We start from the raw sequence: 144,179 nt of genomic DNA on the forward strand, positions 1-144,179 counted from the left end.
ATGAAAGTCCCACATACTGCTGGATGCAGCCAAAAAGAAAAAAAAAAATAGAAAAAAAAAAAAAAAAACAAATCTCTCCATCATCTGTTGAAAAGGCCTAGAAACAACCAACCGGGTATTATAGCAAGAAAACACTCCTTGTGACCAGACTGTGATCTTGGCAAACACTTTCTCATTTAAGGAACATGGTATCTAAAGAAAAATGGATAAATTGGTATACACAAAGAAAAATCATCTTAAACGTGGGGCAGGAAGTGTACTAGAAAAATCTGAAAGATCTTACAGGAGGATGCAAGGAAGCAATCAAAGGCTATGAGGGTCATACCATAAGGACTCAGGAACCAATTTGAGAAGACTCCCTCCAGTCAAAATTGGAATAATTTAAAAGCATCCATTGGGTAACTATAATGGATTGAAGCACAAATGTACTCAAATATTAAATTCAAAAAGATCCAACTAGAGATTTTCCTGGTGGTCCAGAGGTTAAGAATCCACCCCGCCAATGCAGGGTACATGGGTTCAATCCCTGGCTCAGGAAGATTCCACATGCCTAGAAGCAACTAAAGCCCATGTGCCACAACTACTGAAGCCCAGACCCTGCAAGCAGCAACAAAGAATAGCCCTGGCTCGATGCAACTAGAGAAAGCCCATACACCAATGAAGATCCAATGCAGCCATAAATAAATAAATAAATAAATAATCCAACTAATTGATTAAATACACAAGCCAAAAACCTCATTTCTCACCTTTGATGACAGAAAGGAACCAATTTTAATTGTGAAATCTGGTAAAGGAAAAGAATGAAGCATATTTATCCTGCCTTTCCTATATGAATTATGATGCAAGCATCCAAACAGTTGATGAGGAAAAGTTACCTTTTACAGAAACATTTCAGATTTAAGTAAGTCATACTTCTGAAACTGAAACTTGCTTCAAAATAATATAATTAATAGGAAGCACAAGTGAAATATAAAAAACAGAATGGACCATAAATTGAATGCTATTAAAAAGCAAATGTTAATAAGTTTATGAGACTCATTTACCTGCTATTTCTTTTACGTAACTTTGAAATTTTGTATAATCATTACATCACAAGTTTGCTAAATGTGTTCTAAGTTTGCCACTCATATATTGATATTTTGGATAGCTCACAGAGTGTTAGCATGAACTATCCGCAGAATACAGCTTATTGGTTCTCTGATATATCCAATTACTTAAACCATAAATGAAAGCTACTGAAATTTTAAGCAAGCAAATTTTGACTAAATTTGATCTTATGCTACAGTTCATCTATATACTTACAGTTTTACAGAAGAGCAGGAAGGGAAGCAGCATTAGATAGTTAATGGTTCAGAGCTTGGACTCTGCAGCCCAACAGCATAAATTATTTGCCATATGACCTTGAGCAATTGCTTAACCTTTTTTCATTTTAAAAATGAAGATGATAATGGTATCAACTTTAAAAGGCTCTGAAGATACAGTACAGGTACACAATCTCTCTTCCAAAATCTTTGGTACCATATATGTTCCTGAATTTTTTTTTAATAAAATAGGGTATGCGCACCATCCAAACACTGTAACACCATGATCTGCAAAATGCATGAATGCTCACACTAAGTGAGATAAAGCCTGTAAAAGCCTCATGTTAGTGAAGGTCAAGCTTTACTACCAAAACAGATTTGACAACAAGCTTATTTTTAAAAAGCACTTGGTTTTCAGAGCTTTCTAGATTTTGTGACAGTGGATAAGTGATTATGATTCCATATAAGTGAATTCCTTAAACAAAAGCAAAGCAAGCACTGTGTTCCCTAATATCACCCATGACCACAGATTTTTGTTTAATAATGTGTATTGGTAAAAATTAAGACTGTCATTTTAAAAAAGACATATAGGCATGGAACACCTCTACCTACCATACTCTGACAATCACTACCTGTGAAAGAAGAGAGTTTAACAGGAAAACCTACTAGCCCTTCCTTAGTATTATTTGAGGACTGAAATGAAATTTAGCTTACTTGGGAGTAGGTCAGTATGGGGAATAAATTCAGGACAGCACTATGAATAAATTCCCTATATCACAATTGTGGATTACTGCAGCATTGTAAGGTTTTATTTGAGAAAAAATGTATTTTTTAAGGTATTAATATATATTTAATTTCCATTCTACCTTGTTAAAGGATCTTGATTTGCTAAGAGTTAGTTGAGTATATGTAAAGGCAATAGGGCTTCCCTGGTGGCTCAGACAGTAAAGAATCTGCCTGCAATGCAGGAGACCCAGGTTTAATCCCTGGGTCAGGAAGATCCCCTAGAGAAAGGAATGGCAATAGCTTAAAAGTACTTTAAAGGATCAAAGTTGCAGGATTCAATAGTACCAGCAATATGAAGTCAAAATAACTTGTGAATGGAGGATACTTACACAGAAGAACTACAAAAACGATCTTCATGACCCAGATAATCACAATGATGTGATCACTCACCTAAAGCCAGACATCTTGGAATGTGAAGTCAAGTGGGCCTTAGAAAGCATCACCACAAACCAAGCTAGTGGAGGTGATGGAATTCCAGTTGAGCTATTTCAAATCCTTAAAGATGATGCTGTGGAAGTGCTGCACTCAATATGACAGCAGATTTGGAAAACTCAGCAGTAGCCACAGGACTGGAAAAGGTCAGTTTTCATTCCAATCCCAAAGAAAGGCAATGCCAAAGAAAGCTCCAACTACTGCACAATTGCACTCATCTCACACGCTAGTAAAGTAATGCTCAAAATTCTCCAAGCCAGGCTTCAGCAATACATGAACCGTGAACTTCCAGATGTTCAAGCTGGTTTTAGAAAAGGCAGAGGAACCAAAGATCACCATCTGATGGAACATCAAAAAAGCGAGAGAGTTCCAGAAAAACATCTATTTCTGCTTTATTGACTATGCCAAAGCCTTTGACTGTGTGGATCACAATAAACTGTGGAAAATTCTGAAAGAGATGGGAATACCAGACCACCTGACTAGCCTCTTGAGAAACCTATATGAAGGTCAGGAAGCAACAGTTAGAACTGGACATGGAACGACAGATTGGTTTCAAATAGGAAAAGGAGTACGTCAAGGCTGTATATCGTCACTCTGCTTATTTAACTTCTATGCAGAGTACACCATGAGAAACACTGGGCTGGAAGAAGCACAAGCTGGAATCAAGATTGCCAGGAGAAATATCAATCACCTCAGATATGCAGATGACACCACCCTTATGGCAAAAAGTGAAGAATAACTAACAGCCTCTTGCTGAAAGTGAAAGAGGAGAGTGAAAAAGTTGGATTAAAGCTCAACATTCAGAAAATGAAGATCATGGCATCTGGTCCCATCACTTCATGGGAAATAGATGGGGAAACAGTGGAAAAAGTGTCAGACTTTATTTTTTTGGGCTCCAAAATCACTGCAGATGGTGACTGCAGCCATGAAATTAAAAGACACACTCCTTGGAAGGAAAGTTATGACCAACCTAGACAGCATATTAAAAAGCAGAGACATTACTTTACCAACAAAGATCCATCTAGTCAAGGCTATGGTTTTTCCAGTAGTCATGTATGGATGTGAGAGTTGGACTATAAAGAAAGTTGAGTGCCAAAGAACTGTGGTGTTGGAGAAGACTCTTGAGAGTCCCTTGGACTGCAAGGAGATCCAACCAGTCCATCCTAAAGGAGATCAGCCCTGAATATTCATTGGAAAGACTGATGTTGAAGCTGAAACTCCAATACTTTGGCCACCTGATGTGAAGAGCTTACTCATTTGAAAAGACCCTAATGCTGGGAAAAATTGAGGGCAGGAGAAGGGGATGACAGAGGATGAGATGGTTGGATGGCATCATGAACTCAATGGACATGAGTTTGGGTAAACTCCAGGAGTTGATGGTGGACAGGGAGGCCTGGCGTTCAGGGGGTCTCAAAGAGTCAGACACGACAGAGTGACTGAACTGATACTGGTTATATCTGTTATTTGAATACAGAAATATTTTAAGACTTTTAGAAGAATATCTTGATACACTTTAAGACCTTAAAAAGACACAAATCATCCTTACAGTAATTATACAAGAAGGTAAATTCTTACAATTATATTTTCTAAAAACATATCTTCATTAGGAAAACTATGCTGAATTCTTATAAAACTCTGAGTAAAATAACTCATAAAAAATCTGGACTTACCCTCATTTTCTTAAAATAAGAACTTCAAAGTTATACAAGTCATCTATCTTCATAAAACAGAACTGTCTTTACTCATTGATACCACTCTACATCATGTTAAAAATGAAATACATTATTACTACTTTAAAATCTTTATTCAAATCAGAATCATGCTTATTATTTACATTATCTTTCATTTAGAATTAAAATATAGTATCAATTAAAATATAATACCAAGTAGTTTTAAATCATACTTTTAGCCCTTTACAAAATATGAAGTTAAAGTTGTTATATTTTAAAACTGAACAAAATTAGGGAAATTAGACTCAAATGAAAATGAAAAATTATGACACGTTAGAACATACATGTACACATACTAGACAAAGAGTAGTAAAACAAGATAAAGTATAGTCACTTTCTATTTTTCTTTTGTCTATTTTCTATATATTATAAATCACATACTTTTAATTAAAATTATGTAAATAAAACTTTCAATTAATAAGTGCCAAATGAAGGATTATAAGAGAAAACTTTTCCTGAACTTTTCTCACTTACTTAAACTATATGTTTCCCTAGGTCAGAAATTTCCCATATTTAGAATATCTTAAAAATCAAAGATTTGATGCATCCCCACATGCTACACTCTATACAATTTGAAGTTCTCTAGAAAGAGGTAAAGAGAAAGAAAGAAATGGTACTCTCAATTTAGCTTCCCAAGAGTTAGAAGGATGCCCATAATCTGTGCTTACTTGTCTATATGGAAATGACAATGTTCATACCTTTTACTCTTTTTTTAAATATTCTTATCATTATTGATTTATATTATCTATTTTCTTTCAAGAATGGAAACATCTGACTGCAAACTATTTTCTTATCTATTAAAATACAAATATCTTCTAGAATATGGATAGATAATTTTTAATGACAAACAGCAAAATACAGCAACCAATATCCAATAGGTATTCTGCCACTTAGTGGAGTTTTTCAAGAAAGCAATTGGTATACATTCTCAATTTATAGATGTATTGGAAAATCTAAACATATAATAAAACAAACTCATTTATGAATATCAGCTATTAATTTGTGGATAAAGAACATTATATGGTAATATACAGTCAATGACTTAAATAGCTGCTGTTATTTTTAAATTAAACTAAAAACACCATAAAATTTTAAGTTGAATTGATTTTATTAATGTTAATAAGGATTAAGAAAAGAGAATGTTTAATATTATAAAATTATAAAGTAAAGGAATTTTATCTCAATCTTTTCTCCACTGAAGGATTTTTTTCCCCCTCTTCATTAATGGATACCATAAAAGAACAATTTCATAATTCCTAAACTTCTGGTTTCAAAAACTTGATAGAATTTTGCAACTTGTGTTTCCTGTATTTTCTAATTCTGTAAATTTCCTATTGCTATCAATTTTGTCATTCTGTCAACCCCTGAATATTAATAATAATTTTTGAAAAAGAAAAGCTCTTTTACTGCTTTTTACCACTAAAATATAGAAAATGAATTTTATGAATTTGGCTCACACTGAAAGAATATTTATTAATGCTACAAATCAGAGATCCAATGACAGAAATACTGTCTCGAATTCAAAAAGAACAAAAATGAGGTCACTTGAATTGCCCTGAAAAGCATTCCACAATCTCCAGCATGGCTTACTTGTAGCTATACTCTAAAGTTCTAGTGTTTAAAATGTAACTAAAAAATAAGTGAGAGTTCTTATTTTCAAGTAAAGGCATCTAAATGACTTTAAGTAATAAAATCTATCAAAATATTTCACAAATCTAAAACACAGCTGAGAAGGAATAGCTATTTTTTCAGCTATTCTACACTGTTTTTGATTTTAAAGGTCCAAGAAAAAAATTAAATGATAAACTACAGAAAACTGCAAAATCTCGAACTTAACTCCTATAATTTCTCTATTTTGTTACGAATATTATTATGAATGTCAACATTTACTTTTAATGTGCCAAAAATAAGACTTTACAAAATGTGAACAATTAAAAAGAAAATTACAGTAGTAATTTTATTTCTTTTGATTCATTTTATAGGGTACTAAAACAACACCTCTTCAAAAACCACTAAAATGTTAATGAAGTTATCACAAAATCTTTTTAAGTAGATTTTTCCACTATTCAATTATGTCTAGATAACTCTGAATAGCTACAGCTTTCTCCAAATAGATACCAAAGTTTGTACAGACTTAATTGTGAAATCTGACTGAATTAAAACTTGAGATCACAAAAATTTGTAAGTTTTAATTATTTACCTTTTAAACTTCAGACTTTTTTTAAAGAAAAAAATTAGTTCAAAATTTTAATAACTGCAGATTTAGTAATATTTTTACTTGAAAACAATGTCCATTTTCATGAATCGCAATTAAGATATATTGAAGATTTAAATGTGAAAGATTTCAAAGTGTCAACATTACTATAACTCTTTAAATGTTCTCAATATATACAAAAACATACAAATTATAGATACAATTAGTTATATATCTACAGTACAACATATGAACCATTCTCCTTCTCTAACCATACTGATATGAGGATCAAGTAATAAATCTCTGTGCTATTCAAGGCAAAAAAAAAAAGACCTTTTAAAAAATAAATCTTTTAAAGAATAGTTTTAAAAATAAAGTTCAAATATTGCACAAAATAATTTAACTGGAAATATTACTATATACTATAAAAGAATTTTTTCAATTTTTTAACACTACAGTAAATTCCACCTTCTAATTCTATAAAAGAATTTATTGGATATCTGCACGTAGATATTAAATGTTTACATTCAGTTTGATAGGAATGTAATTTGCAGAAGTTAACTGAGTCTTTGTCTTAAAAGTTCATCTATTTGAGTCTTATACATATTTTTTACATCTTCAAGATCTAATCGAAGTTCTTCTGCCTCTTCTGCTTTTTCTCCATACATCTGCAGAATAGTGTTGTATCTTTGATCCAAATCCTATAAAATATATTTGTTTATAACTTTTAAATAATGGCACAGAAAATCTTTAATATTATATTTATATTATCATAAATAAGCCACCAGTAAAGACATTATAATCTAAATAAAAGTATATAGTCATCTCTCATAAAAATTAAACTTGCACTTTAGTCTGTTAGAATAAAAGACTAAAAAAAAAATACTAGACTAGATGGCTATTAATCTTAACATATCTCTTCACTAAATCTACAATTCTCCCCATATGTAGCTTAATCTGTCTTTTCTCCCATTAATTTCAGCACATTTGATGCAATTTAAATGTATGATGCCCTGTAGTTTTATATGGCATTTACCCCCAAAGAAAATATATTCTCATATATAGGTTAATAGCAATTGGCAATCCAAATATGCTAACTGTGAGGATACATTTAACATTAATCAATAAAATATTACTCAGATCATGCAAAAGTTCAGGATTATTAAAGCCTTGGCCAAATGAAATCTAGTTATTTTCCTATGCTGGGACTAAACATGATTGTGAAAAACCACTGTGCATGTAAACTAAAAATAAGAGTGAAGGATACTTACCCTTAGCTGCATTCGAAGTTTGGGTATCTCCTTCACTTTCTCTTCAAGTTCGTCATTTTGATTTGTTAATTTAACTAGCTCTTCAGCCATTATGGAGCGTGTTTTTTCTAGATTGCCAATTTCTAGCTGAGGCATATTACCAGAGAGTGATTTAAATCGAATATATCTTGTTTAATAATCCCACTAATATAAACATATGTAATGTGCTAATTTTTAAGAAATAGATATGTGAATATATAACCAAGAACAAGCTCTTTCTTAAATAAAAGGAAATAGTGGCACAAAAAGGGTTTCAACTTTCCTCAGAGGTATATCATCCACAGGATTTAGATTTACTATGAGAGAGAAAGAACTAAAGAAAATTTTATAATCTGTTTGTAACATGCAACTCTAATTTTTCTCTAATCTAAGGAAATAGCAATATATTTCAGTTATTCTATGGTTTAGTCCCTAGATTGCGTCCAACTCTTGCGACCCCATGGACCGTAGCCTGCCAGGCTTCTCTGTCCATAAGGTTCTCCAGGCAAGACTACTGGAGTGGGTTGCCATTTCCTTCTCCAGGGGATCTTCCTGACCCAGAGATCAAACCCGGATCTCCTGTAGTGCAGGCAGATTCTTTACCGACTGAGCTACCAGGGAAGCAAAAACTAACTTTAACGTAGTGCCAACTGTGTAGGTCATATTGGTAAGAACTTATAAACTACCAAAGAAGTTTGTTTGCACCCTCAAGCGTTACACAGGGCTACATAAACATAAAAGGTATTAAGATCATGCTGATCTATTTTCTTCCAATTCAAGGACATCTTCTTTAATGAGTTATATTTTCAGCTAACTAAAATCGTAAAATAAGAACAGAAAAGTTCTCCTTTTGAGTGTATCAAGTTTAACAATGAAAACAGGTAAATAAAACATTTTAACATTTCTCATCACATTAAGTTTATGAAAAGCAAGATGAGATAAGAGGACGTCCCACTCACACTCTTTCCCTTTTTGTATAGCAGGTTACAGTTCTAATCTCTCTCATCACCTTTGTTCTTTCCTCATAGGGGGTGCTGCAGTAACTTATCTACGAGGTGAATCTGGGAAGAATTAAATGGCTATGCTCAGCTCAGCAACTTACCTTTTGTCATGTCTGGAAAAAGCTGCCTGCAAGGAGCTCTCTGCTTCTAGATGCCTCTAAGTCTTACTGAGGCAGGCTACCTATCACATGTGGGGAGGCCTACTCTAGCCTATCATTTTCTGTGACAGTCTCCCAAATTCTGGCACTCAGCAGACCCATTTGACTTTCATCCTTGGCTAATTTCTCCAACCAGCCTTTATTGTTAATATACATGATTTATTTGGGGCTTTATAGGCCACTATCACTTTATTTCTCAATTTGCTCAAAAAGCAGGTGGAAATGAAGGATGCAACTTACTGGGCCTCAAAATTTCATTTACTTGTATAGCACATTTCATTTTTACAATACCTGTAAATGAGAAATTTCTCCTTCCCTTAGCTTCAGCTGAGACTGTAGATTTTCAATAATGCTTGATCCCGCTCCCATCCTTACAGCATCATAAAGATTGCTTCCATTTGCTGACATAGACATTGGTCCAAATGAGTGATCATGAGGCTCATCCTATGTTAATTAAAGAAAGTACATACAGTTATTTAGCTACTATAGACTATGCACAAGGTTCAAACAAAATGGTTTGGTCAGTTCTTGCTTTAAATTGTCTATGATTTTCTTAAAGGCAGAAAATTTTCTCTATTTCCCCAGTGCAATTAGCACTCCCTTACAAAAATGCAGATAAATTGTTCATAGAACGCCAAGGTCATGGTGAGAGCCAAACTACTACCCTGCACACTCTCTTTATTATTATTCAACTTAAGAATGCATACAAAAAATAAAACATCACCTGAGACAGAAAAGATGTCTGTAGGCCTGCCATTTCAACTCCACTTATCGAACTTGAACGTGATATTGTAGGAGTGCTAGAAACAGAAAACGGTTTCCGCTCCTTAGGGTATAAAGAAAAAAAAATTAAATTCAGATTAAAGGGTAAAATGTTAAATAAAAAAGCAAGAAACTTTCCTAGGATCAATGACAACAAAGATTCATTCTAATTTCCTCATAAAATGGTTACAGATATGATTTCTGAAGTCTTATCAAAAGCACAATTATTTAGTAATTTAAAAGTATAGACAAACTTGATCAAATCATCACAGGACTCATTTATATTCTACAATATAATTTGGTTTATGTTTAATGAAATGTGAGTGTTTTTAACAGAGCAATTATATGAACTGTTTCATATTATATAACATATCACCAATTAAACATATTTCTCTAGAATAAGATTACCAAGATATACAAACTAACGTTTCTGGCTTATCCATTTTATTTTTACTGTATTTTAGACCAAATAAATTTAGAAGGTAGTCTCAATGTAGATATAGGTGGTTTTAACATATTACGCTAATTACTGAGTATACTCCTTTAAATACAGGAAACTCACGTTAGAAAAATTACCTTCATTAACCAGAAACAAAGTGAACAAACCAGTTTCACACCCAGGTGCCTATGGGCCAAATGAGGTGCATCAGTATCAGTGAGAGACCACAAAATTCATTTAAAAAGGGACAAGACATTCCATAATTCATCTCCTAGAAATTACAGATCTCTTTGTATAAACTCAAGTCACTTTGGATCTACTCTGAGGAGAACACTGATTATACTACTAGAATTCATCACTATACTGACTTTAAATGTTAAGAAATGGTATGTATAAAGTTTAGCTTGAATTACAAAACAATGACTAATCCCAAGAGCTACTAACTGGTTACATCAAAAAAGAAAATAACAAAATTTAATACCTTTTCTTTTACTGCTTCTTGAGTGAAAATTGCTTTCTTCCTCTCTTGTTCAACTTTCATTTTCTCCATTTCTAACTGACTATTCAACAGTGTCTAATGGAGAGAGACAGTCAGGTTATTTCTGTGAATCTAAGTCATCATAAGTCAATCTCCAAATTAGGAATATAAGGTACACAGTCTTATTTGTTCTACCACTAAAGACCCAAGTACCAAAAGCAGAAACATCACCCATTTCATGTTGTCATCTCATTAACTTGCTACCATTCCCAACCATTCTCTAATGGAAGCTCTAAGAGGTAAGTGAACACTAACAGCAATACCTTTTCTTTCCTTGTCTCTTCAAGTGTTCTTACATATTCATCTTTTAGGTTTTCTAATTCAACCTGGTACCTATTAAGCCAAAGGGAATTAAACAAAAAAAGATGATAGTACAGACTATTAAAAACATACTACTATATTACCTCTAGTTACATACTTAGTAGTCATTTTTATTATCAACTTGATTTTCCAACTGTATTTTCCAGATTACCTGGGTTATATTCAGAAGCTAAACTACCATGTCTGTGTATTTTTTGGTTCTTTGGGTTAAGACTTCATTTTAAAAGAGACTTCCTAAATAGAATTTCGAATACCACCATTCCATATTAATATGTTCAGATTCTACAAAAGCATTATGGAGTTCTACGAAAATGTCTGCAAAAGTTCATATTCTTTAGTTTATAAATCATTTTCCCCTGACTACTTTTTTAAAAAGTAAAACTTCCAAAGAACTCTCAGGATAAAACCTGTCCTCACAGCCTTAATTAACTTCACACAGATGGACGTTACAGCTTGTGATTTCCAAAGAGCCCAGACGTTTATTTAGAAAGAGGAACAATGCTTAAACCCTTGTCATACACAAATAACTCCAGTGTGTGGTCTTCAACTACTTTGTGGTCACAGACTCCTTCAAAAAAATCTGATTAAAGCAATGAATCCTTTCCCTAGAAAATGCAAATACATTCAAAACATGCCGCACATGTTCAAGAGACTATACAAGGTTCAGTGAATCCTAAACCTAACTTGGTTCCACATCCTAATTAGTAATGACTCTGACATTAAACACTAAAAGTATGTATTTCCAGTTCTCAGTGCCATGAAGTTAAAAACCAACAGCATATTTTTTAAGTGCTTTAAAATGTCAAGAAGCTATCAAGAGTAACACTCAAGAAACATGCTCACCTATTATTTTCATCCTCTAGTTTTCTTAGCCTATTTTTCTCTGATTCTAGCTGAGCCTGAAATCTACTATTTTCTTGTCTTAAGAGAGAATTTTGTGACTCCATGGAAGACATTTGAATTTTGTTAGCAAGAAGTTCTTCTGTGGCCGCACGTTCTCTCTCAACTGCAGCTGCCAACAAGGTCTGGGATTCACCTGATGGTAGGATAAGTAAGAAATTTCAATCATATATTCATATATTCAAGAGGCCAAGATAATAATACCAAACAGATTCTGACTTCAAACTTCTAATGATGCAAATAGCCACACTTAAAACTGTTTAAATATTCAATGAGTAAGGCAGACTTGCCTACAGAGACAAATTTTACAAATCTTAATTTATAGGTGCGTTACCATTTTTTTCACCAATATATTTTAATTTTAAAGTGGAGTCATGTATCAGCAGAGTAGTGAATCAACAGTGCTGGATCAACTGGATAGTCAAAGGCAAAAAAAAATAACCTCAAACTAATCTTCACAACATATATGAAAATTAACTCAAATGGATTACATACTTAAAAGTAAAATAAAATATATTGAGGGGAGGGGCAAAACAGGTGAAGGGGATTAAGAGGTACCAACTACCAAGTATAAAATAGGTAAGCTGCAAGGATGTAATGTACAGCACAGGGAATATAGCCAATATTTCATCAAACTTAATATGAAGTCTGATCTATAAAAATGTCAAATTACTATTGTATACCTGAAACTAATATAATACTGTAAGTCAACTATATTTCAGTTTTTTTTTAAATCATAAAATTTTTAGGAAAAAAATCAAAGAAATCTACAGGATCCAAGGATAGGCAAAGAGTACTTTGGTTTAACACAAAACCATGAGCCATAAAGAGAAAAACTTATAAATCAGACTTCCTCAAAATTTTAAACTTTGGCTCAATGTGAAAAAAATGAAAAGACAAGCTACATACTTGGAGGAAATAAATACAAACCATATTATCTAAGACTAGTATCTAGATTACATAAAGAAGCCTCAAAACTCACTAGTTAAAGTATAAATGGTCCAATTAGAAAATGGTCAACAGACACAGTTTACTGAAGAGGATGTACTAATGGAAAATAAGCATATAAAATGTCATTCACCATCTTTCATGAGGAAAATGCAAATTAAAATCATAATAAGGCATCATTACACCCCTGTCTGAATGACTAAAAGAAAAAATAGGGGCAAACACCAAAAGAAAATGCTGGCAAGGATGTAAAGAAACTAGATTACTCTCAGAGACACAGCCACTTTGGAAAACATTTTGGCATTTGCTCAAAAAACTAAGTACACAACTAGACATACAACCCAGAAATTGCACACATGGGCATATATCCAGAGAAATGAAAACTTAAGTTCACACTAAAACCTGTACACAAATGTTCATTACAGCTTGATCTGCACAAACTCTAGATACAGCCCAGACAGCCTTTGTTAGGTAGATGGTCAAACAAGATGTGCTATATATAAACACAGAAAAAATACTCAGCAGTAAAGACTAAATCTCTAATATACACAAGAACTTGCATGAATCTTCAGGGAATTATACTGAGCAAAAAAAGCCCATTCCCAAAATGTCACATATTATACAATTCTATTTATATAACATTTTGAAATTCCAAAAGTTTAGAAATAGAGGATTAGTGATTGCCAGAGATTTGGGACTGGGAGGGAAGGCCAAGAGGGTGGTAGCACAGTTTTAATGGGCAAAATGAGGGGTCTTTGTGGTGTTTGAACTATTCAATATCTTGACTGTAGTGACAGATACATGAACCCACATGTTGTCAACTTGTATAAAACTTAATACACACATAGACATAAACACACATATATAGACAAGAGAGTACCAGTATTCTGGGCAAATCAGAATAAAATCAGAAGGTTGTTTCAATGTCAAAACCTTGGTTGTGATATTCTACTACAATTTTGCAAAACATTAACACTTGAGTATTGGGGAAAGTGTGCAAGGGACCATTTCATATCACTTCTGCATATATTATAACTATGTATGAATCTAGTTATCTCAATTGAAAATTTCAACTTAAAAAAAAAAAAGACTAGTGGATAAAATTTTGAGATTTAACCAAGGCAAAAATTTTCATATTTTTCCCCACTAAAGTTGACCCAGTCGTATCTCTGTTTTACATTATATATTCTTTTCTATACTGTATCTGTGCTCTTATTTATAGCATTATAAAGTATGTTTGTCCTGTGGCTTTGCCTGCACTGTAGCACAATACCATACGCACTCTCAGGTAAAAGCCACAGAAATAACAGCTTCTAGCTTCAATTTTATTGCTAAATAAGTATTTGTTTTAGAAGGTGTCATTTTCAGAGATCTCATACTTCATATCAAATCAGTCTCAAAAAGCTGTCCAACATAAATGACAGACCTAAAATTTATATCTAGAAATTAAACAGTAGATGAAGGTTCATCTGTTCAGGGATTTTTCTTTTTAAGCAGATGAATCTATTTCAGACAAAATCTTACATGAAACTACAAGGAAAAAAAAAAAAAGGTAGTCAAAGGAGGCACTACTTTCATTAAAGAGGCCTGGAGGAAGCCCAGCACGTTACTTATCGAGCTTCCCTCTCACCATGACAGCCAGCACTAAGACATACAAGAGATCTACTGAACACTGTTTCAAACCCACTAATCTAGCTCACCCCTCATGATTTTATAGGGCGTAGTCCAAAGAAGGTAAATGACTTGCTCCAGAGTGTTTGGCTGGATGATTGAAAACAAACCATAAAACCTATGACTCCAAATGTTTTGACACCCATTCACGTCGGCTTTTATCACTACACCATGATGTCTCTCAAATTACACTTAATTTTAGGCATAGAAAAGAAACAGGAATTTTTCACCATTTGCTAGCTTCTGGGATATCTAATATATACATATTCTACATGTTTGTGCTTGAGTAAGTATCTTGGAAAAAAAATTTTCTTTTCATTAACAGCACAGGGTATATTTGTAAAGAAGCAAAATATGGAATCTTAAGACTTCATAACATCTGTCTACCACAATCTGAACTTGATTTAACTTAGACCTATCTCTGCTCTTGGAATCCCACCACTGACTAGAATCATATCTGATCTCTACCTCCTACACTACCGCCGACAAGCTAAAACAAGGTCAGATTTAGCAATGGACAAGGAAACAATAGAGTGCAAAAGTTTGTAAAAATGAGCAAAAGAATGACAAGAAAGTATTTTAGATAGTACCTGACACATTATGTAAGGCATGGTTTGAAGAGTCAATTAAGATATTAGAAAATAAATGTGAGAGAGAAAAGGTCAAAATCTACAAGTGAACACAAAATAAAACCATCAGATTCAGTGAATTTCAATTTCATGCCATTACCCTAATTCTAAAACAGGATGAAGGGCTTAAGAACTGCATTGAGCTTAAGAACTAAAGCAGTTACCAAGTCTATCAGAAAGATTCTTCTCTAACTTCTCCCATGATGACGTCTGGGACCCTAGAGTTGCTTGCAAATTTTCTATCTGTCGAAGCAATGGTCTTGTTGTTGATGAAACACTTTGACTCAGTTCTTGGTTTCGATTCTCTGCTTCCTGGAGTCTCTGAATTATGACATTCTTAAGTCATTATTACTGACAGCAGTAAAAACACTAAAAATGCTAGCAAACAAACTTTATGAGAGATTTTGGGAAAAAATTATTTGTTTTCTATTACTTTCTAACTATTCAATCCTTAAGTTATAGTTAAGTTGCATAATGGAGTAACTAAGTATGTACTTCTTTTCAAAGCATTTCTATGTAATGACAGCCTTTGATTACCTTAAGGTAATAAAGAGTATCATCCAAACTTCTTAGTAGTTGCCTTCTCTCTAAATATTTCTAAGTATTTATAAAAACAGGAAGATCAATATGAGTGGAATTTTCTCCCCCTTCTCCTGCACAACTTCACTGACTGAAATCAACAGAGTAGTAGCATAAAAATTAGGCATTGCTTTCTGCCCCAGAGTAATCAAAAACTGATAATAATTAATCAATCAGCCATTACAAATGAAAAAAAAACAATATACTTCATATCTATCATGATAAAATTACTTTCTAGAAAACAAAATTAGTTTTTTTCTTCTAAATTTTTGAAGTGCCCACTCTGATTTTATTCACATAAACCACATAAAAATACAGAAAATGAAGAGTATGGCAGAAATCTCCTCAACTCAAAGAACATTACCCAGTTAAGTCATTTATTATTTTTAGAAAAACACTTAGAAAAACACATCTCAAGATTTGTATTTTAGGGAAACTCTGACAAGTACCTGCTGGAGTTCACTGATCTCATGGCGTAAATAATCCTCTTTTCTGGCAGCTGTTTGCTCTGCACGTTGCAGTGCCAGCCTAAGGTCCCCCACCTGCAAGAAGAGAACCAACACACTATCACAACCAACATCAAGTATTATCTATAACTTCCTGCTATTATCTTTTATGTTGTGTTGACTTATGATTCATATATAATATGCTATGCTATCCAATGAGCATTTACATGCAATTATCACCTATCTCATTCTTCAGGCAATCCCTGAACCACATGTACTCAATACGTACTTATGAAAGCACAATAGCTGTACACAGATACACACATGAGCATATACATATGTACAAGGTCCAGACACTGACATACAATATAGGAGGAAACACAGTGCATCCATAAATGTTTGCAGTGTAAGGCAGAATGTGATAGGAACTATATGAGCTATAAAAACTGGCTGCTATGTTCACACACAGCTGCACAGGTTGTAAACTTGCTACAGCCTTTACAGAAAGCATATGGCAACATATTGAAAGAATCATCAAACTTTTTACATTCTTTCATCTGATCATCCTAGTCCTGAGAATTCACTCTACAGAAACAGATCTATAAACATACAAAAATATTCTCTACACTGTCAGCTAGACTAACAAAAACAAAACAAGAAGTACTGCGAATACCCATTAGCAGTAATTTATTTTTGCCAATGTTGATACAACATGAATATGCCCAATAAAAATTAATATGACCACAAAAAACATGCATAAATGTACAATTTAATCTTAAATGAAAAAAACTACAAAATAATATGAAAAAAGTGTGAAACTGTTTGTCACTCAGTCATGTCCAACTCTGCAACCCCATGGACTATATAGCTCGCCAGGCTCCTTCGTCTATGGAATTCTCCAGGCAAGAATATTGGAGTGGGGCCATTCTCTTCTCCAGAGGATCTTCCCAACCCAGGGATCAAACCCACATCTCCTGCATTGCATGTAGATTCTTTACCATCTGAGCCACCAGGGAAGCTCATATCAAATTATAAAAAATATGTATATAGAGATAAGGACAAGAAATTAATACACAAACTGACAGTACTTATAAAAGGTGATATTTGAATGGTAGCCCCATGCACTCTTTATCTCAATTCTCTCAATCTTTCTTTATTGTCCCAATGTATTTTTAATTTAAAATATTAATATTTTATCTATCCCAGTGAGGGAGCAGCAGAAACACAAGGGGTATATGGACCATGGTGTGATCTACAACAGCAAAATATTGGAAACAACCCCAATATACATTAATAGGAACTGACTGAATGGTACAGTCACAGAATGATAAACTATAAAACTGTAAAAAGAAATTAAAAAAAAAATTCTATGCTGTATCATGAAATGATCACCAGGATATTTTCTTAAGTACATAAAGCAATCTATAAAATAGTATATTAACAAAGAGAAAGCTATATTTTATGTATAAAGGATGTGTGCTCAATCACTCATTCATGTTAGACTCTTTGCAACTCCATGGATTGTAGCCACCAGGGTCCTCTGTCCATGGAATTTTCCAGGCAAGAACACTGGAGTGGGTTGCCATTTCCTTCTCCAGTAAACAGTAAACTATACATTATGTAGAAAAGATGAAAGAGATACAAATAAACATGTGTATAAGTGTATGTATATATACACACATTGAGGAGGAATATAAATAAATGTAGATATGGAATTTATTGCATTTACAAATAGAAACACTGAAAAAAAAACCTAATTGTAGTAAAATGGCTATTTATAGGCAAAGAAAGGGAATGGGGAGCGACTAATTTGGAAGCAAATGTTACCCTAGTATATTTTGCTGTGTAGCTTTCACTTTAGAATCATGTAAATGTTTTACATATTTATGTAAAATTAAATAAAAAATGCAATGAGATCAGTGAGGAAAGAATAGTCCTTTCATCACGTAGTACTGGACAATTTGATATTCACATGCAAAAGACCTAAATGTGAGAACTAAGACTATAAAAATCATAGAAGGAAATAGGTGAAAATCTGTGTGATCTTGAATTAGGCAAGAGGTTCTTAAATATATCAAAAGCACAAGGAACAAAACAAAAAAAAGTAAGTTGGACTTCATTAAAATTAAAAAACTTTTTTGTATCAAAGGACACTCTGAAGAAAGTGAAAGACAACATAGAAAGTGGGAGAAAAATATTTACAAATTCCACATTTGATAAAGGTCTAGTATGCAGAATCAGAGAAAGCAATGGCACCCGACTCCAGTACTCTTGCCTGGAAAATCCCATGGGCAGAGAAGCCTGGTAGGCTGCAGTCCATGGGGTCGCTAAGAGTCGGACACAACTGAGTGATTTCACTTTCACTTTTCACTTTCATGCATTGGAGAAGGAAATGGCAACCCACTCCAGTGTTCTTGCCTGGAGAATCCCAGGGATGGGGAGCCTGGTGGGCTGCCATCTATGGGGCTGCAAAGAGTCAGACACAACTGAAGCGACTTAGCAGCAGCAGTAGCAGTATGCAGAATATATAAGGAACTCTTACAAATGAACAATAAAAATGATAATATAAAAATGGGCAAAGGATTTAAATATTTGAATAAATTTCTCCAAAGGAGATACAGAAATCCAATAATCACATAAAAAGATGCTCAACATTATTAATAATTAAGGGAATATAAATTAATACCATAACAGATACCATATAACACCCCTAAAAGGGCTACAATGAAAAAAAAAAAGACAATGACAAATACTGGCAAGAATGTTGAGAAATTGAAACCCTCATATATACAGCTGGTGGGAATGTAAAATGGTTCAGCCACTGTGGATAAGTCTGGTTGTTCCTGAAAAAGTTAAATGTAAGATTAGCATATAACCCAAGGGTATAGATCTGAGAGAATTTAAAACATATGGTCACACAGAAATTTGTAAATTAATGTTTAGAGCAGCATTATTCATAATAACCTAAAAGTGTAAAAACTCCTGGGTGTACATCTAGAGGAAGTGAAAACACTAATTTGGAAAGATACACACCCTCCAATGTTTATAGCAGCATTGTTTACAATATCCAAGATATGGAAGCAAATAACTATCCATCAATAGATGAACAGATAAAAAGGTGTGATACATATATAGCTGAAATACTACTCAGCCATAAAAAAGACTGGAATTTTGTCATGTGCAGCAACAGGGATGGTGTGTATTATGATTAGTGAAATTAATCAGAGAACAAATACTGTATAATATCACTTATATGCGAAATCTAAAAAAACAAAACTAGTGAATATAACAAAAATGAAACAGACTCACAAATTTAAAGAACAAGCTAGTGATTACCAGAGGCAACAGAAAACAAGGGAGGGGAAAATCAGAAGTACAAGACTAAAAGGTACCACTGCCGCTGCTAAGTCACTTGTCATGTCCGACTCTGTGCAACCCCATAGACGGCAGCCCACCAGGCTCCGCAGTCCCTGGGATTCTCTAGGCAAGAACACTGGAGTGGGTTGCCATTTCCTTCTCCAATGCATGAAAGTGAAAAGTGAAAGTGAAGTCACTCAGTCGTGTCCGACTCTTTGAGACTCCATGGACTGCAGCCTACCAAGCTCCCCCATCCATGGGATTCTCCAGGCAAGAGTACTGGAGTGGGGTGCCATTGCCTTCTCCGTAAAAGGTACTACTACATATAAAATAAATAAGCTACATGATATATTGTACAGCAAGGGAAATATAGCCAGTATTTGATAATAACAAAAAATGGAATATAACCTTTAAAAAAATGTGAATCACTATGACATACACCTGAAATTTATATTATAAAATAACTATACTTCAATAAAATAAATAAAATTTAAGTGTAAATAACCCAAATATCTATCAATTGATGATTTTATAAGACAAAGCCTGACAAATGTTGCTTTTACTCCTTCATTTGAAGTCCATGGATTCATATAGATGCTATGAATGAGCTCAGGAGTTAAACAGATTCTCTGGAAATTATATGTAATGTTTAATATTTATCTGCATACATGCATTCTTTTGGTTAAGAATGTCCCTAGTTTTCATAGCACTCTCAAATAAGTTTGAAATTCATAAAAATAATAAGCAATACTGGTTTAATGTAAGCATCAATTTAACAACAGTTTAAAAAACTCACAATTAAATTTGGCACAATCTAGTATTCTTAGAAAGGTGCCCAATAAGATGATAAAGGAAATGCAACACATATGCCACTATATAAGGTTTTATTCAAATTAACTAATGGATTCTTTATTTTGCAGAAGCACAAAGATTTTTAAAGACTAATTATCATCCAATACTTACTTGAATTGCTAATGTTTCCTGCTGCTGACGGGATTCGTCTTGGGCCTTCTCCAGTGCTGCAGAAAGTTCTTCTTTAGCTCTCATTTCACGACTCAGAGCAGCTTCCTGGGCCTCACTATCCTTTGCAGCATTGGCTTTGTGGAGATCAGTAAGTTCTCTTAAAAATAGATAATTTTTTAATTTAAAATAATATACAGTTAATTACATGACCAAATTAATTAAGTTTCCATGTAGATTTCCATGAGATCTACAGAATGAGGAAGTTTACCATGTAATAAACACTGATTACAATGAGGACTCTCTGAAGCTTGCTTTAACCAGTCATAAGTCCATATACCAGGAAGCTTATAAATGTTATTAGTGATCAGATAATAAGAAAAGTGTTTCTTCCATTTATTGCTCTGATAATTATTTTCAATGAGTTGCATATTTGTTCATTTTCTTACTTGTATGCACTATCAAGAGCAGCCTGAATACTTCGGTTCTTTTCTTCAAGTTCATTAATGTCTACTTGAAGTCGGCCAAGGTCTTTCTCTTGGCGTTCTACCACAGAATTTAGTTTCTTAATATTTTCTCTATGTTGTTTCTCAACCTCTTCTTTGCCATCAAGGACCTATATTATAAGAAGAGACAAAGGTATATTTCAATAAAAAAAATACACCACAGTAAGTAACCATGTTCTAGGAATCTCAAGCACTGAATCAATAATAACGAAGAAAAACCTTAACATTCACTATTTACTTGCTTGAAAATTCCTCCCAAATGACATACCTCAATAATTCATTCCAAATATTTTATAACCCATGGCCAACTATTCATATTGGAAGTAACAGCAACATATATGTAGACAACGGTTAATATTCACCTGTTTTAAATGTTGTAACTCTTCTTCTAGCTCTTGAACTTTTTTGTTCAGCTTTGCAATAATATTTTCATTTTCTTTGTCTTTAGTTCTTAATTTCTTAATGATGTTAGAATTATGCAGCTGCTGTTTTGAAAGTTTCTCTCCTGGCAATGGCAAAAAGGTATAAGTTCAAATAATGATAATTCTCTAAGAATGTGAGTAGAATGTTTTCTCTAACCAGTGACAGAAAATGACAGAATATTTTTAAAATCACAATGCTGTAACAGTTAATGTTAAAGTGATTTGGACAGGAATCAGTGATTTGGACATGAATGCTAAAATTACTAGGCAGAAGGATGGTGTGGAATAAAATATTTACAGTCTTAAACAATCATTCCCACATATTATAAATTACAAAAGGAAAAAAGAAACGTGCTTTTACAACAGAGAAATCTGGTTATAATCTTAACCAAACATTCAATTCTGACATCACTAAACTGTGCTACAGCCTGACATTATGTGTCCACTGATGTGATGGAGTAGAAGGTGCACAATATCACCTATTATATTTACTAGAAATCTGATCTGAATCTAATCATGAAGAAAGTGACAAACTTCTAAACAGGGGATAGTCAACAGGACAACTGGACTCCACAAAATCTTGATGTCATGAAAAAAATATCCTAGATTAGAGGAAGACTGAAAGAATATAATTTCCAAATGCAATGAACTTTGATTGGATCTTGCTGCTGCTGCTGTTGCTGCTAAGTCGCTTCAGTCGCGATCGTATGGCAGAACAAATAACCAGACATGAGAGTCATTTTTAGAGACAACTGAGATAAAGCACAAAATACTGCAAGAATACACTTTTGAATTAATGCTGATTTTCTTAGATGAGATGACAATGTTGTGCCTGTCAAGAAAAATTGCCCTTGGGAGATGCAGACTGAAGAACTGAGGTGTGGACTACAGAGTCAATGCAATTTCTATCAAAATCCAAATGACATTTTTCACAAAAATAGAAAGAAAAAAAAAACCCTAAAAGTCATATGCAACCACAAAAGACCTCAAACAACCAAAGTGAGTCTGAGCAAGAACAAAGCTGGAGATATCACACTTCCTAATTTCCTAATTTCAAAGCATATGACTAAGCTATAGAAATCAGAACAGTATGGTAATGGTGTAAAAACAGACATATAGACCAATGGAACAAAACAGAGAGCTTAAAAAGTGATCTTCAACAAGGATGTCAAGAGTACAACCATGAGGAAAGGGCTGTTTCATCCATAAATGATACTGGGATATGCATATGCAGAAAAACTAAACACTATAGCATCATACATCAAAAATAAAAATCAACTCAAAATAGATTAAAGACTTAAATATAAAACCAGAAACTGTAAAACTACCAGAAGAAAACATAGGGAAAAAAAGGGAAAAGTTTTCTGACATAAGTCTTGGGAATTGCTTTTTGAATAGGATCCCAAAAGCATAGGCTACAAAAGCAAAAAAAGGATGTGTGAGGCTGTATCAAAGTAAAAAACTACTGCACATTAAAAGAAACAACAGAGTAAAAAGATAATCTACAGAATGGAAAAAAATATGTGCAAACCATACACTGATGAGGAATTAATATCCAAAATATGTAAGAATTCCTAGAACTTGATAGCAAAAAGAAAGCCAATTTTGAAAATGGGCTAAAGACCTGAAGAGACATTTCTCAAACAATGCATATGAATGGCCAAAAGGTATAGAAAAAGGTGCTCAACATCACCCACCAGCAGGGAAATGCAAATGAAAACTATAGTGAAACGCCATCTCATACCTGTCAGGACAGCCATTATCAAAAAGATAAAAGATAAATACTGGAGAGGATATGAAGAAAAGAGAACCCTTGAGTAACAGTGGTGACAATGCAAACTGGTATAGCCACTATAGAAAACAGTATGAAGATTCCTCAAAAAATTTTAAATAGAACAACCATATGATCCAGCAGTCTCACTTCTGAGTATACATCCAAAAGAAATGAAGTCAGGATCTCAAAGAGACATCTGCATCCCCATGTTCACTGCAGTTTTATTTACAATAGCCCAGATATGGAAACAATCCATGTTTAGTCAATGCATAAATGGATAAAGAAAATGTGACATAGATTGATAAATCTATATAGAGAGAGATATAAACATTATTTAGCTTTGAAAAAACAACTTGCCATTTGTGAAAACATGAATGAATCTAGAGGATGAAATAAACCAGACACAGATACAGATGATCTCACTTAAATGTGGAATACAAAAAAGTTGAATTTGTAGACACAGAGAACAGAATGGTGGTCAACAACGGCTAGTGGGTAGAAGAAATGGGGAGATGTTGGCCAAGGGGTACAACGTTTCAGTTATGCAAAATGAGTAAGTTCTAGAGATGTAATTTACAGCATGGTGACTATAAATTAGAGTATACTATAAACCTGTAACTTGCTAAAAAGAGTAGATGTTAAAGCTTTCTCATCACACACACAAAAATGGTAACTATGTGAAGTGACTGATACATTACTTAGCTTCACTGTGGTAGTAATCTCACAATACATACATATAAAAAAGTCACACTGTACACCTTACAAATACACAACTTTTATACCTCAACAAAGTTGGATTATTCCCTGGTAGCTCAGCTCAGTAAAGAATCTGCCTGCTATGCAAAAGACCCCAGTTTGATCACTGGGTCGGGAAGATCCCCTGGAGAAGGGATAGGCTACCCACTCCGGTATTCTTGGGCTTCCCTGGTGGCTCAGATGGTAAAGTATCCGCCTGCAATGCAGGAGACCTGGGTTTGATTTCTGGGTTGGAACAATCCCCTGGAGAAAGAAATAGCTACCCACTCCAGTATTCTTGCCTGGAGAATGCCACAAAGACTCAACACAACTAAGTGACTTTCAAGGGACTCCCTGGTGGCTCAGTCAGTAAATGCGGGAGACGTGGCTTCCATCCCTGGTTTTGGAAGATCCCCTGGAGGACAGCATGGCAACCCACTCCAGAATTCTTGGCTGGAGAATCCCCATGAACAGAGGAACCTGGCAGGCTACAGTTCACAGGGTCGCAAAGCGTCAGGCATGACTGAGCAACTAAGCACAGCACAGCAAAGTTGGATTAAAAAAAGAATTTAGGAGTTGAATGATAGGATATCTGTCAACTACGTTCAAGAGGTTAGGCAAAAGGGTAGTATATGCATGTGCAGAAAGATATGGAGGCGGTATAGCTAGATCTTAACAGTCAATGACTCTAGTTAATGAAGTAGTCAGATACTTATTATAGTGTACTCTCAGCTTTGAGACTTGCAGCTCTTCAGCTATGACTTTAAAAATACCTCTAGGGTATACAGGAGCAGTATGGAATACATCTATATGAAATCATTGTTTTCCCTATAAAGAAGCTAATCAAGCAAAAGAAAACATCAGCTCACTCCCCAATTAAGTTAATAAATTCCAACATAGTAAAATTTAATATTGATATTTTTAATAATTTTTAAAATTTATGAAACCGTGTACTTAGCCTTCCCCTCAGTCTCTAATGCTGTAACAGAAAATAGTAACAGACTGCAAGATGTCTTGAGATATGTGTTTAATTAACTCTTCCTTCTTTCTTTTATTTTAGTGCTTAGGTTGTTTTTAATTATCTCTGTACCTCTATTTCCCTCTCATTAAACTATAGTGCCTAAAGGACAGGGAATGTGTCATTTATTACAAATTTGTCATTTGTCTATATGAAACACAGAATCTGACCAACTAGCTGTTAAATATAAGCTAAAAAAATGAAAAAGAAAAACTGGACAAAACTATTTCAAATGCAGTGATTATTTCCAATTACTCTCAATCTGGAAATTCACTTAAATGCAGTGATTTAAGTACAGAAATGTTCATCCCACTATGATTTGTAATATTAACATTTTAGAAATAAACACATAACATTAGGAAAAGAAAAACAAATATATCCATATAATGCACTTTAATACAGTCATTAATAATGGTATCAAAGCACATTTATTGGCTTAAGGAAATTTAAAAGAAAGAACACTGCAAATTAGATATATGATATTATGTTTAAAAATATATTAAAATGCAATAAAAAGAAACTAGAATAATTCCTTATAAAACTGGATTATGATCTTTTTTTCTCTTTCTTCATATACCTCCTATAACTTAAAAATTTTCTGGAAGTAGGAAGAATTATTCTTACAACTAAAAAACTTTAAGAAAAAGAAAAATTTATTTAACCATCTTTTCCAAAACTACCTTCTTTCCTATGACATTCCAATGTCCAACTGCAATGTCTAGTCTCCTGTAGAATCTTTAATTTTCATAACCCTATTAATTATAAATCTTTTCATATACAGTGTTTAATAATTGAAAAAATTAAAATATGAATTTAAGAAAAAATTCACTATCAAATTCCAGAACAACAGAAGGATACCATATAGTACCCAAGCTAGAGATTCAGATATTATATAAACTCTAGAATTAGAACTTTCAAATATCTTGGTTTAAATGAGGGCTCTAAAATCTGTTACAAGCTTCCTTAGGGAAGCACAAAATTCTATTTCTCACAGAGTCGGGTTTTTTTTTAACTCCCTAGAAACAGAAAGCTACATACATTGTATCTCTACTTCTCTACATGTTGCTCCACATTCTTCCATAAACTGTTATCTATCACTTCTGAAGCTTAAGTCCAAACCTTTCTTGCTTCCCATGTTTTTACATTAGGAAAAACATGTGAGTAGCAGCAGCTACTCACATGGTAAGTATTTTATTGTCACAATATTTTTCACGACCGACTGAATATTTTACTTACCTTCTTCCATTAACCCTCGGATCTGCTCGTCTTTCTCTTTCAAAAGGTCTGCCGTTTCACTACTATTTAATCTAGTAGCAAGTTCTTCTTTTATACTTTTGATTTCCTAATTAAAAAAAAAACATGAATACCATAAAGAATTAATTTCATTCTGGGCATATTTTTCATTTTTTTCCATATTCAATTAATTGTATTTTCAGTAACAATCCATAAGTTTTGTTAACCTGAGTTTATATTACCTTGTTTAATTAAGAGCAAGTAAAGACCTTTGAAAATGACATAGAAAATCTAAATTCAGACACAAGCAGGTTTTACTATGGAAATGGAAATGAGTGTAAGTTAACTTTCAACACCCTTTTTGAGTATTTCTACACATATTTTCTACAGTTGAGACATTATTTTTGGAACATTCAACTAGTATATCTCCATTTTTCATTGTATTTCTTTTCCTCACCTGATACTTAAAATGAGTATTCCTCATCCTCATACTTTAAAATATGTTGCAAAGTGAGAGAAAAAAAACTTCATAAGGTTCAATCTACTTTAATTAAGCAGAGATTTCACAGAAACATGTTATGATACTTCATCTTTTGAAACAATGGTGATATAAAGTGTCCTATGATTTAAAATTTGATTTTCACAATGCTTTGAAACTAAACAGCTCAAATCAACTAACATTTACTAAGTATTTAAAGTATACTTTGTATCAATTATCATTAATCCTTAGAACAGTCCCAGGAGGGAGGAATTTGTACTATTTAACTACACAAGTAAGAAAATTAAGATTAAGAAAGCTTGAGCAAACTTTGAAGGTCAGAGAGCTATAAAGAGGTAGAGTTATAACCTGAACCCAGGTCTGTGAGTCCCTAAAACTTATGCTCTGAACTATCAACAGCACTGCTGTCCATTTTCACCTGCCAAAACTCCATCCATCAAGGTCCAGGAAGAATGTCATACCTTCCATGAAAACTTACTCAATTCCTCTGATTAAAATTCGTCCTCCACGATACCATTTCAAAATCCTTATTCATCCACCTACTACTATATGTTTGTTGATATTATTTGTCTTTCAAACTAGGAAGGCAAACTCTTCACTTAAGGTAATTCAATTCACCTTTAAACTTATAATGGATCCTAAGCAGGGGTTTCATACATGCAGTACACATAAAATGTATTTTAAAACTTAGGACCCAAGGTTTTTCCACCTATTAACATAACTGGTTTGGATCTACTTTAGATCTACAATGCAAAGTGCACTACGGAAGACAAACATTCCTTAAAATCTACTTTTTGTACTGTATTCAGATGGAATGGAGCAAGAACAAGAAGAGTTAAGTTAGTTAAGATAATCTGAGGTTATTGTTACTGTCTGAAATGATACTAATTGAAGTCACTAATTAAATCAGCCAAGAAGACAGAAGTATATCATGTATTATTTCTTTTCTGTAAAAATATGCACAGAAAAATTATAACACTGGTCAAGAAAGGGGAAAACAAGCTTAGAAAGGCATCTAATGAGAAATGCTACTATTAACAGTTGAGATACAAGCAATAATTAGTAACCTATTGGTTACCAATTTCTAAAATAGCCAAATTACAATAAATATTTATTCTAATTACAAGAAAATCTTTCTGAACTGCTCCAAATGATAAGAACTAGAACAATGGTTTCCAACCAGGAGTATTTTTGCTCCCAGGGGGACATTTGGCAATATTTTCAATTTTCACAATTGAGGGGGGATTGGGATGGCATGTGGGTAAGGCAAGACAATATTGTATCTTGTAGATATGGGCCTGGGATGCTGGTAAACCCCCTACAATGCACAGGACAGTGCACTGCAATACAAAATCATCCAGCCCAAAACAGCAACAATGCTCAGGTGGAGAATCCTACATTAGAATATATCAATATTTTATTCTAACATTCAATGTCACTAATCATTAGGAATTTTAAGCGCAGGCGGCGGTGGAGGGCTGGTGCACTAAGCGCGGCTGAGAGCTACCCCACGTCGGAAGTCAGGGACTGCGGCACAGAGTGCCAGGCTGCGATGGCGCAGGAACGGCAGGGAGGAGCTACCCCGCGTCCAAGGTCAGGGGCGGTGACCCTGAGGAGCCACCCCGAGCCCGAGGCCAGGGGCAGCAACTGGGAGGAGCCACCCACGCCCTAGGCCAGGGTAGGCGGCCGGGAGGAGCAACCCCAGGAGCAGTGGCTGAGCAGGCACAGGAGAGCCTAGAGGAGCTATCCCACATTGAAGCTCAGGAACCGAGGCGGTAAGGAGATAACCCTCATCCAAGGTAAGGAGAAGCGGCTATGGGTGGCTGGAGCAGCCGTAAAGAGATAGCCCACGCCCAAGGTAAGAGAAACCGAAGTAAGATGGTAGGTGTTGCAAGAGGGCATCAGAGGGCAGACACACTGAAACCATACCCACAGAAAACTAGTCAATCTACTCACACTAGGACCACACCCTTGTCTAACTCAATGAAACCAAGCCATGCCTGCGGGGCAACCCAAGATGGGTGGGTTATGGTGGAGAAGCCTGACAGAATGTGGTCCACTGGAGAAGGGAATGGCAAGCCACTTCAGTATTCTTGCCTTGAGAACACAATGAATAGTATGAAAAGGCAAAATGATACCGAAAGAGGAACTCCCCAGGTCAGTAGGTGCCCAATATGCTACTGGAGATCAGTGGAGAAATAACTCCAGAAAGAATGAAGGGATGGAGCCAAAGCAAAGACAATACCCAGTTGTGGATGTGACTGGTGAGAGAAGTAAGATCCAATGCTGTAAAGAGCAATATTGCATAGAAACCTGGAATGTCAGGTCCATGAATCAAGGCAAATTGGAAGTGGTCAAACAAGAGATGGCAAGAGTGAATGTCAACATTCTAGGAATCAGTGAGCTAAAATGGCTTGGAATGGGTGAATTTAACTCAGATGACCATTACATCTACTACTGCAGGCAGGAATCCCTCAGAAGAAATGGAGTAGCCATCATGGTCAACAAAAGAGTTTGAAATGGAGTACCTGGATGCAATCTCAAAAACGACAGAATGATCTCTGTTCGTCTTCGAGGCAAACCATGCAATATCACAGTTATCCAAGTCTATGCCCCAACCAGTAACGCTGAAGAAAACTGAAGTTGAATGGTTTTTTGAAGACCTACAAGACCTTTTAGAACTAACACCCAAAAAAGATGTCCTTTTCATTATAGGGGACTGGAATGCAAAAGTAGGAAGTCAAGAAACACCTGGAGTAACAGGCAAATTTGGCCTTGGAATATGGAATGAAGCAGGGCAAAGACTAATAGAGTTTTGCCATGAAAATGCACTGGTCATAGCAAACACCCTCTTCCAACAACACAAGAGAAGACTCTACACATGGACATCACCATATGGTCAACACCAAAATCAGACTGATTATATTCTTTGCAGCCAAAGATGGAGAAGCTCTACACAGTCAACAAAAACAAGACCAGGAGCTGACTGTGGCTCAGATCATGAACTCCTTATTACCAAATTCAGACTGAAATTGAAGAAAATAGGGAAAACCGCTAGACCATTCAGGTATGACCTAAATCAAATCCCTTATGATTATACAGTTGAAGTGAGAAATAGATTTAAGGGCCTAGATCTGATCGATAGAGTGCCTGATGAACTATGGAATGAGGTTCATGATACTGTACAGGAGAAAGGGATCAAGACCATCCCCATGGAAAAGAATGCAAAAAAGCAAAATGGCTGTCTGGGGAAGCCTTACAAATAGCTCTGAAAAGAAGAGAAGCAAAAACCAAAGGAGAAAAGGAAAGATATAAGCATCTGAATGTAGAGTTCCAAAGAATAGCAAGAAGAGATAAGAAAGCCTTCTTCAGCGATCAATGCAAAGAAACAGAGGAAAAGAACAGAATGGGAAAGACTAGAGATCTCTTTAAGAAAATTAGAGATGCCAAGGGAACATTTCATGCAAAGATGGGCTCGATAAAGGACAGAAATGGTATGGACCTAACAGAAGCAGAAGATGTTAAGAGGTGGCAAGAATACTCGGAAGAACTGTACAAAAAAGATCTTCACGACCCAGATAATCATGATGATGTGATCACTAAGCTAGAGCCAGACATCTTGGAATCTGAAGTCAAGTGAGCCTTAGAAAGCATCACTACGAACAAAGCTAGTGGAGGTGATGGAATTCCAGTTGAGCTGTTTCAAATCCTGAAAGATGATGCTGTCAAAGTGCTGCACTCAATATGCCAGCAAATTTGGAACACTCAGCAGTGGCCACAGGACTGGAAAAGGTCAGTTTTCATTCCAATCCCAAAGAAAGGCAATGCCAAAGAATGTTCAAACTACCACACAATTGCACTCATCTCACATGCTAGTGAAGTAATGCTCAAAATTCTCCAAGCCAGACTTCAGCAATACGTGAACCATGAACTCCCTGATGTTCAAGCTGGTTTTAGAAAAGGCAGAGGAACCAGAGATCAAATTGCCAACATCCGCTGGATCATCGAAAAAGCAAGAGAGTTCCAGAAAAACATCTATTTCTGCTTTATTGACTATGCCAAAGCCTTTGACTGTGTGGATCACAATAAACTGTGGAAAATTCTGAGAGAGATGAGAATACCAGACCACCTAACCTGCCTCTTGAGAAATCTGTATGCAGGTCAGGAAGCAACAGTTAGAACTGGACATGGAACAACAGACTGGTTCCAAATAGGAAAAGGAGTACGTCAAGGCTGTATATTGTCACCCTGCTTATTTAACTTATATGTAGACTACATCATGAGAAACGCTGGACTGGAAGAAACACAAGCTGGAATCAAGATTGCCGGGAGAAATATCAATAACCTCAGATATGCAGATGACACCACCCTTATGGCAGAAAGTGAAGAGGAGCTAAAAAGCCTCTTGATGAAAGTGAAAGAGAAGAGCAAAAAAGTTGGCTTAAAGCTCAACATTCAGAAAATGAAGATCATGGCATCCGGTCCCATCACTTCATGGGAAATAGATGGGGAAACAGTGGAAACAGTGTCAGACTTTAATTGTCTGGGCTCCAAAATCATTGCAGATGGTGACTGCAGCCATGAAATTAAAAGATACTCACTCCTTGGAAGAAAAGTTATGACCAACCTATATTCAAAAGCAGAGACATTACTTTGCCGACTAAGGTCCGTCTAGTCAAGGCTATGGTTTTTCCTGTGGTCATGGATGGATGTGAGAGTTGGACTGTGAAGAAGGCTGAGTGCCGAAGAATTGATGCTTTTGAACTGTGGTGTTGGAGAAGACTCTTGAGGGTCCCATGGACTGCAAGGAGATCCAACCAGTCCATTCTGAAGGAGATCAACCCTTGGATTTCTTTGGAAGGAATGATGCTAAAGCTGAAACTCCAGTACTTTGGCCACCTCATGAAAAGAGTTGACTCATTGGAAAAGACTCTGATGCTGGGAGGGATTGGGGGCAGGAGGTGAAGGAGACGACCGAGGATGAGATGGCTGGATGGCATCACAGACTCGATGGACGTGAGTCTGAGTGAACTCCGGGAGATGGTGATGGACAGGGAGGCCTGGCATGCTGTGATTCATGGGGTCACAAGGAGTCGGACACGACTGAGCGACTGAACTTTAACTTGAAAGACTGAGTGTATGTGTGTGTGTGTTTGAAGTGGAAGTGAAAATAACAAATGAGAATAATGGTAACTTTTAAAATTTCTAGAGTACCATTTAGATTTAAGTGTTATTTTGATGGAATTCTAATTTATAAAAATTATTCTAAAGATCCTTACTACATACCTTGCAAGGACTTTACACACAAAGTATACGAACAGATATTTGCTTAATTTTTTTTAAAGTATCAAAAATCTGAAATTCTAAAGGTACTGAAAAATCTAAAATTCAAGTGTTAATATACTCCATGGATGTTAATCTTTTAATGAGTCTTTTAATCTTACTTTTTTTCCCAATACCAAAATATTATTAATGCACTCCTCAAAAATATATGTCTCTATAGAGTTAGATTAATATTATTTTAAATTTCCATTACCTTTTTAGCAGCATCTCTCTCTTTGCAGGCTAGCTGAACTTTCTTTTCCGCTTCTGCAATTCTTTGCGTAAACTCATCTTTCAAGGAAGAAATGCTGCTGCTCTCTTCTTTCACTCTGATCATTTCACTAAATTTAAAACAATGCTAAGACTGAAAATATCTGTTTATATATTCCAAAGTTGAGTTCAGTTTGCCCCCCAAAATAACAACATTCTCTTCAACATGCACCTTACTAAAATAGATTAATTTGAGGAGTGGTAACTTTTAAGAAAAAAATTACCTGCTTAATTTATTTTAAAACATTTCAAAGAAAACTCATTAGAATTGAAAATGTCACCAATATTTGATGTGCAAAAATTAGAAAAAGATAAATAAAGCTTGTTATTTTTGAATCTTATTGTGTCACATTTTGCTGATCACCTCTTTAAAGCAAACCAATGCAATGCTCAATATTTTTTTAAACTGTAATCTAAGTTTTCCCTAAATATACCTTTTAAATCTCTAATACTAAAAGATTATTAATAACTAAAGGGGAAGAAGTTTTTCTGGTTTTGTTTTACAAAACACCTCTCTTCACTGCCACTGGTAAAAAAGTAAGATAATTTGAGGAGAAAAGTAATCTCTAAGGGTAGAACTGAAATCCTATTCAATTTTCAGTAATTGTAAATAAGTTGAAATATAAAATATTTCAATTTAAAAAACATGCTTAAGTAATAACCAAGAGCATGGGCCACTACAAAATGTATAAAATTACTCATATTTGTAAAGTACTTACTCTTTCAGATTATCATAAGCTTCTTCTAGAAGTGCTTTTTCTTTACTAAGAGATAATAACTGAGCTTCCCTTTTATCCAGTTTCTCATTCAGAAATTCAACTGTCTGGATAAAAAGAATACACAAAAGTCCAACATTTAACTTTAAAACATCATTTTTACATGCAGGTAAAAACTGTAAAGGTCACCTAATCACTATAATAAATCAGCATTAGTTCATAAAAAGAATTTAAAAAAAAAAAGAACACAGTGGACATAGAACAGCAAGGACTCACACACAGCGGGTAGGATGGTATAAATCAGTAGTACAACCACAAAGCTGGATAGCTGGTGGTTTGGTAAAATGCTTTGGAAAACAAGCAATATCTAGGTGAAAATCTATATAACCTTTCAGGTAGAAATTTCTATTTTTAGGTGTACCTCAGAGGAGAAAACTCTTGCATAATTGTACAAGAACATTTATAGCAGTTTATAATAACAAAAATGTAGGGAAGAGTGGACATGTCCAGTAAAAGAAGAGAGGAAATTAGATGCAATCAAAAAAGATCAAAGCCTCTACTAATGTTCTCTACGTTATCTGGGTAGTGGACATACAAGTGTTTGGTTCTCCACATTATTTTTTAACCCTAATGTGTAAGCTTTTTAGCATGATACATTGCATTTAAAAAATAAAGGTAACTTTAGGGACTTCCCTGGTGGTCCAGTGGCTAAGACTCCATGTTCTCAATGCAAAGGGACTGGGTTTGATCCCTGGCCAGGGAACTAGATGCCACATGCTGCAACTGAAGAGTCTGCATGGCACAACTAAAACCTGGCATAGTCAAATAAAATAAATAAATACTTTTTAAAAAAAAGTAATTTTAGAAAATCCATAGGCATGGCACAACTAAAACCTGGCATAGTCAAATAAAATAAATAAGTACTTTTTTAAAAAAAGTAATTTTAGAAAATCCACAGGTAAATTTTAAATCTCCAGAATACATCAGTATGCTGCTGCTGCTGCTGCTAAGTTGCTTCAGTCATGTCCGACTCTGTGCGACCCCACAGACGGAAGCCCACCAGGCTCCCCCGTCCCTGGGATTCTCCAGGCAAGAACTCTGGAGTGGGTTGCCATTTCCTTCTCCAATATATCAGTATAAAGCCAAGCAAAAAGGAATGATCAGACTATCTAATTCTTTAGGGCTTGCTGAAGCAGTAATACACCTGTGCATGAGGAACAGTGCCTTTTATACTAAAAAATAAAGTCCTAACCTGATTTAGGTCTAAGTGAACTTAGAAATCACTGATCTCCTAAGAATGGTTCAAAAATATCTTAATAATAAACAGTGTTGTTTTTAGGAATTCAAACTGCTATTTTAGCTAGAGCACGACATTTTGTTTGTGAAAAATATTAAACCTAGGTAACAGAATCTGGCACTTTTTGTACATTAAATAATTCAAATACATGACACTTAGAGAACATTTCTTCAAGATATCCTATATCTCAGAGGAGTCTATTAAAGATACCAGATTAGAGTCAATTTCTATATCTAAAAATCATAGAAAAAAAAACTAAACTGTGACTTAATGTCAAAAAATGTACGCCACTTTCCTTTTGCCTGCCAGACTCCTCTGTCCATGGGATTCTTCAGGCAAGAATACTGGAGTGGATTGCCATGCCCTTTTCTAGGGGATCTTCCTGACCCAGGGACTGAACCCACATCTCTAGGTCTCCTGTATTGGCAAAATGGTTCTTTACCACTAGCACCACCTGGGAAGTTTTTTTTATCTACTAGGTAAAAGCAATTTGTCATTCCTAAGCAACACCTTTGATCCTTGGACATTTCTCTTTTTCATTTAAGACAGCTATCAACAGGAAATATCAAAAACAACATAAACAAGAAAACAAAATGAAGCAATTAATAACAGAAAAAAATCAATGATCTGAAACCAATTTTTTTCATTTAAGACCTCCCTATAAATAATGTGAACATGCAAAAAATGTTTGGTGTAAGAAAAATCGTGTAACATTTAGATTTGCTTGAGCTCCTCTATCTGCAAAGGAGTTGAAGGTATATGTTTACATAAGAAGACAGTCCTTTACAAACTAACAAAGAATATATAGCAAAAGACAATATTAAGGTGATAAGAACTCAACAGTAAAGGCCTATGATGGGAATTTTTTATGCTCAGTTATACTGAAATATCAACTTATGTTACCATAGCTGCCTTGGAGAAATTTGAAATAACTTCAATAATTCTTCATCTTTAAGATCCTTAACACCACACTTAAATGGCAAAAGGCCTGTTTTTTTTAATCAAGACAAATCATTAGGCATCACTGAACATTAAAAATAAACCAATGATTTAATCTCTGAAGAACATATTAAAAAACCCTCTTCCGTTTCTTAGAGTTACCTTGCAGACATCTTCCTTCTCAGAAGGTACCTCTGGCTGACTTGAAGCTTCAGGCTGCTCAGCCTCCCCAGCCAGGACAGCATGTCCTTCATTTACTGATGCAGAAGAAACCAAGATATCAGGCTGTTCGCAGTTAACAGGAGTTGCACTTCGTCCGCTTTCTTCCATTTCTGTTTCCTCATTGGGCATAATTAATGTTTCATTTGCTTCTGCAGGTTTTCCTTCAACAGATTCAATTGTTTTGGTCTTTGGAGTTGAAGAATTAAGTATAATAGGTACTAGAGCATATCCCTTGCCTGACAGTTCATCATCTGAATTGATCTCGCTGACACTACGGCTATCTAATGACTGTACACTAAATGAGTCTATTCTTTCAAAAGCATCAGATGAGCAGCAACTCTCAGTGAGTTTTTGGAAATCATCTAAACGATTATATTCAGGACAAGCAGATGCTGAGAGAAGCTGAAAGGATGTCTGCATCAAGTGCAGGCTTGATTTTGAATCTGTATTCTCTTGTCTAGAACTTGCTGAGCTCTCACTTATTACACTTTCGTGATCTAAAACTTCAATATCACTAGTGGTAGAAGTACCTGACGAGAAGGTACTAACAGGAGGAGAAGGTGTATTGCTCTGTCGGTCTTCATGTTTTTGTTCCTTAGGTTCCAAAGCCATATCCTTGGTTTCTGCTGTGAGAGGCTGTGTAGACATATTAGATACATTTTCCCTAGTTGTTTTCACATTCATAACACTTTCAGATACTTTCAAATGCACTGTTGGCACCTTAGTATCAGATTCTTTATTAACCATTTCTTCGTGCTTATCCTCAGTTTTAGGTGACAGAGTACTGACTGCCGAAGTTTCCTCAGATACACATGGAGGAGAGTCCTTTACTTTTGACTCAGTAGCTTCAGTTGTTCTTGACTGTCCAGTGTGCAAGGACTCCTGTAAGGTGCTTTTCACTTCTTCTTCTGGTCGCTGTGATTTAGCTGGTGGTTTTGATACCACTGGACTCTTCTGAATGGTCTGGACATCAGTTGGAGAGAGAAAGGCACTGAAGAAATTTTCAGATTCATCTACCACAGTTCTCCGAACTGGCTTTGTAATTGCTTTAGGAGAGACTACTGGCTGACTCTGAGGTTCAGTGTTGGATTTTAACCCCCAGGTTGAAGTATCCCATCCTCCACTGACAGGGGGACTTATTCCTTTGACAAAAAAAAAAAAATTAAAAAAGAAAATTTTACACACACACATACATAACATGCACATTGCAATAATTATTATAAGTCAATATAAATACATCTTTTTAAAATTCTACAAAGTACAACCTATAATTTGTATCTGTTACACTCCTCACTTACAACATAATTAGTTCATCAGTTAACTTTGGGCCATAAAGATGAAAACTGGTATGCATTTGCCCAAGAGGAGCTAGGAACAAAGATGAAAGACTGCACCTGGCATATGCCAGAAACAAGTATGTTATTCCTTCCTACAACAAATTCATAAAGTAATGGTAGATGTTAATCCCTGCCAAGTCCAAAGTACATACTATGCATCTCACAATAATAGGCAGTATATTCATTTACAGGTCATGTGGAGTCATAAAAAATAGAATCTACCTTCTATATAGTTAAGTTTCATATTAATTTTATTCTTAGAATATCAATGATAAAGCATCATTATCAGCTAGACAGACAGTAACATTCAACACTGAACCCAAAATACTGGTGATAAACATGCTTTATCAAAAATCAAAGTAAACTAATGGGAACAGTAACTTCTAAAGGACAAACTCATTTCCTTCCACTTAATGACAAACTCATTTTCGGAGTCCCACTCTCCAAACCCACTCCCTGAGAAACTTTTGTTCTCTTGCTGAACTCTAAATTATGTTAATAATTAGTAGGTCATATGAATTTCAGAAATGCATTTTTAGAATTATTGCCTTTTTGATAAAGATAGCAGTTTACACTAGGATTAAAAAAAAAACAACACTGGGAGAAAATAACCATCTTCTGGGCAAAAAAGGTAATTGTGTCAGTCATACAAATAATATGTTACTGAAAAACTCAACGATAAACAAAAAATGGCACATTTGCTAAAATACTTTAAGCATTTCTTAAAAAAAAAAAAGTCACCCATTTCTAAATTCAAAAGTGGCTGAGCAGAATTTATCACATACGGTGAACAATTAGAAATTGTTGGGCAGAGCACAAGTACCTAAAAGCTCCTAAAAGCTGTCAAGCCTGAAACTAAAGTCTATCCTAATTTAATATGACTTTGGAGGTATGTAGGAAACTTTAGCTTGGGGGTACAGTATTATATCCATTTACTCAGTATAGCAGAACAGTGAAAAAAAGTGAAAAACAAAATTAAATATACAAAGGAATGAGCAAGATAAAGTGCTATATTAAGTTATGTCAATGAATGACAGAACTCAAATTTGCCAGTTGGAGAAAGTTTTACACAAATCGCGGGGTTATGCGATATCCACTTGTGATTATGAATATGTGATAATCACTGGTCATCTTTTAGTGATGGCAACATAAAACACAAGTGATCAGTGAACATTTATGGCATTTCACTAAAACCTGAACCTATTCTGGATAACCTATTTTTTTTTTAAATGAATCACAGTACAGGATTCAAGTCCCAAGTGTCACAGAAAGAAGTATCCTTACAATTAATATTCTGTCTCTTTCAAAGTTTAGTCATTCAATATGTGGGGTAGCCTGATAAAAAGGAAGCTGAGCTACTCCCAAGGTCCTATGCAGTTCAGTTCAGTAGCTCAGTCGTGTCAGATTCTTTGCGACCCCATGGACTTCAGCACGCCAGGCCTCCCTGTCCATCACCAACTCCCGGAGTTCACTCAAACTCATGTCCATTGAGTTGGTGATGTCGTCCAACCATCTCATCTTCTGTCGTCCCCTTCTCCCGCCTTCAATCTTTCCCAGCATCAGGGTCTTTTCCAATAAGTCAGTTCTTCGCATCAGGTGGCCAAAGTATTGCGGTTTCAGCTTCAACATCAGTCCTTCCAATGAATATTCAGGACTGAAGTTAACAGGGTGATGACATAAACACTTGCGCCAAACCATCTTAAAATGAGGTACCTCAAATTTAGGTCCTGACTTCTCAACGATGTAAAATTAGAAACCAGAAAGAAGTAGTCAGGACTAATTTATTCTTTCTCTTACAGGTTCACACTCCGAAAGACGGGCCATCCTTACGCCACACACCAAAAGGATAAACTGTTCCTTAGACTTAGCGCCAAAAACAACTGAAGATCCCTGAAAGATGAAGCCCAAGGTCTCTGAGAAAGAGACTGGGCTCTTAGGGACTAGACTGCGCATCAAGCCGCAATCGCCCGGCGCGCCCCCACGGGCCCTCCCCCTGGTGGAGTGGCCGAGAGGAAGTGACCGCGCGTCTCGGTACCACACTCAGGGCAGCACCCGAACCCGAGGAGCCGTCTCAGGAGAGACGGTCATAACAGAGAACCGGAAGCGCTTGCAAACTCGCAGTGCTCGCGAAGTGTTTGCGACTGTTCTTCCCGTCCCAGAGGACCGATTTCGATACTGGGCTCCCCCGGCGTCCGGAGAACGCAGCGCACCGGGGCTCGGGGGAGGGAGAGAGGGGACTGTGCTCCGTGGTCTGTGGAACGAGGGCGCGGGGCCACTCCCACGGAGTCGGGTCCCCGTCAGCCCCCAACCCAGGGCCACAAGAAAGGAGGGACCCTGGGGCTGGGTGTTCCCTGGGGACCCCAGCAAAGCTCAACTGAGAGGCCAAAGCAGCGTTCGGGGCCGTGCTGGGGGCGAGGACGCTCAGGAGCCCGTCGCTCAGCGACAGGCAGGAGCCCGGCCCCCCGCCCCCCGCTTCACCTGTTGGCCTCTTGAGAGACGCCCGGGGGATAGAGGGACGCCGCCGCTCGCGCCCTTACCTGGCTCTCCGTACGGAATGGTCTCGGCCCAAGCGCTCGGCTCCTCTTCCTGGATGTCCAGGACCCTGTCGATGGACTTCTGGGCCTGAGACAGGGCCTGCTTGGCGAAGCTGGAGAGCTGGGAGGCGTTGAACCAGCTCATCTCCCCTCCTCAACCGCCGGGCAGCGGCAGCACCGAGCGGGAAGGCCAAGGGACAGGCCGACGGTCGCGGGCCCGGGGGAGGGTGCACGGAGAGCCTCGCCTGCTTCTCCACTCGGCGAGCCCTGTCAGTGGGAAACCATGACCCCGAAGATCTCCCCCGAGCCCGAGATGTTACCCGCGGCGCTTCCCACACAGCTGAGACGACAGATCCAACTGCGCAGGCGCTAGCTGCTTCCACGTACACAACCGGCAACTCCGGGAGCCCGGAGTTCCGCCGATAGACGGAAGAACTGAAGAGCGTTGACGTCACTTCCGGGGACGCCGGCCCGCCCATAGTTACCGAAGAACGTGGAACGCTTCGTATTGAAACTGGTTCCAGGCGAAAATTCTTCGCCTCAAGATAAACTCTGAGGCTAAACCAGCAGAGACCGATTCCTTAGGGAGGAATAGGAAGGTTTTCAAGTGGGTTCCTTCCTGGAAAACAGCTGTCGTACTAAGAGCTAGCGAATTGCCATTAATAAAAATAGGGAAGTTGGCTCTTGCATTTCTCTTATAGCCTTCTTTCAAATATTTAATCAGTTGTGTTCGGCCTCAAAGAGGAACTTTGGGTTTGAGTTTGTCTAAAAATACTGCGCATCATATAAAGGACCCACCTGATCCGAGAAACTAAAAAGCCATCTTCCATAAGGAGGAATTAGAACCATACACAATCTCCTCCTCACAATACAGGTCGACTCTCAGCTACAGTTGAAACAAACTAGCATTAAGACTAGTACTCTGTACAGTGCGTATTATTTAAAACACAGCTTTTTTGCATGTGCTCATCAAACAAATCAAATTGGTGGCCTTCCTAATCCAGTCAGCAGCTGTTTGGTTTGGCCACCATGTTAAAATTCTATCAACATTTAAAAGATTTCATACAAAAACCCAGACTTCTAGCTGATTTTGAAAAATATGTACACCAACATGCAACAGTCAGCTGGAGCAGTTGCCCCTTTTGACAAATATTTTTCACTCCAGAATGTCACAGTCCCCACTATTCTAATTACACTCTCCCACTCTCACCTGTTTTTGCCTAATGAGTATTTTACCCCACTGCAAGGAAACATGCCATAAATGAATTATTTTTATTTATTTTTTAGCCAGATTTAAACTCTGCCCGTGAGAAGTTATGATCTTCTGATAATTTTATCTAACTTCTGTAAAAATGTGCATAATGAAACCTTTACAATTCAGTAATGTATAACCTGAGGAAGTGTCAGGTTAGACTTGGAATCCCTTCCAAGACCTCTAACTGTGTAGTTTGAGGCAAATGACCTAAATTTCTAAATCTATTCAGCTCTCAGATGAAGATACTATCACGTTCTCACAAGTCTACTTACACAAGAATTACTGTTGTACCTGTATATAGCACCTGTAAGCTGAATCTGTATATAGCACCTGTAAACTCAATGTGTAACTTTTTAAGGAAATCGTATGAATTTATACCCTGTTTTTATAATGAAACAAATTACTTGTCAATATAGAACTAGAAAGAATAAAAATAAATGAAAATCTAACCTGGTGATACATAATCACAAAGCATTTAACAGAAAGCTGCCAGAAAAATCAAAAACAAAGAACATGTACTATATGTTCCCACACTAAGATACTAAAACTCATTTTCAGTACTTATGTTTAATTCTGTTTTAAGCCTTAGACTTTTGGAAGGGGGAAAAAGCATTTCAAGAGGCCTTAATATAAAAATTAAGTCATTCCATTTCATTACATTATTATGTCAGAGCAAATTAAATCAGTAGGTATTTATTGTTGCTAAAGTACTAATTCAAGTACTATAAAATTTTTGTATTAGTAACTCTGCTACATGTTTTAAAATTATTTCTACATCAGTACAGAACTACTTACTAAATATATTTTAAAAATTTCAGTGACAAAATTAGACAATATATGATTTTATTAATAAATAATGTGAAAGCATCAGTGGTAATGGTTTAAACATTAAATTCTTTTAAACATCCATGTCTTGGCTTTAATGTTATGCATATTGGCCTCTATGGCACTGAAGGTAAACACATGAAAATATATCCCATTTCCAAGCACAGGTGTTCAGCTATATACTGTTTTCAAATTATTATGGACAAGGTAACTTTTGCAATAATATTCATTTGGACAGCCACAATTAATATTAAATCAAGCAAGAAGTAGGCTATGTTGAACATATGCTCTAGATGTCAGTATTTAATGTTATTTAAAACTTAATTTTCTTATTTTTTTAAGGGACATCTTTTTGTGTATGTGGGTGCTCAAATGAAAACTGAAGAATGCATTGTTTGACCATATCCAAATTCTCATACAAGAGGGTATTTGCCTCCTCCTCTAAAAGAAGCAATATATTTGCTCATTAATCTCCTTCCCCAGGCACCATTTTCCATATTACTAATGAAAATGCTCACAAGCACCAACCCCCAAATTTTGTCTTCAAGGGAAAGGCATAAAGTTAAAAAAGTGGCTCATATTTTAAAAAGTCAAATTCTAGCAACACTAATGCTAAAAATGACATCAATTATATTTCTTAGCATCCACAAAGTATAATATTTTCATGAGTTTTCTACTAAGTGAAGATTTATTTTCCTTAAGAAGTAAAATGAAGTTTGAATAGTACAGTCTGTGGTGTGGTGACATCAGCAACTGCCAGTTCTTGCCCATCAACGAGGCCTAATTCTAAAAAAAAAAAAAAGCTAAATTAACCCAAGCAAAACAATAAATCTCAAGAAAAGAGATAACACATTCACAAACTATAGCAAATTATGGTCTAAACAAACATCAAAATCCAGTTCTCTTTAATCAAGGTAATATTATATTTGATGTCACACAGATTTTTTAATATTCTACTCAAAGAGCAATTAATTCTATTAATGTTTCTTAAGATATAACTAATTAGAATGGTATTACCATTCAAAAGCATTAAGGGCAAATCTAAAACTGGCCTTTATTACTTTTACTGAAAAAAAAAACCAGAAGAAATTGATTAGCATTAGTAAATACACTCATTTAAAATACCTTTCAATGTCTTGGAGAGATTTGGCCTTGTTCGTTCTTCAATAGAGGTTACGGACTAGAAAACAATAATGTAAAGCACATTAAGTGAAATTAAACTTTTAATGTAATTTTGTGGGGGGAAAAAAAACTGAACACTGATCACCTGTAAGTAAAGTGTTCTATTTTTGCCCTCTAATGTGGCTGTGATAGCTGGAGATTTCATCTGCCTAAATTATAAGAAAAAAAAAGTCAGAATCATTTTTCAAAAAAAAGCAATTCTAGTTTTTCAAGTTTTAAAATCACAAATTTTTTTCTACAACATAACAAAAGTCCTGAACACTTACAGAGAAGCACTATTGGTTAGATAATCCAAAACCTCCTGCAGTTTAGCTGATGGAGAAAACTGAATGTTTTGAGGAAGCTGGCTGCAAGCTGGGCAGTTTTCCTAGACATAAAACACAAATCACGGTGACACATGTACCAATTACAGTGTATTTATAATGATGAAATAAAAATCAAGTTGTTTTATCATCAGTTGTTTATTTCCTATGAACAAATTTTTATGTTTTAAAACCTGCTTTTCCCAATGGGCCATTTTTCCTAAATTATTTCACCACACAGTATTTATTTCAGGCTGTACTACAAAAGATATATAGTAAGTAGGGCTCTGGAAGTCAGAAAATACTAATAGTGTGGGAAATTTCATTCACATTTCCAACCAGTAATTAATATTTGAAAATCAAAGTATGCATAATCAAAAAAGCTTTCATTAGTATACTACTACTAACCTTTCTCTCTGCTTCAAATGTGTACGTGTACAGTCCATCTACATCGTTGAAAACCAAGTAATTATTAAGGGGAATATATGCACTGTAATGAAAAAAGTATTCATTTTTATATAACTGAATCAGATCAAAACACAGACTTACATACATACTAAAAATGAAACTCATTACCTTGTGGCTATTTTAAAAACCTCAGTGGCACACACAGCTAAAGAAGAAAGAAAATAAAGATGCTTTAACTCAATGAAAATTAGACATTTAAAAACAGAAGTTAGTTATAAATCAGAACAGATAAAATTACAAAGCTATTGATTACAAAATAAATAGAAAAATACATACAAAAACACTATTATTTTTAAAAACTGAGAATACAACATTTTATGTTTTGTATAATCCAAATGATAAAGTCACATTTTAAAGTAACATTACAAGTTTTCTTCCCTCTTCTTCAGATTGAGTAGCCTGTTATAATGATTAAAAAGAAATGGCACTAAAATGTCTTATTATAGAGCATTTTATGTATGAAATAATGTAAGACGAGATATATACAAGGTCTGATAGCTTGTCTGGTGGTTTTGGGGGCAGCTTAATTATACTACCATCCACCCAAGAAGATAATCAAATCCCCGCAACACTAGTTTTCTGAGATCATGTAGCTGCAGAAATACCAACTTAGGTACTGAAAATCTGAAGGGAAGGAAATAAAATTAAGTTGTGGCCATTTTTCCTCACCTGCAATGACTGCATTTGTGGAAGCTACTGCAGGAATGATTCGTTTTACTACTCCTAAAAAATATATTAATTAAAATATGGTTATTCCTTTTTTTAAAAAGTAGGTATCTTGCATTAGACAATGATTATTATTAAATATCATGCCCATTACTTGATTTTTCAGGCTTTGAGGTCAGAAAATAGACTTAAGTTTAACCATGAAACAATCTTCTTTCACACTCACATTATTTTGTATTAACAGCATGTTCAGAATCCTAAGTTATAGTAGGAAAGATAAGTAAATTCTTCACCTGTTTCATATAAAGATGTGACAATAATATACTAATAAATCCTAAAATTTTGGGTGTTTATTTTGCTCCAAAAGTATGAAAATTAAATAAAATTTTACTGAATTTGCATAACATCATGTTAGTCTTATTACTCTGATTTTAAGGAAAATGATGTTGGAGAAATGAACAACATCCACAGCTATACATCTTGTAAGAGATAGGGGTGATAATATGAACCCAGATCTGCCCTAATGTACATAATTGTCAGGTGAGTGTATGCTTCTCGGTTCTTGTCTCGTCACAACAATGATTTGGAGCATCAGACATTAAAGCCCTCGGCGTGTCACAGCTCTGCGGTATTGAACAAACCGTGCCATAGCTCTTAGACAAATCAGTGTTACAGCTCTATTTTATTTAGAAGATAGCAGGAGAATCCATCCTCGAAGAAGAAGAGAAGAGAGTGGAAGAGCGCATCAATGCGGGTTGGGGGTAAGAGCGTACACACACGGGAGAGAGAGCAAGAGAAGAACATAATCTTAACTGATACAGTATACTATACTATCCTCAGTAAGGTTTGAGTAAAGTATGAGGAGTAAGAGCTAACTAGTTTTTCTTCGTCTATTAGTTTTAGCCATTCTATTCACAAAAATTTAAGACAAACAGAAAAACTGCCCCTAAACAGTTTCACTCTATAACATGGACTACACAAAATATTAAACACAGTTCTCTATTTCTATCCCACTTTTTTCATATTAGTATCCACAGATTGAGAATGACCAAAGCCCCACCTAGAATCATTTTTTAAGTATGAAATAAATATTCTGTAACTATATCTGTACTGTTCATTTTAGAAAACAAAAATTCTGATAAAAGTAGCTATATTATCTTAGACTGTGAGAGAGCCCTGAAAGATGTGTTTCCAAGATTTTAGGTGTTGGCAGGTCAGGTTTTAAAAACTTAAGAAAGGCAGATATCTAAGAAGATGTGAAAGGAAAATAGTTAACGAGCTGGAAAGCTGTTTTAAAAAATTAATTCTGACCATCTGACCATTATGTGCAATTTCAGAAAAGAGGAAATAGGGAGGAGCTAACCTCCTGGCAATTCCTGGAAGCTCTCCAGTGAACCACAAAGAGCAGGATGTAGTGGAAGGAGAAACAGGTTGTCACAAACAGTGAGAAGATGAAGACACACTGTCCAATAAAAGATTCACCCATCTCTTACCCCTCAAAAAGCTGGATTCCACTTCCAATTTGGCTTCTCTACTCTTTGTCAAGGCCCTCAATCATCAAGCTAAGAAATGCACACCAAGCCTTGCTAAAAGGTATGGAAGGATAAATAAGACTACACACAGAAATGAGTTTGCAGTTCCTGATCAGGACAAATGGAATTCATTTGTTAATTCAAACAATTAGCAAATAAATGTGGATTATATGCCAGATACCATTCTAGGTGCTGTACAGAGAAGCAGTAAAAAAATTATCTTACAGTGATGGAGGAGTCCATTAGACCATCTCCTTGGGGAGGTAATAATTTGAATAGAAATCTAAACCATGAAAAAGACCCATTCATGCAATGACCTGGGGAAAGTGCAATTGTGTACATGGCAGGGACAAAGGTCCCAGAACAGGGATGAATCAGAGTTCTAAGGATGAAATAGTCTTCATATAGGAAAACAAGGCTATCTGAATTCTGAGCAATTATAAAAAGGTAAAATAGTGAATGGTTTATAAGTCATTATCAGTTGGTATGATCAGGAAAAGTTAATACCTGAGGGACAGGCAACCAACCCTGAGGGGAATCCAAGGAAGAGTATTCCAGGCATAAGGATCAGGAGTTATTAAAGTTCTAAGGTGGGATCATGCTTGCTGTGCTCCAGGAAGACAAAGCAGGTCAGAACAACGGAACAATGAGTGTACAAATGCAACAAGGAGTGTGTAAGAACAGAATTTTCAAATGACAGTACTAAAACATCAGGAAATAATTACAGGAGAGAAATGGCAGATTTTCAGAAAGAAAAAGCTCTTTCTGGTGAGCTTAATGATCTCGGACAAAATTCTTGGAAAGGTGAACTGTGAGTAGATACATTAAGAAACATTAGTCACTAAAACTGAGTGTTAGGATTGTTACTGAGACAAGTCACAAGACTACCTCATTTAATTACCATGACTAGCTTTGAGCCAAGGGAAATGTGGAAGATGAGCCTCAATAGAGCATCTGGAAAGGTCTTTCATGACACCCTTGTGAACAAGATAAAGAAACATGAAATACTCAAGAACATATGGTCAACAGAAGGGAATAAATCTAAAAGGTCCTGACCAGAAGTATAATTCAGTTATCTGTTCTCAGCCACTTTAGTCTTGTTAAAATTTTTAAGTATTTGGAAAAGAGATAAAAAGATATCAAAACAAGTGATAAGAAGCTAAAAAGAATACGTTACATTGGCAGGCATAAAGAACATATTAGGTTGGTGCAAAAGTAACTGGTTTTGCAGTGTTGAAATCTGCCATTTGATGTTGGACTACATTCTAAATAAATGTGATTATGTTATACATCATTTTAATGTACATTTCTCACTTTATGTTTATTTACTAAATGAGTTATTACTTGCTGTTTATTTTCTTTTTATTTTAGACTATGGAAATGATGTTAGACAAAAAGCAAATCAGAGCAATTTTCTTATTTGAGTTCAAAATGAGCCATAAAGCAGCAGAGACAACTCACAACATCAACAATACATCTGACCCAGGAACTGCTAACGAAGATACAGCACAGTGGTCGTTCAAGAAGTTCTGCAAAGGCGACAAGAGCTTTGAAGATGAGGAGTATCGTTGCCAACCATTGGAAGTTGACAATGACAATTGAGAGCCATCAATGAAGCGAAGCCTCTTACAACCACACGAGAAATTGCCAAGAACTCAATGTCAATCATTCTACAGTCATTTGGCATTTGAAGCAAACTGGAAAGGTAAAAAGGCTCAATAAGTGGGTGCCTCAAGAACTAACTGGAAGTCAAAAATACCATCATTTTGGAGCATCATCTTCTTATTCTACACAACAATGAACCATTTCTCAACAGGATTGTGATGTACAACAAAAAGTGGATTTTATACAACCAGTGATGACCAACTCAGTGGCTGGACTGAGAGAAAGCTCCAAAGCCCTTTCCAAAGCTAAACTCGCACCAAAAAAAGGTCACAGTCACTATTGGGGGTCTGCTGCCCATCTGATCCACCACAGCTTTCTGAATCCCAGTGAAACCATTACTGAGACATATACTCAGCAAATCAATGAGATGCGCCAAAAACTGCAACGTCTATAGCCAGCATTGGTCAACAGAAAGGGCCCAATTTTTCTCCAAGACATTCGACTACACATCATACAACCAACACTTCAAAAATTGAACTAACTGGGGTACAAAGTTTCACCACATCTGACATAGTCACCTGATCTCTCGGCAACTAACACTTCTTCAAGCATCTCGACAACTTTCTGCAGGGAAAATGCTTCCACAACCAGCAGGTGGCAGAAAATGCTTTCCAAGCATTTGTCAAATCCCAAAGCACAGATTTTTATACTACAGGAATAAACAAACTTATTTTTCATTGGCAAAAATGTGTTGATTAATAATGGTTCCTACTTTGATTAATAAGGATGTGTTCAAGCCTAGTTATAATGATTTAAAATTCAGTTCAAAACTGTAATTACATTTGCACCAACCTAATACATATATATACAGAACAGCAGGATGAGTTTAAGAATAAACTTAAAAGGACCTATACTTGAATATAAAGAAAGAAAAAAAATGCCATCCCCCAAAACTGCCAAATCTATAACAGTGGGATGTGGCTTAGCAATCGCATATGTGAAAAAATCTTCCAGATTTTAGCAGACAGTAACCTGAAGCAATCAAAAGTAGAGCATCAATGTAAACCACAAACAATACAAAACCCTGGCTTCCTCTAAGACTGCATCAATGCTCAGAAGCATATCCTAAGACTCATCCTAGGGCACTGCATTCTCACCTGGATAGTTCAGAGAAGTATGGATAACTGAAATATGGTTAGAAGAAAACAGCATGATAGGAATTTGAGTCATGGAAACATGTTGATGGGTTAAAGGAACTAGCAAGGTTGATGGGAGTGATAACAATTTGGAGGGTTCAATATATTAAGGGCTATTACTTGAAAGAGAATTAAATTTACATATGGCATAAGCATATGGCATACTCTGGGACAATATCCAGCCCACACGAAAAAGATGGAGATTTTTCTTCAATACATAGAAGAACTGTCTTAACAATACTGTCCAAATGTGAAATGACTGCCCCAGAAACGGATAAACTGCTCTTTGGCAAAAGATAAAGTGAATGAATGGCTTGCCCTGGATGACTCAGGAACTCCTCCAAGCCTAAGTAAATAAGATTCAGTGATTAAATTCCTCCAAGTTAAAAACTGCTATGGATTCTAGTAAACTCAGTTTCCTTCTAACAAATTTGGGGCAGCTGGAAACTGTTATTTCCAGAGCACCTTTACTGAACAGCAAAGGGACAATACTATCTGAAATCACTTATCAATTATTTCGCCCAAAGCATCACATCCTCTGAAAAAGGGACCATCTTAAGATCGTTATTAATGAAAATTCACTAACTTACCTTGAGTGAGTCTATATGTAACACCTCTAATATTATATTGTGATGCTCTTTCCAGGGCTTTTTGGAAAATCCACTGAATATGATCAGGGTCATCACCATCTAATGGAACCCCTTCTGTCAGGAAAGGGGAAAAAAAAAGAACGGAAGACAGAAAGATGTACACATAAATCAACTTATTTTTAAGGTAAATGTCCAAATAAATAATATAGACAAGTATCTTATGTAATTCTGAATTAGGAAATTAGGTTTATTACCTCCAAAAGGCTGCTCCTTAGGCCACTGCAATATCCTGACATACTCAATGCAGTGTTCTGGTAGCCTGGGCATAGACGCAATGGTGCACATGGGAAAATTAACCTAAAAACACGGTTTGCCTTTTTTAGTGGATTTTAAATAAATTATTTTAAAATGTAACTTCTAGTTATGATCTAGTTTGCAAAGTTTCTTATAATTCACATTAGCCTTCCACTTACAGAAACAAAATATTTAATACTATTAAGATTGCTTCTGAAATTAACACAGCTGATCTAAGTCACTTCACTTAGGTTGATCTCCCTAAAAAAATAGGTTTGCCCTACACTTAAAAAAATATATAAAGTTAAGCTTTGTTAGAACATGGGAAGAATAGGAAGGAATAAATTCTCAAATATGAGTACTCTATTATGTTTAACTAAGATTTAAATCTGAAGATATAAAATTAACCAAATCAATTTCATATAAAAACTAATAAATTTATAAATCAGACTTCTAAATGCCCTTTCATGTGGAAATGCTGATTAAAGAGTCTCATCTTTGGAAATACCATTCTCATCTCTGGTATCTTTATATCCCTGAAACACAGGCAGAAACCAAACAAAACAGATTACAGCTTCATCCCACATATAACTTTCTAACTGATCCCTTGATCCTTACTCTCCAAATAAAAAACTAACAGAAATGAATTATGAGAACAGAAGAGTATCAAAATGATGATATTGAGCCTATGTATGTGTGTGTTCAGTCACTCAATCGTGTTCAATTCTTGCAACCCCACGGACTAGAGCCCACCAGGTTCCTCTATCCATGGGGTTTTTCTGGCAATACTGGAGTAGTTTGCCATTTCTTTCTCCAGCGGATCTTTCCAGACCAAGGGATGGAACCCAAGCCTCCTGCACTGCATGCAGATTCTTTACCACTGAGCCATCAGGGAAGATACATTATGTCTGTATCTTTCCTTAAATAGAGCAAAATTTCATATTTCATCATCGTTCTTAGCATGCCTTTTTGCAAAAGCACACAGGATGTAATGGATCGCGCAGAAGCATGGCCGAGAGGAGCTACCCCTCACCCAAGGTCAGGGGCGGCGACTGAGTGCCAGGCTGCGAGTGCCAGGCTGCATCGGCACAGGAGCAGCCGAGAGGAGCTACTCCACATCCGAGGTCAGGGGTGGCGGCCGAGATGAGCTACTCCACATCCAAGGTCAGGGGCAGCAGCCAAGAGGAGCTACCCCATGTCCGAGGTCAGGGGCAGTGGCCGAGATGAGCTACCCCACGTCCGAGGTCAGGGGCAGCAGCCGAGAGGAGCTACCCCACGTCTGAGGTCAGGGGCGGCGGCCAAGACAAGCTACCCCATGTCCAAGGAGCAGTGGCTGCGCAGGCGCAGGAGGGCCAAGAGGAGCTACTCCACCTTCAAGTTCAGGAGAGGCGGCCGTGAGGAGATACCCCTCGTTCAAGGTAAGGAGCAATGGCTACACTTTGCTGGAGCAGCTGTGAAGAGATACCCCACGTCCAAGGTAAGAGAAACCCAAGTAAGATGGTAGGTGTTGCGAGAGGGCATCAGAGGGCAGACACACTGAAAACATAATCACAGAAAACTAGCCAATCTGATCACACGGACCACAGCTTTGTCTAACTCAATGAAACTAAGTCATGTCGTGTGGGGCCACCCAAGATGGATGGGTCATGGTGAGAGGTCTGACAGAATGTGGTCCACTGGAGAAGGGAATGGCAAACTACTTCAGTATTCTTGCCTTGAGAACCCCATGAACAGTATGAAAAGGCAAAATGATAGGATACTGAAAGGGGAACTCCCCCGGTTGGTAGGTGCCTAATATGCTACTAGAGATCAGGGAGAAATAACTCCAGAAAGAATGAAAGGATAGAGCCAAAGCAAAAACAATACCCAGCTGTGGATGTGACTGGTGATAGAAGCAAGGTCCAATGCTATAAAGAGCAATATTGCTTAGGAACCTGGAATGTCAGGTCCATGAATCAAGGCAAATTGGAAGTGGTCAAAGAGGAGACGGCAAGAGTGAACGTCGACATTCTAGCAATCAGCGAACTAAAATGGACTGGAATGGGTGAATTTAACTCAGAGGACCATTATATCTACTACTGTGGGCCGGAATCCCTTAGAAGAAATGGAGTAGCCATCATGGTCAACAAAAGAGTCCGAAATGCAGTACTTGGATGCAACCTCAAAAATGACAGAAAGATCTCTGTTCATTTAAGAAGCTGAAGTTGAACAGTTCTATGAAGACCTACAAGACCTTTTAGAACTAACACCCAAAAAAGATGTCCTTTTCATTATAGGAGACTGGAATGTAAAAGCAGGAAGTCAAGAAACACCTGGAGTAACCGGCAAATTTGGACTTGGAGTACAGAATGAAGCAGGGCAAAGGTTAATAGAGTTTTGCCAAGAAAATGCACTGGTCATAGCAAACACCCTCTTCCAACAACACAAGAGAAGACTCTACACATGGACATCACCAGATGGTCAACACCGAAATCAGACTGATTATATTCTTTGCAGCCAAAGATGGAGAAGCTCTATAGAGTCAGCAAAAACAAGACTGGGAGCTGACTGTGGCTCAGATCATGAACTCCTTATTACCAAATTCAGACTTAAATTGAAGAAAGTGGGGAAAACCACTAGACCATTCAGGTATGACCTAAATCAAATCCCTTACGATTATACAGTGGAAGTGAGAAACAGATTTAAGGGGTTAGATCTGATAGACAGAGTGCCTAATGAACTATGGATGAAGGTTCGTGACACTGTACAGGAGACAGGGATCAAGACCATCCCCATGGAAAAGAAATGCAAAAAAGCAAAATGGCTGTCTGATGAGGCCTTACAAATAGCTGTGAAAAGAAGAGAAGCAAAAAGCAAAGGAGAAAAGGAAAGATACAAGCATCTGAATGCAGAGTTCCAAAGAATAGCAAGGAGAGATAAGAAAGACTTCCTCAGCGATCAATGCAAAGAAATAGAGGAAAAGAACAGAATGGGAAAGACTAGAGATCTCTTCAAGAAAATCAGAGATACCAAGGGAACATTTCATGCAAAGATGGGCTCAATAAAGGACAGAAATGGTATGGACCTAACAGAAGCAGAAGGTATTAAGAAGAGGTAGCAAGAATACACAGAAGAACTGTACAAAAAAGATCTTCATGACCAAGATAATCAGGATGGTGTGATCACTCACCTAAAGCCAGACATCCTAGAATGTGAAGTCAAGTGGGCCTTAGGAAGCATCAGTACGAACAAAGCTAGTGGAGGTGATGGAATTTCAGTTGATCTATTTCAAATCCTGAAAGATGATGCTGTGAAAGTGTTGCACTCAATATGCCAGCAAATTTGGAAACCTCAGCAGTGGCTATAGGACTGGCAAAGGTCAGTTTTCATTCCAATATCAAAGAAAGGCAATGCCAAAGAATGCTCAAACTACTGCCCAATTGCACTCATCTCACACGCTAGTAAAGTAATGCTCAAAATTCTCCAAGCCAGGCTTCAGCAGTATGTGTACCGTGAACCGTGTGCTGTGATTCATGCGGTCGCAGAGTCGGACAGGACTGAGCGACTGAACTGAACTGAACTGATTCCTAATTAAAAATCAAAAATATTGACTAATCTTAATAATGCAACCCTTATTTCACTCCAAGATACTATCAAACAGATGCAGGTGCTTTTGTGATTACCTGTGGTGGATATAGTTCCAGCGTGCATTCAATACAAGCAGTCATTCCAGGCAGAATCACTCGGGCATTTCCTTTAAAACCTTCTGTCCCCCCATCTATCAAAGGGACAATGGAGCTTGGATCTAATACACCATCTTCATAATTTAGAAGAGATATCTAGGAAAATTGTTTCAAGGGTTTAAAAGGAGAGGGGATAAGAATTCAAAAAAGGAGAATGCTTTCAACAATTCTAAAAGTCAATCACATTACTGAATACAAATACACCAAATCAAGGGACTACATTAGTAGCAATTTACATCCAAACCTGCAAATTAATGACTGGCAATAAATGATGAACTACATCTATTCCTGAAAATTGAATAAACTCTCATTTTTCAAAAATATGATGCAAAGTCTCATTTTTAGTATGTTAAGAGCAGCAGGAAGAACTTCAGAGAACTGTAAAAACACAGTCTTTACCAGCATGCCATTTATCCATCTTCTGGCTATGATGGAGTCCAGTCCACATACAATTATATGAAATTCTACGAGAAAAAAAATGCAAGTTGAGTTCTTAAAAATGCTGCCACACAAAATGATTCACAATTTCTAAGAAACAAAAAACATTTTTCATTATAAAATAAATATACAGCTTCCAATCCTTGAGTAATCCTTACTCAAAACAGCATGTAAAAATGCAGCTAATAGTGCCAACTAAGAATTTAAAAACAGTTAGCCTTCCTTTCAGTCAGTCAACAATATTCCTGAGAAGCCAACACCAAGAAATGAAAGGAAATAATAAAGAAATAGTAATCAAATAGCTAGCAATCTGTAAATAGCAACTAAAAAATATAAAAATTTAGTGAGAATTGAATTTCAAGTGGAAAACTTACGTCGATAGAAAGTGTCGTTAAAATCCTGAATCTTGTTGAAATGTCTGAATGTAAGTAAAGGAACTTAAGCTGCTAAATTTTTAATTTGTAAGATGAATTCAACAATGCCACAGGATCAAATTATAAATGTATATTTAAAACAAGACTTAAGCCATCAGTGTTCAAAGCAATGGAATTCAAGGAATCTGATAAAATGAAAACAATCCTACCTCCTAAAAACACTGTTTCCTAAACACTCCTCCCCTAATGACACAATAGTTTCTCTCATCTCCAAGCTTCCGTATCAGTATAATTGTATCTCTGTTATACTTTCTACTCTGCTACAATTCTTATGTAAAACCATAAACTCTGGGAAAATAGAATGTGTGTCTTCAACCATCAGCATCAAGCAGAGAGGCAATAAAAATTTGTTTAGTGAAGGGAACAGATACGCTATAGTTCCCACTTACAAAGGGGATTCTAGGAGTTAACGTACTGCACAAATTAATACACTGTGCTGCTGCTGCTAAGTCGCTTCAGTTGTGTTCGACTCAATGCAACCCCATAGACGGCAGCCCACCAGGCTCCCCCGTCCCTGGGATTCTCCAGGCAAGAAACTGGAGTGGCTTGCCATTTCCTCCTCCAATGCATGAAAGTGGAAAGTGAAAGTGAAGTCGCTCAGTCGTGTCCGACTCTTCGCAACCCCATGGACTGCAGCCTACCAGGCTCCTCCGTCCATGGGACTTTCTAAGCAAGAGTACTGGAGTAGGGTGCCTATACCTTTACAGTTTTATATGTCAGACATAGGACATTTAGGGGAAAAAGTTACTGCAAAACTAATTTTTAGACAACACAAACATTTCCAATAGTTTTTTCAGGTGCTAATGATTTGTTATTGATTTTTTTCCCCTTGTTGGAGGGAAGGGTGAATTTTCTTCCTTTCTCACTAAACTCAGTTCTTCAAGTCTCTCTCCTTCTACCCAACTTGCACCATATAAGCAGGCTTTCCTCAGCCTGGAGGGTGCCAAAAGAACGCCATTCAAAACCGGCTGTGAATGTGAATCATAGTACTTAACATCTGAACAGCATACATATGCAAAAAAAGGCATTTTTTTTAAGTTTTTTCTAATGGAGCAATTTCATTTAGTAACACATAAATTACACTCCCCTAAAACAAATCATCCATTGCAGGCTTTAAAAACCAAAATGGAAAAGAGGGACAATACATAGTATGTGTGCTCCAGATTTTTTTATTACTATTTTGGCCTACAAATAAATATGTTCAATTCTAGCTCTCACCCACCAAGACCCCTATTCCTTTTGAATACCAGGCAAACGAGAGGTATAAGCTGCAGCTAGAAAACAAAAGTCAAAAGAGAACCAGAGCAAACGTTAGTGGAACAAAAATAGGAGACCCAGGAGCCAGACCAAGAAATGCTGTCTCCTGGATTTCTACAAAATACCCAAAGTTTCCCAGATCTAAACAAGAGAGAGAGACAAAAGAGTGTACACACTCTTTCCCTCTTCTCCCTATAAGGACATGTATTTGCATGTTTAAACTTTTTATTTTTGCAAAGACAGTACACAGTGTCCCGTATTTCTATCACACAATTTCCCCTAAGGGTTACATCATGTATAAACCACAGTACCACATCAAAATCACAGATGTGACACTGGTGCAACGTGTGTGTGAAGTTCTGCCATTTAAACACATGTAGATCAGTGTAACTACAAATAAGATGCACAACTCTTACAGCGCCACGAACATCTCCCTCCCGCTACCCCTTTAAGTCACATCTGTCCCCTCCAACATGCCAAATCCCTGGCCATCACTAATGTGCTCTCCATCTTTGCAATTTTGGTATCTGAAGGTTATATGCAATCATTCAGTATATGACGTTTAGAGACTGGCACTTTTCATTCAGTATAATGTTCTTGATATCCATCCAAGCTGTACCTCATTAGTTAGTTTTTTATTGCTCAGTATTATTGTACTGAGTACAATAATTGTATATTGTATACACAGTATAACTGTAATACAGGTTAACAATTCACCTATTGACGGATGTTTGAGTTGTCGCCAGTTTTTGGCTACTTGCAAACAAAGCTACGAACGTTGGAGAATAAGTTTTTATACAGATGGTAAATGTCCAGGAATGAAACTGCTGAGTTGTATGCAAAGTATATATTCAAATTAAAAAAAAAAACAGCCAAACTATTTTCCAGATGACTATCATTTTACACTTCGTTTTCCTGTATCTTTGCAAACATTCATTACTATTTTTTATGTCAGCTATCCATGTAGTAATCTCATTGTGATCATAACCTGGATCTCCCTTAAAGCTAGTGATACTGAATATCTTATCATGAGCTTTTTACTATTTTCTTTAGTGAAATATCCCTTCATATTTTTGGTCCATTTTCTAACTGCTTTTTACTGTTATGAGAGTTTCTCATATATTCTTGATGAATCCTTTGTCAGATACCTACTTTATAAGTATTTCCCAATGTGTAGCTTATCTTGTCATCCTAACAAGATCCTTCACAGAGCAAAATTTTTTAATTTTGATAACATTCAATTTACCTTTTTTTTTACTTTTATGGATTATTCTTTCGATGTGGTCTATGGATTTTTATCAAACCCTACATCCCAAAGCTATTTCTCCTATGTTATCTTCCAAAGGTCTACAGGTTTACATTTTATACTTAACCTATGATCTATCTTGAGCTTATTTTTGTAATTTTGAGTTTTGAGATGCATTTTTTTTTTTTGCTACCACAATTTACTGAAGAGATGGTCCTTCCTAGAGTGAATTGTTTTTGTACCTCTGTCAAGTATAAATTGGCCATACTTCCATGTGGTTATTTCTGGTTTCTCTATTCTGTCCTGCTGATCTGTGTCTATACTCTCTCCTTGGCAACACCACAGTCTTGATTATTGTACTTAGATAACAACTCTTGAAATTGGCCAGTGATTCCTCCAACTTTATTCTTTCACAGTATTGTCTTAGGTAATCCTTAACTCTATCCATTTTAGAATAATCCTATTTGGAGCAACAGAAAAGTTTGCAGGAATTTTGATAGAAATTGTATACAAATTGTACACAAATCTGGGGCCAAGTAACATCTTTACTATGATGAATCATCCAGTTCTTGAACACTATCATTTCATTATTTAGATTGCTTTTGATTTCTTTCATTTGCATTTTGCAACATTCAGCATACAAGACCATACTTAGTTAGGTTTACACCTAAGTATTTCTCCTTTTTTTGAGTGGTTATAAATGGCACTGTAGTTTAAATTTCAGTTTCCATGTGTTCACTGCTGGTATACAGAAATACAATTGATTTGTGTATGTCGACTTTTGTATCTTGTGGTATTGCCAACATAACAAATCCCATTTCCTAAGTTCCTATAAAATACTAAAAGTTCCCTGGACCTAAAAGTATGGGAATCAACAAAGTATGAATACTGCTTTTTTAAAACATGTTTCTTATAAAAATATATTTATTCTGACACACCTTCCATTTGTCTAATAATATACTGACTCTTTACTTTGCCTGCTATGATAAGGCGATACAAAGATTACCAGTATCCAGCCTACAAACTTAAGAGTCTAGTCGAGGACATATGCAATTGAAACTTAAAGACAATAGGCAAATAAATGAAGGTATTTGCTACCTAAGCTTAATTTAGGGCAAAAAACATTTTATATAACCTTAAAAAGAAAAGATTGAGAGGACATTAAACAAAGTGTTACCAAAAGGTATGTCAGTAATAAGCTTACTGCTGCTGCTTATTTTTTCTGCCTATCTGTATTCTCTGTGTTAAACATCTCTTGTATAATAATAAATATAATAAGCTTCAAATAGTTAAGTATTGAGTAATTTATTTGTCAAAAGGATACGGAACTACATTGCAATTAGGAATTCTGTCATTTAGAAATTCTGCAGCAACTTCAGCCTTAGGTCTTCCAACATCTTTAGGCCTACAGAAAAAATTATATTTAAATTATCATTCATGATATAAATCTATATTATATACATAATCTACTTTCACACATAAAAATATCCACAGTGAATTTATCTAGAGGCTATTTAGAAGGAATATTTTTACCTAAGTACTTCTGATGAATAATGAGTCATTCAACACTAAATGTAAACCCTTGTTGATATTCCAAATTAAGTATTTTTAAGTACTAACAAGTCTAATTAAGTATTTAAGTGAAAATAAGTTTTTTAAGGTAAAGTGTAACAATAGCATGTTTACCAGACACTTCTCAACGTTATATTTCCTAACATAAAAAATTATCCCAGATTCAGAGATTTCCATGTCTTTGCCCTGAATCCCAGAACTTCAAGGCATTACTATGCAGGTCTTGGCAGAAAAAAAATCAAGGGATCCTAGGAATGCGAGAATGTTCATATACCCCCTTTTTCCCATGTGTGCTAATTAACTAGTAAATGCTGTATCCCATAAGTAGCCATAACTATGTTTTTTGAAGGAATAATTCCAAAGGTAGTATCTAGAATTGCAAATGTTACCACTATCTTCAAGAAGGTAATAATAAAAGACTTCAAAAGGTTACTCCTAGATAATAACCAGAGTTACAGACAAGAAAGGACATGAGTTCTCTCTTCTTATCTCAGTATGAATGATATTTTTCTTTCCTAATATTTTCTCATTCTCATCATGGGAATAAATCACTCCCTCAGGTATACATAATAAGCGCTTCATTACTAATTTTTCACAACATGATTTTTGGTTATATATATATAGGTCTATCATACCTACCAGACTATGAACAACTGGAAGAAAGTTACCATACTCATATCTCTTTGTACTCCTTCCTAGCTAAGCACAGAGTAAACACTTGAAAAATAAATGAAAATTAAACAGTCACTGTGTGCATTAGAAATTGTCTTTTATTTAAAATTGGAATTTTTAACACGTGTATGTATGGCTGAGTCCCTTGGCTATTCACCTGAAACTACTACAACACTGTTAATCAGCTATACTCCAACACAAAATGTTTCTGGTGCTAAATAAATAAAATGCTAAAAATAAATAAAATAGGAATTTTTAAAAATGCTTTAACAGGTCAAATTTCTTCTCTCCAATAAGGCAGAATGCTTTTTTGACTCAAAACTTTTGGTAAGAGTTTTATTCTTTGTCCAAACTTGTAATTGCAAGAGACTCTAGCACAAGTCAAGGAACTTGATTTCAGCATTGCATCCAACCACCCTGGACAGAACTCTTTAGGTATACAGAGTAGATAAAATAGTTTCAAGAATCTTGCAGACTGTGTATTATACATGCTTTCATAATTGATCCCCAAAAAAGAACTCTAAGATGGTTTCTGTGGAAACTGCTACTTTACCATCCCAGAATTAGGGGATTCAATTGCTCCTCCGAAAAACTGTACTTTGAGTAAAACAGTCTTTCATACACATCATCCTTGCAAGAATGGCACTGTTATACAACAACAACACATCATCCTCGCAAGGTATCTTGGCCGAATTACTTAACCTGGAAAACAAGAACCTATCGTGGGGTTTGCTCTGAGATTAAATTAAGTAGTATAGATAAAGAGCTCAGAAAGTACTTAATATATCCTAAAGAAAGAAACAAAGTGAAGTCACTCAGTCATGCCCGACTCTTTGCGACCCCATGGATAGTAGCCTGCACCAAGCTCCTCCGTCCATGGGATTTTTAAGGCAAGAGTACTGGAGTGCGTTGCCATTTCCTTCTCCAGGGAATCTTCCCAAACCAGGGATTCAACCCAGGTCTCTCACATTGTAGACAGATGCTTTACCGTCTGAGCCACTAGGTAAGTCCAATATATCCTAAGCACTTCACAAATCTTCATTGTCACTATGATCTTCAATCATTATTTCAGCCCTATATTAAAGGGCATAGCTTATTGTCAACAACCAATCAATTTAGTGGTGTCATTTCAAGAGCAGTCCTACATTAAATATTTGTCAGACTGGAAAGGGCCCACAAACTTTTTCTATCAAGAGAAGAAAAATGTCAAGGGCTGAAAAAATATACAAAGAAAACCTTGAAAGTTAAATGTAGGGTTCACCCTACAATTACAATACCTCATTAACTTGACTTAGTTTAACCCATCCTTCAACCTGTTTAAGATCTTTCCTAAAGTTAATTTTATCTTTTCAGCTACCTAACCTCATCCTGCATCCTGAGACTATTTGAGCACCTTTTGTCAGTACTCTATGATCACAACAGAGAGAGAAAAAAGTCCTTATCTCTGTGCTGTTCTTAGTCGCTCAGTCATGTCTGACTCTGCGATTCCATGGACTGTAGCCCACCAGACTCCTCAATCCATGGAGATTCTCCAGGCAAGAATACTGGAGTGGGTTGCCAGGCTTTCCTCCAGGGGATCTTTCCAACCCAGAGACTGAACCCAGGTCTCCCATACTGCAGGCGGATTCTTTACCATCTGAGCCACCAGGGAAGCCAATCCATATAATTCTTTGAGTAACAAATACACACTGTTATCTAAGCCATTCAAGTCCCTAAACACTACATAGTATTATTCAGTAGTGAACTTTTCCTCAGACCTGCATGTAAGGACTACTTCTAGTATTTAAAGTCACTCCACATAAGCTGCTCTTAGATGTTTACTGCATTTCACTTACACCTAAGGTAATTATCCCTCTCTGTTCCATTTCACTTGCTCCTGGGTTTTTTCTCCTTAACTCACCATCTTATTTCACCTTCTATAAAAAGTTCAAACTGTGTCATAACTTCACTGCCCCAGAGTCACCACTCAAGTCTTGGCTCATAAGTCCCTACCAATATATCTCACTAGGACATAATATATATTTACTGTTTTTTTATGAAATCAACAGGAGGAAAAGAGTGGAACTCAGTGTCTTCAAGGCACAATCATCCCAAAGATCACATTCACCTATTGGACATTTCTTTAAAATCAACAAAAACATATATTTGTTTATAGAACTATTTTTGCCAGAATGCCCAAAATTTTCCTGCAAAATTTACCTAAGACAGGAGTGACAGTTCTTAACAAAATTAGCATTATCCTCTCAGCAGTTTTTTATTAAACTGAAAATGTACTCAAATTCGAATGATTACCACAATTTTAAAATAGGATATTAAAACTCACCTAAATAAAAATTGCCTATTCAGATTGGAAACATCTATAGTGTCCATGTCTATAACATGAATCTGTCTAAAACCAGACAAGGCCTGTGAGAATAAAAGAAAAAAAAAAAAATCTAATTAAGCAAAAGGTTCATCACATTTGAAATTTTTAAATTTCTTTTCAATGGTCTTAAATCTACAGGTTCTCAGTAATAAGTTCTGCACAATTGTATTCAATGGTTAAAGAGTCATACAAGGTATATAAAATTCAGGGTTCTTGTAAAGGTTAAAAAAGTGTAGGTACTCAGTTTTAAATAATCCATAACCCAAAGAGAATAACTCAAAATTTCTATGGTTGTTTCATAATCCCATAAACACATCTGTTAAAGTTTGTTTTGCTGCTGCTGCTGCTAGACATTTTACTATTCTTACTACTTAACTATAGTTGCTATTCTTTTCTAGAATACTGTTGAAAGTAATTCCTACAAGATTTATATTAATATAAGCATGCTGCCAATCAGAAATACCTATAAGATTATAAATACACACACACACACACACACACACACACACACACACATATATATATATACACCCTGGACATGTAAAAGAAATACCTTAAAGGCAAAGTCAAGAGCAAGCAATCAAAGAGCTAGAGAAAAGCAACAAAACTGGTGTGTTTCAATGATAATGCCACATAGTTTAACAGTACAAGGTGTTCAAACTTACTAGCAGATTAAAAAAAAAAAAATGGGTCTCAGGACTCAATTGTGCGTCTCTGGTCATGGTCAGCTTACTTAGGTAATCAAATTGAATCACTTGGTAGTAATTTCACCATTTTTCCGCCCTCTTTATAGGAAGAGTTGTCCAAACTTTCATTCTCAAATTCCTCTCTTGCACTTGCTGTAAACAAGCTTTCACTCCACTGAAAACTACACTTGTCAGTCACCAGTGACCTCCCATCACCAACTCTTACTCTCTGACATGACTCATCTCAAGTATTTGGCAGGGTATATGGATCGATTCCCCACCTTGAAACACTTTCTTCACCTGGTCACCTCACTCACAAGAATTTGAACACTTTTTAAAAATTGGTTTCCCATTCGCTACTCGCTCAAGAGTTTTCCTCCTCATTTACTGGCCAGAATTTGGGGCGCCCTTGCACTTATTAGTTCTGGTTACTTACGGCGATTTCAGACCATCTTGGAAGGTAAACCATCGTCTAACAGGTATTAATATCTGAAATTTAACGTTTTCCAAAACCAAAGCCAATCACCCTTGCCGACCCAAACCAGCCAATCTGTTCTTTACCTAGCCCACCTCACTTCAGTGAAAGCCAACTCCATCTTTCCAGCTGCTCACAGCAAAAACCTTATCATGTCAGCCTTGACTCCTCTTATGTCCCACACCAATCCACCAGCAAATCCTGTTGATTTCATCTTCAAAATATCCATAATCCAACCTCCTCTCACCACCTCCAGTACTACTACCCTCTTCTAAGGGACTACCTATCACCTCTTGCCTAGGTGACTTCAACAACCTTCAAACCAGCCTCTCAGCTTCCTCGTCTGTTCTTCCTCTTGCCTTTTCTTAATATATCGGCCACAGCGATCCAAGTTAAAGTTGTATGGAGTCAACTCACAGACTTAAACCTCCTCCAATGACTTCCTGACTGAGAGTAAAAGGCAAAGTTCTTACAGCGGCACTTCAAGCCTTTTGCGACTCTCACTCCAAGCTCATTTTGTTATCTCATCCTCCTAGAAAACGCCCCTCTTCCTCACTTCTGCTTTAGCTACAATGACCTCCGTGTCCTCCTGGAACATAACAGTTATGTTCCCACTTCACAGCTTTTGCATCAAATACTCCCTCTGCTTAGAATGTTCTTGCTCACCTTTTTGCCCGTAGCACCTTTTTGTGAACCCTTTCCCCTCCTGCCAGGGTATCTATATTCCATCCTTCCTTTCTCCATAGCATTTAAGCATTTATTACCATCTGACATACAACATAGTTCACTTGTCTTTTCCTTGCACTAAAACAAACCCCCTCAACATACAAACACCTGTTTTGTTCAAGGCTGTATCTTTAGCATATAAAACTGTACCTGGTATATAGAGAAAGAGGTTTAATAAATATTTGCTCTATCAATAATATTAATGTCATATCCTTTATTTTAGAATGAGCTTTTGGGGGCTTACAATCAATTCAAAAAATATGCATGCATATCTCTTTTGTTATTTATGTGTGAAACAAGCAAAGCAACAAGCGGTAAAATTGAAAACCAAGTTTTCTTCCATGTAAGAGATTATTACAATGCACTGAACAACAAGCCACTTCTGAAGTTGCTTGATGACTACTCCTCAGATCTAACCTCTAATTACTTTACATTTTAAACTGGTATCTATCACGTTTGCAATAACAGGTTTGAAATGGAAAAAGCTAACTATTTAGGAGATTTGTGCATACAATGCCTATGAAAACCACAGCCTACCTTTTCTAAATCCTTTGGTTCTTGTGCTGCAAGGGTATTTGTATCTAATAAAGTACTGTCATTTTGGCATCCTGCTGCTGCTGCTGCTAAGTCATATCAGTCGTGTCCGACTCTGTGCGACCCCACAGACGGCAGCCTACCAGGTTCCCCCGTCCCTGGGATTCCCCAGGTAAGAACACTTGAGTGGGTTGCCATTGCCTTCTCCAATGCATGAAAGTGAAAAGTGAAAGTGAAGTCGCTCAGTCGTGTCCGACTCTTAGCGACCCCATGGACTGCAGCCCACCAGGCTCCTCTGTCCATGGGATTTCCCAGACAAGAGTATTGGAGTGGGGTGCCATTGCCTTCTCCATCCTATCAAAGGGCAAATCGTGTGTGTGTGTGTGTCTCTCTCTCTCTCACAGGGCACATCCTGTGTGTGTGTGTGTGTGTTGTGTGTGCTTCTCTCTCTCACACAGGGCACATCGTGTGTGTGTGTGTGTGTGTGTGTATGTGTGTGTGTGTCTCTCTCTCACAGGGCACATCCTGTGTATGTGTATGTGTGTCTCTCTCTCACAGGGCACATCGTGTGTGTGTGTCTCTCTCTGTCTCTCTGTCTCTCTCTCACAGGGCACATAGTGTGTGTGTGTGTGTCTCTCTCTGTCTCTCTGTCTCTCTCACAGGGCACATCGTATGTGTGTGTGTGTCTCTCTCTCACAGGGCACATCGTGTGTGTGTGTCCACGCGCACTTAGTCGTGTCCAACTCTGTGTGATCCCATGGAATGCAGTGTAGCCCACCAGATTCCTCTGTCCATGGAATTTTCCAGGCAAAATACTGGAGTGGGTTGCCATTTCCTTCTCCAGGGAACCTTCCCAACCCAGGGATCAAACCTGCACCTCCTGCATTTCCTACACTGACCAGCAGAGTCTTTAACACTGTACCATCTGCTAAGCCCTATATGATACATACAGCTATTTATTTTGTGTGAATACTTCAAATTCACTACGGACATACATCATGATGACTTGCAATGCCCACAGAACCAAACACTAAGTACCAGGAAGTGTATTAAGTTTTTGCAGTCTCACTAGGAGTGACGTTAGTGTTTCCTAGCAAAAGTAATGTGATTATTTACATTTAAACTTAGGTCCCAAGGCTGACTATTTAGATCCTTCATCTGGCTGTTACTTGCTTCATTTTCTAAGGAGTATGCTCTACCATTTTCACTTTTCCACATACTAATCAGAAGGCAAGCATACAACAGCTCCAAATCAGTTCTTCCCCTAACCATTTTTGTTAAATAAACTGATAAAATCTTATAAAGATCTACTTTGTAGTTATCAGAAGTCAATGAATCTAATTAAGTCACAAATTATGGATACCATCCAGTACATAGGAATAGCTTCACTATAAATAGTACCCTCTTGAGATGATGTTGACCAACAAATGAAAAAAAAGGTTTAGCTCTCCCAAACTTTATGGGTCTACTACCATATGGTTATCAAAAAAAAAATTACTGTATGATTAGATCATGTAATGACACAATGGTTCAGTGAAATACTTGACTAAAAATTGATGGCCTGGATTAGATTCCAGACACACCACCATAATCCAGAAAAAACATGTCATTTAACATCCCTGAACCTGTGTCTTACTCTATATAAAATGAGATAGAGTCCTATTCACCTAAGTGGATTATTTTGAGGGACATACAAAATAATCAATACTTTGAAATTACATGTGAAATATGAATTAACAGTTTTGCTATTTACTTCTCTGAATTAAAGAGTACTTTGCAAGAGGAAGCACAAAAATTTGCTCCATAAAAAGAAGAGAAGAAAGGAGAAATAAAAATATCTATCAATCATTACTTTATAGCCAAGGACTTTAGGGTTTAAAAAGTTAAGTTACATCATCATTTTAATTACTATCTGGAATTTGACCTGCTAAACTTATTTAACAAAGGCTCAGGAGAAACAGTTAACAATCATAATAAAGAAATGACAGAAAAGGAAAAAGGTTTAATTATTATAGAAAAGGAAAGTACATATTTTATATATATATTACCAGGTTTTTCAGGAGCTCACATCCTAAGCCGCCAGCTCCAATGACTAGAACTTTACATGTATCTAACAAAAACTGGAGAGACTGTAAAGAACGAAAGGCATATTAAAATCTAGTTGATAAAAACCATAAGTGCCATCAATAAAGCAATAAACCATAAAAGAGTTTCTGTTTCCATGAAAAATGCAACTGAAGATAAAGAGCAGCCTTTGAAATTAATAAATTATTTAAATTTATGAACAAGGTAGAACCAGAAACTGTATAACCCTAATGATTTCTGAGAGTTCCAACTTCAATGTTGCTAAATTGAGTTTTATTGGTTGAAATTTAAAAGCTACTATTTCTAACAAGAAAAAATATGCCTAGTTTAGAGTTGTCTCTTTTTTTAACTTTAAAAGGAGAGCATCAAACTCAATTATTTAATTGACTTCTTAAAAATAGAAAAGTATAAAAATCATAAGAACTGAAGATCAAGCACTGCACAAGCTGTTTAGAGGTCTTTTAAAAAAAAAGGGTAAGAACAATAACAGCTGCTTTTCCATACAGTTGGTTACACTTACAAAACAGGAGATGGAAGGAAGAAAAAACAGGTAAAACTCTTATTTTTTGCCTATCAGCAGAAATATGATTTGAAACCACCACTTAACACAAGCATCTTAAATTATTAGCTCCCTGCCTCAACCCCACAAAAAAAGAAAATCAGAAGCATGAGAAAACATGCTGGATTATCCAAAGAAATACAGAAGACTCAATTTTGTCCAAGATTACTCAGGTTACTCAGATAAAATGAGTCAAACCTAAGTCTGCACCTTATCTTCAGGAGCAGCACAATACTTCTATTTCAAAACATATGTTTTCATCAACATAAAAGGAGATAAAAAATTTACTGTAAAGGAATATTTCCCATCCCATAACAAAAAAAAGTTGTTTCTAGTTGAACATTTGCTTTAAGTCAGACACTACTATTCTATCCAAATTCTATTTCTCTATGATACAGCAGTCACATACTTTTTATACTTTTTAACAGGCAATTAATTATATTGAATTCTAAGTAATTATTTATAAATTAATTATATTCAATTCCAAAACTAATTATATTCATTTCTAAGTAAAGATACTCATTTCAAATAAACTTCAAAATTTAAGCAACCACATCTGTATCTCTATGAAAGTTAAATTTTTCATAGCAGGGATTAAAAAGGTATGTCTCAAAAGTAATTTTAAACTGGAATTTTAAATGAAGTATAACATAATTTTAAGTGAGGTTATGAAGTCATTTTACTCTTGAAAATTAACATATTACATTTGAAAAATGTGAAAATAACTCAAATATTATTCAAATAAAATCAGTTGCAAATATTCTATTTACTATTTCAAGATAACTTACACAATTCTATTAGTATTTTTATTATGAGTAAATTAAAAAGGAAGCATCTTATTATATTTGCAACATAAAACTATTAGAGGAGTTATTTAAAAATAAACATTTCTCACTTCAGTGCTCGGTTCGAAATCAGGGTGTGTGAAGGGTCCAGATCGCTCGAGGAACTTCTTTACATGGTTCCAGCGACCTTCCCAGTCTCCAGTGTCCCCACACCCACCATCAACAGCCATTCTGCACAGAACACAGTAAATTCAGCTGCAAAGATCAGTATGAAAAAGCCACACCTACAACTAATATGGTTTCCCCAAATGAAAAGGTAACCACACCAGATCTGCTCAAATACAAAAAACAAAGGGTAATAATTCAATGTAGTTACACTTATGCTTTTATTGTCTTTTCTTGCTTTATATAGTTTATATAAAGGTAAGAACAGATTGAGGAAATAATCAGTACATTTCTGGGTTCCTAAAATCACCTAAAATCAAACTTGGGATACCGATCTATCAGCAAGAAATGGGCTTTCTAAATATTTGGAACTTACTGAACACTGCAAACTGCCCAATCTATTCTATAAACAGCCTTGGAACAGAAAATATAAGCTACAAGAAAAAACAAAAATGAAAAAAATCCCTCCACTTCCAGAATCCTAATGCTTGACATCTAACATAACTCATGTGTCCTTTCCAAGTTTGAAAAGTATAACTTATTTCTGATGAGAGAAACATCACATTTTTCTCTGGGGTCCTAATTTTCAAAAAAGAATCTCTTAGGATTATAAGGAGGCTTCTAATGCCACTATACACAAGCAAAGTTTTAGGTTATAATTATGTCACAGGTGGGCAATACCATCTATAAACCTTTTAGAACATACAATCCAATAAGGAGGGACTCCTCTAGCAAAACATGTTTTCTATTCTTTGCAAGACTCATGTTTCCTTGTAACTATTTTTAATTTTCAAATTTCCTACAATCCCACAATTTCTACCTTCAAACCTATTTAATAATATTCAATTTTTACAAAACGGACCAAGTATTGCCTAGCAATAAAGATTTCAGGGTTTGACGTCACAGCTAGATTTGGTTTCACAATTAATAGCATTGTGACCTTCAGCTTACTAGACAGCCATAAACCTCATCTGTAGCTTGTCTGTAGCTACTTAACGTCAGAATGATAGAGATAATCCACATAGAGGCCTTAGTACAATACGTGGTATATAGTAAACATTCAAATCTTAGCTGTCATTTTAAGCAAAAGTGGAATGAAATGAAAAGTGGGAAGAAATGTGAAACTTAACTTGTTCCAAGTCCTCTTGCGATTGAAATTCAACTTTCTGAGATACCTAAGGCCCTGCTACTGAGGACTGCCACAGAAATGACTAACTCACCACGCCCACTGTAAGAGCACTTTCTTCCCGTTCCAAGTAAGGAGGAAGAAAAAATAGGTGATGCTGCCCGGCGTGTAACACACTTCGTTTAAACCTGTCTCACTAGCACAAAACTAGGCATCTGATATGAAATAAGGTGTGTAATACATGGAGAATATAAGCTCTCTGGAGGCAACACTCTCCTTTCAGAGCCAATGATTTTGCAAAAATGACTGAAGTGCTTAGTACGATACCAGACTTAAAGTTCTCATCAGAAGTTTGCAATTAATACTATTGTCTCCGTGATTTCGAAAGGCCAAAAAAAAGGCCCATCGTCCGCTTCACGTGTTTTGGTAAGACTCCCTTCTCACAAAGTCTCGGCTCTGACAATCTGGGATGGAGGAAGAGGGGCGCAAGGGTCCTTCCGCAAGACCTTTCGGTCAGGCACCCCGGCGGGCCGGCGCGGAACCCGAGCGCGGTACCCAGGCCCAGCGCGCGCCCGAGACAGAGACCGGGAGGGCCCGCCGGGCCCCTGGGGCTGCGGGTGGGGGTCGGGGGATGAGGCCGCGCGGCCTGCGCTCCGGGTGCCCCCCCTCCCAGCCCCCCGGGCCCGCTGCGGCTGGTCCCCTAGGCCTGGGGTGAAGGGAGGCGGGGGCCCCCGGAGAGGGCCCCGGCCTCCCGGCAGCACTAACTTCTCAGCCAGCAGCTCCTCTATTCTCCTTCTTTTCTTCTCCCTAAAAGAAAGAGAGAATAAAAGAAGGGTCAGCATCACGCTACACATTGGGCGCCGCGAGGGGATGGGGGGCGAGGGGACGGGGCGGAGGGTGGGAGGACCCCGGGTGGAGGCGGCGACCGCCCACCGCCGCGCTCTCTCACAACCCAGCCCGGCCCGGGGCGCCTGCAGAGCCCGGGTACTTACGGCTCCTCGCCATCCGCCATATTGTTCTCCGCCTCTTCCCAGGCACCCCCACGGAGGGAGGAGCGAAGGGGCGGGGCGGGGCGGGACCGGCCATGAGGAGCCGGTGTAGAGGGGCGGGTACTGCGGGGAGGAGGCGGGGCTGCTGGGGCTGGCTGTGAGAGGCTCTCGTGGGTTTAAAGGCTTCTTTGTAATTAAAATCATGATTAAATACACTTAAAGAAGTCTTACCCAATGTATAATCTTGTGTGAAAATACAACCTCATCTGTAGCTTATTTATGCATATATATAAATTGTATAAATTACAATTTATACAAATAAATGTTATTTGTTTATATGATTTATGTATATATGCAAAGCATCTCATCACCTAAAGATAAACGGTGATAGAATTTTGCACTATTTTCTAGAGTCAGAGATAGATCTGCAGACATATAGGTAGATACATAGGGGGTGTGTGTGTGTCTGTGTGTGTCTGCACACACACGCACCTGAGTTCCTATGTGTCTGAATGGCTGGATAGAGAGAAACAATCATGTTCAAAACAAACAAGCAAAACACACACACACACACATATATATATATATATATATATACACACACATACATATATCCTTATGTATGTCCATTTGAGCAGGACACAAATGAGATTGTGAGTCAGAAAGGACAGTTTATTTAAATCCTTAACTCTCCACCTATTAACTGTGAGACTTTGGGCACTACTGTGTCTTCATTTGTAAACTGAGGATGATAATGTTCACCTTGTAAGACTGAAATTAAATGAAATCTATCGTGTTTTCAAAATATAGTCCCTGATCAGCCACATCAGCATCATTAGGGAACTTGTTACAAATGCAAATTTTCAGGCCCTACCTGCAACCTTCACTAAACCCAGGATGATTCTGTGCAAAATAAAGCTTGAGAATCACTGAAATGAAAAGCAGAAAGCCTGGTTAGCACTCAGTTAGTGTAGCTGCTAATAAATTATATTTAATTTCCTCTTTGTTCTTTATTATCCCCCAATCAAGTTTAATTCAATAACATTCATTGAGCTGAAAGTCATCACCAGACAGTCAATGGAGGGACAGAGTTCACAGCCCACAGTCCCACAGCAGGAGACAGACACCAGCCCCTCTCCATGTCACATGTCTCAACATCAACCCCAAAACTTTTTTTTTTTTCCGAAACTCCTTTACAGATGGAAACTACTAAGGTTAAACCCTTCTTTTTCAAAACAGGCTCATGTGTGCTGGGTCTCCAGCAATGCTTTTAGGAGACCTTTCCATTAATGGCAGTGAGCATCACAACCCTCTCAAATGATAAAAACCAAGGGGCACCTTGGAGACCACATAGTTCAAACCCACCATTTCATGAGGACAAAGCTGAGACCCAGAAACAGGAAGCTGCTGGCACAGGAAAGTGAAAAAAGTGAAAGTGTTAGTTGCTCAGTCGAGTCCAACTCTCTGTGACCCCATGGACTGTAGCCCACCAGTTTCCTCTGCCCATGGGATTCTCTAGGCAAGAATACTGGAGTGGGTTGCCATTCCCTTCTCCAGGGGATCTTCCCAACCCAGGGATCAAACCCAGGTCTCCTGCATTGCAGGCAGATTCTTCACTGTCTGAGCCAGTTGGCCCAGGAAGAGGTCATCTGGCTCTGCTCCTGCCTTGGGACTCACACCCTGACTCACTGTGGTGGTATTCTGATAGACGACACCAGGCACTCCCACTGGCTCAGCGTGACTGATAAGAAATAGCCACTTGTCCTTGCCAATTATGAAAGTAACAGAGACATGCAAGCAAAACCTACATCAGATTTACCTTATTTCAAATGGAATATATAACAAACTTTTAGATTATCCACTATGATTTATATACAGACAATACTCTGGGAGGCCCTATCTAGAAGCAGAGATTTGAACAGAAAAGCCCCAGAAAGGCCTCTATGTTGAATCCCATCCCCCTAAATAAATAGTGACAAAGAGCTGTTACTAAAGTAGAGCATTTCAAACACCAGAAATAAAGTAAGGATTCCATATGTGTTCATTTTTATTTTAAATGATTTTATGATAAAAGTAGAAATGTGTAGTGGGAAAAAAAGTCTCTCACAGTTGAACCAGAGAAGCATGGTTACTATTTTAGGAGAGAGGAAGAAAAGGATCACGCTATATACAGAGCTCTAGCCAACTTTTTTCATTTCTTTATTTTTAAATTTCTTTGAAAGTTTAAACAATTAAAGAACGCTGAATAAATATTTACTGGATGTCAATTGCATATGACCAATGAGTAATGATTTATTATTAACACACATTTGACAGCTTATGGTCATACAGTCCTGAGCAATTGGATGGTAAAAGGTCTTGATCACAGCTCCTGCTGGGCCTCCTACATTGGTCTTAATGGAGATCATTTACTCAGCTTGGCCACAGCGCTGCGTCTCGAAATTCTCGAGCCCCAAGGAATTCTTCCACACCCTCTGACTTCCTGTAACTGAGCACCAAGCACTGACACACCTCTATCTAGTACTCACTGTCCAGGATTTAAGTCTCTACTGAATAGCAAGATCCTTGAAGGCACAGCAAGACTGCATTCTTTTCACCTGTTTCACCTGGAAAGGACTCAAATTTTATCTGTTGGCATCACAGTGAAATTTTTCAACCTTTTCTTTTTTTGCCATCAAGTCTACTGGAATACAATCATAGAAATAAAACTGCAACAAGATAGAGAAGGGTCAGTGAACATTCACTATAGCAGCACAGAAAACAACTCAGGTTAAAGCACTGCTGCTGCTGCTGCGGCTGCTGCTAAGTTGCTTCAGTCGTGTCCAACTCTGTGCAACCCCATAGATGCCAGCCCATCATGTCCTATATTATGATTAATATCAGTAACAGTAGGGACCTCCTTGATGGTCCAGTGACTAAGACTCCACACTCCCAAAGGAGAGGACCTGGGTTCCAATCCTAATCAGGGAACTATATCCCACATGCTGCAACCAAAGAGTTCACATGCCACAACCAAAGAGATTTCACATGGTATAGCTACAGACTCCACAGGCTATAAGTAAAGATTCCTCCTGCTACAACGAAGATTGAAGATACTACCTGCCAAAACCAACACCTGACCCAGCCAAATAAAACATATGTTTTAAATTGCTAAAATATCAGGCATCTTAAAAAAAAAAAAAAGTAAACAGTAACATCTAACTGTGAGCAATGACTAAACTCCAAACACTTCCCATCCACTATTTTATTTATCTTCACCTATATGGCAGATGTTCCTATTGCACCCACTTTACACATGAAGAAACTGAAGTTGGAGATTAAGTAATTTCTCCAAAATCACCCACCAGCAACAAAGGAGCTAGGACTCTAATTTTGCTCTGACTTTAAACCTTCCCGTTTTTCCAGAGTCAAGAAAATGTGAAATCTCAGAAACACTTTTACATTGTAAACACTATTCAGAAAGCATCAAGGCTATGGTTTTTCCAGTAGTCATGTATGGATGTGAGAGTTGGACTATAAATATAGCTAAGTGCAGAAGAATTGATGCTTTTGAACTATGGTGTTGGAGAAGACTCTTGAGAGTTTCTTGGACTGCAAGGAGATCAAACCAGTCCATCCTAAAGGAAATCAGTCCTGAATATTCATTGGAAGGACTGATGCTGAAACTGAAACTCCAATACTTTGGCCATCTGATATGAAGAGCTGACTCATTTGAAAAGACCCTGATGCTGGGAAAGATTGAAGGCGGGAGAAGAAGGGGATGACAGAAGATGAGATGGTTGGATGGCATCACCGACTAGATGGACATGAGTTTGGGTAAACTCCGGGAGTTGGTGATGGACAGGGAGGCCTGGCATTCTGCAGTCTATGGGGTCACAAAGAGTTAGACATGACTGAGCAACTGATTCTATCCAATCACCATGCTTTTCTAAACACCCGTAAGTGAGTGAAAGTGAAGTCACTCAGTCGTGTCCGACTCTTTGTGACCCCATGGACTGTAGCCTACCAGGCTCCTCCCTCCATGGGATCCTCCAGGCAAGAGTACTGGAGTGGGTTGCCATTTCCTTCTCCAGGGGATCTTCCCGACCCAGGGATCGAACCCGGGTCTCCTGCATTCCAGGCAGACGCTTTAACCTCTGAGCCACCAGTAAACACCAGTAGCAGGATTAATTTCTTAGAGTCACTGGAATTTCCTTAGTACCTTCTGAATTATCCAGGGAAATCAAATTATGTCTTTAAGACTTTGTATTACATACGTTTTATCACTTTCTAACTTTGTTGAAAATTGGTGGTCTGAGGAAAATGAATTCAATTTTTAAAAACAGCACCACTTGCAGGTTTAGAGATTTCATTATCTTAGACATTAGCATCTTAGAAATCACATGATCTATTATTAACCAAAATACTTTATTCTCATGCATTTTGATAACAAGAGGTTTCCTTTATCAACCACTCCCTTAACTGAAAAAAGATGACTCTTTGGAACCCCCTAGAAGGAAATTTGGAGAAGGCAATGGCACCCCCATTCCAGTATTCTTGTTAGCCTGGTAGGCTACAGTCCACGGGGTCGCAACATCTAACGACTGAGACACAACTCAGACACGACTGAGTGACTTCACTTTCACTTTCTAATGGCACCCCACCCCAGTACTCTTGCCTGGAAAATCCCATGGATGGAGGAGCCTGGTAGGCTGCAGTCCATGGAGTCGCTAAGAGTCGGACATGATTGAGCGACTTCACTTTCACTTTTCACTTTCAAGCATTGGAGAAGGAAGTGGCAACCCACTCCAGTGTTCTTGCCTGGAGAATCCCAGGGACGGGGGAGCCTGGTGGGCTGCCATCTATGGGGTCGCACAGAGTCGGACACGACCGAAGCGACTTAACAGCAGCAGAAGGAAATTTACACCTATGACATCTCTTGGCAGTTCTTTGGGCTGGGATACCAAGCTACCACATTATCTATTAAAATACTATGCTCTTTTAGAGTTGTGCACATAAATTAGGATAAAAGTAAGAAAAACTTGTGGAGTGGAATCCATGTTTCTGCCCAGAAAATACTGGAGAGCAGAACAATCAGTATACTGCAGATCACTGTTTACTTTCAAACAAAACAACATGCTCAGCTCAAGGTTGAAGTGACCTGAGTGCCCACTTCATCAGAATGGCACAGTAGGTGTATAAATTTGCCCACAGCAAACAAAGATGGAGAATAAAGGAGTGAAAAAACAAACCAGCCGTTCTGCTCTAAACACGTATTTCTTTTCCATTTTGCCAACCTGATTTCACTTACGATGACTCATAGTGAAACAGAAAACATGTGAATTGCATTTGGTTGTGCAAAGGTTAGTAACGCCTTAACTTTCAAAACCAGCTCATCCTTCAGTAACACTACAGTTGTCTTCCACTCCCTTTCAATCAGATTGGTGCATCTGAACAGCTGCAAAAATTTTCCCCAAAGTCCAGACGACATTCCTAGGTTAGACATTCAAAAGGGGTATTTGAAAGAAGGGTGTTTGTATTCGGGCTGCCACCTCACTTCACCCAGAGCATTTCCTCTGGTTTCTATCAGTTCATCTCTTCTTTGCTCTGCTTCGGGGCTCCTGTTTTCCTGTACCCAACCGCTTAGAACCAATCAAGAAGCAGAGAAGAGAAGAAACGCCCGTCCGCTCCCAATTTCCTTTACTCCACTGTCCGCCAACCGCAGAGCCGACCGAGGCAGAGCTTCTTGTCAACTTTAACCCAGCTCAGCTGATCGGTTGCCGCGCCGCCGCCGTCAGATTCCAGAAGCAAAGAACAAGAAGGTGGGACGCGAGACATGGACGTGAATATCGCTCCTCTCCGCGCCTGGGACGATTTCTTCCCAGGCTCTGACCGCTTTGCCCGGCCGGACTTCAGGGACATTTCCAAATGGAACAACCGTGTGGTGAGCAACCTGCTCTATTACCAGACCAACTACCTAGTGGTGGCTGCCATGATGATTTCCGTTGTGGGGTAAGTGGGGTTCCCCTCCCGGGCACTGATCGGGGGCAGGACGGAGGAGGCTCTGGGTGCAATATCCCGGGATGCGGAAACGGTCTCCCCGCCGTTCTCCTGCCCTGATAACTGCAGGCGGGCAAGCCCGTGGAAACTTGTTCGCAGGGCGAGGCCGCAGCCATCTGGGGTCCCTTTTCTTTTCCGCGCCTCGGGCTGAAGCGTGAAAGGAGTCCTAAGGGGTGCAGAAATATTGCCAACCTCTAGCAAGAAAAAAAAAATGACTTTTTTTTTTCTTCCTCCTCCCCGATTACGCTTTGGCTGTGGTTGATATTTGTCGCGCCCCGGTCTCTTAAAAATAAGAAGAAAGAGGAAAGTGGTGTAACCTTATCCTGCACCTGGCTGGGACGGACGCCGTCCTGGAAGGTTTGGGGCCCCGGGGTGTGGATCCGAACTTGCCTTCTGGGGTGTTAGTGTAAAAAGGATATCAGAGAAGCGATGCTCTTTATGGGTTTCTCGGCCTAGCGCCTGCCACATTGTACGAGAAAGCTGAGCTTGGGAGCAAAAGGGTGGGTGTAGCCTGGTGGCGCATCTCCCAGTATGGGGCGAAGTCTGCCATGTAGAAACGGTGTCCCTTTTGCTCTTTTTTTTCTTCCAGAACTTGCCAGGGATAGTCACTTTATCTTCGCACCCGGTCTTAAAATTAAGTGTCCTGTGTTATATACGATTTCACCCAACACCTGCTCTTCTAGAAACTACTTTTTCTTGTAGGTCATCCTTTAAGAAATGCTTCACTCATTTTTGCAAGATGGGGTGGTGCTATTCTACATCTTGCTGATCCTATATGCATCGTTAAAGAAAAAGCCACCCTCAGACTTTATAAAGGAATCCTCTTAAAGAAGCCATTAAAGAAGTGGCTGAAAAAAAAAAAAAAGAAAAAAAAAAAAGAAGTGGCTGACATTTCTGTTTGAAATTGAACAAAGGGAAAAAGAAAGCTGGCCTGGGAGAAAGGAAAAATCTAAACTTGGAAGGTGTGGGGAAGGATGAATAGGGTGGTTTCTGAAGTTGGTTTACTGTTCTTTGGCTTATTTATTGAGTCATTTCTCTGTACCAAGCTCAGGCACACCAAGATCAATCACACATGAATCCTGGCCAAAGAGCATGCGACAGTTGTTGAGAAGCTGTAGGCCCTGATACCCAGCTCAGGGGAGAGAAAAGTAGTTCGTAATTTCTGGTTGTGGTTCAGCCTGTTTACTCGTTTGCAGAAAAGGACTCTCATTTGTGGGGTTCTATAGACAGTTACTCAGATCCTCATGATATGTTGCTTAAAGAACTCACAACGGCTTGTTGTGAGGAGGGCACTGGGCTCTGAACAGACTCTGCCAAGTTAAAATTAGTTGGAGTGGGACAGGCCTGGATCAGCTGCCTTCTAAACCTTCCCCTAACTTCATGCTTAATGCATATTTCCCAGAGCAATAAAAAAAAAAGTCTTAAAAAAAGTCATAGGTAAATAGGATTACATCTCTTGTTTTGCTTTCTTTTTCTTTTCCCTTGTAAAGGCATCTTATCTAATGATCTAGCTAGGGTTTTGGTTTTTTTTTTAGATACCCCCCCCAAAGGCTTAGATATTGGGCGAGATTTGACCCAGACCAATCAAATGTACAGAAAACAAAACAAAAAACTTGCTTTTCAAAAAGATATATTGCCCAGATGGACACAAGCTCCAATAGCCTTGCTACCTTGATGGCATTCATTTTTCACTATGAATGCCAGGGGCAGCCGCTGACTAAATATAGCTCCTTCATTGTGAAGTCTTAGCCCACTAACTCAGGCAGTTTGGGATGTTGGCCCTTCCCAGTTCCCTTTTCAAGCAGGAGCTGTTGATTGGCAGTCAAAGTGCAAAGTAGCTATTTCATTGTTTATTACCCTTATCTTTCAAAACTTACAAAAGATATAGGCTAGTCAGTTGTTTTGAAGATTGTATGTCAAGCGTGGGATTTCCTTTGTACCCCAGTAAAATCTTTTGTGATATCTTCAACTGTTTCCTATGCATCTACAAACACCCAGCCTATAGTTCTTTCCAGTTGCTCATTTCTTTCTTCATAATTTAATTATAATAAAAGCTAACATTTACTGAGTGCTGCATGTGCCAGATACTTTGCTACATAATGCAGCCCAATGAGATGAGATATTATTACTAAACCTGAGGCTCAGAGAGGTTACATGACCAGCCCCAAGTCACAATCCCAGGCTTGTGCTCTTAACTACTATTCTACCTTCCTCTGAGTCATGAGGTTAGAGTGTTTTAAAGCTGGAAAAAAAAACAAATATCTTCAGGGACAGGGAGCTTAGCTGACTCTGGAATGTGTTTCTCATTCTAAAGAAAAATTTTCTCTTTTGTGACGTCCGTAGATGGGAGGATCAGAACAGTACTGGAGGCTGTCCACCTGGATCCTCTCTCTACCTGTATCTGATGGTTTCTCATCATATCTTGGTAGAGTGTATGTGAAAATACGGCCCGGGTGTTTCCTGGGGAAAGGATTGTGTTTGAAGGGTCTTCTTCAGTGGTGCCGCCCGCTGCTGCACGGGGAGAGGCCATCAGGTCATTGTTGGAGGGCTTCAGCCTCCACTCTGAATGTTCCTGTGTTGAAAACTGGCTTGGGTGAGGAAAGAGTGAAGCTGCTCTTGAACACTGCAGAAACAGAGGGGGCGAACAAAGTTGTTATCATCTAGCTCCAAAACAACTGAAGGGGCTGCCCAGACTGAGATGGAGATTAAGAGGGATTAAGATAGAGACAGATCTGTGAGTGAGGGCCTGATCAGGCATGGCCTGATAATTCATGATTAGAAAAGTTTGATTTCCCAGGCATATGACTTCCATTCATATATGGAATCTGTTCTGCCTTTCAGATTAAGTCTAAACAGACCTAATTAAGCTAATTAAGTCTTAGCTAACAGACTTGGTGGGGGCAATTGCCGTATCTTCTGTCTCTTCCCATAGTAGACAATAGTAGTTAAGAATTTAGGCACTAGCGCCTGGTTAAGTCAATTTTGAATCCCAACTACCCGTCACTAGCCATGTGACCTTGGGTAGGTCACTTGAAACACCATTTGCCTCAGTTTCCTCAGCTGTAAAGTGAGACTATTCCCGGTACCTGTGTTATAGGACTATTGTGAGGATTATCTGAGTTAATATAGGCAAGTTTCTTAATACAGTGTCTGGCCTCTACTGTTTGCTGCAAGAAATTTATTTTGGAGTTTTATTATTATTTTTTATCTCTGTTAGTGTTATCATAGACTAACACAGGTAGCATCTTTATCCCAGCAGCTCCATCGACCCAAACACCAGTCCCCAACTTGCTTACCTACCCCTGCTTCTCCTATAGGCTCGGCTTTGGTACCATCTCTTTGAGGAGACATTCTCCCTTCTCCCTCCCTCCCCACACCTGTGTCTATATTTTGCCTAGTACTTACCCCACAAGTTTTAGGCTGTCTGTTCACTTGTCATCACTCTGTGCTCTTGACACCTTGAGGCCAGAGACTGTGGGTTTTGTTTGTGGGGCGGTTTTCTTGTTGTTGTGCTTAACATTATTTTTATTCTCTGGATCCCTGAGGCCAAGAATATAGCAGATGCTGAGCTGATGAGTGAAAAGAATAAATAAATGAACATAAGGTTTCAACATGAGGGTGGGGGCAACTTTTAACCTACTTAACGGAATAAATTATTTCGAAGCACACAGCAACAGCCAGCACATAACAGCAACATGCTCCTAGAGTGAGACTAACAGGGGTTGTTGCTGACAGTGCTCACTACGTATTGGTTAGGATTACTATGGTGTAAAAATTCAGTTTTAAAAAGTTTAAAAATCAGACTCTTGATTACTTCATATTGCCCTTGCAAATGCAGTAAAACACCCTTCTGTAATGTTTCTCCATCTGATGCTACTGACATTTTGGATGGTGGAATACTTTGTTGTAGGGGACTATCTGTATATGGTAGGATGTTTAGCACCATCTCTGCTCTCTGCTATGTGCATATTGATACATTAGTTTGTACTTGTTTTATTCATAAAACGTAATTTGTACTAAAAGAAAAAAGTGCCCTCCCCTTCAGTTGTGACAATCAAAAATGTCTCCAGACATTGCCAAATGTCCCCTTGGGATCCAAATCACCCCAATTGAGAACCACTGCTCTCTTGCCAAGAAAAATATGATGATTCTTCAACATCATCTTTACTAAATGCAAGTTGCTTTATCCTTGTTGCTGTTGTTTAGTCACTCAGTCATGTCCAACTCTGTGACCCCATGGACTGTAGCCCACGAGGCTCCTTGACCATGGGTTTTCCCAGGCAAGAAAACTGGAGAGGTTACCATTTCCTTCTCCAGGGGATCTTCCCAATGACCTAGGGGTCAAACCCATATCTCCTGCATTGGCAGGCAGATTCTTTACCACTGAGCCACCTGGAAAGCAAGTTGCTTTATAACAAATTACAAAAACAGAGTTTCACAAGGACAGAACAGAGCAGTTTGACATTGGGTCCTGGCTCCTGACTTTTCAAACATTAGAATGGCATGGATTTGAAGCTTTATACAGCTTTGATCATCAGCCTTAATTTATTATATTTGTTATGTGATCATTCTTTTTCTGCTTTGCCTCTACTGGTTCCACAGACTCAGTCTTTTTTATTTTTTGATAGACGTATGGCATTTACTTTTATCCACTTTCTGTTCAAAAGTCCACTTGCCCTGGAGTTTTTCTGCTATAGAATAGGAATCAAATGACTTCATTACTATAAAACACACTGCTGCTGCTGCTGCTAAGTCACTTCAGTCGTGTCCGACTCTGTGCGACCCCATAGACGGCAGCCTACCAGGCTCCCCCGTCCCTGGGATTCTAGGGCCTAGCAAATGATAACACTCAAATGTTAACTGCTATTATTCTATGAAATCCTAGATTATAGACATGTTTAGAAGTCTCCCAAATTGTGTATTCTCTTGAGCAGAAGTATTAGATGATTACTGTAGAAATTTTCATTTTTATTTTTATTTATAAAAATTTATTTTTTAATTGAAGGATAATTGCTTTACAGAATTTTGTTGTTTTCTGTCAAACCTCAACATGAATCAGCCATAGGTATACGTATATTCCCTCCCTTTTGAACCTCCCTCTCATCTCCCTCCCTCCCCTTCCCACTCTTCTTGGTTGATAGTTAGCCTTTATTAATTGCAACTTCTGTTACTTAGAAAACTTTGCTTCCTTGAAGAGCTGAGTTTCCTTTTGAAATGCAGGCATCACTCCAGAAGAGATCAAATGAGTTAAAGAAGCATGAATAACAAGCTGAGGAATGCGTGTTCTGTTGAACATGACTTTGCATCATTTAAAACAAGAAAGAAACAATGTCTAAGATAGAAAAGGACATGACTTAACCTCCTCCATCCTTCACAGGAGACATCTCAGCACTGGATATTCTTTTTCTGTTGACTATAGTAATAGATGTCTCTCTCTATTTTCAAAGTGAAAAGCAAAGGCATAACCTAATTGCACGTGCAATTTAAGTACCAAGTATATGATGCATTCTAGTTGCAGACAGGCATCCATGTGCTTAAAAGAACGCCAAAAGATTTGCTAGAGAAATCTGTCCAAACTGTGGACCATGGAACTGCAGTTTTTTGTTGTTGTTGTTGTTTTTAACCCTGGGAGGCTGTTAGAAGTGCAGAATGTCAGGGTCCATCCCAGACCTATTGGGTCAGAATCTGTATTTTAACACAACTCTTAGATGAGTCCTAGGTGCATTACAATTTAAAAAACACTGATCTGATCTGGTTTAAAGGAAAGAGTAAGAAAATATAAATAAATCAACCTTTAAGCCCAGATGTTACCTTTGGAGATTCTTGGTGTATAGTTCTTGGCTAGGTTCAGGCATCTGTGTTTTTTTATTTCAATGCCCCAAGTAATTCTGATATGTCTCCTAAGTTAAAACTGAGAAGTATTGATCCCTATTATATTACAAATATGTTCTAATTTTCCTTGTTATGGCTTGTTAGATATCAGTTCAGTTCAGTTCAGTTCAGTCGCTCCGTCATGTCCAGCTCTTTGCGACCCCATGGGCTGCAGCATGCCAGGCCTCCCTGTCCCCCACCATCTCCTGGAGCCTGCTCAAACTCATGTCCATCGAGCTGGTGATGCCATCCAACCATCTCATCCTCTGTCGTCCCCTTCTCCTCATGCCTTCAATCTTTCCCAGCATCGGGGTCTTTTCAGATGAGTCAGTTCTTCGCATCAGGTGGCCAAAGTATTGGAGCTTCAGTTTCAGCATCAGTCCTTCCAATGAACATTCAGGACTGATCTCCTTTAGGATGGACTGGTTGGATCTCCTTGCAGTCCAAGGGACTCTCAAGAGTCTTCTCCAACATCATAGTTCAAAAGCATCAATTCTTACCCATCATTTAAAAGTGGACATTTAATTTCTAAATACTTGGAGGTTTTAAAATATCTTTGATATTACTTTCTCATTTAAATGCTTTCTTCTCTGCAATCACCCTGTGTTTTTTTCAGTCTTCTAACTTTGAGGCTTTCAATGGCCAAGTCAAAGATCTCTGTTGGTAAATGTCACATTGAACTTGAAAATATGTGCTGCTGAACTATTTTTAAAACATCTTTTGATATTGATTTCTAACATAATCCCACTGTGATAAGAGAACAGACTCTATATATAGATTTCAGTACCTTTAGGCCATGAAATGTTTGTACCTTGTTTTATGTCCCTGGATATGTTCCAGTGTCTCCTAGTTTATAGTCTAAGGGAACTTGAAGAGAATTTTATCCTAGCATTGTGTGAAAACTATATAAATCTTAATTATGTTGAATTGGTTCATGGTGCTTTTCAGGTCTTGTGTATCCTTCTACTTCTCTGTATATTCATTCTATTCACTCGAGAGTTTGATATTAAAATTTCAATTAAAAATCTTAATTTATTACTTATATAGTGGGACCATATGTAACTTTGTTCCATATTTTCCAAGTTTCCTGTACATGTTATCATATTCTCATAATTTAAAAACTAAAAAAAAAAGAGAGAAAGAAAAAAAGAAAGATAGCTAAAAAAAAAAACCTGATTCTATCAAACCTTACAGCTTTCATAGATGTAAAGGTCACGAGGCTAATTTGAACCAAAGCTGCTAATAGAAGCTTGGTTTATTAGTATAATTGAAATACTTTGTCCATTAAGCCATTGCATATATTCTAAAGCTCCTTATTAACCAAATTCAACAGCATACCTGACTCACAACATTTGTATTATCATGCCTATCTCCCTCTCACAAATACTCCCTGCCATTAGAACACATATTTTCTGACATGGCCTCAGAAGTACTAACCGCACACAGATTCTGTGAATATGTACGTGCCTCTGCTGTGTCTCCAGCCAGAAAGGCACCTTTATTCTTAATGCTGTACATTAGTGCTTCTCCTCTAAGGCAACATAATGTAGCTGGTGAGTGAATTAGCTCATATTTTGTTAGCTGAAGTACTTCTTCCCTGTATGGGCTATGGAGGTGTTACCACCGGGCAGAAACTAGAGTTACCGCTTTTTGCTTTCAGTTGCTTGGGATGGTAAAGAGTTTTTGGAAGGCTGGTATCTCCCTGAAAAGACTAAACTGTAATCTTTTTCAAAATGAGTGTGGTCTCATTATATATTGTAGGCTGGTAGCTACCAACATCTGGTTTTAAGAAATGGGCAGATTGTTCATACCTTTTAAGTTTCTAGGTGGTAGAGGAAGAGAAGAATCAGAGAGCCCTTGGATGGGGAGGAATGTATTAAAACCTTTGCAGATAGAATTAATTGCAATCTGTTTATGCTGAACTTAATGGAAATGTTCCCTGAAATTTTTCAGCTTCAAAGCCAGTTCTACATTTCTCTCACTTGTGTTGCTTCCTTTATTCATTCCACTAAGAGAATGAATCACTTACCAATATCTCAGGCATTATGCTAGGAGATACAGTGGAGAATAAGACAGCTGTGGTTCCTGCCCTTAAAACTTTCAGAGTCAAGAGAGGCACCAGGATGATGCTGAAAACATCCCTGGAAGAAAAGTTATGACCAAGCTAGATAGTATATTCAAAAGCAGAGACATTACTTTGCCAACAAAGGTCCGTCTAGTCAAAGCTATGGTTTTTCCTGTGGTCATGTATGGATGTGAGAGTTGGATTGTGAAGAAGACTGAGCACTGAAGAATTGATGTTTTTGAACTGTGGTGTTGGAGAAGACTCTTGAGAGTCCCTTGGACTGCAAGGAGATCCAACCAGTCCATTCTGAAGGAGATCCAGCCCTGGGATTTCTTTGGAAGGAATGATGCTAAAGCTGAAACTCCAGTACTTTGGCTACCTCATGTGAAGAGTTGACTCATTGGAAAAGACTCTGATGCTGGGAGGGATTGGGGGTAGGAGGAGAAAGGGACGACAGAGGATGAGATGGCTGGATGGCATCACTGACTCGATGGACATGGGTCTGAGTGAACTCCAGGAGTTGGTGATGGACAGGGAGGCCTGGCATGCTGTGATTCATGGGGTCGCAAAAAGTCGGACACAACTGAGCGACTGAACTGATAGCAAGCGTACAGAAACATACGCGTATATAAACACACATCGTTTTCAACCTGACTTAACCTGATCTCCCCTGTACATTAATGATTCCAAATCGCAAAACTCACAGGTGTCAAAAAGTGGGAGAGGCACTGAGTATGTGGATGGAGAAAGGATTATTAAATGGAACCATCCTCACTTGCAGCTCAGATGCCTTCTACTCAGTTGGACAGATATTTACTGAGCACCTGCTATATCCCAGATACTGTGGATGCCTTGATGATAACCGTGGGAGTACAAGTCCACCCAGCCTTCCCCAGTCCTCCCAGAACTCATCTCTTCCTGCCCTCCCACATGCTTTTATTTGCACTTGAGGCACTGCACTTGGCATGCTGGCACATGTCTTTCCCTGGCAGGGCATGTGTTTCTTCTGAATGTAGAACTTGAAGAGGTCTATCAATACTCAGTAAAATTTTAATCTGAAAATTCCTCATCAAATAAGAATTCATTAGATCATCTTCTCTGACACTACGTATATAACCTTGTTTTTCTCAACATCTCTCCATATACCCTTAAAAAAAAAAAAAAAATTCCCCTACTGCTGCCAGACTGGGGTTAGTAGTTTCTATCTCCTTTCCCTATGTAAGGATTTACAATGATTCTGGGTAAATGTGCAAATAAATAAGTGGATTTGGGGTTCTTTTTGATCTCTTTCTAAGAGGGCCAAAGCTCTCAGTCAGCTTACTAGGAGCAGAGAGCTCTGTACAGGAAATGCAGTTCTAAAAGGTGAACTGGACGCCTACCAAATTGAGCAGTGCCATTGGACTTTTTTATTTTTGTTTTGGATAAATGAATGACTCAGCTTCAGAATATTTAGAATATCCATCCTGTCTTTTGTGGTGAGCTTGGCTTCTTGTTTCAGGGAACACTTTTGTATCTGTGATCTTAAGCAAAACCTGTAGGCTGTCTTTCAGTTCTGGGAGCATTTACCCATATAAATAGATAGGATTTCCTGGTCTTTTCTCCCAGGGAGCATTCACAAAATGGAGACACTTGGAAGCCTATCCCAACTGGAAAACTGAGGCTTTGGCTTCTGCTTCTACGAATCCCCCTTGTATCCCATCAGTGAAATCCTCCTTGTCTCCAGGAACTACAAAGGAATGCAGAAAATGGGGTGAAGTTGAATGTGTTCGTCTCTTGTGTCCTACTCTTTGCGACCCCACAGACTGTAGCCCACCAGTCTCCTCTGTCCATGAAATTCTCCAGGCAAGAATACTGGAGTGGGTTGCCATTTCCTTCTCCAGGGTTAGTGTAAGATAAATAGAGAAGGATTTGCTTGTGGGAGGGGAGTTTATGTGTCACCAGACTCATTAGCATTTGTCCAAACAACTGTCTTCTCTCCACAGCACTGTAAGAACTTGCCATGTGACAACAATTTAGTTACCTCAACTAAAAGCATTCAGAAAGAACAGTTTTTAAACTAATATCTTTCCACTTGAGTTCTAAAGCATTATTATGAGATTAACCCTGAGTTCCTAATTGTTGAAGGCAGTGATCAGTATACATGAAGGTTTATTACACCATTCTCTTTGCCTTTAGAATTTGCCATAATAAAAAGTTTAAAAAGGATTTTCTGGGACTTCCCTGGTGACCCAGTGGCTAGGCTTCTGTGCTCCCAAGGTGGGGGTCCCAGGTTTGATCCCTGTTGAGGAACTGGATCCCACATGCTGCAGCTAAGAGTTTGCCTGCTGCCACATGGCACAGCTACATAAATAAATATTTTTTTAAAAGTATCTGCTGCAATCTAATCCCTTGTATAGTGACTATTTGAAGCCACAGCTGTGGGAGGTGAGACTTATAGCTTCTAACTTAGGTCCGAACTGTTGTTTAATAGAAATAAAACAAGCAATGAGCTTGATAAACACAAAAGAAAACACAGAGGTTCCCAAAGTATATCTTACAATGGATACTTTTAACATAACTGTTGCCAAGACAGTGGATCATCAGGATGTGTTTAGTTTGATGGTACCAATACACAGTGTAACAAATATTCAGTACACAGCGAGTATGCAATAAATATTGTGGGCTGATTCAGTCGATTAGGAGAATCTCAAGGTTAGGTTACTCTGACCTTTCTGTGACAAAAGAGACGAACTCTGCCCCATGTTAACTGCCTGTGATCAAGAGATCCAGGAGACACTGATCACGTTTACTCAAAACTGATCTGTGCGTTTAATACATTTATACTTTATAATCAGAGATAGTTCTTGCTAGGAAGAAAGACTTGTGGGAAACCAAAGTAACCACAGAAGATGGCTGGGGTTATCTGTGGAATCCGAGAGCAAGGGGGGCCTACGTAGGCAGGACTATAGGAGGATGGATCTCTCTCTGTCCTACCTGCCCTCCTCCTGGCCCCCAGCCAGCACTAGAGACAGAACTTAGAAAAGAGTCCTTGCAGCAAGCCCAAGGGTCCTGTGATCTCATCTGATCTCTTCTTATATCACATAGGAGTTTTTCCTACTTCAGGTTTTTCATTTGTTTATCACAGCTCTGTGAAGGTACAAAAGCAGGGACTATCTTTATAGTAATGTTTAGTGTACAGTGAGGAATAAGAGCAATTTGTTCAAGACAGATCTCACATCACTTATTTCATGGCCATACAAAGTTGCTGAGCTTAAATAACAGGAAAATGTGCTAGACTCTTACATACCTTTTTTTTTTCTTTATTTCAACAAACATTTATCAAATTACTGCTCTGTGCCCTGTCACGTGTCATGCCAAAGTGCTGGGGAGAAAATATCACAGTCCCTGCCCTCACAGTGCTTAATCTCTAGTGGGAGACAGAGACATTCATAAGATACTCATTCAATTAAGTATCAAATTGCCACTGAATTTATGGCAGCTCACTCCAGTATTCTCGCCTGGAGAATCCTGTGGAGAGAGGAGCCTGGCAGGCTACAGTCCACAGGGTCGCAAAGAGTCGGACATGACTGAGCACACACACAGTTGTGTATCAGCTTAGGGGTTGTGAAGAAGAGGCAGATGGTGCTAGGATGTGGTCAGAAAGACTAGGAAAAAGCTGATTAAGCTGAGATTTGAAGGAGATAGGAAAGAATCGGGCAGAAAGAATGGCTTGTGCTCAGGCTTCGGATGGCCAGGGGCAGGGTAGGCTCTAGAGACAGAAACCCCAGTGGATGGTCTGGAAAATCAGGAGGCGGTGGTGTGAGAAAGCTGACAGACAGAGATGCTACAGCCCTTAGGCATCCCTCACACTGATGATTGAAACGGTCCGTTCCTCCTGCAGATGCAGCGTAAGGCAAATCACAGGTTTGGCAGGTGAAGTGTGGCCTGAATTTCAGGCTCCTGTTTCCCACCTCAGCTCAGCACCCTTGTCCCAGATACCAGCTACACAACTGTCTGCAATGGCCCTGGCTGCAGAGGCAGGCAGGGGCCAGAGCCTGCAGGGCCTTGTAGAATGTGCAAAAAATCCTGTTTTTATACTAAGAGCGCTAGGAAGCAAGAAAATGGATGGGTGGGTTCATATTTGCAGTGACTCCTGGTTGTTTCAGGACCTCAGAAAAATATCACCAATTTAGAGAAGTGCACTGTGAGTAAATGATTCCTCCGCTTTCTTAGTGAGTCAGGCTTCCTCAGGAACCAAACTGCAAAAATAGCTTTTGGGGGTTAGAAAATTGGAACGCAGTGCAAAGCTGCTTCTGTTGCTCAGAAAATATTTCACTGCCTCTTTGGTTCTTGTTGGCATTACAGCGTGCCAGGCATTAACAAATGTGCACGCAAATCAATCTGAAGATCTCTGAATAAACTTTTGTTACCAGCACTGCAGTTGGGAGCCTCGGGACAAATTTATTAACTTACCTGTTTCTTATCTTAATTCTGTGTAGAAAATTCCGTGGACAGAGGCTACAGTCCATGGGGTCGCAGAGTCGGACATGACTGAGCAACTAATGCTTTCTGTGTAGAATGAGGTGTGTTCTCAAGATCCATGCTAGCTCTAAAATTCTGCAGTTGGCCAAGATTTTTATTTTTCTTTTAGCAACTTGTGTTGAAACTACAGCCATAACTAGCTGAGTCACGTTGGCAAGTTTAGGACCTGCGTCCACACCCGCTCATAACTACCTTCCTTTAGAGACAAATGAAAATGTTGAGGGATTTTCTAGAATGACCTTTAGTTGCTTACCCCAAACTAGAAGAAAAGGGTTCTAAAATGGTTGAGGGGGGATATCCCTGGAGCTGGTTAACAACACAGAATGGGTTATATTATGAATTGTCTCATCTGGCACTGTTTTTCCTACCCCTGAATTCCTCTAAATCTGTTTATTCACTGCCCTGGGTCTCAGTTTATTCATCCGTGTAATGGGATTGCACATATTACTCTTTGAAGAGTCAGCTACAGGGTTCTGTGATGGGATTCTAAGCCTTTTTACAACTGTTAGTGATTCCACTAGAATTTTTAACTATGACATTTATCTGTCATATTGATATTGTCATTTATCTTCTTACTGAGTAGAATACATATGCATGTGTGTGCTTGTTAAGTTGCTTCGGCTGTGTCTGACTCTTTGCAACCCCATGGACCGTAACCCGCCAGGCTCCTCTGTCCATGGGATTCTCCAGGCAAGAATACTGGAGTGGGTTGCCATGCCCTCCTCCAAGGGATCTTCCCAACCCAGGGATCAAACCTGGGTCTCTTATGTCTCCTGCATTTGCATGCAGGTTCTTTACCTCTAGCACCATCTGGGAAGCCCAGGATAGATATATATATGTAGATATATATTTTCAACTCACAATAGAAAAACATATTTAATGTTTTTGATTTGTAAAGGAAAGTCCTGTTTTCACCAAAGACAGAAAATCACGATCTCTCCATCTCTCCTTCAGTCTCTCTCTTCTCTCCCTCCTCTCTCCCTTCCCCTCTCTCCTTTGCTTGCATCTAGCTTCCAGCCTTCCTTCCTCCTTCTCATTCATGGACCTCTGAAAAATGAAATAGCACCTATCAAATCCAACAGCAATTGTCCACGTGAAAGCTAGGAGGCATATTTATGAAAGTTTTATCCTAATGGTCCTTGGGCTTTATGGTGATTTACGTCACTAAGAACCCAAACTGTTGAGTAAAAGCTTTACTCATTTCAAACAAGAACTGGTTTCCAAAACTCCTGCACTAACTGGAAAATGAATTTAATCTCTGGAGGATGATCTGTATTTTATTTTGCTCCAAGTACAGGGAGGTGCCAGGGCAGTGGGAGTGCTGTGCATTTTCTCCTTTCTTAGAATGGAATTGCACTTAAGCAGAATAAAGAAGAAAATCATTTCTGCTCCAAGTAACTTTGTTCATTTTTTCCAGCTTGTAACTTTGGTTTCTAATTATAGATCACAGCTTGAGCATTGGGTAAGCTAAAACCAGTCCTATAGGATTCTCTGTTCTGTTCTCTTCTTGAACATGAGCAACAGGAGCAGGTGAAAAGCACATTTGGAATTGCTTGAGTCAGGCCTAGATTTTTCACTGTTCTTTGTCCTAGGCTTGATTTAGCCATTCAGCCTAGAGGTCTACCTCACTTGTACCGAGAAACATAGAAAAAACTTGGCATGCATTTTATTATATGCTCTGCCTTGTGAATTATTATTTTAATAGATATTCTAGGAAGAACTGAGATGGAGACCTTTAACATTTTCCACCAACCAACCATCTCCCGGGCCTCCCAGGTGGCGCTAGTGATAAAGAACCTGCCTACCAATGCAGGAGACATGGGTTCAATCCCCGGGTCAGGAACATACCCTGGAGGCGGCATTGACAACTCTTTCCAGTATTCCTGCCTGGAGGGAATCTCATGGACAGAGGAGCCTGGCGGGCTAAAGTCCATGGGGTCGCAAAGAGTCGGACATGACTGAAGTGACTAGCGCGCACACACACATAGAATCATCAGCATGCAACCATCTCCTATTGGAGCTTATACAAAGGAGTTTCCTAAACTTGAAACTTCTGCTCTAGCTCTTTGAGTTAATATTGACTTGGTCAACATCAAGTCTATTTAAAAGGGTTTGTCTCTTTCAGGCAACTTTCTCCCATTACTTTTATTTTTAAATATCAATTATTTTATCTTCAAGTAATATATGACTATTGAAAAAATATGAAAATAGAAATAAGCAAATGGGCATATACTACCCGTGATCCTATTACCCAGTAAAACTGCTAGAGTCTTTTAAATTTCTCTCATAATGTTTTTGGTGCTAGAAATGAAATGTGTTAGTCTGTGAGAGTTTCTAAGCCTCTCTACCCGGTCTCCCCATCACCTGCAAAAGAAGATCTTGTTTTGGCCCTGACCTTGAAGGACATTTTTGTCTTTACCAAACCAATTCTAGGGTCAAAGCTGGAGAGAAGGTATAACCCAGATAGAATCATGAAAAAGAAAAGAAAAAAGGGCCAAGAGACCTAGATAATGAAAACGGTGAGGGAGAAGGAGGACACACAGACAAGCACATAAGCTGGATGTTGGGAAAGCTTTCGGAGTAGGGTGGGGTGGGGTGGATTAGTTGAAAGAGGATCTGGACAGTGAGCCGGAAGCCAGAGTTGTGAGTGGGAGAAGGCAGAGCTTGGCTGTGCTCTTGAATTGAAATTGCATCAGCATCACTGGAGAGATGAAGCAAGGCAAGATTGTTGAAGTTGGCCTGCCCAAAGCCAGAGGTGTGGGGCTGGAGAGCCTATGTGCACACTCAGTCACTAAATCGTGTCTAACTCTGTGTGACCCCATGGACTGTAGCCCCCGCCAGGCTCCTCGATCCATGGGATTCTCCAGGCAAGAATACTAGAGTGGGTAGCCATACCCTCCTCCAGGGGATCTTCTCAACCCAGGGATTATACTGAGGTCTCCTGCATTGCAAGCAGATTCTCTACCATCTGAGCCACCAGGGAGGCTGGGGCTGGGGAGCAGTTACTTTTACATCTTTATATTTTATGTTTTGTATGTTCACTTTATTTCTGATCATAAAATAAGGTAGTGATTGTAGAAGTTTCTACTTCTGAGTTATGTAACATAGGTTCTAAATCCACCTACCAGAGAGAATTGTTGCTTTTACCTAAGCAATGTATTATTGCCTTCCCACATGATAAAGCATACTTCGACTTTTTGAAAATTATATATGTCACCATTTCGTACATTATTGGCCATATACATTGTTTCTAAAAGTTATAAATCATAAATACCACTCATGTGAATACTGTTAAAATTCAGTCTTTGCATTTTTATTAATTTCTTTATATTATCTATTCTGAAGAGATTTTTGCCTGGAAGGGTATAAGTATTTCCAAGAGTTCTGAATGAAATAAGCAACTTATTATTATAGAGTTTAATTTAAAACTACATGCTACTACTTTGACCACTGTTTAGCTCCATGCATTTTAGTAGAAATTAAACTTTTTCAAAGGAGTTTGACATTAATTATGTCCCTGCTTTCACCCCTTAAGATATGCAATCTTTCACTCCTATTTGAAACTATTTAAATATTAAATAGTAAAGTAGCTTTTCTGTTTCAGGAGGCAGAATCAGAGTGAAAAATTTCAAGGGATTTTTTAAAAAGGAATCTTAGTTATCCTAAATATAAATTCCAATATGAAATGACTTCATCTGTTCTGTTTCAGAGAAAGTTAGTTCTTGGCATCACCTTTCATTATCCTGTCTTCCAAATCAGTGATGCTGATGATAACACACTGACCCCTCCGTGTTCTTTACAAACAACATGCTCATTAGGAGGGTAAAAAGTTAGTAAATCATCGTACTTGCTGACCACAAATGTCTTTTAAGAATTTTATACACACAGTGGGTTGGGGGTGGGGGTGGATGGGGCTACAATATGCCCAGTCATTCTCTCTTAGGAAGTACTTGATCTACACGTCCTCTTTATAAATGGCTTTCCCCCATTATCCGCAGCAGTGTAACCTTTGGCTCATGTAACAGTGAAACTGGAGGTTTTATGCCTGGAAATCTCAGTTGATAACCCATCTCCTAATGATACTCTGGGCCTTGTAAAGAATTAGAGTGGCCTCTTTAACACCAGGAGTCACAAACCCCAATGCCTCCATGGGCCAGGCAGCTTATGTAAGAGACCAGGGCAAGGCAGCTGTTAGAAAAACAGTTATTAATGGCAGCTCACTGGGGGCCTCTGTGTCAAAGATTCTGTAGATAGTGGTGGGGGCTGAGGTTAAATGGAGAGCATTTATTCTATGTAAAGGAGAAGGCACTCAGCCAGTGGCTAACGTGGGAAACTGGGCCTAGTTTTGTGAGATTTTCTTGTTTCCAGGAGAAGCAAGAAACCCCAAGGTTGATGCATTTAAACATGCACCCACACATTGGGATTCAAGTAAAAGTTTTTAAAATTATTGTACAGTCCAGACACAAGTGTAACTGCCCACTGGCTTATGAAGCCCACCATGTGACCTGAACACATTCATCTAGCAGGGCAGATTCTAGGTGGATTTAAATAAGCCCTTGGAGCTCGGAAAATACAATCATTGTATACTAGAGCCCAGGATGTATGAAAGCTAAAGACAGCGTCTATTGAAATGCTGGGCCTCTAATGTGATGGGCTGTTTGGTAGGAGTATACTGCCTCCCTGTGAATTTTCCCTCCACCGTGCTCTAACCTCTGTTCCCAAGTTTCTTCCTTGGAGACGTAATTTAATACTATCGACCTCATCAGGATATGAGGATTAAATGAGACAACTTAGATGAAAAGCTTGGTAAGTATGCTTTGTTGCTACTCTTCCCCTCCCCGCTTCCTCATTTCCCTTCTCCTGACCTGAGTGCCCCCTTTCTTCCATATTCCAGGTTCCTGAGCCCCTTCAACATGATCCTTGGAGGCATTGTGGTGGTGCTGGTGTTCACGGGCTTCGTGTGTGCAGCTCACAATAAAGACAGCCTCCGTCGGATGAAGAAGCAGTACCCCACAGTGTTTGTCATGGTGGTCATGCTAGCCAGCTACTTCCTCATCTCCCTGTTCGGGGGAGTCATGGTCTTTGTGTTTGGTATCACTTTTCCTTTGCTGTGTAAGTGAACCTGAGCCTTATATCATCAAGCAATGTCGATCCATTCATCCAGTGAGAATGTCCTAACCTGTTTCTGAGAGGTGCGTTGGCAGGTCTGCAAAACTATCAAGAGTTTTCTGCAACAGCAGGTCAAGGCTGAATAGCCCATTAATGGCACAGATACGTACTGGGCACCCCCTCTGTGCCACTCTTCTGGGGACACAACAGTAAACAAAACAAATTCAGATCCCAAGTCATACAGAAGTGGCATGGTCTGCATTGGAATCCAGATTTGTCTGATATTAGAGTCTGTTCTTCACCCTTCAATGCTAGGCATCCCGTGCTGACACAGAAATGAATGTTTACTCTCTACTTACTCAGAAGATCGTAATTAGTGTCGAAAGCGTTGTAAGTTGGCCCAGAGTATAGGTAACCATGGACTCCAATTCTGGTGATGAGAACTAGACATTTTCTAAAGTGTACGTGCACTGTTGACTGAGATTCCCAAGCACTTGAAGCCTGAAATAGAGAACAGATAAAACTCCAGTCTCATCAGTGGAAATCTAATTAGAATTATAGTGTACTCAGTGACAGGAACATCCCTTTAATTTTTAAAAGCATTTCATATGCTGCCATTCCACTAAATAAAATCAATTCCTTGTTTCGGGTTTGTTAGATTAAGCCCCCAGAATATTTATATGTGAATCCCACACCTTATTGGATAAAATAACTGAATCATTAAATTTAGATATTTTTGAAATACTCTTCAGGATTTCTTTATGTGCTAGAGACAGTATTTCAGTGATTCTACCTCAGTATAAAACAGAGCAGTGTAATGAAACGTGCAGTGTAATGAAACGTATCATAAGTTAAGAGTCAAGGGTCCAGGTTTCTTTTCTTAGACCTGCTGGAAACCAGCCATGTGATCTGCACCAATTGTCTTATATGGGAAGAGCTGACTCACTGGAAAAGATCCTGATGCTGGGAAAGATTGAGGGCAGGAGGAGAAGGGGACGACAGACAATGAAATAATTGGATGGCATCGTCAATTCAATGGAGATGAGTTTGAGCAAACTCTGGGAAACAGTGAAGGACAGGGAAGCCTGGAGCACTGTGGTCCATGGGGTCAGAGTCAGACACTGAGTGACTGAACAACAACAATAACCCTATATGGGCTATAGTTCACTCATCCATAAAAGAAGGGAATTAGACAAGATCAGGCATTCCCAAACTTTGATGATTGTGAGAATCATCCAGGATGATTTTAACATATGTTTCTCAGCCACATCCCTTGGAGATCTTGATTCTTTGGTCCACAGGGCTGTCCAAAGAACCTGTATATTTTTACAAAGCTCCTCAAATGTTTCTAGTGGTCACTCTTGATTAGGAGCCTCCAGAGAGAATGCACATGAGTGCTTCTCACAATGACGGCCCCAAATCACCCACATCAAAATCATCCACAGTGGTTACTGAAACATTACATTCTGGAACCCTATCTTGGTCTCAACAATATCAACTCCAGGTACTGGAGACTGGGAATCTGCCTGTCTAACAGGCTTTCTCTCTGGTGATGTGTATGCACACAGAAGTTTGAAATGTGCTGGTGTAGATTACCCAAGGTGTTGACTTAAATACAGACTCCTGAGCCCAGCCCTGTAAAGGTTCTAAAAGTTCAGGAGGCCCAGGAGATAGGCCAGAGGAAATCTGTTTCTTACAAACAAACTCTGGTAATTCTTAATGATCAGGTAAATTCTGTGAATACTGGGTTACATAAGGTCTGTAAACCCTTAGCATTTTATCCAGACATTCTATATCCAACACTATGCAATAGCTTTTTCCAGATATCTATGTCCAACACTGTGCAAAACTGCTCCTTAGGAGGCACCTTCTAAGAGGACTTCACTTGCGTGCCTCCTGCGGGAACAAAATACAGATAACGCCTGAACGGAGCACGAGTTCTTTTCCGGAAAAGGTTAGCATTAAGTTCATTCTTAGGTAGGTTGAAATCACATCGATTCGCTTTGAATTTCAGGGTATTTAAGTAGCATCTGAAAGGCAGTGATAACAATGTGTGAAGGGGAGAGCGTGGCTGCCAGATTATGGTCCTTCCTGCTGAATACGACATTCTCCTGCACACACAAAGAATACTGTAAAGTCCAAGGATCCATACAGGGACTTGGGTCCATTAGGCTGACAAAGAGCTTTATATAAAGTTTAAGGATCCTCTCTGGGATGTGGGTCAGTTAGGGAAGCAGACTGGACTGTAGCTAATGGAGAAAGTTGTTGCTTCAGTTGTGAAGCGGGGCGGGAGAATGGGTGCTTTGGTGCTGACCGTCACCTTTCACTTCCCTGTAGTGATGTTCATCCATGCGTCGCTGAGGCTCCGGAACCTCAAGAACAAACTGGAGAATAAAATGGAGGAAATTGGTCTGAAGAGGACACCCATGGGGATTGTCCTAGATGCCCTGGAGCAGCAGGAGGAAACCATCACCAAGTTCACTGACTATATCAGTAAAATGAAGGAGTAAACGGAGCTGACCTGGTGATAGGGTTGCAGCAGAGGTCGAGTTGCGGTTTGCCCTTGTCCAGACCTACTTTCCGCTTGTGTTTTTGAAATAGGAGGTGCACGAACCATCCAGCCACCCGTGGCACCGTGCACAGAGAGGCCTCCCTGTTCTCATCTCTGCTGTCACAGAGAAAAGGCCTCCGACTAAAAGAAACCACCCTCCTGTTAGGTCTGACATCTCCATTGTGTTTATGTAAGCTGATTGGAAATGGATCACCCTGATTTCTTAAGGAGAATAAAAGAATCATGGAGTGTACAGCAACAATATGGTTATTTTGTAGGAAACAGTTTGTAAAGTATCAAGACCATATGAATAAATGAAAAGACTATGAAAGGAGATGATGTTATCCTGTTTTAATCCCCTCAGCATCCTCCTCCAAAAATATTCCTTCCTTAGGGTTATAATATGTGGGGTATCAATTAGTTTAGCTTTTATTATTATTGTTTAAAATAAAAAATTATCTTGATCACTTTGCCTCCTGGTTGATGTGCAGTGGATAAAGCAGTTGTTTCTATTTTGTTTACAAACATAAAGCTGCTAGCTGCTTAGGAAAATATTTTATCAACTTTTTTGTAAATTTTTGAAATGCTATTAATTAGAAGGCATTTGTTGCAAACTAAATATCTTCTTTAAGGGGGTTACAGCTCTGTAGCCTGTATTATTCTTGACGAGCTTGTTAAAAAAAATCAGAATAAAATGAGTTTCTATTGCATGGTTTTTGTTTTTATAATGACAAAGAGGTATCCAAGATAATATTTCCCTTTTTTCTTCCCGTTTTTCTTCTTTTTGTTCAGTTTTTAACTGCAACATTTAGAAGGTAAGAAATGAACGTGCATTTTTATTAATTCCTTGGGGGAAGAAAGAGGACACTACTAGCTGATCTTTTGAAATGTGAAAAGCATCTTTAGATGACCAAGCAAACAGACCTTTAAAAATGGGAATGAAAATGATCATTGACTTCCGCAGTTCATAGAACTTTTAGATGGCACTTGGCACCGCTATATGTTTTTATAGCTAGACATTAGAATTAATATAGCATGAGTTTATACTTTCTGTTACTTTCTTCCTTTTACTCCCCATGTATTTTGAAATAAGGTGACATAACATGTTTTCCTTGCCAGCTGAGTGATTTCAAAGATGAATAGAAAATATTTAGCTTTCCCTAGCATGCAGACCGGAGAAGGCAATGGCACCCCACTCCAGTACTCTTGCCTGGAAAATCCCATGGACGGAGGAGCCTGGTAGGCTGCAGTCCACGGGGTCACTAAGAGTCAGACACGACTGAGCAACTTCCCTTTCAATTTTCACTTTCATGCATTGGGGAAGGAAATGGCAAGCCACTCCAGTGTTCTTGCCTGGAGAATCCCAGGGACGGGGGAGCCTGGTGGGCTGCCGTCGATGGGGTCGCACAGAGTCGGACACGACTGAAGTGACTTAGCAGCAGCAGGATGCAGACAGAGACTCTTGAACATCCTAGAAGAGGAAGCGATACATATGCCACTCCTGCTTTCTCTTGTATTTTGAATTCTCCCCCGACCTGCAGTCTTCATCTTCAGCACAGTGATATCACCATGATTTCACACACATGGTCTAGAATTTGGACCTTTAGCTAGATATGAAGAATAAAATTTATCAAAGGTTTTTTTGGGGGGTGCGGGATGAGACTATTCAGACTATTGTCTGGGTTAAATGTCTGAGAAACTCAGTGACAACCCTATAAACGATGAGCCTGTTTCTGTGCAGCAAAAAATACTCAGCTAGTTTTCAAATACGGTTAATAAAACTTTAATATTTATTAATCTCCAGTCAGAATAAAATTGAATCCTAATAGGATCCTTTTTTAAACCTGACATGGGCTTATACATATTTTAGACCCATTTTCTACATGGTGAATTCTGCAGACTAAAATGCAATAAATGTGGAGAAGGTGACAACTTGAATGAAAAAAAAAATGCTATTATAATTACTAATGGTTGATTGTCATTTCTGGAAGGATTATAATAGAAAATTCTAGCATGAAATTAAAATTCTAGCTAAAATTAAATTTTTCAATTAAGATGTTTAGGGTGGGAGTGGGTGAACAGAAAAAAGCGTGTGAATGCCTTCACTTGTCTCTTGACAAAACCCATGTAATGAGGCAGTAAATTTGAATTTGGATCATCTTTTCTGGACATCTAAGAGTAAAGTTCCCTTTCAGCACTCTTAACGCTTTGTAAAATTGCTGGCTTATTTATTAATACTGTTGCTGTATAAGCAAACCTATAAGAGTTTTCCAGAACTTCAACTACTAATATAAATTAAGCTTTTAAACATGTTCAGAGTGCTCTGTCCCATCAGAGTTTAGCTTCTTAAATACAGAATATGCTGGACACTTTAGAAGTTGTATTTAGTGCAGCTCTTTTTAAACCATCTGGATTTGTATCCAAGGATGCTTTATAGAAATAGCAAAGTAGGAGAAAACAAAACTCTCAGCCTTTGACTAGTCTAAATAAAATTAGTTACTTGATTGAAAACTATAACTTTAAATTCAGATACTTTTGTATCCACTAAATTACCTTTTAAAAACGGAAACATCATATTTCTTTCCCACGACTTCTCCTTCCAAATATTGTGTTTGTCCTCATTAAGTCCATTCTCTCCTAGCCTGTTTTGCCTGTGATGTGTCACCTCTGCTTATATAAAAGAAGACAGGTGCCAATTATTTGCTCAGGTGAGGGGGAGAGAAAAGGCATCAAAGTATGACTTCCTGATTTCTAAGTCTCATGCCATGTCGGCACAAAATTTCAGATTCTTTGCACCAAGTGACTTGAACAGATCATTGTGGGCTCAGGGAACTTGGAAAGAAAAACAAACACTGGGGATGGAGTTGTCTGGAAGACTCTAAGGGTACTCTCTGTAGAGAGCAAAAGCATGAGGAATTATTATCAAGAATAGTATATACACTACGTTGTAAAGCAACTATAATAAGATTAAAAAACAAAGGTGAACAAATAATATAAAGCATCTGTGGCAGATAAGACAATTACCAAACTGAGAAGAGGCGATGGAGGGCCTTGAATGATAGGATAAGGAATTCAAGTTTAATTCTTTAGCAAGTTTCATTAACATTTTTGAGAGGATCAAGATCATTTACAGGCTAAACTATATATATACACACACTTAGCTAAAACCAAAGCTCAGTAAATCTATTATTCATAATGTCTTTTGTTCTAAACAAAACTAGCATGCTATCTCCCATTTTCTCTATATGTATGCAAACAGGGAAGGTTTTATATATAAGCAGGGTTTGTTTTCCCTGTTACTTTTTCCAGAAACACTGTTTTCTCCATGTCCTGTGGCTTAAGTGTTTGCTCTTCATGAAACCCCTCTCCAGAGTGCCCCCCAACACACGGGAATGGCCAAGACAGAAAGCTAGGCATGGCTGGAAACCAGAAATCGCAACTGATTCTCCAGAGAAGAGGTAATGAACAAATTATTCGATTTCAAAACTTCTGAAGGGCCCAGAGTTCAATTCACCCTGCACATTTCCACAAAGTGAATCATGCTCTGTTCTCTTTAAGATACTGTGTGATAAATTATAGCAGAGTGGATGGAAGAAGAAAACAAAAATGGGAATATAATAGTTAACACCTGTATCGTATTTATTGTTATTTACCAGAAGAAAGCAATAATAAAGCAAAGATTTATGAAAACATTAACTTCTGCTAGAAGACTCTAAATTTCATCTAAGTCACTCCAACCAACTGGAAGTAGAAAATGTTGCCCTGAATAGTTTATCTCCTCCCCCTGCCTTTTCAGCTTCTATTTTGTCGCAGGCTAAGTATTCTGCCTTTTACAAAATACTCGTATCACTTAGCAATGTTCCCAGTTCCACCACCTGGATCCAGAAGTATGCAGCTGAAGCAGTCGTCAAGTTCTAATCCCAGAGTCATTAAATCACTTCCTTCTTCCCCTGATTATTCTGTTGCCTCTTATGCCAGTTCTTTTGGCAGCTGCACCTGTGATTTAAGCATTTGAAAAGAGAAGAAAAAATGAATCTTAGTTATTCAAGTGTTTTACAGCAAAAATGGCAAAATGTACATACCTCAAAAGGTATAAAATGGATTAAAAATTCTGGCCAGAGAGTGCCCCCCACCCAATCATGATAAAACAACAATAACCCCAGCCACCACAAACTGGGCATTTACTGATGACAGGGACAGATTCAAGGGCTCTGAGCATGTGGTGAAGCTTACAATGTAAATAAGAGAGGGCAGGTGCTAGAATCTGCCTGGTCCATTATGCAACTTACGAGTTGCATAATGCTATGCTGTGCTATGCTCAGTCGCTTCAGTCGTGTCCAACTCTTTGTGACTCCGTGGACTATAGCCCACCAGTCTCCTCTGTCCATGGGATTCTCCAGGCAACAATACTAGAGTGGGTTGCCATGCCCTCCTCCAAGGAGTTACATAGTATTGGGCATCAATTCTCTCAGCTATAAAATCAGTATTTTATTTACAAGGCTACCATGACGATTAAGTGATGCAAGTCAGTGATCAGTGCTAACACTTCTTTTTAAAGCATTTTCTCATTTCATCTTATGACCACCTTGTAAATAGGGGATGGGCTCAGAGAGAACAGGCAATCTGCTTCAGGTCACAGGGCTAGGAAGTAGCAGAGCTAGATGTGAACCTGGACCTGCCTGATTTCATTACTCATCTCAACCACCAAATAAACACCACTGTTCAGTTCAGTTACTCAGTCGTGTCCAACTCTTTGCGACCCCATGAATCACAGCATGCCAGGCCTCCCTGTCCATCACCAACTCCCAGAGTTCACTCAGACTCGCATCCATCGAGTCAGTGATGCCATTCAGCCATCTCATCCTCTGTCATCCCCTTCTTCTCCTGCCCCCAATCCCTCCCAGCATCAAAGTTTTTTCCAATGAGTCAACTCTTCGCATGAGGTGGCCAAAGTACTGGAGTTTCAGCTTTAGCATCATTCCTTCCAAAGAAGTCCCAGGGTTGATCTCCTTCAGAATGGACTGGTTGGATCTCCTTGCAGTCCAAGGGACTCTCAAGAGTCTTCTCCAACACCACAGTTCAAAAGCATCAATTCTTTGGTGCTCAGCCTTCTTCACAGTCCAACTGTCACATCCATACATGACTACTGGAAAAACCATAGCCTCACTGTAAGAACATACAAATATGTTCTTTCCTCTTTAAAGTGAAGTGAAGTGAAGTCGCTCAGTTGTGTCCGACTCTGTGATACTGTAGCCTACCAGGCTTCTCCGTCCATGGTATTTTCCAAGCAAGAGTACTGGAGTGGGTTGCCAGTTCCTTCACCAAGGGATCTTCCTGACCCAGGGATCGAATCCAGGTCTCCCACATTGTAGGCAGACACTTTACCGTCTGAGCCACTAGGGAAGTCCTTCCTTTTAAAAGTGTATTACTAATTTGACACTAAATTTTACAATGTTATTTGGAGAACCCCCTTCCAAGGGTAAAAAAAAAATTGCAAAAGAGTAGTATAAGTCTGCGGAGAAGGCAACGGCACCCCACTCCAGTACTCTTGACTGGAAAATCCCATGGACAGAGGAGCCTGGGAGGCTGCAGTCCATGGGGTCGCTGAGGGTTGGACACGACTGAGCGACTTCACTTTCATGGAGAAGGAAATGGCAAGCCACTCCAGTGTTCTTGCCTGGAGAATCCTAGGGACGGGGGAGCCTGGTGGGCTGCCGTCTCTGGGGTCGCACAGAGTCGGACACGACTGAAGCGACTTAGCAGCAGCAGCAGCAGTATAAGTCTGACTGAAAATCAACTTTGAGTTCTGTTTCATAGGAACAACTCAAAGATAAAGCAAGTTCTTAATAGGTTTCAAGTGGTGGTACATCTAAGGAGAATGACTTATCCACCATGAAGGTAACTTTCAGAGAATGCTGACTAAAGTCCAAAGGACCCTGAGATATTGTATGTTAATGACTTAAAAATATCTTTCCTCCTACTGTCCATGTCCACCTGCCCATGTGACAGACCACTGCAGCCATCTGCTATGGACTCTCTTGAGCCAGTTCTTTGCCTACAACCTTTGGATAAAAAGGTTTCCCAACACCCTGCCCACTGGGGAGAACCTTGGATGTGTTGCTGTTGCCTGCCTGGTCTTCAATCCATAGGGTCCTCCATGTGCTTCTGAGTCCCTCTCCCTTCCTCGTGCCAGACTTTCAGGAGGGGAGGGGTGTGACTGCAACTTGGTTGGGGTCACCCAAGGAGAACACCATCAGAGAAGAACACCAGTAAAATATATAATGCCAGTTACTGAAATTAACTGCAAAGCTGCAGTAGAGAGTCAAAACTGTGTTCTTTCCATTGTCAAATGGAAAAAATAGCTGTATAGTAAGTTATTTCATATATATATATATATGCATAGATTGGTTCCCAATTAATAAAAATATTTTCAAGAGCAAAACATGACAGTGACCCAACATACTAAATCCAGAGATATGCTGACATATTTAAAATGTGACCAAGTTGGGAGTTCAGATCACTGGGAAAAAGGATGAGTCACTGATCAGTGGTTAGCTACTTAGCAAAGAAATAAAATAGCAGACTTCTTGCTTCCTACTTACTTCTAAAATCCAACCCTTTAATTCATCTATAATATGGATATTTTTTTATAAACCAAAAGCAGGAAGAAAGATAGGCAAAGATTTAAATAAGATTTTAAAAAGTCATTTCCAAGCAGACCACAAAAGACTGAAAAAGAAATAAGAAAAAGAGAACTAGATCTGATATTATAAAACTTTCAACAAACAAGAATCTACTCACATTATTGTTAGGGGGCCCTGTTCCCCCTTCACTTGTTGGTTAAAAATAGTTTTTGTTTTTAAGTATATGTATAGCATTACACAGTGTACACACACAGAGACATACACCCAAGGGCTGGGAGCAATTGGGCAGGATGAGAAGACCCGTTTCAGCAGGGGTTATTTAATTCAGCACACCCAAATGGAGTTCCTGTTCTGGGTCAACACCTCAGTGGGTGCCTGGGACAGAGATGAGGAAGATCTACCTTGAGGAACTCGGAATCCACTAGGAGACCTAATGCTGTGTCTGTGAGAGCTGTCAACCCGAGGCATCAGGAGATATGGTTTGCCATGGATGTCACTGAACTGTGAGTGTCCCAGTGTGGCCTTCAAGTAAGCAGCATCAGCATTGCCAAGGAACATGTCAGAAATGCAAATTCTCAGACCCCATCCCAGACCTGAATCAGAAACTCTGGAGATGGGCTCATTCATCTGTATTCTATCTTCCAGGTAGATAGAAATATACATGATACATGCAAAAATGTGAGAATCACTATCATAGACTTTTAAAAAGTTGTACATAAAAATTCTTTTTTTTCCATTTGGTATCAGGGAAGGGCAGCTCCTGGTCTGTATAATTCTGATCCACTTATGCTCCTTTGAGATGAGTTTGAAATGTTGCATTGCTTCCTTCCATGGAGACTCCCTCCATAAAGAATGTAACATTGCTCAAGCTCTATTCTAGATTTGGCCTTGACTCTTGAAGATTCTCTTGGGTTTGGGTTCTTGGTGTTCTTCTTATATTTGTTTTGTTTTGGTTAGGCAAAAATATGGACAGAAAAAAGGAAGGAAATGAAGGGAACTCTGGGGGTTTTGTGTTCCCAGGTGGCTCAGTGATAAAGAATCCGCCAGCCAAGCAGGAGATGAGGGTTCAATCCCTGGGTTGGGAAGATCCCCTGAAGAAGGGAATGGCTACCCACTCCAGTATTCTTGCCTGGAGAATTCCATGGACAGAGAAGCTTGGCAGGCTACAGTTCATGGAGTCGCAAAAGAGTTGGACATGACTTAGCACCAAATACCAACAAACAACATTTGGGGCTTTAGACTTGAATGCAGGAGAGAATGGAGACAACATGAAAAATCTGGAACCAGAAACAACAACTACAGATCTAGAAAAGGGAAGCTTGATTTGGGGACAGATTGAATAATGGTACTAAGAAAACCACGAGCGACTTAAAGGGAAAGGGAAATTTGGGGGTTGTCCTAGATTATGTGATAATTGAAACAAAGAGAGAAGACAAGATGGGGAAAAGGAGAAAATTGCAAAAGGATAGAATCTAGAAATCTTAGTTCAAAAGAAATAAGATATAATAAATGAGGCAAAGAAAAAATGGCCAGCAATGAAAACTCAGGAGTCTATAATCTTAAATTTTTGTACTCATAATGACTGCTAATGTGTCGTAGAGTCTTTTGGTTAACTAAAGCTGCTTGGGAAATTATTATCGTGAAGACTTTCTGAAGGAAAAACTTAATTGTGTCTTTAGGCACCTGGCTGAAACCAGTCCAGATACACATAAGTGAGCCGAAAGTAACATTAAGTGAATAATAAAACAGTTGGGCTTCCCAGGTGCCACAGTGGTAAAAGAATCTGCCTGCCAGTGTAGGAGATGCCAAACATGTAGGTTCAATCAGTGAGTCAGAAGATCCCCTGGAGAAGGAAATGGCAACCACTCCACAATTCTTGCCTGGAAAATCCCATGGACAGAGGAGCCTGGTGAACTACAGTCCTCAGGGTCACAAAGAGTTGGACACAACTGAACAACTGAACCTGGACGCATTAAAACAGTTGTCCTGTTTGATTGGCACCAAAGGTTGCATAGCAACGCACAGGTCATAGCAAACACCCTCTTCCAACAACACAAGAGAAGACTCTACACATGGACATCCCCAGATGGGCAACACCAAAATCAGACTGATTATATTCTTTGCAGCCAAAGGTGAAGAAGCCCTATACGGTCAGCAATAACAAGATCAGGAGCTGACTGTGGCTCAGATCATGAATTCCTTATTGCCAAATTCAGACTGAAATTGAAGAAAGTAGGGAAAACTACTAGACCATTCAGGTATGACCTAAATCAAATCCCTTACAATTATACAGTGGAAGTAAGAAATAGATTTAAGGGATTAGATCTGATAGACAGAGTGCCTGATGAACTATGGACAGAGGTTTGGGTCATTGTACAAGAGACAGGGATCAAGATCATTCCCAAGAAAAAGAAATGCAAAAAAGCAAAAGGGCTGTCTGAGGAGTCCTTACAAATAGCTGGGAAAAGAAGAGATGTGAAAAGCAAAGGAGAAAAGGAAAGATATAAGCATCTGAATGCAGAGTTCCAAAGAATAGCAAGGAGAGATAAAAAAGCCTTTCTCGGTGATCAGTGCAAAGAAATAGAGGAAAACAATAGAATGGGAAAGACTAGAGATCTCTTCAAGAAAGAGATACCAAGGGAATATTTCATGCAAAGATGGGCTCAATAAAGGACAGAAATGGTATGGACCTAACAGAAGCAGAAGACATTAAGAAGAGGTGTCAGGAATACAGAGAAGAACTATACAAAAAAGACCTTCATGGCCCGGATAATCACGATGGTGTGATCACTCACCAGAGCCAGACATCCTGGAATGCAAAGTCAAGTGGGCCTTAGAAAGCATCAGTACGAACAAAGCTACTGGAGGTGATGGAATTCCAGTTGAGCTATTTCAAATCCTGAAAGATGATGCTGTGAAAGTGCTGCAATCAATATGCCAGCACATTTGGAAAACTCAGCAGTGGCCACAGGACTGGAAAAGGTCAGTTTTCATTCCAATCCCAAAGAAAGGCAATGCCAAAGAATGCTCAGACTATCACACAGTTGCACGCTAGTAAAGTAATGCTCAAAATTCTCCAAGCCAGGCTTCAACAATATGTGAACCATGAATTTCCAGATGCTCAAGCTGGTTTTAGAAAAGGCAGAGGAACCAGAGATCAAATTGCCAACATCTGCTGGATCATCGAAAAAGCAAGAGAGTTCCAGAAAAACATCTATTTCTGCTTTATTGACTATGCCAAAGCCTTTGACTGTGTGGATCATGACAAACTGTGGAAAATTCTGCAACAGATGGGAATACTAGACCACCTGACTTGCCTCTTGCCTATATGCAGATCAGGAAGCAACAGTTAGAACTGGGCATGGAACAACAGACTGGTTCCACATAGGAAAAGGAGTACATCGAGGCTGTATATTGTCACCCTGTTTATTTAACTTATATGCAGAATACATCATGAGAAACCCTGGGCTAGATGAAGCACAAGCTGGAATCAAGATTGCCGGGAGAAATATCAATAACCTCAGATATGCAGATGACACCACCCTTATGGCAGAAAGTGAAGAATAACTAAGAGCCTCTTGCTGAAAGTGAAAGAGGAGAGTGAAAAAGTTGGATTAAAGCTCAACATTCAGAAAACTAAGATCATGGCATCTGGTCCCATCACTTCATGGCAAATAGATGGGGAAACAGTGGAAACAGTGGCAAACTTTATTTTAGGGGGCTCCAAAATCACTGCAGATGGTGATTGCAGCCATGAAATTTAAAAGATGCTTGCTCCTTGGAAGACAGTTATGACCAAACTAGACAGCATATTAAAAAACAGAGACATTACTTTGCCAATAAAGGTCCGTCTAATCAAGGCTATGATTTTTCCAGTAGTCATGTATGGATGTGAGAGTTGGACTATAAATAAAGCTGAGTGCCGAAGAATTGATGCTTTTGAACTGTGGTGTTGGAGAAGACTCTTGAGAGTCTTTTGGACTGCAAGGAGATCAAACCAGTCCATCCTAAAGGAAATCAGTCCTGAATATTCACTGGAAGGACTGATGTTGAAGCTGAAACTCCAATACTTAGGCTACCTGATGTGAAGAACTGCCTCATTAGAAAAGACCATGATGACTGGAAAGATAGAAGGCGGGAGAAGGGGATGACAGAGGATGAGATAGCTGGATGGCATCATCGACTCAATGCACATGAGTTTGAGTGAACTCTGGGAGTTGGTGATGGACAGGGAGGCCTGGCGTGCTGCGGTTCATGGGGTCACAAAGAGTCAGACATGACTGAGCGACTGAACTGAACTGAAAGGTTGCGTAGTATACAAACAAAAATTGTACAAACTAAAAAATTGTACTGGAGTCCAATAAGCAATCCAAATGAGTGAAAAAGGCCAGGTGTTAGGCAGTAGAGCGTGGTGGAGACTGAGTTAAAACTGGAGAGTCCGTTACCTGTCTCAAGGAAGAAACTACCACCAATTCAGCTTATTTGTACCGTGCATATGCGGGCCCCATGTGGCTGGATCTGATGTTTCAAATGCTACCAGATACCTGGATGTTATCCTGGGATATTTTATAATTTGAACAATAATACTCAAGCCAAACAAAACAGGCCTGCAGGCTGGGTTTTAAGTTGCCTAGTTTTCAGTACCTGGCCCACAGAATACATCTCTCTTAAACTGATTTAAACAGACAACGTCTTAGAGGAAGCAGCACTTGAGCCAAGAAAGAATACAGATTTTGTCCTTTATTTTCTGCTAGCAACTTCAATTCTGGAATCCCAAGCCAGAAGCATGTGATGGGGAGAGAATAAATATTAAAAGGAAAAAAACACCCATAAATTTAAAATATAAACTGAGTACTTCATGATCTATGCTCTAGAAAATACAAAAATAATATCTCCAAGACCGTGAGAGAAAAAAAAATTTTTTTTCCTTTAAGAGTAAATAAGTTCTAAATATGTTTATGGACATTCAGCGTTTTAGTTAGGAGCATCAGTAGAAAGAATGACAAGATTTCCAAACTGAGTTTTAACTTCATATTTGAAAATCTGGTGGTTTAAAGAACATCTCTGTCCTCCAATCAAGTGGGGAGGGGGAACCCCCATAATCTTTAGTTTTACCTCCTTAAAGTGAGTGTCGCTGTGCCTCGTTTGACCAGCCAAAAATAGCCCTTTTCTGCTGAGATCCTGAAATTTCGCCACAGATGGCGTTTACAATATTTCACCGAGTCTAAGATGGGTGTTTTCTGATGTTTCCATATCCCCTACATCAGAAAGCATCTCACAATCAATAGTGTTTTAGAGTAGCTGGCTGCAGGCAGCCGCACAAACACAGTATAACTTTTCATACCATTAGCACTTCCACTGAGCTCTGTGCCCTGTTGGAATTAAACACACGCAGAGGTATTTAAAATACCCTTAAAGAATGACAAAGCAAATAGGACAAATTGTGTTGGGTCTGTAAGAATTCTTTCTACTCTTTTGAACTTCCACACATTTCAAATGATTTCAAAAGAAAAAGATTTAAAAAAATGTCTTTTAAGAGAGATTACACTAAGAGTCAGCATTAAAGCAGACATTTATTATGTATGCAGCAAGGTGCAAAAATGCAGCAGTACCGAGCGAATTGATGTCAGTCAAGTGAATTTCTGTCAGCTGGATGATGCGTTTTCACATTTTTCTTGCAGAGCATTTTATAGGACCACACTGATGAAGTTGTGTGATATTTTGTATCTAAGATACATGTCAAGAGATGTCTGTTGCAAGCCAAGCCAGGCAACTGAAAGCAGAAGATGCCAATTCCTTGGAATAGATAAAAGACATTTCAAAGCAAAGACTGATGTACAAGACCCCCATTCACAAACTGTGTCAGAGTTCACTTTGCTGCGTATTTTTCTTTCTAAGTGGACATTAAACACACACACACAACTTAAAACTGATACCAATCAAGAACTGATTGAAAATGGAAAATGTAGTACTTACTAGAGTGTGGCAGTTTGGTAATTATTACCGTGAATTTATCTTAATACCTTTTGCTCTAGAATCTAGACTCAAAGCTGAAGTGTCCTCAGTTGACTAAAAGGCAGAGTATCTTGACCATGAAAATGATAAAACCAATACTGTAAGCTCCATGAGGTTAAGACTATACCTGTCTTATTCACTGCTCATGTGCCTGACACGTGGTAGCACTAAAAGAATATTTATTACAAATGGATGGATGAAATTCAGCCAACTCCAGGCAAAGCAGATTTGCTCAGTAGAATCTTCCTTCAGAGGGCTTCCCTGGTCACTCAGATGATAAAGAATCTGCCTGCAATGAGGGAGACCTGGGTTTGATCCCTGGATCGAAAAGATTCCCTGGAGAACAGAATGCCTACCCACTTCAGTATTCCTGCCTGGAGAATTCCACAAAGGAGCCTGGTAGGCTACAGTCCATGGGTCGCAAAGACTCGGCCATGACTGATCACTCTCACTTTTTTTTTCCCCATATTCCTCAGAAGGCAGGGAGAGGGGTCAGATGATCATCTAACCTTCACCCTCTTGTCTACTCTGAGTCTACATTCCACCTTTAATGCAGAGTTTAAAAAGACTTCTCTCTATTCTTTTCGGACCAATGCTATTTTCTGACTGTCTAGCCACCACGGCAGTCGGGATTTGCTTTGACAACTGGTTATGGAGTGATAGCCCTAGCCTCTCTCAAAACAGCACCCTGATTCACCCCCTGCAGAGGTCTGGCTGCCTGGAGAAGAGCAGGTGCAGAAAGTGTTGATGTTGTGCCCAAGGGCAGGCAGAGACCTCCTGCCTGATCTCATGTGACCTCTAGCACTCTCAGCCTGGCCCCTGCCACAGGAAGACTCAGAATCCCTCCAAGTCACAGTTGAAAGTCATCTTTGATTTAGAAGAACGAAATATTGTCAATTCTGTATTTCTAGGGGATGGGAATAAGGGACATACATATATAGATGAATAAGTAACAATCATATTTGTGGATTTTTTTGTGTGTGGGGCCATACAACACAGCTTGAAGGATCTTAGTTCATGGGCTAGGGATTGAACCTGGGCCCTCAGCTATGAGAGAGCTAAATCCTAACCACTGGACTGCCAGCAAACTCCCTGTATTGTTTTAGAATATAAATCTCTTTAAAGCAGGGAAAAAACAAGTTTACATAGAAATGGTTAAACTATCTTGAAAAAACTGTGACTCTCTAATGGCATAACATAGTGACTATTTTATTAATGTAATATCGTGGCTAAATTACATATTAGATTTTAAAACAATGCAGTTAATTATCAACCACCTGTGGCCACTGGACACACACCTTTCAGCCTCTATAAATCCCTTCATAGTAATGACTACAAAAAAATTTATTTGTGTAACTTAAGCTGAAAGGAATGGAACATTTTTGTCTATCAGCGGTAGTAACAGTGAGTCATAATAAGAAAACTGAAATAACAGTAAAATATTTTAAAGCTCCATTTATTCATGGAGACATTAATGTTAAATTTGTTATTGTCCGCCTACCTAAAATATAAAGAGTATAATTGCAATAGCAGGTGGTATCCACTCATCTACTGAAAAAGAACTTTTTAAAGCCCTACAGAAGCACTTATCCACAAATGACTGGCCTAATTAGGCCTCATTCTTACTTATTCCTGTAGCAGTTCCCTGGGGATCTCAGCTTGTCAGTTCTGTGTGGCAGGAGTGAACAAAAGCTTGACCAGGGATGCTCAGGACTGAATTCCAAAGTCAACTCTACCACTTCTGAGCCTTTTCTTCTAGAAATGTTATTTAACGTCTCTAAGCCTCAATTTCCTTCTTATAAAACAGGGAGAATAATAATACCTACCTTATAGGATTGTTAAGGTGATTTAAGAGTTAATTCATATAATGGATGTGGCCCATAGGAAGTGCTTCATAAACGTGGGCTGTTAGTATCCTGGTTACAGCAGTCATGTAGATTGTAATTGTGTCTTTGAGGATAACCAATAATTTAGATCTACCAGTAATGCTGACGGGTTTCCCTCCGTTAGTGACAATTAGTGAGAATGTCCTGGTGTTAAAACGAACAGGGAATAGAGTTGGGAGAGATTTACTGTGGCCCTGTGTTCACCATTTCTCCCTCCTCCTACTTACAGGTTTAAGATAGGCGATGTTACTGTGACGAATGTCGTTCAAGAGCTGATCTCGGGGGGTAATTTCCACCAACGGGGGTGGCCTGTTTCTCGGCACGGGTTTGAGCGTTCTGATCACATCTTTGAGATTGGTTTTCTCGGGTGGCTCTCTGGCTTCTGGCATCCGAGATTTGCGCTGGATCCTCTTCAGCTTCACCACGCGGAAGGAGTCGGGGTCCGTCCTGTACTTCGGGGGCTGCGATGGCTTTTTCGTCACTTCATTTTGTCGACCGAAGGGGGCTGCTTGGGGGTTGGGAGGTCGAGGAGGAGGAGGCTGGAGGAACTCCTGCGTCCGGGAATCCGGCATTGGTCCTCCCAGCATCTCCCACATCCCAGGGGGCAGCCCCAACCCGTTCTCCAACATGGCTATTAACTTCCTCTGCTCTTTGAGCTGCTGCTGTTTCTGTTCTTCTTGCCTTTTCTGCCTTTGTCTATCCTGATTCCTGGTGAGCAGATTGGTTACCACCATTCGTGGACCCGGAAGCTCAAAATGGTAGCCCATCTTCAGGAGAGTGGTGTTCGCTTTCAAAAGCCTGGCTATTTCCATTTCCGCGTGGTGGCCCAGCATATGTCTCTGATTGTGAAACCGAAGTTCGGTGAGTGTCTCGTTAAACTGGAGGCACCGCATGATGGCCACGATGCCCTTGCCGGTGATGAAATTGGACTCTATGTTGAGAGTGGTAATGCTCTTGTTTTCACGCAACATGTTAGCCAAGGCGAATGCTACATTCTCATCCGCACCCACGTTCGCTAAACTGAAGGTTTTGACGTGTTTGTTTTTCTTCATTGCGTTGACAAAGTCCAGCAACATTTCTCTGGGGATGTTTTCAATGTTGTTCAGGTTGAGTTCCTTCATGTCAGGGTCATTTTGTCTCACTCGCCTTAAGCTCCCATCCAGGTCCGTTTGGTTTCCGGAGGGCCTTGCACTTACTTTCAAAAAACTGGTATCTAGAGCTAACTTCTTGGGATCCAATTTTGATATTTTTTTCTCAATTTTGTCTCGAGCCTCTGGTCTGCCTTGCTGTTCTTCAGTTTCTTTACTAGTTACCTGTTGGCAGGTGTTCTCACCATTTCTGATTTGCTCCTTTACCTCACCTTCCTCTCTTTTTGTCCCATCACTCTCGTCACTGTCTTCTTTTCCTTCCTCTTCTTCATCTGCCTCCTCATCGTCATTATCTTTGTCATCATCATTATTTGCTTCTTGGACATTGTCACTGCCCTGGGATTCTCTTTTATGTGCAGCAATTTCACTGTTAAGTTTTTCTTTTAAATACTGGGACATATTTTTATTGCTTTTGTCTATCACTTCATGCTGTTCTTGAGCTTTTTCCTAAAAGAGAAATTTAGAAAGGTTAGAATACGTAGCAGTGAAGAAATATGAAGAAGAGCAGTATCTATTGAAGGTAATGAAAAGATTTATTATTTAGTGGAAAAAAGCAAATAAGCTCTAGGTATAGTATTCTTTTTGTTTACATGTATATTTATGTGTACATATGAATATGTATGCATGTACACACTATATATGTGTGTGTTTGTAAATGTATATGAAAAACAGACTGTTGTAATGTTTATCAAATTAATAGTTATCCTTGAGGAAGAGAGGTAATTAAGATAATTGAGGAAGGGATGTGGGGATTTTAACTTTGTACATAATTCTAAACTGAGATTTTTTTTTCTGAAACAAAGTATGTCTTTGTTAGTTGTTTTACAAGCAAATACAACCAAAATAAAGGTAAATTTTTATAGGCACACACAGGCAACTTGTGTGTTTTTGGTTGTGTTTTTCTCCTCCCAGTTAATTTTCAGACCCTCTATTGTTTTTAAAGATAGTGTTCAGTTCCAGAAGCAGTTAAAAGTTATTTTTGAAAACCTTATGGGATTATTTGTCCATTCACTGAAGTCTTTGTTTTGTATACAGCTGAATAGGAATTTTGTATTCAATAGCTCTGTGTTACATAACAATTTCCTTATTGGCCTAACCAAAATTTACATACCTAATATGTTTGCCAATTTAATATAATGTGCACAACAAAGTTCCCTGAAAATAAAAGCTATTGTGAGGGGAATGAGAGCAGTCTGATATTTTGGAATATGCCAAAACCCTTGTCTTTGATTTTTTGTCTGCTTAGCTCTGTGAAAACTGCCCAGATGCTTCAGGCACAGGCTTTCCAGTCCAGTTCCCTGGGAAGGAATGTTCTAGGAGGTAAAGCCAGGTATAAAAGGGGACAAAATTATCAGAGATTTAGGAAAAAAGAATTGCTTAGTTTGGAAAGGAAAATAATAGTCTCTTATCAGTAATGTTTATTAGATGCTTACATATTAATTATACACTTTCCCATAAAGGATGTATACCTCACAGGTGTCATTTTGAAAGCTGGTGTAGAAGTTTGACATAGAGGCTTATGTGAGCAAGAACTTAATCTGTGGAGGAGGAAATGGGGAAAGGGGGTCAATTATACAGCTACAGAAAGAAACTACATTTTTAGTGGTGAGTATACTGTATATGCACCTTCCCAGGTGGCTCAGTCAGAAAGAATCCACCACCAATGCAGAAGACATGGAAGACATGGATTCGACCCTTGGGTCAGGCAGATCCCCTGGAGGAGGAAACAGCAACCCACTCCAGTATTCTAGCCTGGAAAAGTCCATGGACAGAGTACCTGGCGGACTACAATCCACTGGGTTGCAAAGAATCAGACATGACTTAGCAACCGAGAATAATGCTGTATGTAGAAATAGAAACGTATAATGTTGTATATGTGAAACGTGTTATAAACCAGTATTATTTAAATAAAAAATAAGCCTAAAATTTAAAACAAAGAAAGACCTTGATTTTACCGCTCATAACATTATAGGTTGGAAGTGATACATAAACTACCGAAAGTTTTCTCTGCATTTCTCATTTGTCTCAGCAGGGGGAGCCAACCATTAAGCTGTTTAAATTATACACGTAACTACCTAAAGTTGACACGTAAACTACCTAAAGTTTTCTCTGCATTTTTCATTTGTCTCAGCAAGGGGAGCCAACCATTAAGCTGTTTAAATTATACAAAAGGAAGAAAAAGTGTTAGAAGTACCCAAGTTTGTTTTTCTTGGAAATTGGTATTCATGTAGAATTGGCTTTTACTCAAGTTTAAAGTGTCTATAAATTGTACCTTAAACTCTAACCTGGTAAAGCCAGCAACTTATTTTCTTAAGTGCAGTACATGTTTGAACTCTCCTGACTATGAAATCAGTTTATAACTTTCCTAAAATTTCAGCTAGTATGATAGTAATGTGACAAGATGTACTTACCAAAAATAAATCAGCAGGCATAAGTACAAGAGACTTTACCTGTGAGGATCTCTGTTTTCTTTTTGCCAAGTCACTTTTAAGTGAAACATTAAAAAAAATATGCTGATACGCACTTCTAGTTTTCATATAAGGAACATATTTAAAGAAAGAACTATCTTTAAAACAGCCTAAATAGGATCAACCTCTAAATTCACCACTGATACCTAATGTACTGTGGTAATGTTGGGTTTTTTGGTTACTGGACTTGGTTTATTTATTTATTTATTTTTAGGTGTAATAGTGACATTTTAATGGCCACCGATGCAAAAGCTTTAATCTACATGGACTTGGTTTAATTGCAGGGTGTGTGGCTGAACTTCAGGGGAACTGTGACACACTTGAGATTATATGTGAAACAGTGCATATGTACACGTGCCAGAAGGACAAAGAGCTTTCCTCAGCATCGGAAAGGGTCCTGTGAGTCAAAAAAAGCATAAAAGACAAATGCTTCTGCGCTATGAGTTAATTCATTAAATATTAATTTCATGCCTACAGAATACAGGTTTTCCTGTACAAGAAACCCCCAGCAATTTTTTAAAAGGGATGTTTATAAGAAATTACCACTTTTTTCCTCCCAATTATACTATGTAAGTGTTCTAGAAAGTTCTGATCTGGCATAGGATTAAATATTGTGATTTATGTATAAACGTCAACAAAACAAGACAAAACATGGAGTCTTGAGAAAAGACAGTTACAACAGGGATACGCATCAGCCCAGGCCAGGAAGCCATTTCTCCCTTGTACACAAATCCCCACTTACCTTGGTTGGCACAAAGGTGACAGGAACACGTTCGTCTTCCAGCATGCGTCTGGATGCCTTTTGCCAATACATATAATCAACGAGAGATTTATGGTCGAAGTTCCCTGTTGGTGGCTTGTCGGTCTGATTCTTCTGAATCATTCCCACAGGAAGCCTGGGGTCAGGGGCCATCACCTCCATTTCCGACTGTAGTTCTTTGAGCTCTTCTGGGGACAAGTTGGCCAAGATTTCATCTTCATCAATCTCCCCATCGATTTCTTCTTGATCTGAGTTCCTGCTACGTTCTGACATGACTCTGTTCAATACTTTTTTATCTTACTACAAGAGGAGAAATAATCAACAAAGATTTAAAAAAAGAAAAAACTCTCTCAAGAAGTTCCCCCAGTTAGTAAGTGTCCCAGGTTAATACCACCTTGAGGAGATTTCCCTCCTCCCCAAGAACCCCAGTGGTGCTTGCTGAGCTGCTAGGGGTCACTGCAACTAAGTTCATGCCGTAACTATATTAAGCAGGGCTTGGTTGGAGACGGTCAATTTATGGAACTACTATGCTCCTCTCTTCAGCAGCTTGAGTCAGCTGTGCAAATCCATCTGACATTTCAGTACAGCTGCTTAGGTTTGCCAGGCCTCCCAAACCTCTACAGGAGTAAATTCTTAGTTCTCTTCCTATGAGCTCTCATATTGTCCTATACAAATTCATGCAGTCCATACACACACCCAAGTACTGCAGGGGAGGCCACTTCTTATTTAAATGATGAAAACAACTTACAATATTTCAGAAGAAAAATCCAAACAGCAACTTGAGGTCTACTGAAGTGAAAAATTCATTTGAAGAAGGAAATCAAGCTCTCAGGACTTGCCTCTTGACTACCATGAGACTCTGGAAGCAAATAAAACTGCACGCAGGCGAGCAGAGGCCTGGCTATGTTACTCACCCACGGCGTAAGCTGAACCTCTGCAAGACATCCTTATTTGCATCCTAATCCTGTGATCTAACAGATGGGGATGAGCAGCACTTGAATTTCCACGATGAGTGAGGAATTTAATATTTTAAATAATTTGTTTTTCTTATTAAATATCTATTAAGCCAGAATAAAAATGTAAATGGATCTAAATTGAAATATTAAAAAACACTCAAACCATTAAAGTACTGGAAGCAATCATGAAAATATTTTCTTTTTCATAACTTCAGAGGACAATATGGCAATATTTGTCCAAATGAAAAATGCATACTCTCTTTGACCAAATGCATACTTTCAGCGTGTAGGAATGTATTCTACAGATATAACCCCCATATGGGTGAAATAATAGATATGTGTACAAAGCAGTGTATTGTATGCTATTATTTGTGTCATAAAACATAAAAACAATGTATGTATATATATTTATACAAACTTTATCAACAGATCCTTGGAAAGATACACAAGAAACCAATACTAGTGGATGCTATTGGAGAAAGAAATGGGTTATCTGGGGGACAGGACTAGGAAAATAGACTTTGTTACTGTATACCTTTTATAACTGCAAATTTTGAAACATAAATATAGTGCCTGCTCAAAAATATACACTTATTGTATAAAACAGGATAACACATGGAAGCATAAAGTTTCCCCTTATTGTACCACTAAGAGCTACCACTATGAACATTTTGGTTTATCACTCTAGTCAGTCCTTTCTTCCAGGCATATAAACTCAATAATCTTTTGTCATCTGTCTGTTTTTTAACTTACAAAATCATGTGTTTTTCCTAGTCAATAATATATTCTGCTACTACATTATTTTTAATAACTCCCTGTTAAGATTCTTTATATGGAAATCCCATAATTAACATAACCAATCTCCAATTATTGAATATTTGGACTGTTTTTGATGCTCACAGCACTTCTTCAATAAATATCCCCTGTAGTAAAATATTTATACACATGCAAGTTTTATTTCTTTAGGATAAATCGAATACATACCAAGAAGTGTAATTACCAAGTCAAAGAACATAAGGAAATTTAGGGCTTTTCATACGTATGGCTAGGTGATCCCCTCAATATTATTATAACCCATCCTCAATACATGTATATTATCTACAAATTATATACATGTTACTATTTCAATATCATCTATAATATATAATTATACATAAATGTAAAATATACATTGTCAAGCAATATATTCTTGAATATATATATAATGTTTATAAGTATAAATGAATTTAAATATATACAGGCATCTGTATAATAAACATATGGAAAAAATTACATGTGAGAAGTTGTAAATGGACATTCTAATATTTTCTTTCTACCCTAATGGTTTGTTTTGAACACCCCAAGATCAAGAGGCTTTTCATATGTATGGCTACATTTTTCCCCAGAAAGCTATTACCATTTACTTGGAATGATCATTTTTAAAGTAAAGAATACAGATACACAGTGGCAGCTTACTCTTAGCCTCTTCTCTGTAGAGACTTCCTCTTCCACCCAGTCCTGTAGAAGGGAAGTAAAAGCTTGGCCTCAGCAGGCAGAGAGGTAGACCACTTTACAGACAACTGATTTGCAGACCATTTCAGAGGCTTAGCTTGCAAAACAGTGATCACAAAGAGTTGGACAGTACTGAGCACGCACACACGCACGCACGCACACACGCACGCGCGCGCGCACACACACACAAAGAGACTGTACCAAAAAGAGTTTTGTGTTGAAGGAAGTTTGGAAATGTTATATTCTGCAATTGTCTTTCAGAGATTTGTAAAGGACGTGAACTTTTAGACTCTGAGAATAATATGTGAAAGAAACCCATTTATTTAGCCCAATACTCCCCAACTTTATTTAGTTAATCAAGCTTTTTTTTTTTCTTTTAAAAATCACTCATATCCTTGCAATTACTTTCCAAAATTTGTACTTTGGGAAATAATGATATAAATATAAAAGCCAAAGATCTGGAATCAGTCTGCTGGATTCAAACCACAGCTCCACTCCTTAGTAACTGTGTGATGTTTGGCAACTTACTGACCCCCAGTTCCTCATCATATAAAAGATATCTCAGAGTAATATTCACCATATGCTATTAATGAGAGAACTAAATGAGGATACAGATAGATATTGATGTAAATATATAAATTAAGTAGGACAGTACATGGCACAGAGCAAACCCTCAATACATGTTAAATATTGCCAGTTTCATATTTCACAGATAGCCACAGAAACACTTGAAGAAAAACAAAGGCAACTGTGAAATGTAATACATTTTATAAACCACTTTCATAACAGAAACCATTATATTAATGGCAACAAACAAAAATGGTTTAAAAAATCTTGTTGCTCTTGCAGAAAGCAACTCAGAGGCTTTTAGGTGGAATTGTGAATAGGATTCCCAGGTTTCCTAGTGAAAAAGAATCTGCTTGCCAATGGAGATATGGCTTCAATCCCCGGGTAGAGAAGATTGTCTAGAGAAGGAAATGGCAACCCACTCCAGTATCCTTGCCTGGGAAATCCCATGGACAGAGGAGCCTAGTGGGCTATAGTCCATGGGGTTGCTGCAAAGAGTTGGACAGAACTGAGCACATTTATAAAGAAAATAGAAAATCATCATTTGCATGTAAATAGGAAGCTATCCTGAGAAAATGATCTGAATTGTTGCTTGTAAGCTTTCAGATTCATATTACTATTCTGGTGACCAAATGCTTTTGATGATCATGCAGATTTAGAAATTTCAGGAAGGGATGCTGCCTCAGCTCACTTCCATCTTGCTGAATGAGTTTGGAAAGGGGGTACATCTCTCCCAGCTGCCTCCATGGTACACTTCATCCATATGCTGACGGGAAGAGTTTTGCTGGTGTAATTAGTCTCATCTGATGCACAGATGATTTAGCTGTGCTTGCTCTTAATGATGTTCTACTGCTGCCACCTCAGCAGCTTCTCACATCAGAATCCAGCTATGATGCCAAGAGAGCAACAAGCTGTAGGATCACCGATTGACTTTTATAGTCACACAGGACATCACAGATCAGACTCTCTGACAGAGGTTTATTCAGTGTCTGGGACCTCCACCCCATTCAGTTCAGTTCAGTTCTGTTCAGTCACTCTGTCGTGTCTGACTCTTTGCGACCCCATGAATCGCAGCACACCAGGCCTCCCTGTCTATCCCCAACTCCCGGAGTTCACTCAGACTCACTTCCATCAAGTCAGTTATGCCATCCAGCCATCTCATCCTCTGTCGTCCCCTTTTTCTCCTGCCCCCAATCCCTCCCAGCATCAGAGTCTTTTCCAATGAGTCAACTCTTCGCATGAGGTGGCCAAAATACTGGAGTTTCAGCTTTAGCATCATTCCTTCCAAAGAAATCCCAGGGCTGATCTCCTTCAGAATGGACTGATTGGATCTCCTTGCAGTCCAAGGGACTCTCAAGAGTCTTCTCCAACACCACAGTTCAAAAGCATCAATTCTTCGGCGCTCAGCCTTCTTCACAGTCCAATTCTCACATCCATACATGACCACAGGAAAAACCATAGCCTTAACTAGAGTTACCTTTGTTGGCAAAGTAATGTCTCTGCTTTTGAATATGCTATCTAGGTTGGTCATAACTTTTCTTCCAAGGAATAAGCGTCTTTTAATTTCATGGCTGCAATCACCATCTGCAGTGATCTTGGAACCCCCCAAAATAAAGTCAGCCACTGTTTCCACTGTTTCCCCATCTATTTCCCATGAAGTGATGGGACCAGATGCCATGATCTTCATTTTCTGAATGTTGAGCTTTAATCCAACTTTTTCACTCTCCTCTTTCAGTCTCATCAAGAGGCTTTTTAGTTCCTCTTCACTTTCTGCCATAAGGATGGTGTCATCTGCATATCTGAGGTTATTGATATTTCTCCTGGCAATCTTGATTCCAGGTTGTGCTTCTTCCAGCCCAGCATTTCTCATGATGTACTCTGCATAGAAGTTAAATAAGCAGGGTGACAATATACAGCCTTGACGTACTCCTTTTCCTATGTGGAACCAGTCTGTTGTACCATGTCCAAAGTTACTAAGTCAGAATTCTCAAGTTTGGATCCAAGAATCTCCATTCCTTTGGGGAGCTCTTCAAGTGATTCTGGTGTATAAATGGGTATGAGAGGGAATTCCTTGGTGGTCCAGTGGCTAAGACTTCATGCTCCCAATTCAGGTAGCCTGAGTTCAGTCCTGGTCAGGGAACTAGATCTCACATCCTGCAACTAAAGAGCATGCAAACCACAATGAAGACCCAGTGCAGCCAAATAAATAAATATTTTTAAAAAATGAGTATGAGAATCACAGCACCATTGCAAGCCATTCATTTTAAAGATCAGGCTCAGAGACCTTTAGAAACTTTGCCTTTGATGAGGTTCAGAACATGCTACCTCAAAATATGGCACCTTGGCATATTGAATATTTTAAGCTGGAGGACTTTGAGAAAGCATGTGCAGGAAGGACTCTTTGACCTCCCTCTTCATCCCTGAAGCTGGTCATGAGACCCTCCTGTAAGAGAAGTGTCCTTACCTCTGAAGACAGAGGGCTCAAGATGAATCCAAACAGGCCCTGTTTGTCAACAGGCCCTGTAGTCAACAGGTAGTTGACTACCTGTGTTCATACCATCTGCCTTGTCTCATTTTCTCCTCCTGACTTTCTACTCTTCATCAAACCTAGGATAAAAACACTCAAGCTTAACATGTCTTGGGGTCTTCATTCCCTTATGAAGACTTCTATGTCATGCAAAACTTACATTAAGTAAATTTGTATGTATTTCTCTTGTGAATCTGTCTTCTGGCCCTGTGTATAGGGTGAGAACCGGAGAATCTAGGAAGGCAACAGGAAGAAGAATTTTGTCCTCCCCTACCCTGGGCAAGGCAACCTCTGGGCCTCGTTCCTACTTCATCTGTAAAAGTGGGATGGTAAATGGACCTACTTTAAAGGATTTGGAGGGGAAAAAAAACCTAAATGGCATTATTCATATTAAGTGCTTATTAACCATTAGTTAATCTTATATTATCACAAAGAAATTGTGTGTCTTTCCTGCTAATATCTAGCAAATATTGTTCAAGCCAAAAATAAATGGCTTTTCAATTTTATTCTTTCCAAAACAGCATATAAAATACATGTAAAAGAACTGTTTAAGGCTTGATATATTTGTGAAAAATCCTAATGGTAACAGGAAGCACTTTTTTCTTGGATCTATCCATTTTTCCACCCCACCTTTATTCAGGAGACGGTGACTGTGGACAAGCCATCTATTTCATCAGCCCCAACACTAGCTATTAATATAAGTGGACACAACTTCTATAAATGGTTCCCAAATGTTACTAAATAAATCAGTTCTGTCCTGTTTGTGGCATGCTATTCTCTTATGCAATTCCATTTGGGTCACCACGACTCTGCTCAGGGCTGCAAATTGCCTGAAGATTTTGTGAGTGTGAAATAAATGCCTCGCTCTCTCCTCAAATTTCCCTGACCCACGACTGCATTGCCTCAGAATGCGCACTTACAAGGTAATTGCTTCCTAGACTCAAAATACCCAGCCTGTTCTACTCTTACCAGACTCCAGAGTAGCATGAATTACAAAAGGATATTTACTATTTTGTTTTCATTGGTTTAGCAAGCCATCTCAGAATTCTTAAACTGATTTGATTTTGGGCTAATTCCAAAGGTAAATTAATTCTGTAACTTCTGAAGGCATGAGGATGCTATCACACTACTCATACTGCTACTCACTATTAATGGCACTACCATTACTGCTATTAGCACTACAGCTTCTACTACTCTGGGTACTACTATCACTACTAATGCTGCCACAACTACTAGTACTATTGCTGCTATTACTACTATTAACATGACAGCCTACTGCTATTAACTGTACAGCCACATTGCTAGCATATTTGAGCACTTAACACCCCCAAGCGTGTGTTAAGTGATAGATGTATATGTCAATTTTTTTCATAATCTTGGATAATCGGTACTTTTATTAACCTCCTTTGACAGGTATTAAAACTGAAACAGAGGCATCTGAGTTAAGGACTGCCTCTAAATTTGGGGCTCTTAATCCGTGTCCTCTGTTAGCTTCCTATCAGTCCAGCAGAAATTGCATCTCACATACCCACAAGACTAGAGTCACATAGCACAGAAAGCAACTGCTCTGAGACTTGAGCCTCCCTGTTTCCACGATAAACTTTCCCACTTCCCTGCCTGCCTTTGGTCTCCGCCAAAGGCCAGTGATGGCAACTGACTGCCTTGCCAAAGCAAGCTCTGGGTAAATAACCTCTGTTTGTTCTCATTTAGGGGATCTTCATTTACTTCCATAATTTCAGTGCATTCTTCTCTGGCCATCGACTATTGCATAAGAAATAATAGTCATATTGAGGAAGGCATGAAGACAAGAAACTCTAGATCCTGACCCAGAAAGATTCAATAGATAAATATCAGCCCCCACCTAGATAAGCAGAACAGTCCAAAAGAACATCTCTAAAAGGGAATTCTCAGACTTGTGGTCACCAAGGAGGAGGGGAGGTTGGGAAGGGGTGGACTGAGAGTTTGGTGTTAGCAGAGGCAAACTACTATTAGAATGGATAAACAAAAAGTCCCTACTGTATAGCACAGAGAATTATATTCAATATCCTGTGATAAACCATAATGGAAAAGAATATGAAAAAGAATGTGTATATATATGTGTGTGTGTGTGTGTATAACTGAATCACTTTTCTGTACAGAAGAAATTAATGCAACAATGTAAATAAACTATACTTCAATAAAATAAATTTTTTTAAAAAAGAAAGCAACTGTTCTGCTTCTTGGGGAAAATAAATGATGAAAATAGGCAGACTGCAAGTAATGCAGTCATAGACAGCTGTGCTATCATCACCAAATAACTACTGAAAATGGTAAGATGCTGTAAGAAGGATTCTTGAATCAAACTTGGTGGAGAATACTGAGTCAAAGAAATTTAGAGATATTTCTTAATCAAAAAGCTATGAACATGCTAATGAGAATTGTGAATTTCTAAATTGAGAAAATCATCTTCTGTACTGATAACCACAAAAAGCTTTTTAATACAGAGCATTTGTTCTTCAGAACACATTTTCTGAAACGATGATCTAACCAAGTCAAAGGAAGAAAACAATCTAATGAGTTTACATGGGGAAAAGACTGGAAGGAAATACTCTAAAATGCTACAACTCCAAGTAGAGGGATTACTGATGACTCTTCCTTTATTTCAGTTTATTTTTGGATCCAATCTTGGTTTTTTTCCATCTTTTTTCTAAGTTCAGAAAACCAAATAAATGCTAGTTGCTTTCTACGACATATAAAATAACCCCAAATAATATTTAAGTCAATATCAGGATAACTGCCTTAATTTTCCTGCAAACTTGGGATATGAGCACTCTGTTAAAACAGATAAAAATAAATGCAGGTCTGATAAAATTTGTAGAACAAAATACTTTAGCCCTTAGGTATTTTACTCTTGGGTATTGTTTTCTATGACATTTGTAAACATACTAGGCAGGTCTCAAGTCTTTCTTTTCGGATACCTTATGTGTATGGCATATCCCTAATCGTTTGATGAAAAGCCACATTATCCAAGGAAGAGATATCAAAACACTTAAAAACTGAAAGCACGCCTTGGATTTCTTGAGGGTTGTCTGCAACATATTTCATCATGAAGAAATGTATTCAACTGAGCTGTAAATTCAACTCACAGCTTGTTGAAAGCAAGAATGATTGCACAACAATGTGAATGTACTTAATGCCACTGAACTATACATGTAAAAATAGTTCATCTTATAAACTTTGTGTTATGTTATCACAGTAATAAAAAGCAAGGGAAATGAAATGTATTTAGGTGGTATATTTTATTCTGAAAGATCCTTACAACTTCAGATATTTAAAAGTGTATTCACAGCATTGTTTATTACAGTGAACTAGAAACAACCTGAATGCCCAACAATGGGGGACTGATGAAATAAACCAGACCCAATTCCTAGCTCTAATACTTTAAAATATCTTTAAAAAACTGATGAAGCTTTATGTTTATTATTATGGAATAATATCTATAATTAAGTGAAACATGCCTGTTATTAAATGGCCTATTAAGTTAAAACGTTTAAAACATTTAAATACAGTCTATACATATTTATTTCACAAACTGTTTGAATCTTTATCAATATGAAACAATCATTGTTTTCTGCTTTAAACATGCCCAGGTTACTTGAATATTTTGCAAATGCATATATGATTTTAATATCAGAAAATCCTTACAGCATGTTTTAAGTGTGTCAAGATTTAGACATTATCCTTGTAAGGATCATTTTACATGATTAAAATTTAGGCCATTCTATACATTATCGCAGAAACTACCATGGACCTCTGTTTCACCGTATTTAAATGAAAACTTAAGAATTAAGACCATTTTATGGAGAAAGCAATAAGTAAATGGGCCATGGAGTAAAATTTTGTTGGGGGGGGAATAACCAGCAAAATCAGTATTTCAAACATTTGTTCCTTCCAGATTAAACTAATTTATACACTTTGATAGACTTTAAAATAATCAAAAATGTTCCTGGAAATAAAGTATAACTTCTATTTTAGAAATATAGTTTATTAATAGGTCAATGTGAAAAAAATTATTAAAAATCTTGGAAATAAGCAATACAATTATTGAAATAGACTATACAATGAATGAACTCCAGCTGAGTACGCAGTGGATTTTTAAACTGCAACATAGAACCGAGATGTTCAGAATGAGAGACGGGGGAGCCAAAAGAATGAAAAAGTAACCAAAGTATGGAGAATGTTTCTAAGGCTCCCACATTTGTTTAACAGGAATTCCAGAATAAAAGAGTGGAGAGAATTGTGAAGAAGCAATATTTGAAGATAAATTATGGTTAATTTTCCAAGTAATCAAACCAGTCAGTCCGTCCTAAAGGAGATCAACCCTGAATATTCATCGGAAGGACTGGTGCTGAAGCGCCAATACTTTGGCCCCCTGATGCGAAGAACTGATTCATTGGAAAAGACCCTGATGCTGGGAAAGACTGAAGGCAACAGAAGGGGCTGGCAGAGGATGAGATAGATGGATAAAATCACCAACTCAATGGACATGAATCTGAGAAAACTCCGGGAGACAGTGAAGGACAGGCGAACCTCGCGTGCTGCAGTCCTTGGGGTCGCAAAGAATCAGACACGACTGAGTGGCTGAACAACAAGAACAATTTTCCAGAACTGGAAAATTGGAAGACATACGTCCTCAAAGTAAAAGTACTTTCTGAATACTAAGCAAAATAAATTTTAAATCATTTTAGACCATCCGCAGTTTTAAAACAGCTGTACCTACTCTGCCATTCTCAGACAACTTGCAATAAAAATGCAGAACTTTGAAAGAAATTACCAGAGAGAAAAAAAGTTATCTACAGAATAACGAAAATCAGAGTGATACTAGACATCTTATCTACAGTCATAGATGCTCAAAGTCAATCAAGTATTATAAAAAGAGAAGTACCAACTTCAGGATAGTGACTCTCGGAACAGAGAAAGAAGAGCATAAAAGGAAGAGGTGAAAGTGTTCACTAGCATTTATTATATAAGATCCTATTCAGTTTTTCTGAATTACTTTACAAAACATAAAGCCACTTTTTAAAAAAGTCAATAGTATTAAGTTCAGCGACAAAAGAATGGATAATCAAATTGTGGTATTGTATACAAGAAAAGACTACTCAATAAAGATCATGTCCATAGTAACATGGCTGAATGTCAAGAACATTTAGTTAAATAAAAGAAGCTGGACACCAAAAAATACATGCAGTAAGATTCCATTTGTGTGAAGATCAAGAAGACGCAAAGTGAAACCATGGAGATAGAAATCAAAAGAGCAGTACTTATGGAGGGTGGGGATTGACTGGAAAGTTGGCACTAGAGAATCTTCTGGGGTGACAGCTAAATCTTGATTGGGGTATGGGTTATATTTCACATTGTTGTTCAGTCACTAAGTTCTGTCTGACTCCTTTTTGACCCCATGGACTATAGCCTGCAGGGTTCCTCTGCCCATGGGATTTCCCAGGCAAGAATACTTGAGTGGGCCACCATTTCCTTCTCCAGGAGATCTTCCTGACCCAGGGATCGAACCCACATTTCCTGCATTAACAGACGGATTCTTTACCACTGAGCAACCAGGAAGCCCACATAGGTGGATAAACTTGTCACAACTCATCTCTTTGTATAGCTAGGATCTAGGAATTTCATTCAATGCACATCTTATCTCAATGTAGAAATAAAATTTTAAACCAAAGTTGAAATTTTTAACATGCAGACCATTCAAGAGTGGAAAAAAGAACCACAACACTGGTGACACCACACACTTGAGGATATAAGGCCAAGGGCACTTCAGTTGATTGAAATGCAAGGAGAAATCTAGATATCACAGCTCTGTTACTCAAGAAGCACTCAGGACATCAGAGAAAAGGCCAGGGCTTCAAGAAACTAGAGAAGTATAACCTGAAACCATGTTCAGTTTCTTAATTTTATCAAATCTTACTAAGCTACATACAAGCCTTGTCTCTGGTCTCTCCAAAGAAAGAGCTGGAAAATACGGTCACTGAAATAAAGTTAATGGCTTCTCTTTGTGTAAAATAAATACGTAAATGCTTATGTAAATCATACTTGCTCATTATAGAAAAAAACAGAAGTTATAGGTAAGCAGAAAGAAAAAACTGATATCACCAGTTAGCAAATATGTACTCTTAACATGTGGTTTGTTTTCTCCCAGGCTCTTTTTTTTTTTCTCCAAAAAAATGTACCTTTCTAAAAATTGCTTTTAATCTTTTCAATTTTGTTAGTAAGATTCTGCACATCATACTTTGCAGAAACCTGTGGCTGTCTGTGTTAGTAAAGAGCAAACAAGTAGATAATGTAATTAATCCTATTTTCCCTGGACTCAGGATATGATCTTAAACTGTCTTCCCTGGTTACTCTGTTTCTAAAGGTGAGTCTATTGTTGTCTAAGACAAAACCAATTTGTCTTTCAAATGTTACCATTTATGACTTGGAATGTGTTCTGTGATATTAAAGTAGTAATATTTCTTCACAAATGATTTCTTCCCACAAATACAAAAGCACCATTACCTAGGCGTGTGCTTGAAACATGACTACAAACGGCTATAAAACATGATTTTTAAAAATGAAAGCACTAGAGTTTACCAACCTAAATGATTTAGTATCCCTTCTGTGGTCTTTTTGGTAGGATATACACTTAACCAGGTATTTCTGCCATCCATCAAAACACCTTTGCAATGTCTATGGGAGCTGCCTTTAGTCAATGCTGGATTCTGTTCAACATTCTCAATTTGACTATTTATTGTCCATTAGAGTACAAGTGATATAAGATCAGAGACTTTATCTCATTCGCTTTGTTATCCTCAGTGCCGAGAAGAGATAAAGATTCAAAATGAATATGCTGAATGAAGAGTAATAGATTTTCATGTATCGAGGGGCAACTGATTGCTGAAATAATTTACAGTCTTCAGGACTCCTCTCCCTTCCTTCTGTCTCTCCTTTCTCTTCTTTTGTGGCTGGACATTAATGAGTGAGGATGAAAATGCAGCCTGACTACAGGAAGAGCTGGGCATGCTGCTGGGTGGGATATGCCAGTAGTTTGTCCTTCAGATGGTGACATTTTTAATTAGCCTATTTCCCCCCCTTTCTTCATGATATAAAAGGGAGGAGAGGTAACATTCTAAGATACAAAAGATAAAATATAAGTAAATTAATTGAAAGTTGACTTAGTTATTCCTTGCATTTTTTATAACAAAAGATTTGCCAGTGTTTCCAGCATCATAAAGCTTTGTAAGGACAACTTATAGTACCTATCTGTTCTTTATGTCTTCTCATGGTTCAGGGCACACTGTGAGTTGTCAAGTATTTTGGTTGAGTGAATGAATGAACCACTTAAGGCAACTGGGGAGAAAAGGAAGGTATGTGTGATACTTATCAAAAGTATCCAAAGTTCTTCTCAAAAATAATTTGATGAATGTATGAGGACAACAGGAACATAAAGAAAGCCCAAACTCAGGTGTCGCCACCTCTGCCTTGACACGTGGAACCAGGCCTGTGCGCCGGTCTCAGCCATGCAACAGAGCTCCCACAAGGAGATTTCAGCTCCCACTCCATCAGGACGCAGATATCACCACCTGGCAATTCTATGAAGCCTGGAGACTAACCAGAGTCTCAGTTTACACCGCGAGGTGGTAGGAGGTTCTGTGACAACGTTTAAAACAACTTGAACCCAAAATAACCAGTCATCATCTAATATAGCCAACCATACTGTATAGCTGGTCTTCAAGCTGCAACTCAAAGTTACAACAACTGAACTTGGGAGCTTTTGTTGTTCCAGAGAAAACTGTGGAGTTAAGAGGTGAAAAAAATGCCACAGAAGACCAGCAGTGAGTCAGAGTTATTGTTTCTTCAGTTTTTTTTTTTTTTTTTAAGGCACAGCCAATATGAAGGATTATTTCAGAGCTCTTCGGTTTTACTGGTTCATAATACATTTCTCAGTAAACTATTTCAAGGGGCCATGAACATTTTTTAACAGTATGGTTCTTACAATCTTCAGAATTTTTCATTTGAAAACCCAGGTTTTCTTCTAGAGGTTCAGAAAATCACCCCAACCAGGAAGGAAAAACAACTACAAAACTATTAGGGAAATTACAACCAGAGGTTGATTTGTGCTCATCCTATCACCATCATTTTGCTTTTATTTTTTTAATCACAGTGAGGTTGTCTCCCTAATGCTGTGACCAACGTCATTCCTTACATACCTCACATAATTCTTGGGTCCTATTTTTAAATTAATGACAGTGTCATATGCTAAATGTTTCAAAACAAACTTCACACTGTTGGCTTCAATTTTCCCCCCTGATAAAGATTACAAAGTGATTGATTTAAGCATTGCTCATTGTCTTTGGTTGCCAGACCTTCCCTGACTTTGCTCAGCAAATGTTTCCATGTAACACAAACTAGCATCACTTTAAAAAAATACTTGTGGGTATGATGGGAGCTTCTAAAATTGAAAAAAAAAATTATCTGCCTGTCCAACTGCAATCCACTGAAATGCAATCTGGGGATTATAGAGTGTCAGATGGTGCCTTTACAATAACAACCACTCGGCAACTGGGGGAATACAAGTGCAAGGTTCTGGGTAAGCACTAAGACTATGAGGACACAGTATTGGCATGTTTAACAGTTAGTGTAGGCATAATCTAGGCAAAGAAATTACTCTGCATTAGTTTTTTTTTTTTTGCTGTAGTTTTTAATAAATAAAATCATTTGGAGGTTTTCTATATGTTACAGCATTTATAATTTCTAAAATGACTGTGCCCTTTTTTTCAAAAGGTTTGTTTCAAGAATGAAAAGAAATGACACCCCAAAGTTTCAAGAAAAAATCAAAACATGGTATTTCACTAGCATATTTTGATCTAAAGTAAATCTATTTCTTGCATGCATCCCAATAGATTTTCCATCTTTCTTGGCATCAGAACATATTTTAAAGCCTTAAACATTTCTTGAGAGCTCAAACACATATGCATACTGTGTCAATCCGTTAGTAAAATTAAAATAGAATTTTAATTAGTGCAAAAGTACTCTATTTTAGGCAAGATAAATAAACAGCCAATTACCCAGTTGCTACCAAGGCATCCAGATGGGCTGCCAAGGCCAAGTCAGGGCATCACCCAGGAGAAAATTACAACTACTACGACTGGCTGAGGCTTATATTACAGATCAGTAACGACAAATACATGGCACTTGTGTCAGCACTCCCCTAAGTCACAGCCATGGCAGACATAACTAATTGAGGATGGCACTCTCAGCCCAGGAGCAACCTCAGAATCTTTCACAGAGCCTCACACCAGGCAGCCACTCTCTATCAAGTCAGTGTCTCACATGAAACCTATATTCAACCTCCAATTAAAATCCATTTCTCAAATAAGATGGATGCACAAGATATTTCTCACTTGTGTCCCCCTTCAACAATAATTTGACATTATTCACAGACAGAAGTGTCTCTGTGGGCACTTTCAGATCAAGGTAGGAGACTGTAAGACCCCCTTTCGGTCACAGATGGAGGAGAGATGCTGTGAGAAGGCAGATGCACGTCTAGGCGGCTGACTCACAGACCACGGTCTTGGTTACAGACCCAGACACAGCTCCATGCCCCTGAGAACTTAGCTGCAACCTGTTACCTGGAGTAACAGGCAAATTTGGACTTGGAGTACAAAATGAAGCAGTTCAAAGGCTAACAAGAGTTTTCCCAAGAGAACGTAGTGGTCATAGCAAACACCCTCTTCCAACAACACAAGAGAAGACTCTACACATGGACATCACTAGATGGTCAATACCGAAATCAGATTGATTATATTCTTTGCAGCCAAAGATGGAGAAGCTCTATACAGTCAGCAAAAACAAGACCAGGAGCTGACTGTGGCTCAGATCATGAACTCCTTATCGCCAAATTCAGACTTAAATTGAAGAAAGTAGAGAAAACCACTAGGCCATTCAGCTATGACCTAAATCTAGCCCCTTACAAATTTACAGTGGAAGCGACAAATTGATTCATGGGATTAGATCTAATACAGTGCCTGAAGATTTATGGATGGATGTTTATAACACTGTTTTAGAGGCAGTGATCAAAACCATCCCCAGGAAAAAGAAATGCAAAAGGTAAAATGGTTGTCTGAAGAGGCCTTACAAATAGCTGAAAAAAGAAGTGAAAGGCACAGGAGAAAAAAGATACAGCCATCTGAATGCAGAGTTCCAAAGAATAGCAAGGAGACATAAGAAAGCCTTCCTACATGAACAATGCAAAGAAATAGAGGAAAATACTAGAAAGGGAAAGACTAGATCTCTTCAAGAAAATTAGATACCAAGGGAAATTTCATGCAAAACAGTGTAAGTGAAAGTCACTCAGTCGTGTCTGACTCTTTGTGACCCCATGGACTGTAGTCCATGAAATTCTCCAGGCCAGAATACTGGAGTGGGTAGCCTTTCCCTTCTCCAGGGGATCTTCCCAACCCAGAGGACAGTAACAGTATGGACCTAACAGAAGCAGAATATATTAATAAGCAGTGGCAAGAATACACAGAAGAACTATACAAAAAAAGATCTTAATGACCTGGATAGCCATGATGGTATGATCATTTACCTAGAGCCACAGTGTGGAGTGTATAGTCAAGTGGGCCTTAGGAAACATGACTACAAACAAAGCTAGTGGAGGTGATGGAGTTCCAGTTGAGCTATTTCAAATCCAGCTGAGCATCACCAAAGATGATGCTGTGAAAGTGCTGCACTCAATATGCCAGCAAATTTGGAAAACTCAGCAGTGGCCACAGGACTGGAAAAGGTCAGTTTTCATTTTAGTCCCCAAAACAGGCAATGCCAAAGAATGTTCAAACTACTGCACAATTGTACTTATTCCACATACTAGCAAGGTCGTGTTCAAAATTCTCCAAGCTAGGCTTCAATAGTATGTGAACACAATATATTAAAACTTATGAGATGCAGCAAAAACAGTTCTAAGAAGGAAGTTGATTGCAACAAATGCCTTTATTAAGAAAGAAAAATCTCAAATAAACAACCTAGCTTTATACCTCAAGGGATTAGAAAAATAAGAACAATCTAATAACAAAGTTGGGCTTCCCTGGTGGCTCAGTGGTTAAGAATCTGCCTGTCAAGCCAGAGACACTGGCCAGATCCCTGGGTTGGGAAAATCCTCTGGAGAAAGTAATGGCAGCCCACTCCCCTATTCTTGCCTGGGAAATCCCATGGACAGAGGAGCCTGGAAAGCTACAACCTATGGGGTCTCAAAAGAGTCTGACACAATGATTACACAACAATCCCAAAGTTATCAGAGAGAAGAAAATAATAAAGATTAGAGCAGAAATCAAAGAAATAAAGACTAGAAAGACAACGGAAAGAGTCAGTGAAATTAAAGGTTGGTGTTTTGAGGAAGTAAAAAACTGACAAACCTGTTGCTAAACTTACCAAGAAAAAAAGAAGACTCCAATAAACTAAATTATAAATGAAAGAGGAGACATTACAACTGATACCACAGAAATACAAGGGATCCTAAGAAACTGCTATGAGTAACTATACACCAAAAACTGCCTAACTTAAAAAGGAAAACTTTCCTAGAAACATACAACCTACCAAGAATCAGTCATGAAGAAATAGAAAATCTGAATACATACCCATGATTTTCAAAGAGAAAAGGAGGGGGATAAATTAGGCATTTGGGATCCACATACACACAGTACTAAATATAAAAAGATAACCAACAAGGACATGCTGTAGAGCACACAGAATTATACTCAGTATCTTGTAATAATCTATAATGGATAATAATCTGTTTTAGGGGGTTGTTTTTTGTGGCCTTTTTTGGGGGGGAGGGGCCTCATAGCTTGTGGGATTTTAGTTCTGCAACCAGGGGTTGAACTCAAGCCACTACAGTGATAGTGCCAAGTCCCACCTGCCAGACCACCAGGGAACTCCCAAGGATCTGAAAAGAAATATATATACATATACATATATACATACATGTATATATAAAACTGAATCACTTTGCTGTATATTAAAACTTGACAACAATTGTAAATCAACTATACTTCAATAAATAAATAAAATTTCAAAAAAGATAAAACATCTCAACAGGCCAATAATGACTAAGGAATTTGAAACAGTAATCAAAAACCTCCTAACAAAGAAAAAGTCCAGGATCAGACAACTTCCCTGGTGAATGTCACCAAACATTTCAAGAACTAATAACAGTCCTTTTCAAACCATTCAAAAAAACTGAAGAGGAGTGAATACTTCCAAACTCATTTTATGAGGCCTGCATTACCCTGATACCTAAGCCAAATAAGGACAGGCCAAGAAAATAAAACTACAGGTCAATATCTCTGATGAATATAGATGCAAAAGTTCTCAACAAAATATTAGCAAACTGAATTTAACAGCACATTAAAAGGATCACAGACCATGACTAAGTGGGATTTATCCCTGGGATGCAAAGATGGTTCAACATACACAAGTAGATAAATGTGATGCATCACATTAACAGAAGTAAGGATTAAGATCACATGGTCCTATCAGTCAATACAGAAAAAGCGTTTCACAAAATCAACACACTTTCATGATAAAAGTTCTCAACAAGGTGGAAATTGTATATATAATCTCATTCCTAGGGGGTGCAGTGGTAACAGAATCCATCTGCCAAGCAGGAGATGCAGGTTCAATCTCTGGGTCGGGAGGATTCCTGGAGTAGGAAACGGAAGCCCACTCCAATATTCTTGCATGGAAAATTCCATGGACAGAGGAGCCCTTTGTGTCCACGGCGTCATAAAGAGTTGGACATGACTGAGTGTGCACCCATGCACATGCACACACACACACAAATGTATCTGTGGAATACACACAACTCAATAGCACAAAATCCCCCAAATAATCCAATATAAAATCAGCAGGCAATCTGAACATACATTTTCCAAAGAAGACATATCAATGGTCAACAGGTACATTAGAAGATGCTCAGCATGACTAATCATCAAGGAAACGCCAACTAAAACCACAGTGAGATAGCACCTCACACCTATTAGGATGGCTAGTATCAAAAAAGGACTTCCCTGGTGGCTTAGACGGTAAAGCGTCTGTCTACAATGTGGGAGACCTGGGTTCGATCCCTGGGTTGGGAAGATCCCCTGGAGAAGGAAATGGCAATCCACTCCAGTACTACTGCCTGGAAAATCCCATGGACAGAGGAGCCTGGTAGGCTACAGTCCATGGGGTCGCAGAGAGTTGGATAAGAGAACAACTCTCTTGGTGAGAAAACAGGGCCCTTGTCCACTGTTGGTGAGAACACAAACTGGTACAACCATGATGGAAAACAATACAGAGGCTCCTCAAAACATCAAAAATAGAAGCACCATATGACTCAGCAATCTCACATGTGGGTATATATTCAAAAAAGATTAAATCAGACCTCAAAGAAATCGCATGTTCATTGCAAAATAGTCACCATAGCCAAGATGCAGAAAGAGGCTAAGTGACCACTGACAGATGAATGGACAAAGAAAATCTGAGATATATATTATATGTTATACACACACACAAAAGAATATTACTTGGACACCAAAAAGGAAACATTGTGCCTCTTGCAACAATATATATGGACCTTGAAGGCAGTGAAACAAGGAAAGTCAGATGTGTGCATGCTAAGTTGCTTCAGTTGTGTCCGACTCCTTGTGACCCTATGAACCACAGCCCACCAGGCTCCTCTGTCTATGGGATTTCCAGGCAAGAATACTGGAGTGGGCTGTCATGCCCTCCTCCAGGGGATCTTCCCAACCCAGGGATCAAATCCACGTCTCCTTTGTCTCCTGCACTGACAAGCGAGTTCTGTACCACCAGTGCCACCTGGGAAGCCGAGAAAGGCAGATAGTGAAAGACAAGTACTGTATGATCTCAATTACATCTAGAATCTAAAAAAGGCCAAACTCATAGACACCAATAGTAGAATGGTGGTTCCAGGGACTGAGGGGATGTTGGTCAAAGGGTACAAACTTCTAGGGATAAGATGCATAAGTTCTGTGGATTTTATTTTATGCAAAGCATGGTGCTAAACATCCTAAGGACAGGGCCCTACAACAGAAGAATGTAGCCCTGAAGGTCCATAGTGTAGAGGTAGGAAATAAAAAGAGAAAAAAATAAGTAGAGAAAAGTAGAAGTCTCCCTGTATGCACCCCCATATACAAAGAGGGACCTTGGACCAAGAGCCACTCATGAAATATCCCCTAGCGTCTATGTCTTAGAGTACAATTGATCACACACCATGTTTCTTCCTAAGTTTGTACATTTAACTTTCCTATAACACAGGAGCAAACAAGAAAAATGTGCCAGAGAGACCAGGGCCCTACCAAGAGATTTTCAGAATTCATAGTTATGAGAACAGTTATTAGTATCATTACGAAACTACTTATTTAAAACAAATTGCAGGAGGCTTCCCTAAGGGCTCAGTGGATGAGAGTCTGCCTGCCAATACAGGGCAGGGTTTGATCCCCGGTCTGGGCGGATCCCACATGCCTCAGGGCAACTAAGCCTGCACACCACAACTACTGAGCCCACATGTCGCAACCACTGAAGCCCGAACTCTCTAGAGGCTTTGCTTCACAACAAGAGAGGCTGCTGCAATGAGAAGCCCATGCCCGGCACAGCACAACAGAGTAGTCCCCTCTCGCCACAACTAGAGAAAAGCCTGAAGTGAAGGGAAGTCGCTCAGTCGTGTCTGACTCTTTGCGACCCCATGGACTGTAGCCTGCCAGGCTCCTCCGTCCATGGAATTTTCCAGGCAAGAATACTGGAATGGGTTGCATTCCCTTCTCCAGGGGATCTTCCCAACCCAGGGATCGAACCCAGGTCTCCTGCATTGCAGGCAGATGCTTTCACCGTCTGAGCCAAAAGCCTGAGCAGCAACAAAGATCCAGCACAGCCAAAAATAAATAAATAAAACGAACTGTAGTAGAACCCAAGGAACTTAACAACAATGAATCCTTTGTAAAGCTAAGTATAAAAGTAAATATGTGATTGAAAATCATATTTATAAAACCAAACTGAGATTCTATTTAGCTTCTTTTGGATCAGCTGTACAACTACTGTCTTCCATGTTGGGAATGAATTTAGAAAATTAGAACACAAATTTGGTCTTCCCAGATAGGTTTTGTTTGTGATGTAAGAACAGCCTGTGTCAAAGAATAATTACTACTAAGAGTTGATTCATAATTTAGTTTAAATTGACATAAATCTCCCTTTTCACTTATTATCTTTAAAAAAGGGTTAATATTTCATATATTATCTTTAAAGAAAGGTTAACAATTGCTTTATTAATGCCACTAAATTGATTGAAAGAACAGGCATAGATTTAGGCCACTCTTCTGCTTGTTAAAAATATACTGTTGATCAGAATCTAGGGACTCTGAGTTTGGAACTATTTTCTTTCTCCCTCTGGGTTTATCTGATTACCTCGTTAGTCTCAGGGCACAGTAACTTCTGACACTGCCCTAACACAGACACTGGGCTCACGATGTCTATATCCCTTGAGATCCTTGGTAGCTCTCCAGACCAGACCTTCTGCTCTGCTGAGACTGTGCTAGATCTGCAGGCTATGTCAAGGCAACAGCTTCTGAAGGGTAGGTTGGCCCTTCATTGCTGGGCTAGTATTATTTATGCATCAAATCTATATACCATCAAATCTATATCACCATTTAATTATTGTGGTGCATGTGTGAACTGGAACCAGAATTTGAAACCTTTTAAAGACATGTATTCCATGAGGCTTTTCCAAATGGGGCTCCAGCCAAAAGGTATTGGTTTCTTAAGTAACCAAAGGGGATGGTGCCAGAGAGGGCTCATTTCTAAAGTGGTCCAGTGGCATTAATCCCAGACAGAGGAACCAACTCCTGTGTTAGATACTATACATGGATATTTCCTAACCACGTCTAATAGCAACAAATCAGCCCCTTCAATCCCATCTGAGGGCTGAGGAAAATGACCTTGGGCATGTAACCTAATAAAGCATCAGTTTGCTTATCTATAAAATGGGGGTGAGTTCCCTGGTCGTCTAGTGGTTAGGATTTGGTGCTTTCACTGCCATGGCCCAGGTTCAATCCCTGGCTGGGGAACTGAGATCCTGAAAGCTGTACGGCGTGGCCAAAACTAAAACAAATAAAAATAACAACACCACCAACAAAAATTCTGTAGCTTCTTCAGAGAGCTTTTCCAAAAATAATACAAATAAATAAAATGGGAGTAATGCTAGGACTTGCTTTATGGGTACACTGTGAGGATTAAATGTGACAGCATATGCAGAACCTGACTGTATGACAAGACAATTAGGTTTTATCATTATTTCTACTGAGAAGACCACCAGGCGAGAAAGCGGCCCCAAAGCCTGTGTTCCGTCCACTATATCACTTGATATCCAAAGAGCAGGAGCCACCATTTTTTCAGTTATTTATATGTAATCTTAGCGATGGCTCAGAGGGGTCATACACAGACACTTTTTCCTATCTCCCAAGTTTAACTTATTAATTTCCAGAACCCTTCCTCCTAACCCTCAAAAAAGGAGGAGGGAAGAAAAAGAAACTAAAGACCAAGCATTTTATATATGCTGTTTCCTTGGTCTAAAGGTATCCTGTCCTTCAGATTTTAAGAAACTCACAGGGCTTCCCTGGTGGCCTAGTGGTTAAGAATCGGCCTGCCAATGCAGGGGACATGGGTTCGATCCTTGGTCTGGGAAGATCCCACATGCCACGGAGCAGCTAAGCCCGTGAGCCTGCTGAGCCCTCGCTACTGAAGCCCACACATCTAGAGCCCATGTTCTGCAGCAAGAAAAGCCCCTGCTCTGCAACTGGAGAAAGCCTGTGTGCAGCGGCGAAGACTCAGCACAGCCAAAAATTAAAAAAAGGAAATAAATCTTTAAAGAAAAGCAAAAGAAAATCATAATATTTTTTTAATTAAAAAAATAATTTTATTGAAGTATAGTTGATTTATGATGTTTTATTAGTTTCTGGTACAGCACAGTGATTCAGTTATACTCAGTGTTTTATAGTTTGCATTTGCTAATCCCAAACTCCCAATCCATCCCTCCTCCATCCACCATGGATTTTAACAGTTGGTTTGAAATAACCCTTAGAATGGTTATGCTAACATATATTTTTAGTAGTAGTATATAAAAATAAGTTTTCCCATATCCTGGTCAACATTTTTTTATCCTTTTTCTTTTTTAACTTTTGAAAATAATGATCATTTTAGTTCTGATGTGCTTGGATTACTGCAGGATAGAGGGTCCATTACAGTCAGGATGGTTGTGTAGCTATGGTTTCTGGACAAGAACCTATTAACTGGCTAGTGCCCTGCAATGTTAACACCACACACTGCTTGCTGCTGACTCTGCTCTTAGATGGCGACTATACAATATTGCCTGACACTTGATAATTATGGGGAAAAAAATATTTTTCTTTCTGTTTAACAAAGTAATAGAAATATTGAATACACACAGAGAGAATCAGAGGTTACGTCCCTCAGGAAGCCTTCCTAGACTGCACCCTGCCCCCAGAGAGGTTAACTGCCCACTCTTTATTCTGCATCCCTGATCATACCACTTTGCACTATATTCCAATGACCTATGAACTTGATTGAGTCCCTGATTAGACTGTAAACTTCTAAGGAGTGGAGCCCATATATGAGAATGTGCTATTCCCAGTACCTTGCACAGAATAGGTAATAATCTTTTAAACTAACAATTTATAAATAATTCTTGAGCATGTGGAAAACTAGGGAAATGAGAAAACATCCAGAGTGTGTTTGCATACACAGGTGTGGTGGCCTTTGAGAGAATGAAGAGAGAATGGAAAGAATTTTGAATGGAGTAGATGGTGTTCTTTGGAGATGAATGAAGCAGTACCATTAACTGAAATATGAGAATCTTAAGAATTCAGACCTGGTAATATGCAGAACTGACTCATTGGAAAAGACCCTGATGCTGGGAAAGATTGAAGGCGGGAGGAGAAGGGGACGACAGAGGATGAGATGGTTGGATGGCATCACTGACTTGATGTACATGAGTTTGAGTAAGTTCCGGGGGGTGGTGATGGACAGGGAAGCCTGGCATGCTGCAGTCCATGTGGTTGCAAAGAGTCGGACACGACCGAGTGACTGAACTGAGCTGACTGAAAATGGACAGAGTATATTAGCTGCTTAGTTGTGTCTGACTCTTTGCGACCCCACGAACTGTAGCCCACCATTCTCCTTTGTCCATGGGATTCTCCAGGCAAGAACACTGGAGTGGGTTGCATTTCCTTCTCCAGGGGATCTTCCCGACCCAGGGATCGAGCCTCAGTCTCCTGCACTGCAGGCAGATTTCCTACCACCTGAACCACAGGTAATATGGACAATAGAGCACTACTTTCCCCACTTTTTTAAATTGTAGGACAATATGTGTCCCATCAAATTTTCCATTAATTATAGTGGCAGTAATTATATTTATAACGATGCAATGAAACCATCACCACGATTTCCAAAGCTTTTCATCACAGAAGTTCTGCAACCATCAAGCAGGGACTTCCCTTTTCTTCTCCCAGCCCCTAGTAACCTGGAATTTATGTTCTGTTTCTATGAAGTTGCCTGTTCTGGACATTTCATAGAAGTGGACTCATAGTATTTGTCATTTTGTGTCTGACTTATTTCACTTAGCGTAACATTTTTTAGGTTCATCCACATGGCTGTATGAGGACTATCCTTAAGCAGAGCAGTGGACTAGAGACTTTCACCATGGTCTGCCAAATTTTGATCAATATATGAAAAAACTTATATTTGCTGGGACTGAGGCCACACATGGTTGGTTTATGGTGAAACTTGTTAGACAGTGACACGGCCAGATGTGGGATACAACTGCCAGGAGACAGCAGAGGAGAAGTGAAGGTCAGGCTGGAAGGCAGGTGAAGGGCGTGCTGCCTGGAGGCCTTTAGAGACGAGCATGGTGACGCTGCAGCGGTGCTTATTGGGCGATGGTTGCCGGCTTCTTTATTATCTCGTAGAGCCTTTAATGCCTTTTAGTAACTGTTAGATATACCTCAATTGGACAGTGTGCCATGTACGTCAAAGATTTGAGAACCAACAGACTTAGCATCCTAACATGCTCACATTAATTTGTGAACAGTCAACTCTACACACCAGAGAGAGACAGAGATAGGAGAAACAAGAGAGAGAACAAGAAAGGAAGAAATAAATCGTGCAGGTAAAGTTGATTGCCATTTCATTCGATGAGCTTATGCCCCAGAGTGGATATAAACTGGGAAATATGCATCCATTTTCTCAGCTTCCATAGTGAGGTCTTTTTGTGCAAAATGTGCATCTAGGGTTTAAAAATAAGTACCATGTGGTCATGAAAGAGAAGCTACTTCAGCTGGGGCTCAAGTGAAGATGTAGCAATGTATTGTTGCTGCTGCTGCTAAGTCGCTTCAGTGTCCGACTCTGTGCGACCCCATAGACGGCAGCCCAGGCTCCGCCGTCCCTGGAACTCTCCAGGCAAGAACACTGGAGTGGGTTGCCATTTCCTTCTCCAATGCATGAAAGTGAAAAGTGAAAGTGAAGTCGCTCAGTCATGTCCGACTCTTTGAGACCCCATGGACTGCAGCCCACCAGGCTCCTCCGTCCATGGGATTTTCCAGGCAAGAGTACTGGAGTGGGGCGCCATCGCCTTCTCTGGCAGTGTATTGCAGGGCCAGCCATATTGCAGTGGCTGAAAGATGACACAGCACTGTTTCACATGGCACATCTCTAACACGTTTTCTGGCATCATTTTGACCAGAACTAATTCTCACCTTATGTGCTGACTTTAGAAGCGAAACCCCTCCTCTGATTCTAGATTCATCTTCATGATAGGATACAGTGGAAAAGCTATAGCGTCCTGCAAGATTTCTTCAATATAGTCAGCAGTGCTATTGAGACTGCAGGGTTACAAGAATCAGAAAGTAACTAGAGCTAGCCCAAACTTATAAAAGATAAAGCAGGACTTCTGTGGTGGCCCAGTGACTGAAGAACCTGCCTGCCAATCCAGGGGACATGGGCTCAATCCCTGGTCCAGAAAGATTCCTCTAAGACCGTGGGCCACAACTACTAAGCCCGCCCTCTAGGGCCCTTGTGCTGCAGCTACCGAAGTCCCAGCACCTAAAATCTGTGCTCTGCAACAACAGAAAGCAGTACGAGGAGAAGCCAGCGTATTGTAACCAGAGAAAGCCTGCACACAGCGACGAAGACGGAGCCAAAATGGGTCTCAGCCAGAAATATAAGTATTTTTTTAATGTAAAAAAAAAAAAAAAAGACAAGGCATTAGCTGGTCACACTCGATACAATACGACCTAAAATCCTAAAGAAAATCAACTCTGAATAGTCATTGGAAGGACTGATGCTGAAGCTCCAATACTTTGGCCACCGGACATGAACAGCAGACTCATTGGAAAAGACCCTGAGGCTGGAAAGATTGAGGGCAGGAGGAGAAGGGGACGACAGAGGATGAGATGGTTGGATAGTATCACCGACTCGATAGACATGAGTTTGAACAAACTTCGGGAGGTGGTGAAGGACAGGGAAGCCTGGCGTGTTACAGTCCATGGGGTCACAAAGAGTGAGACACAACTGAGCGACTGAACAATTTGATAAAAATCTGCACTGGTATCGCTGCAGGTTTGAAGAAACAAAGCTCATGATGGATGCCTTCCAAGGAGGTAGTAGACATTCCTCCTAGTGTGTCTCAAACTGTAATCTTCACCTTGTGGAAACTCCATCTGTATCAGTAGGTCTGGGGAGGAGCCTGAGATTGTGTATCGTGTAACATGCTCCTAGGTGATACTGACGCTACTGATCCTCTGACAAACATTTGAGCAGCAACGTTCAATTCGGCTATTTTGACAGCATTCGTTCTCTGAGGCTTTCACTTTCCAATTCCAAATTCCTAGACGGGATGTGATTGCTCTAGCCTGGCTCAGACACAGCCCTGGATCCATCAACTATACTTAAGGGATCAGGTCAGGAAATAGCAAAATTACCACTGCTGGTGTAATGAGAGCTTACTCTGGGTTGCTGCTGTCTATGTATTTTATACATCTTATCTTCTTTAATCTGGAGATCAGCCCTTTGAAGTGAGGGGAGAAAATGGAGGCTTAGAGAAGCCGAGGGACTTTCCCAAGGTCACATGGCTAGCAGGTGTCAGAGCCAGGCTTTGAACCCACACTGCCAGGCTCTAGAGCCCCTGAGCTCTGTCCACTGTAAGATTTGGCCTTGGGGGTTGGAGTGCCCTTTGAATGTGAGGAGTAGTTTCCAGAGAAAGAAGACTCACTGTCACCTGAATCCAGAAGATTCACTACATAGGCACTACCTTAGTGTTTATGAATCACTAGAAACAGACCACCTAGGTCACTGGTGTCTTACGGCTTCTTCAATAAATAACAAACCCAACTTCAGGAAAAGGGCAGAGGCATTCTGTAGGAGACAAAGTACACAGACGGCTGGTCCCTGAACAATTGTGTGCATCCACTTACGTGTGGATTTTTTTTTCAGTAATAAATACTACAATACTACATGACCCACGGTTAAATTTTTGGATACAAAACTGTGGATACGGAGGAACGGCAGAAATGAAGGAACCACATATATGGAGGAAGACCGACTATAATTTAAATGAAGGTTTTCAAACACAGGGAGCTTGGCACCCCTCCTCCCCCGCACGTGGTTCAAAGGTCACCCGTGCTGTCGACAGCACGTTAAAGCCCAGTCGGAAGGGATGGTTCAGATGCCCGCTCCTTGTTACTTAAAGTGTGAGCCGCGGACAAGAAACACAGGCCCGCGCTGGGAACACCTTAGGAATGCAGGCTCCCTGACCCCAACCCCATACCTCCTGGATCAGAACTGCATATTAACAAGGTTCCCAGGCATGCATAGGGCTTAGGTTCATCGACAGTACCTGAATTCCACAAGAAATCTGGGACCACGACAGGACTCTCTATCAGCACACTTGCTTGTAGAAACTACCATGATAAGACTACCCCCAGGGCCAAGGAGCTGGCCAAAGTGCTCCCTCTCTGCAGACAGGCGTCAGAGGAAGGAGGAAGAGGATTCACTGACCAGGGGAAGGAGCGTGGAGAGGCCAGGTGCAGCTCCGTGGGTCTAGAGCCTCGTGCTTCATATTAGGATCACCTGAGGACTTTTGGTTCACCCTCCGATAGGTGGCGCTAGAGATAAAGAAACCTCCTGCCAATGCAGGAGACCTGAGACGTGTTCAATCTCTGGGTAGTGAAAATCCGCTGGAGAAGGAAATGGCTACCCACTCCAGGATTCTTGGGCTTCCCGGTGGCTCAGACGGTGAATAATCCACTTGCAATATGGGAGACCTGGGTTCGATCCCTCGATTGGGAAGATCCCCTGGAGGAGCGCATGGCTACCCACTCCAGTATTCTTGCCTGGAGAATCCCATGGACAGAGGAGCCTGGCGGGCTGCAGTCCATGGGGTCACAAAAAGTCGGACATGGCTGAAGCGACTTAGCACGCAGGAGGACTTTTGGTTCATCCTCAGATATTCAGATTTAGTGGGTCCATTGTAGGACTGAAGCATTAGTAACTTGGTTTCAAGCTTCCCAGGTGGATGTAATATACGCGGGTCTAGTTGAAGTCGCTGTACAGAAACCCTAGAGTGGGGAGCATGTGGGGCTTCTGAACAATCACTGTAACTTCAGGTTTGGGAGCAGAGGATGTTAATAGTGCAACATAACCCTTGAATGTGCCTAAGCCTCAGCTGAGGATATCGTGCAAACGCAGAGCCTGGTTCACTAGATCCAGGCTGAACAATATTATTTTCCTACATGTCAGTAGCCAGATCTAAGTGAGGAGTCTTCACTTTAATATCATTAAGTGAAAGTGAAGTCGCTCAGTCGTGTCCAACTCTTTGCGACCAGGTGGACTGTGGCCCACCAGGCTCCTCCGTCCATGGGATTCTCCCGGCAAGAATACTGGAGTGGGTTGCCATTTCCTTCTGCAACTACTCAGGGTAATTTTGAATCAGAATTTACCCCTCCCTCAGAATCTTTGCTGAGTAGAGATTTTTAAATCAACTAGAGCCTGTCAATCTATAATTTTATTTGAACCTCAAAAATATTCTTCAGATGTTGGAGTCCTAACCCCCTCTAGGTATCTCAGAATGTAACCTTCCCTGGAAATTAGGTCTTTACAGATGTAGGCAAGGTTAGGTGGGGCCTAAACTCACAGAATTGTTGTCTTGTTGTAAGTCGTGCCCCACTCTTTTGTGTCCCATGGACTGTGGCCCACCAGGCTCCTCTGTCCATGGGATTTCCTGGGGAAGAATACTGGAGTGAGTTGCCATTTCCTTTCCCAGGGGATCTTCCTGACCCAGGGATCGAACCTGTGTCTCCTACATTAGCAGGTAGGTTCTTTACCACTAAGCCACTTGGGAAGTCCAGTGGGATTGGTACCCTTATGAAAAAGGGAAATTTAGACAGTGGGACGTGCACACAGGGAAGATGTCACATAACCATGGAGGCAGAGATCAAGGTGATGCTTCTATTACAAGCCAAGGTACGCCCAAGGTTGCCAGCAAACCCCCAGAAGTTAGGTGAGATATATGAGAGAGATTCCCCCTCACACACCTTAAAAGAAACCAGGCCTGCCCACATCATATCCATAATTTCTGACTCTGTTTATGGCAGCTCTGGAAAACGAATACAGTATGGAAACACTATGCAATTACACAACCACATGCTGGGCAAGAAGCCGATTTTAGATTTTAAATTCATATTTAAATAAAACATGGTCTCTGATTTCTAAGAGCTCACAGACTAGGTGGGGAGGGGAGAAAGCATAAGTATGCATGTGTGCGTACATACACACAGACACACACATCAGTAACATGGAAATTAGTGGGTTGTGTGAAGTGTTAGGAATTGCTTTGGGAAGGATCCATTTACCTGGGAGGGATCTAGAAATTTTTCACAAGGTAGGTATGGTGTGCATTAGGAATTGAAATAGTTGTTCAAGTCATGCAATTTCCTAAAAAGCCATTGTTGTGTTATAATGATTCACTCTTACATTATTAAAAACCTAATTCCTCAAATACGACTTAAAGTTCAGGCTGGCCTTGAAATATTTTCCCCTTCTCCGTCTGCATGCAGCAACATTATTGGAAGAAATAACTTCTGACAATATATTTAATTTACTGAGCTCCAAGGAGCTGAAATTTGCTAATGTTTCAGCTCCAGGTGGGCAACATGATTACCACTGCTTTTAAAACACCAATTTCATATGTTTTAAACCATTTTCATTACACCGTAAGGGGGAGCAAATCATTGGGGTTCAGACTGTTGTGCCAAGGAAATAATTTATGTCGCCTCGAACTAGAGATCTCAAAATAACAAATAATATTTGTAGGATACACAGCACAGAAACCCTAAAGCATTTTCTTTATTTCAACTCAGGCTTGTAATTTCTTATTCCAAAGCATCTCATTAAGGGCTAAA

The 144,179-nt window shown here is 38.7% G+C and overlaps 4 protein-coding genes, 1 non-coding gene and 1 pseudogene across 8 annotated transcripts; 3 read left to right on the plus strand and 3 right to left on the minus strand.

The window, feature by feature from the left end:
* Nucleotides 1-4,304: 4,304 nt before the first annotated feature.
* Nucleotides 4,305-39,670, minus strand: TMF1 (TATA element modulatory factor 1). The gene is made up of 17 exons (XM_040247223.1): nt 39,269-39,670; nt 35,335-36,536; nt 32,940-33,043; nt 32,165-32,291; nt 26,133-26,238; nt 21,310-21,452; nt 20,891-21,057; nt 20,445-20,601; nt 16,128-16,220; nt 15,264-15,420; nt 11,795-11,987; nt 10,894-10,963; nt 10,574-10,666; nt 9,616-9,717; nt 9,183-9,335; nt 7,715-7,840; nt 4,305-7,144 (listed from the first exon to the last, which is right to left on the minus strand). The coding sequence occupies exons 1-17, from the start codon at nt 39,408-39,410 to the stop codon at nt 7,001-7,003; spliced, it is 3,279 nt and encodes a 1,092-aa protein (XP_040103157.1). The 5' UTR covers nt 39,411-39,670; the 3' UTR covers nt 4,305-7,000.
* Nucleotides 39,671-41,346: 1,676 nt separating this feature from the next.
* UBA3 (ubiquitin like modifier activating enzyme 3) lies at nt 41,347-69,092 on the minus strand. 4 transcript variants are annotated; one of them, XM_040247224.1, is made up of 18 exons: nt 69,020-69,083; nt 68,793-68,834; nt 66,847-66,967; nt 65,356-65,436; nt 60,845-60,927; nt 57,602-57,682; nt 53,715-53,758; nt 53,302-53,366; nt 52,843-52,998; nt 49,141-49,243; nt 48,887-49,000; nt 43,967-44,020; nt 43,406-43,442; nt 43,238-43,319; nt 42,794-42,894; nt 42,613-42,676; nt 42,471-42,525; nt 41,347-42,131 (listed from the first exon to the last, which is right to left on the minus strand). In XM_040247224.1, the coding sequence occupies exons 1-18, from the start codon at nt 69,037-69,039 to the stop codon at nt 42,043-42,045; spliced, it is 1,392 nt and encodes a 463-aa protein (XP_040103158.1). In that variant the 5' UTR covers nt 69,040-69,083; the 3' UTR covers nt 41,347-42,042. The 4 variants fall into 4 exon arrangements, with proteins under 4 accessions (XP_040103158.1, XP_040103159.1, XP_040103160.1 ...); XM_040247225.1 differs by having other exon boundaries at nt 48,887-48,997; nt 69,020-69,079; XM_040247226.1 differs by lacking the exon at nt 68,793-68,834 and having other exon boundaries at nt 69,020-69,092.
* A 5,285-nt stretch (nt 69,093-74,377) lies between these two features.
* On the plus strand, nt 74,378-95,882 carry ARL6IP5 (ADP ribosylation factor like GTPase 6 interacting protein 5). The gene is made up of 3 exons (XM_040247229.1): nt 74,378-75,007; nt 92,407-92,624; nt 94,959-95,882. Exons 1-3 carry the CDS (start codon nt 74,832-74,834, stop codon nt 95,129-95,131), a joined length of 567 nt encoding a protein of 188 aa, XP_040103163.1. The 5' UTR covers nt 74,378-74,831; the 3' UTR covers nt 95,132-95,882.
* Nucleotides 95,883-98,785: 2,903 nt separating this feature from the next.
* On the minus strand, nt 98,786-115,066 carry LMOD3 (leiomodin 3). The gene is made up of 4 exons (XM_040247228.1): nt 114,842-115,066; nt 114,076-114,393; nt 109,945-111,312; nt 98,786-99,168 (listed from the first exon to the last, which is right to left on the minus strand). Exons 2-4 carry the CDS (start codon nt 114,364-114,366, stop codon nt 99,142-99,144), a joined length of 1,686 nt encoding a protein of 561 aa, XP_040103162.1. The 5' UTR covers nt 114,367-114,393; nt 114,842-115,066; the 3' UTR covers nt 98,786-99,141.
* A 20,638-nt stretch (nt 115,067-135,704) lies between these two features.
* Nucleotides 135,705-135,776, plus strand: TRNAE-UUC. The gene has a single exon. It is a non-coding gene; the product is annotated as a tRNA-Glu (tRNA).
* Nucleotides 135,777-143,199: 7,423 nt separating this feature from the next.
* Nucleotides 143,200-144,179, plus strand: part of LOC120867643 — a 3,817-nt pseudogene continuing 2,837 nt past the window's right edge.

This window comes from Oryx dammah, unplaced genomic scaffold (genome assembly GCF_014754425.2).
Source record: "Oryx dammah isolate SB20612 unplaced genomic scaffold, SCBI_Odam_1.1 HiC_scaffold_9, whole genome shotgun sequence".
In the NCBI taxonomy this organism is placed as follows: Eukaryota; Metazoa; Chordata; class Mammalia; order Artiodactyla; family Bovidae; genus Oryx; species Oryx dammah.

Excerpts from the sequence above, each read along its gene's own strand:
- LMOD3 (XM_040247228.1), bottom strand. The coding sequence starts at position 114,366 with ATGTCAGAACGTAGCAGGAACTCAGATCAAGAAGAAATCGATGGGGAG. Across the intron at positions 111,313-114,075 it reads TCACCTTTGTGCCAACCAAG|GAAAAAGCTCAAGAACAGCA; the intron begins GTAAGTGGGGAT and ends TTTCTCTTTTAG. Across the intron at positions 99,169-109,944 it reads ACATCGCCTATCTTAAACCT|GTGCAGCTGCCAAAAGAACT; the intron begins GTAAGTAGGAGG and ends CTTAAATCACAG.
- UBA3 (XM_040247224.1), bottom strand. The coding sequence starts at position 69,039 with ATGGCGGATGGCGAGGAGCC. Across the intron at positions 66,968-68,792 it reads GAGGAGCTGCTGGCTGAGAA|AATGGCTGTTGATGGTGGGT; the intron begins GTTAGTGCTGCC and ends TGTTCTGTGCAG. Across the intron at positions 42,132-42,470 it reads TCTCTCCAAGACATTGAAAG|AATTAGGCCTCGTTGATGGG; the intron begins GTATTTTAAATG and ends TTTTTTTTTTAG.
- ARL6IP5 (XM_040247229.1), top strand. The coding sequence starts at position 74,832 with ATGGACGTGAATATCGCTCCTCTCCGCGCCTGGGACGATTTCTTCCCA. Across the intron at positions 75,008-92,406 it reads ATGATGATTTCCGTTGTGGG|GTTCCTGAGCCCCTTCAACA; the intron begins GTAAGTGGGGTT and ends TCCATATTCCAG. Across the intron at positions 92,625-94,958 it reads TATCACTTTTCCTTTGCTGT|TGATGTTCATCCATGCGTCG; the intron begins GTAAGTGAACCT and ends ACTTCCCTGTAG.
- TMF1 (XM_040247223.1), bottom strand. The coding sequence starts at position 39,410 with ATGAGCTGGTTCAACGCCTCCCAGCTCTCCAGCTTCGCCAAGCAGGCC. Across the intron at positions 10,667-10,893 it reads AAGAGACAAGGAAAGAAAAG|ACACTGTTGAATAGTCAGTT; the intron begins GTATTGCTGTTA and ends TCTCTCCATTAG. Across the intron at positions 7,145-7,714 it reads AACTTCGAATGCAGCTAAGG|GATTTGGATCAAAGATACAA; the intron begins GTAAGTATCCTT and ends TATATTTTATAG.